The 134,625-nt window shown below is 41.4% G+C and overlaps 1 protein-coding gene, 2 long non-coding RNA genes and 1 pseudogene across 8 annotated transcripts, besides 9 other annotated features; 1 reads left to right on the forward strand and 3 right to left on the reverse strand.

Moving 5' to 3' along the window:
• Positions 22,931–23,225: an enhancer, noted in NCBI's record as "tiled region #11413; K562 Activating DNase unmatched - State 12:CtcfO". NCBI's record gives its function as "activates a minimal TATA promoter and a strong SV40 promoter by Sharpr-MPRA in K562 cells {active_cell/tissue: K562}" and the evidence as "EXISTENCE:reporter gene assay evidence [ECO:0000049][PMID:27701403]".
• LOC105371093 (uncharacterized) lies at positions 39,687–83,452 on the reverse strand. Of its 3 annotated transcripts, XR_007065000.1 has the most exons (4): positions 83,364–83,445; positions 65,390–65,567; positions 55,234–55,359; positions 39,687–39,724 (listed from the first exon to the last, which is right to left on the reverse strand). It is a non-coding gene; the product is annotated as an uncharacterized LOC105371093 (long non-coding RNA). The 3 variants fall into 3 exon arrangements; XR_007064999.1 differs by lacking the exons at positions 39,687–39,724; positions 55,234–55,359 and adding an exon at positions 62,606–63,321; XR_007064998.1 differs by lacking the exons at positions 39,687–39,724; positions 55,234–55,359; positions 65,390–65,567 and adding exons at positions 79,613–79,696; positions 81,515–81,659 and having other exon boundaries at positions 83,364–83,452.
• On the reverse strand, positions 76,304–76,917 carry LOC124903647 (uncharacterized). The gene is made up of 2 exons (XR_007065001.1): positions 76,518–76,917; positions 76,304–76,422 (listed from the first exon to the last, which is right to left on the reverse strand). It is a non-coding gene; the product is annotated as an uncharacterized LOC124903647 (long non-coding RNA).
• Positions 76,577–76,626: an enhancer, noted in NCBI's record as "active region_10485". NCBI's record gives its function as "activates an Ori minimal core promoter by ATAC-STARR-seq in GM12878 lymphoblastoid cells {active_cell/tissue: GM12878}" and the evidence as "EXISTENCE:reporter gene assay evidence [ECO:0000049][PMID:35858748]".
• Positions 76,837–77,196: an enhancer, noted in NCBI's record as "active region_10486". NCBI's record gives its function as "activates an Ori minimal core promoter by ATAC-STARR-seq in GM12878 lymphoblastoid cells {active_cell/tissue: GM12878}" and the evidence as "EXISTENCE:reporter gene assay evidence [ECO:0000049][PMID:35858748]".
• Positions 76,993–109,187, forward strand: ERCC4 (ERCC excision repair 4, endonuclease catalytic subunit). Of its 4 annotated transcripts, XM_011522424.4 has the most exons (12): positions 76,993–77,211; positions 78,870–79,050; positions 82,993–83,130; positions 83,400–83,595; positions 84,867–85,074; positions 87,549–87,729; positions 88,996–89,124; positions 91,031–91,141; positions 91,985–92,582; positions 94,605–94,697; positions 101,562–101,674; positions 104,453–109,187. In XM_011522424.4, the coding sequence occupies exons 1-12, from the start codon at positions 77,005–77,007 to the stop codon at positions 105,184–105,186; spliced, it is 2,889 nt and encodes a 962-aa protein (XP_011520726.1). In that variant the 5' UTR covers positions 76,993–77,004; the 3' UTR covers positions 105,187–109,187. The 4 variants fall into 4 exon arrangements, with proteins under 4 accessions (XP_011520726.1, NP_005227.1, XP_047289730.1 ...); NM_005236.3 differs by lacking the exon at positions 82,993–83,130; XM_047433774.1 differs by lacking the exons at positions 76,993–77,211; positions 78,870–79,050; positions 82,993–83,130; positions 83,400–83,595; positions 84,867–85,074 and adding an exon at positions 85,383–85,530.
• Positions 77,237–77,446: an enhancer, noted in NCBI's record as "active region_10487". NCBI's record gives its function as "activates an Ori minimal core promoter by ATAC-STARR-seq in GM12878 lymphoblastoid cells {active_cell/tissue: GM12878}" and the evidence as "EXISTENCE:reporter gene assay evidence [ECO:0000049][PMID:35858748]".
• Positions 79,102–79,540, reverse strand: RPS26P52 (ribosomal protein S26 pseudogene 52; annotated as a pseudogene).
• Positions 112,989–113,058: a silencer, noted in NCBI's record as "silent region_7223". NCBI's record gives its function as "represses an Ori minimal core promoter by ATAC-STARR-seq in GM12878 lymphoblastoid cells {active_cell/tissue: GM12878}" and the evidence as "EXISTENCE:reporter gene assay evidence [ECO:0000049][PMID:35858748]".
• Positions 113,516–114,715: an enhancer, noted in NCBI's record as "CDK7 strongly-dependent group 2 enhancer chr16:14050534-14051733 (GRCh37/hg19 assembly coordinates)". NCBI's record gives its function as "activates an origin of replication core promoter dependent on BRD2, BRD4, P300/CBP, MED14 and CDK7 cofactors, with strong dependence on CDK7, by STARR-seq in HCT116 cells {active_cell/tissue: HCT116}" and the evidence as "EXISTENCE:reporter gene assay evidence [ECO:0000049][PMID:35650434]".
• Positions 114,299–114,348: a silencer, noted in NCBI's record as "silent region_7224". NCBI's record gives its function as "represses an Ori minimal core promoter by ATAC-STARR-seq in GM12878 lymphoblastoid cells {active_cell/tissue: GM12878}" and the evidence as "EXISTENCE:reporter gene assay evidence [ECO:0000049][PMID:35858748]".
• Positions 114,369–114,428: a silencer, noted in NCBI's record as "silent region_7225". NCBI's record gives its function as "represses an Ori minimal core promoter by ATAC-STARR-seq in GM12878 lymphoblastoid cells {active_cell/tissue: GM12878}" and the evidence as "EXISTENCE:reporter gene assay evidence [ECO:0000049][PMID:35858748]".
• Positions 114,529–114,648: an enhancer, noted in NCBI's record as "active region_10488". NCBI's record gives its function as "activates an Ori minimal core promoter by ATAC-STARR-seq in GM12878 lymphoblastoid cells {active_cell/tissue: GM12878}" and the evidence as "EXISTENCE:reporter gene assay evidence [ECO:0000049][PMID:35858748]".

Raw genomic sequence — 134,625 nt, forward strand, 5'->3', positions numbered from 1 at the left:
AGCCTCCCAAGCAGCTGAGATTACAGGCGTGACCCACCACGCCCAGCTGGGGGGCTGTTTTAAATACATGTATGGTTTTATGGCTTCACTTGAAAACCATCATAAGATCTGCCTCCCTGAGCCCATCTCCCTCCCTGCAGCCATCGATGAGTGATGGGGGCAGGTTCTCTCCTTCACCGGGCCCCGTCCCTGCCTGCATCAGTCATTTACTTCACCTGTCTGGCTGTGATAGATACTTGAGGTCATCACCCTCATCCTATGTCCTGGGTCCAACTCTGTAAGACGGAGGAACCCAAACTTAAGACCCACATATATGGGGATCTAGCCAGGTGACCTCCTGTTCCTAGCCTCGGCATCTTCATTGGTTCAGTGAGGAGTAGGCTAGACATGACATCTTGAATCTCTCTTTCTAAGGAGAACTTGGATTCTTCAGAGTGGGCTTGGAGACCACAGCAGGAAATCCTAGTGAGGCCAAGAGAGCACGACTGAGATTACCTCCAGCCCACTCACTCCAAGAACATCCATTCTTACCTGTGTTACAGATTGGGGTCCCACATAAGATTTCATTTGGAAAACAAGTTCTAGTGCTATTCTTTTAATTCACTTTCACCTGTAACATGCTGTGCTTCAGACCATTATCATCTTGAGAAAAAAACTCTACTTGGAGGCTACATTTGATTCCCAGGGCTACAATAACAGCCCCAACCCTAACCCTAATCCCAACCCAAATCCTATTTCCAAATAGTCACATTTTGAGGTTCTGAGAGGGCATATATTTGGGGGGTCATTAGTCAACCCACAACAGAGGCTAACATTAGGTAACCCAAATGAAATATTAATTTTCTTTCATTACGAGCATCTAAGCGTCCTACAATCTTTCACGAATCATTTGCTGATCACTTATGACATCAGTCCCAAACCTTTTTGGCACCAGGAACTGGTTTCATGGAAGACAATTTTTCCACGAATGGTGTGTGGGGATGGTTTTGGGATGATTCAAGCACATTACATTTATTATGCACTTTATTTCTATTATTATTACATTGTAATATATAATGAAATAATTATACAGCTCACCATAGTGTAGAAGCCCTGAGGAGCCCTGAGCTTGTTTTCCTGCAACTAGATGGTCCCATCTGGGGTGATGGGAGACAGTGATAGATCATCAGGCATTAGATTCTCTTAAGGAAGGCGCAGCCCAGATTCCTTGCATGTGTCATTCACAATAGTGTTCACACTCCAATGAGAATCTAATGCTGTCACTGATCTGACTGGAGGCAGAGCTCAGGCAGTAATGCGAGTGATGGGGAGTGGCTGGTATTGGTCCATGGCCCAGAGGTTGGAGACCCTTGACTTACTATAAATCAGACCGCAAGTTTGGGATATAAATAAGGCACAGTCTTCAAAGACTTTACAACCTTGCAGGTAAGTTACGTATTCTCAGGACTGATTTCAAACTAAACGCACCATATTTCTGTGTTATGTGGTTGCATTTTGGGAAAATACAATAAGAATTTGTCAGCTCCCCCTGCTTGTAGAAACACTCTTTATAGAGAAAATAAATGAATCTTAAGATATATGGACTTTTTTTTAAGGTAAAGGAGTAATTGGTGTATCAGCAATACAAGATAAGAATTGGCAAGGACCATTGGGTATGACCTTCCCATCCTCTTATTTTCTGTACAAAGTCCAGGGAGGAACAGGGTATTCAGTTGCATCTCCATGCACTGCTGGTTTCCCATCTCACCTGGGAAAGATGCAGCAGCTATAGTTTTGCACATTCAAGGACTCAGAATGAATTCATGTAGTAAAATAAGCAACTCAGAATGTAAAAAAAAAAGCATCTTAAAAACCTGTAAGATATGAAGAATAGAGTTTCTGCTGTCATAAGAGGAAAATTCTCCAAACTGGCTGTGTAGAGAAAACATGCTCTAATTACCTGGTAGAAATGCAATGTATTAATACACGGTTCAGTCTTTTCTGGGAACTTAGGCCTAGACGTGTTACATACAAACCATGAAAACATTTTTGTTCCCTCTGAGATGGCTCCCGGAGTGGGTCTGCAGGTGCCAAAAAAGATCCTGTCATGTGATAGATTTTCTCTTAGAAGAAAGCACTGTCAGGAAAAGACGGGAGAAGACCTGGGGGAGAAGCCAACCAGCCTCCCACTCAGAGAAGTCACCAACACTCCCTCTGGCCTCCATGAAAATCTATTCTAGCCTGGACAGGTGATGAACCAGCATAGTCAACAAAGATTTCTGGGGAAGCATGTGTTGAACAGTGCATTCGATCACTTATTTTAATATTTCTCAACTCCAGGTCAGGAAGCATGTTTTGCAACCAAACTTTGGCTTCCATTCTTCAAGGCCTCCTGGTCAACCTTAGATAATATTAAAGAGTCTCTGCACATAAACTCCCTAATACAGTCTTAGCTCCCAGGTCTTTGCAAACAGTAATGATAATAACAGCAGTTCAGTGCTAGGAGCTCTGTGCTCATTACAATAACCCTATGAGGTAGGTTCTCTTATTATCCCCATTTATAGATGCAGACACTGCAGCATGGAATGTATTGTAAGGACTTTTTCAATGACAGGTGAGAGAGAACTGACTCAATTAAAGAAATGTGTTGGTTCATGAAAGCAGGAAATTAAATTCTACAGTCATCCACAAGATGCGTGTATAATAAGAGAAAGGCAGTGAGTCCAGCCCTAATCCTGAAACTCTAATTTCCATAGCCCTTCCTTCCATCTTGTGGAAGCCAGTTGTAGAAAGAATCCTTACAGCAAAGCGATGGGATGTACGTGACCTCATGTGCATGATTACATGTGAATGATTTTGTTACGGGAGATTATAATGCTCATCTTGCAAGGAGATTTGCTCTCTTTTGCAGGCTTGATGATGTGAGAGATCATGTTGGGGAAAATCCACATGGAAAAAAAGAACTGCCCCCATTCTAAATGGTAGGAGAAGGGTGGCCTCTGAGAACTGTAGGAAGGTTCTAGGGGCTGACAGCATCCTCTAGTCTACAGCCAGAACAAAACTACTTCCTGAAGTGCTATAACTGTAAGGAAATCAATTTTGTTAACAATCTTAGTGAGTTTGGAAGCAGATTCTTCCCCAGTTGAATGTCAGATGAGACCACAGCCCTGACCATTGCCTTGATTGTGGCAGAGGACCCAGTTAAGCCATATCCAGACTCCTGACTTACAAAAACTGTGAGTTAATAAGTGTGTTTGTTCTAAGCCCCATGAAGTTATAGTAACTTGTTATGCAGCAACAGATAACAGAGCCAGTGAGCAGAAGTCCTTTCCCGAGTGTCTCCACATCTGCAGCTAGACAGATTTTGCTAGTCAGGAGAAGCAACCTGGCTTTTCTATACTCAGCAACTGTATAAATTTCACCAGAAAATACAATGTTAACATGGGCTGTATTTTGGCAAATCCTCCTTTGCCTCTAGGATTCTAAACAACTGGGTCTATTACCACCCTTCAGCAATGTGCAAATGTGACTAAATGAAAAAAAAAACCCTGAGATTTATTTGACCTTCCTTTCCTGCCAATTGCTCAATGAGAGCACTTGAAAAAGTATATTAATGTATTAGAAGACAGTTCACACATACATATACAGTCCATATCCTAGTCCATTAGAAAAATTCAATTCCATAAAATATGCTAAAATAAAACTCACTGGCTTCATCCAAAAGCACTCTCAAATAGAAGTAGGGGATGATTATAAAAGTAATTATATACCTCAAAAGTTGGCACAAACATCAACTAAAGGAACATTTTTCCCTTTAAAATATGAATACAAACAGCAAACATTAAAATTTTCAATTGAAATAAATTCAAATGAAGTGATTTTATGCCTATTTAAATCAGAAATAAAATAAGAAAAGTTATAAGAATCAAGTATCAACGAGTGTGTGAAGAAACAGGCACACTTATTTATTATGACTTGGCACTCTACATTTGAAGGAAAATAATTTGGAAAATATACGTATTTCATTAGCCATAAAAAATTCATTTACATTGACCTTCCTGGGACTTTGACCCAAGAAAAAATAAAATATCAATAGTTGTAAATGGGCAAAGATGTTTATTGTAATATCCTATAACATGGGAAAAGCACTTGAGAAAATTGCACGAAGGAGGATGGGGAAGAAGAGAAGTCTACTGGAGAAAAAAACTGAGAGGTTAAGAGAACATGGGGAAAATCAGGAAGCTTGGATCTAAAGCAGAATGAGAAGATATTCTAGAATCAAGAGAACCCCAGCCAAATGCATGTAGAAAGGCTGACTACATTTTTCAAAACTCCAACATTTATAGACATATAGCGATACTCTACTCTGCATGTCTAGTTCCACCCTATAAAGCTGACAATATTTAGGCCTAGAGCTACAATTTCCACTATGTTTGGCAAGCCAATATTATATTTGAGTGTTTTGATGGTATCTTCTTTGTGCATTGTTCTGAATTTTCTGTTTGTTTTCATTCTCGCCCACCCCACAACAAGCTCTTTTTCACCCAACTATCACCTTGGTAGATATAAGGAAGTATTGCCAAGACAAAGAATTTCCTAGTAAGAGTACTGAGGATGCCCTGCTGAAGAGTTAAGTTATATATTTCTCTCTCTCTCTCTCTCTCTCTCTCTCTTTCTCTCTTTCTCTCCCCCTCCCCAACGCCCTACTTTCTACTCTAGAGTTTTAAAAAAGCTACCTCAGTTACCCTTGGGAAGATAAATCACAACTGAAGCACAAATGTCATATTAAAAACCTTTAGAAACGGGTTTCCCAACTTCAGCACTATTGACATTTGGAATGGACAACTCTTTGTTGTAAAGTGGTCCTGTCCGTTGTAGAACATTTACAATATCTCTGACTTCTACTGATGATATGTCAGTAGCAAACACTGCCCTCTCTCTGAGGAGTTATGACAGCCAAAATGTCTCCAGACATGGCCAAAAGTTCCCAGGAGGGCAAAACTGGCCAATTGAGAACTACTGTTGTAGAAGTGATCAAGGTCTAATGTTGGAGAAGAAAAGGTATTGATTGAAGTAGGGCAACGTTGGAGAAAGAATGTCTAACATTGCAGAAAGAAGGTTATTGAGAAAGAAGAGTATCAATATCCTTTGATTTTGAGAGGTTTTAAGAGGAAAAACTGCCTCACCCCGGCAATACACACCCAGGGTGTATAGATCCCCAGGGAAAACATGGGAGACAACGGTCCCAAGTCTGAAAAGGACAAATGCTCAAATCACCTGTGCCATCCATTCCCGCCGCAGTTGTGTTTGGGACCAAATGTACTGAACATTAAGTCGCAATGTCCTCAGCCAAGTATGGCACCAGCAGATCATGGAAGGAAGATGCTCCACGTGGACCAGGCTTGGCCGTTGGACTGCAGCCCAGTGTTCCACAGTGACAGCATTGTGGTGGTGAGAGGCAATGGCAACAACCAACTGCCATCACCTCAAGTTCTCTCTGCCTGAATGGATAAGCTTATGCATAAGCCTCTAATTTTCTTGGCCAATTCATGGGGTGTGGGGTGGAGCCCCTAAAGTAGATACTGAGTTTCATGCAAATATGTCATGTGGGAACTCCCACATGTTCTTATTTTAAGGAAAAAATAAAACAATATAGCCACAGTTGTACTCTACAGTTGTGACAAATTTCATCCCAATTTCTATACATTTTGGAGTGAATTGGACAGTGCTGCATAGTACAGGTATAAGAGAAAAAGCCCTATCTTCTTGAAGTCTGCCTCTTACTAGCTATGGGTTCTTGGAGGAATTACTTTACCTCTCAGGGTCTCAGTGTCTCTAGAGGGGGCTCATGACCTCTGAGGTCCTTCCTAAATTCCCTGTATTCACACCTTTTGCTCTTAAATGGATCTTCAGTTCTATTCTATGCATCATTTCAAGCTTTGTGGTTTGGTCTTTCATATTTCACTTCAACTTTGTCATCACTTCACTTTTGTTCTTCACAAGTCGCCAGGTAGCTACAAGCTAATGAAGACTCAGAAGAAACGTCCCTGTGATGACCATCTTCACAATGACTGCTTCTAAACAACTCAAAGTCAGGAACAAGAATGGGCCCAGTATCTCTGATCCCAAGCAGCCAAACGTCAAAAGATATCTGTGTAGCACAGGAAGATAGACAACAAACCTCGAATGTCAAAGATAATCTACAATTCACTGCTCCAAATTGCGACGGCTGAATTAAGATTGGAGCTTGTTTTAGGTCTGAGTTAGTAAACAACACACTGCAGATAGCTTAACCTGAGCATCTGAGTGGTTTATTATTTTGTAAGAAAAGATAAATAAACCTTCACATGCCAGAAGAACAGTGTAAAGGTCATATTAAAAGGATGGAAAGGCTGGACACGGTGGTTCACGCCTGTAATCCCAGCACTTTGGGAGGCCGAGGCAGGTGGATCATGAGGTCAGGAGATCGAGAACATCCTGGGCAACATGCTGAAACCCTGTCTCTACTAAAAATACAAAAATTAGCTGGGTGTGGTGGCGGGCGTCTGTAGTCCCAGCTACTCAGGAGGCTGAGGCAGAAGAATCACTTGAACCCAGGAGGCGGAGGTTGCAGTGAGCCGAGATCTCGCCAATGCACTCCAGCCTGGGTGACAGAGTGAGACTCCATTTCAAAAAAACAGGATGGAAAATGCCTTGAACCTGTGCTCCCCTATCCTGCAACCACGGCAGTTATCACTAACTGATCATGGCTCAGCCTCAGAATTCTCAACACAGAACTCCAGGTAGCCAGTAGTAGTGGACTTGAGTTGAAACCTACTTGATGACCCTCATCTGGGATGATCCTCCCATTTTACAGATCAGAACCTCTAGTCATTTAAGATTAAATACATGGCCCAAGGTCATAGAACATATCAAAAGAAGAGCCAGAATCCCAAACCTTTGATTTTCTATTACTCTTTTCTATACTGTGCCACCCTAAACCTGAATAAAACATGAATTAAAAGTTGCCTTATGAGAATTAAAAATAAAGGCTGGGCGCTTTGGCTCATGCCTGTAATCCCAACACTTTGGGAGGCTGAGGCGGGCAGATCATCTGAGGTCAGGAATTTGAGACCAGCCTGACCAACATGGTGAAATCCCAACTCTACTAAAAATAAAAAAATAAAAATAAAAATAAATTAGCTGGGTGTGATGCCACATGCCTGTAATCCCAGCTACTCAGGAGGCTGAGGCAGGAAAATCACTTGAACTTGGGAGGCGGAGTTTGCAGTCAGCCAAGATTGTGCCACTGCACTCCAGCCTGGGTGACAGAGTAAAACTGCGTCAAAAAAAAAAAAAAGTTTTAAAAATAAAGTTTATCTTTTGTTCTAAAACAAAGTTTTAAAAAAACTACTACAAATGAAACATAGGACTAGCTGACCACATTTCATTTGCACTTCATCAAAAATGCTTTTTTCAACTGCCTTTCCTATTTAGTCACAGTAGATATAGAGATGGAATCTGAGTTTTCCCAGACAAAAAGTGGCAAAACTGAGGTCATTTCAGGCACTCTACTTGGACATTTTCAAGAACTAGAGAATCCCTGATGTGCTGTAATCAATTCAGAAGGTAGCATTAAGTCCCACAAAAAGTCATCATCAAGTACGACAAGATCCTTTGAGCAACAGCTGTATAACCTATTTCCCTCCAGAACTCGTCCTAGAGACTTACATGGAGAAGGTGCTCAAAAATAAACCTCAGATGGAAATTAGTGTCTGGGCCCATATTAATATGATTTAATAGTGAGCTATAAAAAATAATTAAAATTTGCCAGCATGTTCCTGTCCCTTATTGCTTATCTAATTGCCCTTGGAATCTACAAGTGGAGTCTGGTCTTAAAAAGCTCTTATCTCGGCCGGGCGCGGTGGCTCACGCCTGTAATCCCAGCACTTTGGGAGGCTGAGGCGGGCGGATCACGAGGTCAGGAGATCGAGACCATCCTGGCTAACACGGTGAAACCCCGTCTCTACTAAAAATACAAAAAAGTAGCCGGGCGAGGTGGCGGGCGCCTGTAGTCCCAGCTACTCGGGAGGCTGAGGCAGGAGAATGGCGTGAACCCCAGGGGGCGGAGCCTGCAGTGAGCCGAGATTGCTCCACTGCACTCCAGCCTGGGCGACAGCGAGACTCCGTCTCAAAAAAAAAAAAAAAAAAAAAAAAAAAAAGCTCTTATCTCGGTAAAGTATTTGTAAGAGGAAAGCGATGGGAACCAGGAGACGGGAGAGACTAAGATTTAGTCAAAGCCAAAGGTATTCTGTATGACACTAGAGCTAAGAGAACCTCTAAGAGAGATAATTTAAAAATTCTGATGGCAAATTAAAAATCCAGAGAATTTAGAATCGAGAGACCAGGAGACCAGTTAAGGACTATGATGGCAATCCCTATGAGAGATGATATACAGCCTGAACTAATAAGTCAGTGACAGTGGGAAGAACTTCCGGCATGGGGAAACTAATATGAAATCTATTGCTGGGGTAGAATCCACAGAATATGGCAACAGTAATGGAGGGAGATTGAGGAGCTGAATAAGACAATAAAGGAAAGTGGGCTGGGTGTCGTGGCTCACGCCTGTAATCCCAGCACTTTGGGCCGCCTAGGCGGGCAGATCGCCTAAAGTCAGGAGTTCAAGACCAGCCTGACCAACATGGCGAAACCCCGTCTCTACTAAAAATACAAAAATTACCTGGGCATGGTGGCACATGCCTGTAGTCCCAGCTACTCGGGAGGTTGAGGCAGGACAATCACTTGAACCCGGGAGGCGGAGGAGTTCCAGTGAGCCTGAGATTGCACCACTGCACTCCAGCCTGGAGAAAGAGCAAGATTCCATCAAAAAAAAAAAAAAAAAAAAAAAAAAAAAGACAATAGAGGAAAGTGACTTCCTTAACACAGTTGTGTGTCATTAGACTGGTAGCCAGCTGTGGGCTCGGCGTATGGCTGCCCCCATCACGTCAGCACAGCCTACAGACTTCAGCTGGTTGAGTCATAACCCTGGCTTCTTGGAACTATGTCTTTACTACTGATCATTTCTAGATTGTGGGCAGGGCTGGGGAGGGTTGGGTGGGCAGGGCTGGGGAGGGTTGGGTGGGCTGCCTCCAGTACCACTGGAGGGTTTCACTGGGTCTGTTTTCCTATGACCAGCTTGCCACAAGTAATGCATATTGCCTCGGAAAGCAGGCCACAGTCCTCAGAAGTGGATGCTGACATCACAAAGCTCCATCCGTCTCCAGGTTCCTCATCCACCTGAAAATGTCAGACAGGAAGGACTTGGAAAAACAGGATGACAAGGACCCAATCAGATGCCTTCAAAGAAAATCAGTTAAATCAGCAGCCTCATTGTTCACTGAAAATACTTTATTCCTTCATATTCTTAATCAAAACTATTCAGAGCATGGTTCTGCATGGAAAGGGCTTGGAATTCACCACTCCAGGCCAGGCGTGGTGGCTGATGCCTGTAATCCCGCACTTTGGGAGCCCGAGGCAGGTGGATTACTTGAGGTCAGGAGTTCAAGACCAGCCTGGCCAACATGGTGAAACCCCATCTCTACTAAAATTACAAAACTTAGCCAGGCATGGTGGTGGGTGCCTGTAATCCCAGCTGCTTGGGAGGCTGAGGCAGGAGAATCGCTTGAACCCAGGAGACGGAGGTTGCAGTAAGCCGAGATCACGCCACTGCACTCCAGCCTTGGCAACAGAGTGAGACTCTGTCTCAAAAAAAAAAAAGAATCCCTGAACTACACCAATATGTAGACAGTTGCTGATGACTTGGCTGGATGGTTAGGTCCCGAGTGAGACTCCGTCTCAAAAAAAAAAAAGTCACCACTCCATCCTGACAATGAGTAAAAAGCTGAGCAGACAAAAAATCAACAATTCTTCCTGGATCCATAAGAAAGTAAGGATACAGGGCAGACCACTGCCACCAAGACTGGAGAGACAGACAGGCAAATACAGCTTACTGGAGCAGAGACTCACAAGTGGAAACCACCACGCAGGAACCAGTGCCAGGGTAGGAAAACCTGAATTGCAGTTGACAAATTGCTGCAGGCTGAATGTGGACAAATCCAAGAGTTAAAATCTCCAGGGGCACCCAGTCACAAGGGGGTACCCTGCGCTTTTGTGAATTTTACCTCCAAGAGTTCAACGAGATTCTCACAGTAAATACTGGAGAAAAGTCTCCTAATGTTTACAGCATCTGGAGGGGAAAAGGAACCATTTGGAAATACTTGGAGTATTCTGTTCTTCCTAACAAGGTCTACCCTTGGGAGAAACTATTTTACCAGAGCCTAACTTTCTGGGGTTTTGTCTTACCCTAACTGACCTGGGGAAAGGAAAATTACCAACTCCAGCCAGTTCAGGCCATCCTGTCTCACCTAAGAGAGAAAGAGAGAACTGAGAAGCGCTTATGAAGTTCAAAGCCCAGAGACACAGGCTCACTAAAAGACTGAGACTTAATCATAGGACTGTAGAACACTTCCCCTCCCCTGACACTTTACCACCACATCACTTGAGGTCTATTTACAGGAGTTCCTTCTACCTGGTACATCAAGTCTAGCTATCAAGAAAAAAATTTCAGCCATGCGTGATGGCTCACACATATAATTACAGCACTTTGGGAGGCCGAGGCAGGTGCATTGCTTTGAGCTCAGGAATTTGAGGCCAGCCTGGGCAACATGGCAAAACCCCGTTTCTACCAAAAATACAAAGATTAGCTGGGCTACCGTGGTAGCTCACCCCTGTAGTCCCAGCTACCCAGGAAGCTGAGGCTGGAGGATTGCTTGAGCCTGGAAGTGGAAGCTGCCATGAGCTGAGATCACACCATTGCATTGAGTGATGGAGTGAGAGAAGGAAGGAAGGAAGGAAGGAGGAAGGAAGGAAGGAAGGAAGGAAGGAAGGAAGGAAGGAAGGAAGGAAAAGAAAGAGAAAAGAAAGAAAGAGACAGAGAAAGAGAGAGACAAAGAGAAAAGAAAGAAAGAAAGAAAGAAAGAAAGAAAGAAAGAAAGAAAGAAAGAAAGAAAGAAAGAAAAAAGAAAAAGAAAGAAAAAGAGGGATGGGGGAGGGAGGGAAGGAGAGAAGGAGGAGGGAGGGAAGGAAGGAGGGAGGGAGGGAGAGAGGAAGGAAGGAAGGAAGGAAGGAAGGAAGGAAGGAAGGAAGGAAGGAAGGAAGGGTTACAAGGCATACTAAAGGCAAAACTAGTCATCACTTGAAGTAGTGCTGTCTCTTCCCTGAGGGAGTATTGGAGGACCAGGCTGAAAAATGTTGCTGCAGAGGGAAGAGAGCCCAGTTGGGAAATTGCTGTGAAGACATAAGGAAAGTTTAGAAAACCTCTCTGAACTCACACCTGAAAATGAGTCTAATAATTAGCGATCTCACCAGGTCATTGAAAGGATGACCTGGACTAATGTGCCTATAAAACACTCTGAAGAGAGTTGCCATTGTAATACAGTCCCCTAGGTGTTCCCCCTGGGTGCTTGCAGGCCCCTTCAGTATCCTGGATTACTCCTGTCTATAATATTCACAGAGCACAGCTCAAGCCCTCATCCTGCTTTTTGTGTTTAAATTAATGACCATCTCCCAGTAGTGCTGGGTCTCAGGAGTAAGGACTACGTTGACCTGGTCACTTCTGGTGTGGTTTTTCTGCTTCTGCAGTGTTTATCATCTCCTCTCTGAAAATCTCTTTGGGGGATGTCTGCAGTCTTTTTTTTTTTTTTTTTTTTTTTTTTTTTTTTGAGAGGGAGTCTCACTCTGTGGCCAGGCTAAAGTGCAGTGGTGCGATCTCGGCTCACTGCAACCTCCGCCTCCTGTGTGCGAGCGATTCTTCTGCCTCAGCCACCGGAGTAGCTGGGACTACAGATGCCCACCACCATGGCTGGCTAATTTTGTATTTTTAGTAGAGATGGGGTTTCACTATATTGGCTAGGATGGTCTCAATCTCCTGACCTCATGATCCAAACCTCTCAGCCTCCCAAAGTGCTGGGATTACAGGCGTGACTGCGCCCGGCCTGTCTGCAGTCTTTCTACATACCTTCATTATCACACTGAACTCATCCTCAATTCTTTCATTATTCCTCCAATGCACTCAAAATGAACTTTCATTGAAGGTTTAGGATGGTGCAGAGGAATTACAGCACAGCATAAAATGGGCCAGATTAGAATTGAACTCAGATGTCACCGTCCTGGTATTCATGGACCACTCTCCATCCCAGGAAATGCATTTCTGGCCACATTCTCCAGAGGCCCCAGCTCACCATCATCCGTCTTCTGAGGCCTCTCTTTCCTTAGACCTTCCTCATCTTTTCCTTTGTCTTCCTATTCCTACAGCCCCTCACCCTGTTTTTCTATGGACTGCTAGAAAGTCAAGATTCCATTGCACCTTAATATACAGCGCAAAGAAATCCAGCCCCCTTTTATTTCACCACCACTCAGCCAGGCTTTGCGGGGTGGGTGGAGGGTGTGCCCCATATTGGAATCAAAATGTCTCTCAAGGCATTTTTCTGAACCATAGAACCTTTGACAACCTGAGATTAATTCTGCCATTCCTCTAAAAAGCAGAAAAGTCTGCAGCCAGCTTTTGTTTCAAAGACCAAAACTTCCTGCTCAACAGTACCGATGTCAAAGCATTTAGTAGAATGTTTTCTTTTGTTTGTGTTCTGTCTTGCCCACGGTACCCACCATACTTGCCTAGAACTACATTGCAGCAAAACACGAGACCACAAAGAGAGGCAGAAGCCCTATGGTGTAGCCTTTTGGTTCCTGAGGATGCTGAGGCTCAGAGAGAGAAAATTACTTGCCCCAGATGGCTCAGCAATTTAATGGCAGAGCCAGTGCCAGCAACTGGACCTGTGATGACCAATTTAATGTCCTCTCCAGCTTTCCAGCAGTTTCCACACTTGAGGATAAGTCAGAATCACCTGAGGCAGATTTATCACTGGAGATTTTGAGTCAGTGGGTGTATATTGGTTAGGATGCTTGGGCTGCAAGAGGTGGAAACTCTAACTCAAACAGTAGAAGAGTTCATTATCCCACATAATAGGAAATACACAAAGAGGGCAGTTCTTAGAGCAGGTTGATCCGGGCACTCAGTGGTGTCATGAAAAACCCAGCTTCTTTCAGCCTCCTCTCTGTTCTCTTTACTGTTGGCTCCATCCTCAGGTCTCAGGTGTCAGATGGCTGGAGCAGCAATTCCAGGTAAACATTCTGAGTCCATAGCCCCCCAAGGAAGGAAGGAGGCTATCTTTTCCTTTTTTTTTTGGAAAGATAAAACTTTGTCTGGATCTTTCAACAGGTTTCCCTTTTCCTCTCACTGGACCAAGTTGTATCAAATGCCCATTATTGAAGCAAGCACTGGCAGGAAAAATAGCAATTTCCTTGAAAGCAGTCAGACCACACCTACCTAAGATTAGTTTTCCTGGAGTTGTATGATGTCATCGTGGAGGGAGGTACAACTGAACCACAGAAGCATGATCCTGTGAAGAAAGAGAAGAGAGTGGGTGGGTTCCCAGCACTTTCTCCTGCTGCAGCTGAGTCCCCATCTATACCTGGTGCCTCTGGGACAGCCCTTGAGAAGAGTAATGCAGCAGGTCACAGAGAGCCCAGGATCTTGGGCTTTTCGCATGTGACCTTCCTGATCCTTATAACCAGAAAGTCTGGGCAGCACTGACTTCAGCCTGGTTTCTTGGTTTCATTTCTATACTGAGAACGTTCCTAGGATGTTCAGACAACTCAGGAAATGCCACATTATTTTCTGATTTCAGCTCCTCGAAAAGACTGTTATGTAAATACTTTTTAAAAAAGAGATTTTAAAAAAAAGACATGTTAAAGCAAGCAGTAAATTATACATGTGGATTAAGATGTAACCACAAGGATTTTCATAGCAACAGTCTCTACAGTAATCACGAAAATCAATCTAAACATCCCCCAATAGGGAACTGGTTAACTATTCCATGTTCTAACCACACAGTGGAATTTTAAGTAGCCATTAAAATTGATGAGATATTTCTAAATGTGTTGACCCAGAAAGAGGATCATGGCATAATGTCAGGTATAAAAGCAGGTTACAAAATAGGTTCGATGTGATCTCATTTACATAGAAGTTTATGTGGGTGTGTGAGTGTGTGTATGAGAAAGCTTTGAGTGTGTGTGTGTGTGAGCATGTGTATGTGTTTGCGAGTGTGTGTCAGAGTGAACATGTGTATGCGAGAGAGAGAGAGAGTGCCTGTGTGTGAAGGTGTGTTCAGAAAAATCTAGAAGAATATCAAAATGTAACAGAGATCATCTCTGGATAGTAGAAATTTGGAAGGCTTTTCTCTTTCCCCTTTATACACACACACACACACGCACACACACACACACAGACATATATATATATATATATATATATGCACTGTGTGAATTTTGTTTTTATAATGAGCACACATAATTTTTACAATGCAGGAAGCTCTTTCCTGGTTTCTGTGACTTTCAAGGAAAGCTTTGAACAGGGGCAGGTGCCACAGTGAAACGTCCCCCCACCCCTTAGCCTTTGTGATGGGAAAAGAGACACGGGTCATGAGCCGCCTGACTATAAATGAGCACGGCTTCTTTTTTTAAACGTTTTTGTCTGTAGCCTATAGTCACTCACTCTGCTCAAAAGAACCTGAAACTGTGGACCCCCTCCTGGGCCCTAGGGGAGACGTTTGCCCCAGTTTTCCACTTTCTAGATGCCTCTTTACCCGCCCACAGCAGGGATTTTCAAAAGCATCTAGAAACTTTCAGAAGGATCTGCGGTCAACTGAGCAATCTCCCCATGAATCATCCATAAGAGAGAACGGAGAACGGTTCTCTGCCCTGAGATCAACACTGTAGCAGCCGCACACCTTTCCAGACTCCTTTGAAAGGGCTCCAGAGGTCACCTGTTATCATGCTGTCCAGAAGGAAATCATGAATCAAAACCATCTTTTCCCCTCTTAGCCTCTCCCACTCTGGGGCCTTCCCAGAAGGACACAGCTCAAAACCCACCCACACCCATCGCAAATCCTTTAGCCACAACAGGAAGGCGATGAACCACAAGGGAAAGGCATGAACATTGTCATTTCGAGATATTTGAGGGCTGGAACCATTGGCACTGAAAATGCTGGTTTGTACTTCATGGAGTTCTGCTGAAAGTTCCAGCAGGTTTGCTCTTAAAATGTGCTAATTAATTGAACATGGCCAGGGAAACATTCAAGCACTTTAAGGAATGATCAATAAATAGGATCTGAAGAGGTGAGCCCTGTTCTGGAGGACAGTGTCAAAGGCACTGTGTGAAATCACTTAGAAAGGTGCAAGGTGAACCATCCAACCCTGACTTTGGCAACACCTTTGCTCTTTCTAGTGTAAAGGGTATGTATGTGAGACAATCGTATGGGCAAAGGTACTGGCAATCTTTAATCAACTGCTTTCCCTCACTCCTTCATCCAGAGCATCAGCAAAACCTCATAGCCCTGCCTTTCAATATTCCAAGCCCATTGTATTAATATCAATCAAGTTTCAACAGAAAAGTAGAGCCAAAGGACATATATATGTTGAGATTTATTGCCAGGAATTGGCTTAAGAGATTGTAAGCACTGACTAGACAAGTCCCAAATCCGCAGGACAGTGCACCAGGAAGAACACATTGGAACTCTTGGGCACAGGCTGAAGCTGTGGTCTTCAGGCAGAATTTCTTCTTCAGTAGGGGAGTCCAGCTCTGCTCTTAAAACTTTTCAACTGATCGAATCATGCCCACCCAGATTATCCAGGATATTCTTCCTTATACAAAGCCAACCAATTATAGACTTTAATCACAGCTACAAAATACCTTCACAGCATCGCCTAGATTATTGTTTGATTGAATCACATGGGGCTATAGCGTAGCCAAGCTGACACATCAAAAGATCATCACACATCTCAAAGAGATGGCTGTTGCACTCCTATGCCCATTGCAGCTTTATTTACAATAGTCAAGATGTGGAAGCAACCCAAATGTCCATTGACACAGGAATGGATAAAGAAAGTGTCATACATATATATATGCAATGAAATATTATTGAGCCTTAAAATAAAATAAAATCCTGCTATTTTCAACAACGTGGATGAACCTAGGGGATATTATGCTAAGCGAAATAAGCCAGTCACAGAAGAACAAATATTGCACAATTCTACTTATTTGAAGTATCTAAAATAGCCAAACTCACAGAACCAGAGAGTCGAATGGTGATTGCTCTGGGCTGGGGGAGAGGGAAAACGGAAATTGTTTTTCAATGGGTACAAAGTTTCTGTTATGTAAGACGAGTAAGTTCTAGAAATCTGCTATTTGACATAGCAGCTATAGTTTACAATGTGCTGTTGTGCTCTTTTAAATATGGTAAGATGACAGATCTCATGTAAAGTGTCCTTGCCGAAGCTCACACATAAACATAACACAAAAGAACACACAGATATTTTCTGGAGGTGATGGATGTTTACTGCCTTGGTTGTGGTGATCACATGGTGGTGAATGCATATATCCAAACTCATCAAAATGTATATGTTAAATGTGTGCAACTCTTTATCAATCTCAATAAAGCTAAAAAATTAAAAATTGTTTTAAAAATCACACCTGTCCACCTCTCATACTCTTCTGCCACTGAAGTATCCATCACTCACACCTGGACCACTACAATGGACTTCTCGTTGACTCAGCAGCCAGAGTGACCTTGTTGAGATCGGATTTGCCATCCTCCACTTAAAACCTTCCAAAGACACATTGTTCACGGAATAAAACCCAAAATCCTTACCAAGTCCACTGAGATCCTCCCGGATCTGACTCCTGCCTACCTTTTTGAGTCACCTTATACAACTCAGAGTTACTCTTTCTAACTGTGGCCCTGCCAGCCTGCCCTTGGCTTTTTTCCTGCCTTGGAGACTTTGTAAGTGCTTTTAACTCCATCTGGAAAATGTCTGCAGGTTTTTCCTCACTGACTCCTTCTTGTCTCTCAGGACTCAGCTCAACATTTAGGAAGACTTTCTTTGTTCACCCTGTATATTATGCCTCCCACCCCAAAAGCATCCTCTATCATTCCAAATTATTTTTCTTCCTTTATAGCATAGATCACTATCTGAATCTTTTATTTATTTGCTTCCTTGTTGATTGTCTGTAGTGTGTAGGCTCTGAATGCAATACGTGGACGTGTTTTGTTCATCCATGGGTCCTCAGTCCCTGACACAGTGCCTGTCACCTAGTAGGCATGCTATAAAGTTTTGTGATATGGATGATTGGATGGAAATTACAGAGACCTTTAAGCACCGTATTCTGCTAAAATCCCAGTGTATGGATGAGGATATGGTGTGGGATTTGGTTTAAAAATATGAGAAGGGGAAAAGTGGTATGTAGAGCTGAAACAAGATCAGCCATGAATTAATAATTGTGGAAACTGGGTGGTAGGTACATGGGGGTTCATTATACTATGTGTCTACTTTTGTATGTGTTTGGAATTTTCCAGGATGAAAATGTTTTGAAAAACGAACACCAGGCCAGGCACGGTGGCTCATGCCTCTAATCCCAGCACTTTGGGAGGCTGAGGCAGACAAATCACCTGAGGTCAGGATTTCAAGATCAGCCTGGCCAACATGGTGAAACCCCATCTCTACTAGAAATAAAAAATTAGCCGGGCATGGTGACAGGCACCTGTAATCCCAGCTACTTGGGAGGCTGAGGCAGGAGAATCGCTGGAACCTGGGAGGTGGAGTGCAAGATCACACCATTGCACTCCAGCCTGGACAACAAGAGTGAAACTCTGTCTCAAAAAAAAAAAAAATGAAAATAAAATAAACACCAAGTTTAAACATCTAACCAGAAACAGTATCCCACAATTGCCTGATTTTGTCCTCATTTTTTAGCTGATTGAAGTCAATTACTCTCAACCATGGGTTGTGAGTTGTTTTGGCTCCCAAGGGACATTTGGCAATGTCTCAAGACAGTTTTTGATTGTCACATTGCGGTGGGGAGACCTCAATGCATGGGACGGCATTGATTTACCACAAACAATTATCTGATCCCCAGATGTCAATAGTGCCAAGATTGGCAAACCCTCATGTATGTCATTTAGAACCACGTCTAGAAGCTGACCCTAAAACAGGGTAAATATCCGCAGTCAGGTCAGAGGCCGAGCCACATAATAGACAACTTCAACATCACTGGCAATCAAGCAAATTAAAATGAAGGCCCACTTTCAGCATGTTGCAGTAATGAAGATGTTTGAGATATGCTGGCTAGGGTACAGGAAGACCAACATGAGCCATGATGCTAGCCCATTGCTAGAGAACGTATAATTGGTCTGACTTTTCCAGAAAATAACTGAGCAATAGATAGCAAGCTCTTTACAATGCTCATACCCTTTGACCAAGTAATACCACTGCTAGCAATACACCCTAAAGAAAAAATCAAGGAAGCAAAAACTCAAAGCAACCTAAATGCCCAACAGTGAGGGAGCGACAACAAACTAAAATACGGAGCAAGGCATTTTAAATAAAATTTACAAATTTTTAATGACACAAGGAGGTACTTACAACACCATGCTCAGAGAAAAGAGCAGAAATAAATTAAGTATTCAAATATTCATCCATAAAAAATGAAATTGTGTCTTTTGCAGCAACATGGATGGAGCTGGAGGCTATTATCTTAAGCAAAATGGCTCAGACACAGACAGATACTGCATGTTCTCACTTATAAGTGGGAGCTAAATAACGTGTACACATGGATGCAGAGTGTGGAATGATAGACAACAAAGACTCAGCAGGGTGGGGGGAATGATGAGAAATTATTTAATGGGTACAATGTACATTATTCAGGTGATGGATACCCTAAAAGTTCTGACTTCACCATTACACAACCTATGCATGCAACGAAATTATACTTGTACTTCATAAGTTTATATAAATACAAATAATAAATATGATAAATAAGCATTTTAAAAATAATTAAGTGTTCTTCATGATCTCGACTATGTAAAAACTAATAAAATGTGTTCTGTGGAATCATATAAAAATTCTTTGGCCACCTTTAAACTTTGCCAAACTTTTAAATATTTTTATTTGACTAAAATAGTCCATATGAGTTAATATTTTCAGTCACAAATTGTAAAACACCCAACTCAAACTTCCGTTGCCATGATGGGAATTTGTTGACTTATGTAATGGAAAAGTCAAAAAGTAGGTTGAGTTACAGTCAAAGCATAATCCAGACACAACAATACAGTCACCAAGGACCTGGTTTCTATCTGTCTCAGGGCTCTGCCTTCCAGAAGTTGGCTTCATCCTCTGACTCCAAGCAGTGATCCTTGATCATCCCTCCCACACCACTCCACACACACACACACACACACACACACAAACACACAGACACATGCTCTCTGTCTCATGATAGCTAAACAACAGAAGCTATTCCACATCTCACATTCTCATTCTCAAACGCATCTTACAAAATAAAGAAAGAGTCTTCTGACAACTTGAGCACAAGTCTGAAAATTCACTTTTCCCATTGGCCTGAATTATATAATGTGCCCATCCCTGACCCAGTCACTGTGGCCAATGGTGCACAACTTGCTAATTGCCTTGCACCACCCACTGTAGCAAGAATGTCAACTCCATCCAAATCATGTGGCTGAAAATGGCTGTATTAATCCATTCTCACATGGCTATAAAGAATACCACCGAGACTGGGTAATTTATGAAGGAAAGAGATTTAATGGACTCACAGTTCTGCATGGTGAGGAGGCCTCAAGAAACTTACAATCACGGCAAAAGACAAAGCAGGCACATCTTACATGGCAGCAGGCGAGAGAGAGAATGTGCAGGAAGTGGAGAGGGAAGAGCCCCTTATAAAACCATCAGATCTGATGAGAACTTATTCACTATCACAAGAACAGTATGGGGGAATCCACCCCTATAACCCAATCACCTCCAACTGGGTCCCTCCCTTGACATATGGGGATTATAGGGATTACAATTCTAGAGGAGATTTGGATTGCAACACAGCCAAACCACATCAATGGCAGAGGGTGAATTCCACTAAGCAAAGTCAAGGTCCTTTCTGTTGTGGCGCAAAGTGGATGCTGGAGAGTCCTCCAGTAAATGTCCCTAGGACGTGTCTTGCTAGGGAGGAGCTATCTAGCCATGGACTACATTTCCCAGCCTATCTTGTGTTTAGGTTGGACACAGGACTAGTTCTCGCTAGTAGAATGAAAATGAAAGTGGAATTAGAGTACTCTGAGGCCCTAGAGGAGAGAGGAACAGAAGATAGAAGGAGGCTTCCTCCCCGTTTCACTGCACAGAAAGCTACCTGCCCATTGGAAATATCCACATTAAACCTATTTGAATAAGCCATTGATATTTATGGGGGTTTTTTTGTTATAGCAGCTAACATCACCCTAATACATACCTTACAAGTGTATATTACTTTTACATAAACATAATAATAATTGTGGTGGTTAAATTTATGTGTCATCTTCAGTGAGCCATGAGATGGCCAGATTAAACATTGTTTCTGGGGGTGTCTGTGATTGCTTCTGGATGGGACTGGCATTTGAATCAGTGAGCTCAGTAAGGTAGATTTCCCTCCCCAAAGTGGTTGAGCATCATTCAATCCACTGACGACCTGAGTAGAACAAAAGGCAGGGGAAGCAGGAATTTGCCCTTTTTTTCCCTGCCTCACTGTTTGAGCTGGGACATCTCATTTCATCTCTTCCTCCCGTTAGATTGGGATTTATTCCATCAGCTCCTCTGGTTCTCAGGCTTCAAACTCAGACTGAATTGCACCACTGGTTTCCCTGAGCCTCCAGCTTGCAGAAAATAGGTTGTGGGACCTCCCTACCTCCATAATAGCATAAACCAATTCCTCCTTATTTATACTAACCAATGGTAGATACTATTGGTTCTATTGCTTCTATTTCTCTGGAGAACCCTGACTAATACAATAATAATTTTTTTAAATGGGTCATGTTTCAGGGGAAAAAGTCATAAGTTTGTTGTCCCTAATTTGTGTATGCATGATAGGAAGACATAAAAGAAGTCATAATTAATAGGCAAGCTAAAATAAAGCCAAGAAGCTTTGAATAGAGCCTGGTATTAAATATACCACTTGTACAAGCTTACGGGAGAGGAGATTTCAAATGCTCCTGTCAGAAGTTTCTCAGATCAAAGAACTTGATTGACATCTAGAAGATTAAAGGCTATCTGATCCACAGATAAAACAATCAATCTCCTAGGCTAGAGATTTATATAAAAACAATTATGCCTCCATTTTTTTAATGGCTGTATTCCTGGAAGAGCCACTTATTCCTTTTCTTTTACCTTGTATTCAATAACTATTGAGTGTTATTGAATGTGCCGTGTTTGGTTGAGTGCAAAAGATCCAATGAGAATGAGTTCTAGTTCTTTCAAAGAATTTATAGGCTTGGGACTTGGGTGGACTAATACACAGGAAATTATCAAAAGGGAAAGAGAGAGAAGTGCTATGATTGGCTGATTTAAAAACCCATAGAAAGGACACTCAACCTACTCTTGATGGCATAGCAGATACAATCTTGATGGTATAGCAGATTAACAAGACTAATCTTGTTCATCCTCACCAAATATTCTATATTGCCCCCTATATTTTCCACCTTTCTCTGCAGTTACAATGGAGTCATGTGACTAATTCTGACCAAGAGACCGTGAGCAGAAGTAACACATGTCACTTCCTGGTCAAAGTCATTAGGAGCTGTTCTGCTTCCTCTTCCTCTCTCCCCTCTTCTCTCTTCAGAGAGCTTGAAGTCCACGTGTTTCAGATGCCCCAACAGCAGCATGGCGGTATAGGGCTGCTCAACCTACATGGCACTTTATGTGAGTGAGAAATAAGCTTTATTGTGTTTAACTTTTGGGATTTCAGGTTTGGCCCGTCATGCAACTGGTGTAATTATCCTGATACAAGAGGTCAGAGAATGCTTCCTGAAAAGGAGAACTGAAAGGGTAGAAGCTTAAATGAAATTAGGCAGGCAGAGATATGGCTGCAAAGAGTAGTCCGTGAAGAGGAAACAGTGTCTGCCAAGCTTTGAAGACGGTTGCTTGTAAATAGAGTTTGGGTTTAAAGGGGTCCTTTTTATTATTATTATTAATTTCCCTTGGATATTTACAACTTTACTCATATCCATTTCTTCATATTCAATGGCAGGAATTTCTAGCTTTTAATTGAAGCTTCTCAGCTTATTGTTCCCCATCTTCTCCTTCTAGCAGCTAATGACCAGTAAATAAATCCACAAGGGCCCAGCCTAGCTGCTGTTTAAACAAACATTTTATTTAAACACTCTGCAAAGAAGTCCTGCACTCCAGCCTAGGCGACAGAGTGAGACTCTGTCTCAAAAAAAAAAAAACAAAACAAAGGTGTTAGAGTGTTCATTGGAACATGTTTTCTAATAGCAAAACACAGGGGAAAAGCATGAATGCTCATCATGGGGGTGAGTGGTTAAACAAAATGTGGTTCAGTCATACAATAGTGAGAATTACACACAGTGCTTACAAATAATGAACCAGGTCTCTCTTATCACATGGAGCAATCTCAAAAACATTGAGTGAGAAAAACAAGTTGTAGAATCACACACACACACACACACACACACGCATACACATACAAAATGATACCATTCACAAAATTATTAAAATCCATTAAACTGTATATTGTTGATGTATTAGCCACAAGTTTAAAAACATAGGTCAGGAGCATTTACACCATCTTCATGAAAGTGATTGCTTCTTATGAATGAAGAAAGGAACAGAGTGGAAGCGGCTGTCCTACTTTGGGCTCTTCTGAAAACAGAGCCTGAAACAAGGAGTCTGATGCAAGTAGTTTATTGGGGTGGCAATTGCAGGAAGATAGTAAGGATGCAGGGAAAGAGAGACGGGAAGGGGAGTAAGTCAATAAAGTGTGTATTAATCTAGGGCAATTGGGACTCAATCTCAGCAGGAACCTCCTGAATAGCCATGCCTCAGAATCAATCCACTAAGGGACAAGGCAGCTGGGATAATTATTTTCCAACTCCCTTCTCTCATTGATCGAGGATTGACCTTGGGGCATTGCGCCTCCAGTCCTTTGGGATTGCCCTGTGGACGGGCTAAGCAAGCTCTCTCGCCACTAGAGGGAACCCTGGGGCAGAGAAACGTGTGCTCCAGGGCGTAAGCAGTCAGCGTGCCTGGAAACCATCCACCATAGCTGCAAGAGGCCTAAAGAGATTGGCCAAGGGATGTGGCATGGGATACTAATCATATCTGCTACATGGGAAAAACTGTATCAGCAATGTTTTGCTTTATTTTTAAGAAACATCTGAAGTAAATAAAATAAAATGTTAATATTTGTCAATTCTACCCAGTGGTTGCATGGGTGGCTGCTATATTATTCTCTGTTCCTTTTTGCATTTTGTCTTTAAATTTTACAAATTACATTCACAATGTTGTAAAACCACCGCCACTGTTTTGCTTTATTTTTAAGAAACATCTGAAGTAAATAAAATAAAATTGTTAATATTTGTCAATTCTACCCAGTGGTTGCATGGGTGACTGCTATATTATTCTCTGTTCCTTTTTGTATTTTTTGTTTAAATTTTACTAATTACATTCACAGTGTTGTAAAACCATCACCACTGTCTATTTCCAAAATTTCACCACCCTAAAGAGAGAGCAATAAGCAATAACTCCTTATGCTCCTCTCCCTTGGCCTTTGGTAACTTCTAATCTACCTTCTGTCTCTATAAATTTCCCTATTCTAGATATTTCATACAAGTAGAATCACACAATATTTGTCCTTTTTGTTGGCCTATATCACTTAGCATAATGCTTTCAAAGTCAATCCATGTTGTAACATGTATCAGAACTTTCTTTCTTTTTATGGCTGAATAATACCCCAGCGTGTGTGTGTGTGTGTGTGTGTGTGTGTGTGTGTGTACCACATTTTGTTTATTTATTCATCTGTTGATGAACTCTTGGGTTGTTTTCACCTTTTGGCTATTGTGAATAATGCTACAATAAACATTGCCATGGAAGTAACTATTGGAGTCCGTGTTTCCAATTTTTTGTTGTATACCTAGGAACAGAATTGCTAGGTCATATGGTAACTCTATGTTTCATTTTTTGAGGAACCACTATACTCCTTTCCATAGCATCTAAACCGTCCTACATTCCAACCAGCGCTTCATAAGGGTTCCAATTTCTCCCCATCCTCGCTAACACTATCTTCTCTTTGTTGTTGTTGTTGTTATAGCCATCCTAGTAGGTATGAAGGGATATTTCACTGTGGTTTTGGGTTGCATGTCCTTAATGATGATATTGAACACCTTTTCATCTACTTATTGGCCATTTATGTATCTTCCTTGGAGAAATGCCTATTCAAGCTTTCTGTATTCTTAAACCTTTTCAAAATAAAAATGTAAGGTCCTATAGCATGCAGTGGAGCCTACTATTTGAAAACAACTTCTGCTTTTTCTAGTGAAGTTACTTTCTTGATTTTTCTAACAATCAAAATTTTTCTCTACTTTGTCTCTCAGCAGATTTCAGTTTCAACTGCATCATCCATTCCATCAATCAGCAAGTTTGCTAAGAGAGCTTTCGTGAAGCTACTTTGCAACATCTAAGTGACAAGCAAATCCAACTTTAGGCAAAGGTCCAATAAGTCACACTCCAGGAGATAGCAACAAAAGTAAAATCAAGTAGTGATGACTTGTCAACCTATCCTTTATTCTGGACTAAAGGGATGTGGGCTTTTTCTTTTGGTTTTAAGTAGGAAAATGATCTCTTCCCATCTCCTAATCACAGAACAAGAAACGAAGGGAAGGAAGATTAAAAAGGGTAGGGTAGTCCCTCCAAAAATACACAAAAGCATCAATTGTAGTTTACATCAAAATTCAAGTCCCATGAAGTTTATCAAAGTTTGTAGTATAACTGTATCTCTCTACTAGAGTTTGAACCAAGCATTTTTTCTCTTTGCTGGCATGTCTATTGTTCCAAGTTCTATGGGAATAATGGGGTTTATTTAATATTTTCCACATCTTCCCTACTTGTCAGTTATTTCTCTCCCCCTTCCTCAAACCCCTGAGAAACTCCCAAACACTTTCTATATTGTATTCACGAGGAGGCAACACTGTGGGACTGGGTTTGGGCATGGAGTGTAGCCTGCAGACTATCAAGGGTTGGAGTCTTGGCTTTGTCATTTAATATCGTTGTTGTTGATGCTGCTGTTGGTGCTAACTTCTCTAAACTTCAGTTTCCTTTTAAAGTCTGTTTTAAAAAGGAAAACTATTACTACAAATAACCAAAATATCAATTTTATCTAGTTTGAACAATAAAGACAATTTAATATATCTCATTTAACAGGAAGTCTAGGGATTTCCGAGATTGGGCGGGATTCAGAGCTGGTTTTTTTCAGCCACTCGATGATATTGTTAAGGACCTAGGTTCTTTCCATCTTGCTACTCTGCCAGCCAAAGCATTAGTATTATCTTAAAACCAGTTTCCTTGTAGCTGTAAGAAAGCTGTTAGCTATAAACTTCTCTGTATATATCTCCCAGAAGGCAGCAACATTCTCCTCCAATTTGGTGATGGGTAGAGAGGTTTTTCCTTTAGATCGATTGGGAAGAACCAACAAAAACATTACTGGAACTAATAAGCAATTATAGCAAAGTTGCAGAGCACAAGGTTAATATAGAAAAGTCCATTGATTTCCTATATACCAGCAATTAACAAATGGAATTTGAAACTAAAAACACAATACCATTTCCATTAGCACCCCCTCCAAAAATTAAATACTTAGATATAAATATAACAAAATATGTATAAGATCTATATAAAGAAAACTACAAAACTAATGAAAGCAATACAAGAACTAAATAAATGGAAAGATATTCCATGTTCATGGATAGAAAGACTCAATATTGTCAAAATGTCAGTTCTTCCTTGCTTGATCTATAGACTCAATACAATCTCAATCAAAATCCCAGAAAGTAATTTTGTGAATATTGACAAACTGACTCTAAGGTTTATATAGAGAGGCAAAAAGAAAAAAAAAAGAAAAAGAAAAAACAGAATAGCTAATACTGTAAAGCTACAGTAATCAAAATAGTGTAGTACTGGTAAAAGAACAGACAAATACATCAGTGGAACAGTACGGAGAGTACAGAAATAGGCTCACATATATAAACTGATCTTTGACAAAGGAGTAAAGTCAACATAATGAAGAAAAGATATGGTTTTTGACAAATGGTGCTGAAACAACCTGACATCCATGTACAAACAAAATTTAGACCCAGATCTTATACCCCTAAAAAAAAACTCAAAATTGATCGTAGATCGAAATGTAAAATTCAAAACTGTAAGAGTACTAGAAAATAACATAAGAGAAATTCTAGATGACATTGGGTTTGTCAATGACTTTTTAGACACAACACCAAAGGCACAATTCATGAAAGAACCAATTGATAAGTTGGACTTCACTAATATTAAAAATTCCTTCTTTGTAAAAGACACTATCAATAGAATGAAAAGCCAAGCCACCAACTGAGAAAAAAATACTTGCAAAAGACGTGTCTGACAAAGGATTATTATTCAAAACATACAAAAATAACTGAAAACTCAACAATAAGAAATAAAACAACCTAATACAAAAAAAAAAATGTATCAAAGACCTTAACAGACACCTCATCAAAAAGACATGCATATGGGCCGGGCACGGTGGCTTACACCTGTAATCCCAACACTTTGGGAGGCCGAGGTGGGCGGATCATGAGGTCTGGAGTTTGAGACCAGCCTGGCTAACATGGTGAAACCCCATCTCTACTAAAAATACAAAAATTAGCTGGGTGTGGTGGTACGTGCCTATAATCCCAGCTACTCAGGAGGCTGAGGCAGGAGAATTGCTTGAACCCAGGAGGCAGAGGTTGCAGTGAGCCGAGATCACGCCACTACAGCCCAGCCTGAGTGACAGAGTGAGACGCTGTTAAAAAAAAAAAAAAAAAAAAAGATATCCATATGGAAAACAAGCATATGAAAGATGCTGGCCAGGCGCAGTGGCTCACGCCTGTAATCCCAGCACTCTGGGAGGCAGAGACAGGTGGATCATGAGGTCAAGAGATTGAGACCATCCTGACTAACTTGGCGAAACCCCGTCTCTACTAAAAAAAAAAAAAATACAAAAAAATTGGCCAGGTCTGGTGGCACACGCCTGTAGTCCCAGCTATTCAGGAGACTGAGGCAGAAGAAATGCTTGAACCGGGAGGCAGAGGGTGCAGTGAGCAGAGATTGCACCACTGCACTCCAGCCTGGGCAACAGAGCGAGATTCCATCTCCAAGAAAAAAAAAAAAAAAGAAAGATGCTGCAGATCATATGTCATTAGGAAAATTAAAGCAACAATAAAGTACTACTACTACCACATACCTATTAGAATGGTCCCAAATCTGGAACACTGACGATACCAAATGCTGGCAAGAATGTTGAGCAGCAGGAACTCTCATTCATTCCTGGTGGGAATGCAAAATGGTACAGACAGTTTGGAAGAGAGTTTGGCAAATTTCCTCCAAAACTAAACATACTCTTACCATATGACCCAGTAATCTCACTCCTTGGTATTTACCCAAATGAGTTAAAAATTTGTATCCACACAAAAATCTGCACACAGATGCTTATAGCAGCTTTATTCATAATTGCTAAAACTTGTCAATCATGTTCTTTAATAGGTGAATGAATAAATAAACTGTGGTACATCCAGTTGATGGAATATCACTCAGTCCTAAAAAGAAATGAGCTATCAAACCATTAAAAAATGGAGGAAATGTACATGCATATTTAAGTTAAAGAAGTGAAAGAAACCAATACAAAAAGGCCACATATTATGTGATTCTAACTATATGACATTCTGGGAAAGGCAAACTAAGGAGACAATAAAATGATCAGTGGTTGTCAGGTACCAGGGGGAGGGAGGGATGAAGCACAGAGAACATTTAGGGCAGTGAATCTACTCTGTATGATACTCTAATGGTGGGCACGCATTTGTATGCATTTGTCCAAGCCCATAGAATGTACAACATCAAGAGTGAACTTTAATGTAAACTACGAACTTTGGGTGATAATGATGAGTCAATGTAGGTTCATCAGCTATAACAAATGAACCACTCTGGGCCGGGCACAGTGGCTCACGCCTGTAATCCCAGCACTTTGGGAGGCTGAGGCGGGTGGATCAAGAGCTCAGGAGATCGAGACCATCCAGGCTAACACGGTGAAACCCCGTCTCTACTAAAAATCCAAAAAAAATTAGCCGGGCGTGGTCGCGGGCACCTGTAGTCCCAGCTACTCGGGAGGCTGAGGCAGGAGAATGGCGTGAACCCGGGAGGCGGAGCTTGCAGTGAACCAAGATCACGCCACTGCACTCCAGCCTGGGCGACAGAGTGAGACTCCGTCTCAAAAAAAAACAAAAAACAAAAAAAAAACACACACACACACACACAAAAACAAATGAACCACTCTGGTCTTTCCACTCTGGGGGATGTTGATAATGGGGAAAACTGTGTATGGTGGTGGGAAGTATTTAGACATCTCTGCGCATTCTGCTCAATTTTGCTGGGAGTCTATAACTTCTCTAAAAAATAAAGTCTAATAAAATAAAGGTTTTTTAAAGAGTAAAAAGATGAAAGTCAAGACATGAAAACAGAGAGATGAATAGAATAATTATACTAGAAAGTCTAGGTTAAGCTGAGCAAAACTTGCTCTGAGCATCCTGACAGTCAAGGTAAATAGAAAAATAAATAGATTTCTGTTCTGAAAGGTATTTAAAGTGGCTCAGTGGGAAAGAAAATTTCTTAAACTAATTTAAGTTTGTAGAATTAAAAGACCAAAAATAAAAAGGCTGAATTTGGTATGGTCCTTGCCCTTACAAAGCTGTGTCCAAATGTGGTTTAAAAGGAGGGATGTGCAAATGTTGCACAAGGCTACAAAGAAGGTGACAGGTCAGACAAGATGCCACAGATAAGGTGGCATTTGAGCTGATGGCTGTCCACCAGAGTGGGGCAGTTAGAATGGACATCTGTTGATTTGCTTGTCCAGAATTTGGGTAACAGCATCTCAATTTTCCTTTGTAAATCCACCCTCCCCTTTTCCCAACTCTCAGTCTGCATGATTTAAGTTGTTCCCATTTCCTGGCACTGCCGTGATACCATAACCAAGATCTGGCCAACCAGTACAACTCTTCCCTGGTACAGGGATTGGTTTCTACACAGACCAAAGGTAGTCCAATGACCCTCCAACTCCAAACTCTTGATAAAAGTTTCATTCCCCTGGGATTGCTAAGCAAATAGAAAGGAAGACTGGAGCTTCTCTAAACCATCACATGGAGATAGCTTGCTTAGAATAAAGACCACATGAGATGAGTGGCAGAGAGAAAGAAATGCAGCCCTGATGACACCATTTGTGCTCCTGGATCCAGCTGTTCCTGAATGCAAATTATGAATCCCTTGAATTTATCTGTTACATAACCAATAAATCATGTATATGCACTATTTTTTTAATTAAACCAACTTTAGTTGAGTTTCTGTCACTTGCAACCCAAAGAATCCTAACTAATAAGGGGGTGATGGAGTGAATACAAGCTCAAGTCATGCCTCCATAACCTGCAGGAATGGCAGAATGCAGACCAAGAATCTGCAAAACACTTGAGTTTAGGATGAAAGTAGATAAACCTAGAGAAGTAGCAAGAAAAGCAGGTCATGAAGTGCCCTGAGACAGTTAACATAGTTGAAGTAGATGTGTACATATTTTAAATTCTATGCTTCAAAATTCTCTGTGATCAAGCAAAATAAGATAAGATGTTTATAACAGAAAACTATAACTTGTATCCTAGAATTTTCTATTCAGTAAGTTAAATAAATACATTTTCTCACCCCTAGTGGTGGTGGTGATGGTGGTGGTGGTGGTGGTGGTGGTGGTAGTGGTGGTGGTGGTGGTGGTGGTGATGGTGGTTTGCTTTTGATTTTTGTTCTGGCTGCTGTTGTTTTTAGGAAAATTCTCATCCAAAAGCCTCTAGGCTCCTAAGAAAGCACTGAGTGGGGAGTGTGGCAAACTCAATGAAACTGGAAATCCTTTGTCTCTGAAGCTATGACAGATAAAAAGGAGACTGGCTCATGGGAAGGACCAGTGCTTCTGGCACCTCCTCTTCTCTACAAGGCAGATAAGACTCAAGAATCCCAGGCTAGTCATGGGGGGATGTTGACTTGGGTGGAGACAGGATGTGTCTCTCATTTATTGAAATTATGCAAACCTGAGGCCTGACCTTCAAGAGAAACTGGACCCTCAGTTAAAGAAGGTATCAGATATTAATCAATTAGAAGGAAAGAGAAGAAATCCAGGGGAGGCTGAGCAGATGAGAGAAATCAAACCACAGACCGGGCAGGTGCCTCTCTGCTTCTGTAATCCCTTATCCTGGTCTTAGAGCAAACAGCAAAGTAGCCTGAAGCTAGAGAACAGGGTCTGTATGAGCCTCAGTCCCCCAGAAATCCGCATTGCAGTGTGCTAATACCAAAATGCATAAATAAATGGAATGAATAGCTGAAGCCAGCCAGGGTGGGCAAGCTTTTCTGTTCCTCCCCCAGCCTTCTCCCTCCCCTACCCTCTTGGTCCTGAGTGTCAGTCCTCTATCCCGTATTCAGGCAACATCCTTGGCAAACTCAATAATATTTACGTGTTTGGAATAAAATTACCACATTTTGTTAGCATGGACTGTAAAGCAAACATGGATGAGAGCAGTGGCTTTCTATTTGCATGGTGGTCCAAGGAGCCCTCTCTCCAGCCGACCCAGTTTCCAATGCAGGCATCGGAGTGCCACCTTGTGGTAAGGAAAAAAAAAATGGACATTGCTTTCCAAGCTAGGATTTCTAAGTTCCTGCCTGTGCACATTTTTCTGCTATCCGGAAGGAGAACAGAAGTAAGTACTTGGGCTCACAGTCCCTCTCTAAAGTGGAAGCATGTCTCAAAGCAGCCCACTGCACTTGCCTAACCTAGAGTCCCAGCAGCTGATCTTTCTTGAGCTCAGCTGCAGGAAAGGTGGGAGATCTTAGAAAATTTTTTCTATGCACTCAGCAGAGCTGTCTTTGGTGAGAATAGTCACTGATTTAACCCAGAAGGCCACAGTTATTGGGGGATTGAAGGAAGAATCCAGGCACTGGAGACATTTTTGGTTGTGAAAATTGGGGGAGGGGTGCTCCTGGCATTTTGTAGATAGAGGCCTGAGATGCGGCAAACATCCTTCCACTCAGAGGCCAGCACCCCCAGGACAAGGAATTATCCAGCCCCAGATGTCAAGTGTTGAGACTGAGAAGCCCAGCTCTTGTCACTTTACATGTTGTTATCACCTTTAATGTTCTCAACACTCGTAGAAAATAGGTATTATAACTTCCATTCTACAGATGAGGAAACTGAAGCATCCAGGAGTTCCATAACTCACTCAAGATCACACAGCTGGCAAATGCAGATGTGATTAAGACCCAGGTTGGCTCCAAAGCCTGGGTTTTTTAAGCCTCCCCACTGGGGTACTTCCAGCATTCTGGTGTTGGAGATGAGGACTAAGCTCTGATTTTTTAATCGTGTCCAAATTCCTATCTAAGGAGTCTGGGGAGTCATGCCATACAACCATAAATTCTCATCAGATGGGTTTTATTTAACCCTCTATATCATGACTTACTTTCCAACCTGACCCTGGCATAACATTACGAGACAAGGAAGAAAATCAAAATATTTTACCCCAAAACATGTTTCTTTGCCATATTTTGAAATGGCCCTGCAAAGCTGTCTTTTGTAGGGGAAAATCTGCATCTGTAAAAAATCTCTATTAACATAGCTAGATATTTTTCTTCCAGGCCCTCCCAATCCTGAAGAGAGTAACTAAGAGTTTAGCACCTTTCAAAGATCTGAATAGAAAACATTTGTCATCTATTGCCTCTAAGGGCAGCCACTATGAGACTTCAAAAGAACCTTGTCTCCACAATCATTTATCTTCACCCGAACATTCCCTTTCCATCGATCCCAGGTCATTAGACTCAACCAATTGTCAACCAAAAAATGTTTAAATTTACCTATAGCCTGGAATCCCCCACTTTGAGTTGTCTCGCCTTTCTGAACCAAACCAATGTATTTCTTAAATGTATTTGATTGATGTCTCATGCCTCCCTAAAATGTATAAAACCAAGCTGCAGCCCAACCACCTTGGGCAGATGTTCTCAGGACTCCTGAGGGCTGTGTCAAGGGCCATGGTCACTCATATTTGGCTCAGAATAAATCTCTTCAAATATTTTACAGAGTTTGACTCTTTTTGTTGACAGAGACATAACCCTGAACCTCAGCTTAACAACATCAGTTAGTAAATACCAAATTACATGTATCCAACATAGAAAATACAGGGGAGAGAGAATTCCAACTCTCATTCTACCCCAATCAGTAGAGGAGACCTTAAAGTCTTCTGAAAAAATGCCCCTCTGTATCTCTTACCACATCAATGGGATCTGAAGGTTCTAGGACAAGGGTTGGTAAACCTAACAGGGGTTAGCCTGCAGGCCAGATCTGGCCCGCTGCTTGTTTTTAGAAATAAAGTTTTATTGGAACACAGCCATCGCTCTTCATTTACATATTGTCTATGGCTCCTTTCGTGCTCCAGTGGCAGTATTAAGTAATGGCAACAGAGCCTGCGTGCCCTGTAGAGTGTTTACTATTTGATCCCTTACAGGAAGTGTGTGCCTATTTCTGCTCTAGGCTAAATAGGTTTCAGACACCTATTGCCAACATTTGCTCTTGTTTATGTCCCAGGATGAGACGGTTTTCCCCATGTCTAACTGAGCATCCCTCTACCCCTTGGAACATCCTCAACACAAACAAATCTAGGTTAGAGATCAGGAAATCTGGTTCAGCCTGAATTATCTGTGTTCTGACCTTTCTGCCCACAGATAACACTATCAGTCCACCAGTAAATCATGGGCTATGGACCATAGGAATGCCCTGAACCATTCTAACACACAATTTCCAGACTTCTTTCTATGTGCCTGGTGTGTCCCAGATGACATCATAGACACCATATTATTAATAGATGCCATTAATAAAAAGTATTTACTTTTTTAAAAAAAGTGAACGTTTGTCAAGCGTTTTGCTGATGAAGTATAATCTCATTTAATCCTCACAACAAACAGAGTGAGTATTATTATCCCCATTTTACAAATGGAGACCATACCTTGAAGATTACCCAGGCCAAAATTGGGAAAGCGGTCTGCCTGTGTCAAACAAAACTTTTGTCTTCACCAGTCTGGTTGGCGCATAAAATATAATCATGCTCAACAAATATATTAAGTAAGCCAGGCCTAAGTGTTAACATAAATACATAAAGCACAAGCTCTGTCCTCACACAGCTCAACTACATAAAAGAGACTGATTGTGAGCAGGTAATGATAGAGCAACACCATTAACTCCTCACATACCAGGAAGCCTCAGAGTCTAAGAGCAGAGAGAAAGGGCATCTAACCCAGCATGGGGCTTCCATGAGTAAAGGGCATCTCAAATCATTCTTGAAGTATACACAGGCTGAGGCCGTGATGTTAATATTAGGTGTCAACTAATATTGACATTGGATTGAAGGATGCCTAGAGAGCTGGTAAAGTATTGTTTCTGGGTGTGCCTGTGAGGGTGTTGCCAGAGGAGATTGACATCTGAGTCAGTAGACTGGGAGAGGAAGACCCACCCTCAATGTGGGTGGGCTCCATCCGATTGGCTGCCATCATGGCTAGAACAAAGCAGGCGGAGTAAGGTGGGATAAGCTGGCTTGCTGAGTCTTCTTGGCTTCCATCTTTCTCGCATGCTGGATGCTTCCTCCCGTTCCTCTTGCCCTTGGACATCAGAGTCCAGGTTCTTTGCCGGAGGCCCTCAGGCCTTCAGCCACAGACTGAAGGCTGCACTGTCAGTTTCCCTGCTTTTGAGGCTTTTGGACTTGGACTGAGCCCCTACTGGCTTCTTTCTTCCCCAGCTTGCAGATGGCCCATCGTGGGACTTCGCTTTGTGCTTGTGTGAGCCAATTCTCCCTAATAAACTCCATGTCCTATATACATAGATCCTCTTAGGTCTGTCCCTCTGGAGAACCCTAATATAGAGGGCACAGCCTGAGAAAGGACAGGGTGGCAACGAAGTGTACATATGAGCAAGTCTAGGACCCTAATAAGATCAAATCACCAAATAAACCACCACCCCGATCAGGCGTCTCAAACTCATGGCCCCTAGGCAGACTCCAACCTACAGACAAATTTTGTCTTATCTACACGGTAGTGACCACAGTATATTTTTTTACTTGAAATTGTTGCCAAGAGTTCTGCATTTGCAGTTTTCTCATAGAAATCTAGATTTTCAGCCTTTCTTTAAAAATCCTAAGATCTGCAATCATTGATCCCAGGTTTCCCTGGACCAAGCACTGGCTAAGATGAATAATGACTGCGCACTTTATTTTCCTCATGCCAAGGCATGTCTTGTCCTTTATCACCACACTTGTGCCACACACGTTTTCTCTTATGTTCAGGCATCCTCATTCATTGACGTATGTGTGTCACCTCCAAAGGCATTTGAGTATTCAGCCCCTGGTCTACTCCATAAAATCTAAGCTTGTGGGTATGGAGTTTCATTCACTGGCCTCTGTTTATCTTTTCCAGGTTTTTCCCCTATGGCTGCTCACACACACACACACACACACACACACACACACACGCAACTATCACAAACTTTCTGAACTCCCCTGAGCTCACCATTTTCTTCCTCACCTCCTTGACTTCACAAATGTTGTTCCATCTGCCTGGAATCTTCCTTCTTGCCCTAGTTCACCTGGAAAACTCCTATTCATCTTTAAAGATCTAGTTAAAATGTGGACTCCTCTCCAACATCTTCCCTGAACCCCACCCATCCTCAACAGACATCTCTCCTCTGGGGTTTCATAGCTAGTAACACCTTATATCTTCCTCCATGACTGCAGGAAGCAATAAGTAGAAGCCAGGAGCCTCGCGGAGACCGTCAGGGCAGCCAGCTGAGAGGGGATGAGGTCTTCGGCCAGGTTGGAGAGCAGGGAGAAGTGCTGAGATTCTAAGACATTTTGAAAGTAGAGCAAACAGGATTTACTAATTGATCTTTGTCTTTCTTTGCTGTTTTAAAGAAGAGAATGGACCTTCAAATATTCAACAAGCTCCAACATGCAGAATTCTTTCTGTCCTTGCTCTTTGGAATGGGGGAGGGAGGGGAAGCATATTGAAAGATTCCCACCCTACCCTCTACTTCCAACCAACGCGCTCTCTCCAGGGTTCAATTTCTTGGCTGTTCCCTCTGTGTCCCTGTAATTCTTCCAATAAACCAAGAATATAAAGTTTGTTTTCACATAGAGTGTGTGTATTATATATGTGTGTATATATACACACATATGCCTGTAACCCCAGTGCTTTTGGAGGCCAGGGCAGAAGGATTGCTTGAGGCCAGGAGTTTAAGACCAGTCTGGGCAACAAGATGAGACCCCCGTCTCTATAAAAAAATTAAAAAAATTATCTGGGAGTGGTGGTGTGAGCCTTTAGCCCCAGCTACTTGGGTGGCTGAGGCAGGAGTACCACTCAAGCCCAGGAATTTAAGGCTGCAGTGAGCTATGATTGTACCACGCTACTCCAGCTGGGACAACAGAGCAGGACCTTGTCTCTTAAAAAAGAAAAAAAGATATCTATGGAGCGACTACAGTGTGTCAGGTGCTGCTCTATGCACTGGACTACAGCCTGTTGGCCTGGCTGGTCTTGAACTCCTGACCACAAGTGATCCGCCTGCCTCGGCCCCTCAGAGCCCTGATATTAAAGCGCTGATATTACAGGCGTGAGCCACCGTGCCTGGCCTGCTTTTCCATTCAGGTAGTTATGTGGTCATATTTGTATGCAGTTTTAGATTTGTTTTTTTTCATTAAAAATTTTGTCAAGAACATTGACTTAAAACGATTGGAATACTAAAAAGCATAATTTTTATTTTTATGTATTTTATTTTATTTTGTAAGCTCTGGGGTACATGTGCAGGATGTGCAGGTTTGTTACATAGGTCAACATGTGCAGTTGTGGTTTCCTGCACCTGCCAACCCATCATCTAGATATTAAGCCCAGCATACATAAGCTCTTTCTCCTAATGCTCTCCCCTGCCTCCACCCTCCCTCGACAGGTCCTAGTGTATGTTGTTCCCCTCCCTGTGTCCATGTGTTCTCATAAATACATGATTTTTAATCATTATCTAATATTTTACTAGGTAAATGAACCGACATTGTAATTAATACTATCATTTCCTTATTGTTGGATGTTCTGGTTGTCTTTAATATTGTACCCTTATAAATAATGCAGCCATAAAATCCTTCATCACAGCAGTCTTGGTCTTATCTCTGAATATTTTATTAGGACAAATTCCTGGGAGTGAGGTGACTGACACAAAGCAAATGAATTTTTCTTTCATAATGCCTGAAGGCTCAAATATACGGAAGAGAAGTTATTGATACCTTCGCGTGAGGATATTTGATTTGTTCAACCAGTTGTTAACAGATGACTTGCTGTTGAGGTCATGATTCCATAATTTTGGAATTATTATCCAGCTGGTGGCAATTCCTCGGATTGTAATCAGAATACTTTGGAGGTAACATAGAGCATCTTGTATTATGTGTTGGACTTAAACTCTTAAGAAATGCCCAATTTACAGCTAAAAGACATACAAGTAGAATCAACGTAAAAATATATAGAAGAGACTTAAGAGCATTGTGTGGACCTTACTTGTATCTGACCCAACAAACAATTGCTAATAATAATAATGTATTACATTTATAGGACAATTAGAAATTTTAAAAGGGGCTGGATTTTGATAATATTAAGGCCTTCTTGTTGACTTTTTATATGTGATGTTGAAAGATGAATCCTTATTTGAAAACACTGAAGACAAAATGAGGCTGGGCGCAGTGGCTCAAGCCTGTAATCCCAGCACTTTGGGAGGCTGAGATGGGTGGATCATTTGAGGTCAGGAGTTCGAGACCAGCCTGGCCAACATGTTGAAACCCCGTCTCTACAAGAAATACAAAAAATTAGCCAGGTGTGGTGATGCATGCCTGTAATCCCAGTTACTTGGGAGGATGAGGCAGAAGACTAGCTTGAACTCAGGAGGCAGAGGTTGCAGTGAGCTGAGATCATGCCACTGCACTCCAGCCTGGGTGACAGAGCAAGACTCCATCAAAAAAAAAATTAAATAAATAAATAAATAAATAAAATGATATGATGTCTGAAGTTTTCTTCCGGGTAATTTGCGGGGTGGTTGATGGGCAGCACTGGCCTTGGGTTGATGGTAGTTGGGGCTGGGGTCTGGGTACGTAGAGGCTTATTTATACCAGAGGTCGGCAAACCATGGCTGAATGGCTAGATCTAGCCCTCTGCCTGTTTTCGTAAATAAAGTTGTATCAGAATACAGCCATGCCTATTTGTTTGCAGATTTTCTCTGGCTGGTTTTGCGCTACAATAGAGTGGAATTGTTGCAACAGAAACCATCTGGCCCACAAAGCCTGAAATATTTCGTATCTGGCCCCTTACAGAAAGAATTTGCCAATCCTTGACTTATGCTATCCTACCTACTTCTGTTTATGTTCAAAATCACTCATAATACAATATTTTAAAAAGAATTAACATAAAAAAGATTATGGTCCCTACAACTACTACCATAGAGTACTGTTCGTCTACAAACACTATCGCAAACATATTAAACCACAGCTGAAATGTCTGTGGGGTTATTCTTTTAATAAACATTTATTATTCTTTTTTTTTTTTAAGACAGAGTTTCGCTCCTGTTGCCCAGGCTGGAGTGCAGTGGTGCAACCTGGACTCACTGCAACCTCTGCCTCCCAGGTTCAAGTGATTCTCCTGCCTCAGCCTCCCAAATAGCTGGGATTCCAGGCATGCACCACCATGCCCAGCTAATTTTGTATTTTTAGTAGAGACGGGGTTTCACTCTGTTGGCCAGGCTGGTCTCAAATTCCTGACCTCAGGTGATCCACCTGCCTTGACCTCCCACAGTGCTGGGATTATAGGCGTGTGCCACCACACTTGGCCAAAATTTATTATTCTATAAAGGTGATAGATACATGCATGGTACAAGATTCTTAAAGCATGCTCTGGAAAGTAAGCCTCTGTCTTGCCCCTGACTCTCATCTATGTAGTTTCCTTCCCTGGAGGTTCTTTTTTTATTCTTCCAGGGATAATCTCTGCATGGACAAACATAATATAAATGTCTAATAGCTTTTATTAGACATGCCTGAAGACAGGCATGTCCTGTCTTCAATAGATATCTTTAATAAATTCAAAAATAATATATTAAGTGGAAAAAACATTACAATACAATACAAATAATGCAGTCATGTGTGTGTGTGTGTGTGTGTGTGTGTGTGTGTGTGTGTGTGTGTAGGTAAATGGAAAAGAGATTGAAATCATACATAACAAAAGTTGACACTGGCTGCCTCCACATGGTAGAATAAAGAGTGAACGAGTGGCTTAATTTTCTCTCATTGTTTATTCTCTTATTGTTTACCTATATTTCTTAAATCAGCAATAACGAACGGGCACTACTTTCATACCAGAGTGCCTGGTAAGTTGTTTCTTAGGATGTTTCTGTAAGAGAATCTGAGTTTGTTACTCTGGCCAGGTAGACACAAAAAGACTTATAGGGAAGAACCACTTAGCCTCTTCCCCAAAGTCCTAGGTGGGCAGGTTTCAGGCTCACAGGCGCCCAATATCCTCTGGGGGAAATAATGGGACCCCTGTGACCTGGCAGGTGCTGCCCCTTCTGATATCCTTGACCTGGCAAGGGTACTAGAAGGACATGGGGAGGACAGGGGCAAATTTGTCAAGAGGACCAGAAGCATTTTGGGAAGAGAGAAATGAAGAGCAATCCTTCCTCTGGTGATGATGATGATAATGGTGGTGGTGATGCTAGTACCTCCAGGATGCATTGGGATTGTGAGTCTTGGGAAACGGACACCAAGGCTACAAAGCAAGGAATCATGTCACCATGAGGACCGCTGAACCAGTGGCAGAGCCTCAACACCAGGCCCCAGGGTTAAGTGAAGAAAGGCTGGTTAGACCAGCACTGGAAATCATCACTGAACAGAAGGCAGAGGCTAGAGTGATGGAGGGGGCCCGCACTGCAGGCAGGCAGGATACTCAGAAGCCAACAAAAGCTGTTCCAAGCCACCAGGTGAGCTAGTTTCCAAATCATTAATTCTCTCTTTGCCTGTATTTGAAAGTCAAAGTATCCCCTTTGATCAGAGCTTAAAGTCTTACCCTGGGGTTCACGTTCACGTATAATCTTCAGAGAGGTCGGAGCTCTGAAGAGGGAGGATATTGGACTCGTTGTTAACATAAGTATGAGGGGTAGCTAATTACAAAAATTAAAATATTAGGGATATCTTTTACCCCAAGCTGGAGAAACAATTCATTCTCTATTTTATTCCAATCTGGAGAAGTAACTTGTTCTGTTCATGCATTTTAAGTAAATAAACAGGCCGGGCACAGTAACTCATGCCTGTAATTCCAGCACTTTGGGAGGCCGAGGCAGGAGGATCACTTGAGGCCATGTGTTCAAGATGATCCTAGGCAACATAGCAGGACCCCATCTCTACAAAAAAACACAAAAAATTAGCCAGATATGGAGATGCACACCTGTAGTCCCAGCTACCCAGGAAGCTGAGGAGGAAAGATCACTTGAGCCCAGGAGGTCAAGGCTGTGTGATTGTGCCACTGGCACTCCAGCCTGGATGACAAAGCAAGACCCTGTCTCCAAAATAGATAAATATAAATAAATAAATATTAGATACAAGAGATAAATACATCAATAGATTAGTACATAAATTTAAAACTAAACAAGCAAGTAAAGTCTCAAAGAGAAACAAACAAAAAAAAAATCCCTGCCCTCCATGTCTCTGAAGCGTTGCACGCAGGCTTTGATTGATGTAAGTTTTTGATTTTCAGAATGTTATATGCTTGAGTTCATGTCATGAAAAAAAGGTCTGCATTCATCCCGCAGTGAGAGACGAATCTCTATTCTCCTGCTGATACATCCATCAGCATCCTTAATCATCCTCCTTCCGCGGAGGTTTATCATCCTTCTAGTTATTCTATTACTCACTCTGCTATTAAGAGGGCAAGAACCATTTCATTTTTATGTTGCCTGATCATATCATTCAGCTGGAAAACATCGTTAAGGAACCGCAGCGTAAAAGCCAGTGTAAACACCACCACCCAACCGTAATCTCTAATGCCATACTAATGGAAGGCCACTGTTTCTGAATGGGGCCATATTCAATGCCTTAAGATAACTTCGGATACCGTTTTTCTGCAAGGATTTTAACTGCAATCCTGAAGACGTTAAATGAAAGCACCAAGCACATGTTTATGGCCTATTTAACAAAGCTAGCACAGGGCTATGTATAAATACTTATGTAGAAATAGAGCCGAACTGGGACACTTTGGGAGAAAATGATGGAAAGGGGACGGTTTTGGAGTTCTGCAAGAAAAGAGGTAACACCCATTATTTGGACTCATGGGAAAAATAGCATTCACTTTGGACTCCAACTGGGAAATTACTCTTCCAGACAATAGAAAAAATGTTAATTAGCTTAAAATGTAAGGCACATAAAAACAGGGTCAATATTATTAGTCATCAAAGGAATGCAAATTAAAACCACAATAAGATATCACCATGCACTCACTAGAATGGCTAAAATAAAAAGGACTGACCATAATCAGAGCTGGTGGGGGTACAGAGCAGCTGAAACTCATGGAAATGCACAATGAGACTGCCATGCTAGAAAAGAGTTTGGCAATTCCCATAAACATTCCCTTACTTTACGATCCAACAATTTCACTCCTAAATACTTCCACAAAAATAAATGAAAACATATGTCCACAAAAAGTCTTGTAAAAGAATGCTAATTGCAACTTTATTTATAACGGTTTAAAACTAGTAGCAACTCCAGTGTTCACCAGTACGAGAATGGATAAATAAGGCACAGTAGATTCATATCATGGAATACCACTAAGCAATAAAAGGTTCTAGGCTTCTTCTTTTTTTTTTTTTTTTTTTTGAGATGGAGTTTCACCCTCCTGCCCAGGCTGAAATGCAGTGGCACAATCTTTGCTCACTGCAGTCTCCGCCTCCTGGGTTCAAGCAATTCTCCTGCCTCAGCCTCCCGAGTAGCTGGGACTACAGGCACACGCCACCACGCCCAACTAATTTTCTGTGTTTTAAATAGAGACGGAGTTTCACCATGTTGACCAGGCAGGCTGGTCTCAAACTCCTGACCTCAGGTTATCCGCCCACCTTGGCCTCCCAAAGCGCTGGAATTACAGGCATGAGACACAGCACCTGGCCTCTGCGTTTTTTGTTTTTGTTTTTGTTTTGAGACAGGGTCACCTTCTGTCACCCAGGCTGGAGTGCAGTGGCATGATCACAGCTCACTGTGGCCTTGATCTCGCTAGCTTAAGTGATCCTCCCACCTCAGCCTCCCAAGTACCTGGGACTACAGGTACATGCCACCATGCCAGCTAACCTTTTAATCTTTTGTAGAGACCGTGTCTCACTATGTTGCCCAAGCTGGCCTCGAACTCCCAGACTCAAGTGATCCTCCCACCTCAGCCTCCCAAAGTTCTGGGATTTCGATGTAAGCCACCGTGACCGGCCTTCTTCTTCTTTTTTTTTTTTTTTTTTGAGGCGGAGTCTCGCTCTGTCACCCAGGCTGGAGTGCAGTGGCGCCATCTTGGCTCACTGCAAGCTCCGACTCCCGAGTTCACGCCATTCTCCTGCCTCAGCCTCCCGAGTAGGTGGGACTACAGGTGCCCACCACCACGCCGAGCTAATTTTCTGTGTTTTTAGTAGAGACGGGGTTTCACCGTGTTAGCCAGGATGGTCTCAATCTCCTGACCTCGTGATCCGCCCGTCTCCACCTCCCAAAGTGCTGGGATTACAGGCGTGAGCCACCCTGCCCAGCCGACTGGCCTTCTAATCCATGCAACAGGATAAATCTGACAGACATAAGACTGAGCAAAAGAAGTTCAAGGACATGAAAAACTAATCTATAAGGATAGAAAGCAGAGCAACAGTTGCCTTTGGAGGGTAGGGCGGCTCAAAGTGGGTATGAGAGATCTTCTAGGGTGATGAAAATGTGCTGTATCTTATAAGGATTTGAGTGATATAGCTTAAAAGATTTGTTAAAATTTATTAAACTGTACATTTAAATTAGTGCATTTTACTCTTTCTAATTATGCATCAATAAAAATTTGCAAAGGTGCAAGCCCCAAGTTTGCTAAGAGGCTAAGAGCTGCAGAGATAAGCAAAAGGAAAAACTGAAAACTTTCCTGGGCAAACAGGGGGCATTTTGCAGAGTGAATTGGAGGGAAGCCACTTCCCTGGGGATAGAGCTGATAAAGTTCTGCTTGCTAGAAATCTGAATTCTGACAAATTGACAAAGCAAAGACTGAGAATGAAGGTCCGAAAACAAAACAAACAAGTGCAAAGCACTATCCCAACACAGATCAGGAGATCTAAGGATGGTGGGGAAAGTGCAAATAAGATCAACAGAATGTGTTGAACACGAAGCAAGCTCTAAGCCAACAAGAGTACACCCTGCTCTCTTAGCCACGTCAGACTGATTACCGCCACGTCTTGGTAATCCTTCTGTACTTCCTCTCATGATTACTGTAAATATTTGACCTGAACTAATTCTATAGCAAACTCTGTTGAGTTTTCATTCCATCAGGTGGATTCAGGCATTCCCGGCTAATCTTAGTGTAGTCTTCCTTAAGTCCTGAGTTAAACAGAAATAAAAACTGGTAATTATTGGGGATTTAACCAGGTGCTGGATACCAGGCTAAGTACTCAACATGCTTTGATTCGTTGAATCTTGCCCCACCCATGAAGTAGGCACTGACAACAGAACTCCTGTTTTACAGATGAAGAAGCTGAGGCTTGATGGAATAAAAATGTGCCTATAGTTACAGAGGTAGAAAGTGAGAGGTGCGATTCAAACTCAGGCCATGGGACCCCAGAGGTGATGAACTAACCATAGTGCTCTATTGCCCCTTCCAGGTATTTTTCAAAGTGAATGGAAGCTACCCAAATATTGTAGAATCAAGGAGACTCTAGAACTCTCATACTACATGTAGACATCAAAGACATAGAGAAAGAAGCCGTGGCCAGCCAGGACCAAGAAAGCCTACTACCCAGGGGCTCATTTATTCATTCATTTGTTCAACAAACATTTAAGAGCCAACTGTATGTTAGGCGTTGCTTCCCACTGACAAAACTAGAACTGAGAGCCAAAAGCTATTCTACTACATTTTGGTGGCAACACCTTACTCCAAAATGTACGCATAGACAACAAAGCAGAAAAACACAACCTGAAAGTCAATATCCCTTTTAGAAGTCTGGAAACACAAATGCAGTGTCAGTGTAGCATAAGCTAAAAATGTGTAGGGTGGCACCCGCAGACAGTCTGGTATAGGGCTGAACATCTCATCCCTTCTAAAGAGGCCACCTCTGCTCCCTGAACAGATTCATCAGGCTCTATGATTACCTCGTCATGCAGAAATTGTTAATCAATGTTGCCTAAGCAACACATGTAGAATAATAAGTCAAGACAGACTCCTTAACGACAAAGCTGTGGGAAATTGCTGGCATGTTGGCATTGACCGATTGCTGAGACATTGCTCTCCTGGGCTGAAGGGGGATGCAGGAGGGACAACAGGATGCAAAAACTGATACTACAGGATAAGCGGAAGTGATGGGACTGCACAAAAGGCATGTAGAATAGATGCTGTAGGATGGCAGTGTCACGTACCGAAGCAGTGAGGGTAGGATTATGTTCTGGCTATGCCACCACTAGTGGCGAGGGTCTCTCATTTGCCCTCTCTGAACTGTTTTTTTACCTGTAAAATGGAGTGAAATAATTCCTGCAATGCCAAACTCACGAAGTTATTGATAAATGTATGTGAAATTGTCATATAAACTGTGAAAGCACAAAAAGCAAGGTATTGGGATTGGGGGTGTTTTTGTCTGCCCACCCAAAATTCTGACCCAATTAAGAACTAGGAGATTGGAAGTATCAGAATGCCAACTTCATTAATGGTAGCTGGACCTGGTCCCCTTGCTTGAACCAAGGGTTTCTGCTTCTTCTTGCTTTTGCTTTAAGCAGGGCAGCTAGAAAACATAGCAGGGGTAACAGAAGGAAAGAAAAGGGGAAAGCATGCTCCACCTGCAGGCAGAGAGGGCAAAGAAGTTGACCATACACAAGGAGTCATCAAGTCATCTTTCTCAGCACCCAGATAAGCTACTTCTACATCCATGAGGAAGAGCATTTGGGCCAGAGGAAGGCCATTACCTCCCCCATTTTAGGCCCTCCAAAGGGCCAAAAATGTTGATAAAAATTCCAATTTTTAAATCAAGAGTCAATAGATTGACTGTCCCAATCACTCTTCCCAACTTTTGCCATCTCCTACTATAGAGCCTAGAGAAGTCCATGACTTGATTTCCCAGACTCCCTTGCAGCTAGAGATGGTGATGTGACACAACGCAGGCATAAGTTAAAAAATTTACAAAGAGCTGGATTTGAGACATGAGATGGCTGGGCTGCAATCACTTGTGATCACAAAGGAAAGGGCATGAGAATTGCAAAGATATCAAGTCGGACCTTACTGAGTCACTGAACTCACACCAATAACCACTTCCCAGATGTACAACCTTGCAAACTGGCAAACCAAAAGTGCATGATTGATTCTCACCCTTTCTTTCACCTTCCTATTCATGTTTATAGTAGTTCAAAAAATAAATGTAAATTTTAAGGGGTTTTCCTACCATTATGGGTTTTCCTACAATTTTTGTAAAAAACAATCAGACTTAATTTGAACTGTAGGTAGGGTTTTTTTTTCTATCCAACTCTCACCAAAAGCTTTGTGGAATAAAGGAATACTTATGTAGGATTCTTTGAGAGATATTCAGACCATCATTTCTCCGCAATGAGGGGCTCAAACTAGTCTTAGAAACTTCCCCATGAGGACAAAAAGATTCCATCATTAAAGAAATTTGAGGATTGTTGCCTGTTTCAGTCATCTCTTGCTGTATAACAAATAACGCTACAACCTCTTCCTGTACCTGAAACCTGACCTTCCTCTGGGATTTTTACTTAAGTGAGCCAAAAACCCAGCTTTTATTTTAGCTTAAGTTGGTTAGACATGGGTTTCTACCCCTCACCATTGTTTACAATTCTTCATGCCCTTCCTGTAATAGAATTATACATTCACACCCATCGACAGGACAGTATCTCACACAAGAGTGGGTAGGGTATATTGCGGAATCCTACTGATACTGGCTTGGCTATATGACCTGCTTTGGCCAGTGAAATTTGAGTGTAAATGACAACGTGCCAATTCCCAGCAGAGGCTTCCAGAGGCAATAGGTATTTTTGCTCATTATCTTGCACTTCTGCCACTCACCACGAGAAAACCAGGACCCAGCTAGTCACTGTTTCAAGGACACGAGACACAAAGAGCAGAACTCAAACCTATTTTTTATCAATTAAAATTACAGCTATTCTTATGTTCCAGACCTTCTCTTGGTGGACTCGAAAGCTACACAAACAATTCAAAAACAACATCTCTGTATGCCCCAGGAAATATCAGCATCTGGTGTCTGATTCTGCTAAATCAAGCCTGATCATTTCGTTGCTCATCATCGCAAATAATGTGCTTACAGCTTGGAACATTTGCGCATTAATGAACTTAGAAAATAGCTCTCCCCCTCCCCCCCTCCCCCTCCCCCTCCCCTTTCTCCTTCTCCGGCTTTCCACGGTCTCCCTCTGTTGCCGAGGCTGGACTGTACTGCCTTGATCTCGGCTCACTGCAACCTCCCTGCCTGATTCTCCTGCCTCAGCCTGCCGAGTGCCTGGGATTGCAGGCGTGCGCCGCCACGCCTGACTGGTTTTTGTATTTTTGGTGGAGACGGGGTTTCACCATGTTGGCCGGGCTGGTCTCCAGCTCCTGACCTCCAGTGATCTGCCTGCCTCGGCCTCCCGAGGTGCCGGGATTGCAGACGGAGTCTCGCTCACTCAGTGCTCCATGTTGCCCAGGCTGGAGTGCAGTGGCATGATCTCGGCTCGCTACAACCTCCACCTCCCAGCCGCCTGCCTTAGCCTCCCAAAGTGCTGAGATTGCAGCCTCTGCCCAGCCGCCACCCCGTCTAGGAAGTGAGGAGCACCTCTGCCCGGCCGCCCCGTCTGGGAGGTGAGGAGCATCTCTGCCTGGCTGTCCCGTCTGGGAAGTGAGGAGTGCCTCTGCCCGCTGCCCCGACTGGGAAGAGAGGAGCGCCTTTGCCCGACCTCGACCCCATCTGGGAACTGAGGAGCGCCTCCACCCAGCAGCCACCCCGTCTGGGAGGTGTACCCAACAGCTCATTGAGAACCGGCCATGATGACGATGGCAGTTTTGTCTAATAGAAAAGAGGGAAATGTGGGGAAAAGAAAGAGATCAGATTGTTACTGTGTCTGTGTAGAAAGAAGTAGACATAGGAGACTCCATTTTGTTCTGTACTAAGAAAAATCCTTCTGCCTTGGGATGCTGTTAATCTGTAACCTTACCCCCAACCCCGTGCTCTCTGAAACATGTGCAATGTCAACTCAGGGTTAAATGGATTAAGGGTGGTGCAAGATGTGCTTTGTTAAACAGATGCTTGAAGGCAGCATGCTCGTTAAGAGTCATCACCACTCCCTAATCTCAAGTACCCAGGGACACAAACTCTGCAGAAGGCCGCAGGGTCCTCTGCCTAGGAAAACCAGAGACCTTTGTTCATGTGTTTATCTGCTGACCTTCTCTCCACTATTGTCCTATGACCCTGCCAAATCCCCCTCTCCGAGAAACACCCAAGAATGATCAATAAATACTAAAAAGGAAAAAAAAAAGAAAATATGTATTAACCACCCACTATGTACCAGGCAATATTCTAGGCACAGGAGATATAGGAGAGAGTAAGGCCTGAGCAGCCCTTACCCTCATAGAGCTAACATTCCAGTGTGTGTAGAAAGGAGGTAGGAAAGCAACAACAAACATATGAACAAATCGATATAAAATATGTCAGCTAGTGATAAAGACTATACAGAAAAAATGAACAGCAGAAGAGAATAGAGAGTGGTTGATAAGCCAGGGAATGATAACTTAAGGTGGTCATGGAAGTCCTCAATTCTGATGAGCAGCCATTTGGGCAAAGATTTAGAAGAAGCCAAGGAGACAGCCATGTGACTATGAAGAGAAGAGCATTCCAGGCAGAAGGAGCAGCCAGTGAAAAGGCTTAAGGAAAACCAAGGTCTTAGGATTGGAGTGAAGAGAGATGGAGGAAAATAACAGGAAGGTGGAGACAGGAGGTGGACCTTGTAGGCCTGGAAAGCCATGGTAAGAACTTAAATTGAAAATACTGACCACTTGGATATATGCCTTTAAAAGATAGAAGATGCGTCAGACACCACAGCTCATGCCTGCAATCTTAGCACTTTGGGAGGCCAAGAAGGTAGGAGGGTATGTTGCCCAAGACCAGCCTGGGCAACATAGCGAGACCCCTACAAAAATAAAAAATTAGCCAGGTATGGTGGTGCATACTTGTAGTCCCAACTACTCATGAGGCTGAGATGGGAGGATCCTCTGAGCCCAGGAGGTTGAGGCTGCAGTGAGCCATGATCACACCACTGCACTCCAACTTGGGCTACAGAGGGAGATCCCGTCTAGTCCCAACTACTCAGGAGGCTGAGATGGGAGGATCCCCTGAACCCAGGAGGTTGAGGCTGCACTGAGCCATGATCACACCACTGAACTCCAGCTTGGGCTACAGAAGGAGACCCCGTCTCTAAAAATAAAAACAAAAAATAAAAGCCAGGAGAGGGAAAGCTATGTTTCTTACATAATTTTGCTTCCTGTGATTTATAGATGTGGAAGTGCCAGGAACTGTACCAGATGCCCTCTGTATGCTTCTCTTTAGTTTAAACACATGTAATGTTTAGTGAGTGTCAATCTGCATTTCTAGAAATCAAGATCCACTCTACATTCCAAATCAACAGTAAGGCAAGAGAAGAAGAGGTGTGTATTTAAACTTCTCTAACCTGTCCTCAGTTCAAGATGAAATTAATGCATGGTTTCACATGTGGAACGTGGAGATCATATAAACAGTCCATTAAATTGAATCACACACATAAGAACCAGTTTTCTATTCTACCTAGCAGATTAAAAATCCAACTTTTAATTTCAAATGGCCTATGCAATCATCTCAATTATCCTATTCAACTGCAGAGGTAATTTAAACTGTGGATTGCTGCCCCATCAAACTGTCTATTTATAATATGTAATTCCGGCTTAGATTCCAAGGATAAATATTATCCTCCCAAAAAATTCAAGTTCAAGGTAATTCACAAATAATAGTTTGAAAAGGAAATAAACTGTGTGCAGACAATATGATTGAACAACCAGGAAAACCAAGATAATTAGCTTAGGAAATACTAGAATACGAGTTCTGTAAGATGGCTAAATATAAGATAAATACACAGAAATCAATAGCTACTTCATAAACCAACAAAATAAAAAGATCCCACTCACAAAAATATATATATGTATGAGTGTGTAGATGTGTGTGTCCAGGAGTGATTTTTACAGTCTGGTTTTTATATGAAGATACTACAATACTACTGTTTAACACACTTGAAAAAAATGACATATAAATATGCACAAAAAAAATATTAGCTTTGCGTATAAGGCTTATGATGTGCCTGACACTGGATTAAGTATTTTGCAGGTATTTCCCCCAAAAATTTTCCAAAACCCTGTAACAGAAATTTTTTTTTTTTTTTTTTTTTTTTTTGAGACAGAGTCTCGCTCTGTCGCCCAGGCTGGAGTGCAGTGGTGCAATCTCAGCTCACTGCAAGCTCTGCCTTCCAAGTTCACGCCATTCTCCTGCCTCAGCCTCCTGAGTAGCTGGGACTACAGGCGCCCACCACCATGATCGGCTGTTTTTTTTCTTGTATTTTTAGTAGAGATTTAATAATCTATGTGGCAAGCTCTATAGATGTTGGTCAGCTTTTCTCGCCAGCCATCCCAGTGCTTGGATCCACATGCAAACTGCCCTGGGTGGCAGGGATGGAGGCCATGCATGGCTTCAACAACATGGACTTTCCCCGACCAAGGCTAACCAGGTGCCAAATCTGCCAGCAGCAGAGACCAACACTGAAGCTCACCATTGCATCATTCCCTGGGGAGACCAGCCAACCACCAGCGGCAGAATGACCCCTTCCATCACAGGAAACCTGAGGAATCGTTGGACCCCTTCCATCACAGCAGGGGCAGAGATTCATCCTCACTGAAACAGACACATGTTCTGTATGTAGGTTCATCTTCTATCTCCATAATGCTTTTGCTAGCACCACCATTTATGAATTCAAGGAATGCTTTATTCAGTGTCACAACATTGCCCCTACATTGCTCCTGAACAAGAAATGCCTCTCACAAAACATAAATGCATCATTTGGCTCAGACTCATGGAATTCACTGGCTCTGCCACACACTCAATCATCTAGGACGAGCTGGCCTAACAGAATGGAGGAATAGTCTACTGAAGGCTTCATTACAAAGCCTTTGAGGAGACAGCACCCAGAAAGGATGGAGTTCTAGCTACAGGATGCAATCTGTGCTTTGATTCAGCAGCCAATTTCTCATGCTGCTTATCCTACAGCCAGATTACATTGGAGGGGGCAAGCAAGATGGCCAATGGAAGCCTGCACCATTCGCCCTTCCCATACCCCCACGAGAACACCAAATTTTAAAAACTAACCACAAACAAAAAGCACCATCACAAGAATCAAAAATCAGGTGAGTCATCACAGTACCTGGTTTTAACTTCGGATTATGTGGGGCCAGGAATCAAAGGGTGGAAGTGGGTTTGGCTCCTCTCACTATGACATCCAATGACCCACTTGGGAGGATTTTTTTTTGCTTCCCATCCTGGCAACTTTAAGCTCTGCTGCTTTGGAGATCTTAGTCCTAAAGGGGGAAATGCTTGCACCAGGGGACACAAGAATGATTCCATTGAATTAGAAGATGAAATTACCACCCAAACATTTTTGACTTCCATGGAGGCCAAAGCAGTTCCACCTTGGATGCTAATTAACCATGTTAACTTCTGATTAATTGCAGTTCCCAAAAGGCCTCTAAGATTTCCAGTTTATCTCTTGTTCCTTATGTAACAGCATGCGGTTACTATAAATTCTAGCCTTAGGTCAAAAAACCTTGATGCTCTCATACCTCAGTTGTCCTGCCTGTCCCTTCTGAACCACCCTTTCCCTATGGTACAGAAGCCCTGCGTCTGGGGCAGTAACGGCGCAGGGATCCACCATCTTGTGTCGCCACTGCCCAAGACACAGACATGGCTTCTTTTCATAAGTCCCTATTAAATGTTTCTTTCTAAGAAACTGAATTGTTAAGCCTTTTCCTTCAGCCTTTCAGCTCCCTCAGACTTTGGGGGCGGGTTTACATAGACCTGCCCATCACGGACCAAATTCTTATGCTACTGAATTAATGAGCATGCACCTCTACTGGCTGGGGAGTAGCCAGGATGCACCTCTACTGGCTAGGGAGATTGAAACCAGTCATTAGGAGGAAATAGGGTTGCTATGACACCATAAGAGCAAGAAGGCTTGTGTCTGGACCAGAGGTCTCTGGAGTCCCTCTCAGTACTTCCATGGAAAGCTACAATCACCACACACACACACAAAAAGACAGGATCATTGAGAAGCCCAATCCTTCAGGAATGAAAGCTTGGATTTCACTGCTGGGTAATGAACCCTTCCAGCTGAGGTCTTGGCTGAGAACAAACATAGCACAGGCCAGGTGTAGAAGAAACTCATAATATCAACTGCATACTTGTGACCAGTTATAGAAGCAAGGATTGTAGCAACTGTGAATAACTTCTTTTCTCAAGGAGTGTGTGTGTGTGTGTGTGTGTGCGTGTGTACTAAGTGTGCTAATTTTTTCCCCCAATATCTTACACAAGTCTTGGTAGTAGCAGTTAAATTTACAGTTTAGTCACCAAGCGTTAGAATATTCTGCTGAGACAATGACTGATTTGGGAAGGTAATCAGCTTACGATGACTATTGAGACTTTCAGTCTTCTTACTGTGGGCAGAGGGTGAGAGTGTCTTCACTTGAATGAAAGATAGCTGTATATTGTTAGGTGGAAGGCTAGAGTTGTGATCTTGGCTGAAATTCAGATATGCATAGAAGAGTGTGGATGAAGACTGAGTAGCTAATGAGTGGATTGTGCCAGTTTTTGAACTATTTCAGCTTCAAACCCACACATCCATGCTCCACTTGGTGATGCACCCGTATTTGCCCTTCACAGCTGCTCCCATGAGACTCTACACTGAGAAAATCAGGAGGCTGGAAAAGGAAGTTTTTTCTTATGGTTACTTCCTATTCTCTCATCACTGTCACCCACAGCAATGCTCTTTTGCCTCAGCAGTGATAGTTTATTCCAGAAACAGCAGTTGATCACAATTTGCAGTGTTTTCAATACCCATGGGACCAGCCTAATTGAACCCTCTCAACGTCACCAAAACCAGCATCAAATTATTCCTTCCTTGGAGGTCTGAAGTTTCTACTCTGTGGGGCCTCTTCTCCAAACTTTTAAGTTTTAATAATTCCAATCTTTTCTCTTTGTTCTTTCTGCCCTAGAGATAGCTTCCTGCAGTATATTCCTTCATGATATCTTACTGTTTTCTTATTTCTTTTCAGGGCTTCAATATGTCACTGTCACTTCCTATATCCAATAAGGAGTCAGTAAACTTTTTCTGTAAAGGGGCAGATAGTAAATATTTAGGACCTGCAGGTCACACAGTCTCTCTGTTGCAACTACTCTGCTCTGCCATTTTAGCACAGAATCAACCATAAACAGTGCTTAAATGTAGGGTTGTAGCTACGTTCCCATAAAACTTCATTTACAAAAAAATAGGCCATGGACTAGATTTGGCCTACCTCTATTAAATTATTCATGTTAAAATAACCGGTATGGTATTCTGTCTCCTGACTGAATCCTGACCGACACAGTGGACATGAGTCTGAAAGCCTGGCCAATTAGATTGCCACATCCTAACGATGGATTCTGAGCCGGGTCCTGATCCCAAATTAGAACAATCAAGGCCAATAGAGACTTCAATGAGGGATAGTTGTTGCTGGTGCCTGAGAAAAGGTGTTCTTACCCACTATACTCAAAGCTAAACAGATAAGTTTTCATGGAGCTGCTAACAGTCATTCTGCCACCACGAGGGAATAGTCTATCTGAAAATAGAATCAATATATATAAAAGTTCAGTGAAGAGCACAAGACTTTGTTCTAATGAGATCACTGAACCCCTAGATCAAGCCATGCCTGAAGCCCATTGTTTATAAGAGCCAATAAATTACAATTTTAAGCATTTTGACTTCAATTTCTATTACTTGGAATTGAAGGAGTTCTAACTAATATAGAAGCACACAAATAGATATGAAAACACAGGGGACAAAATCTCTTAGATTACTATCATTTATGCTTTTAACAAATATACATGAAGTGCCTATGTTTGCCAGATACTCTGCAGAGATAAAAGGATCAGCCCTGCCCTCAGCAAATAATGGATCATTTTAGAAAAATGCCGCTCAAGCCTTCCAACATGTTGCATTTTTACAACAAGAAAATTAATCAAGTCCCTGATAACTCTGTGTTCCTGGCACACCAGCTCTAGACTGCCTGCCTCTGGACTTCTTTGTGTTTGTTTAGGCCACTTTGTAAACCGCTTAATTCGCTTAATTAAAATATATGTATGTATTTTTTAATCAAAGCTTGAACTTTTAGATACTCTATCCCTAAAGACTACAACTCTCAATCCATAAACTAGTGTTTCAGAAACCAAAGCTTTCTTATTTTCTATAACTCTGTTTAATTTCTATGTCAAGTCCCATTCCTACGGTCTGAAGGATTCAGGTGCTTCTCTGCCCCCTCGCATGGCTGTGATAAGGTTCTATTGGTTTTACATTGTCCCATTGCATCAAGGAGGATGAAGGGCACATGGTGTCTGGTCCATGATAACTGAGCCACTGAGCACACATGAACCTCATCCTGCTTCTGTCCCCTATCCTCTCCAGACCTTTGACAGGCACTGCTAGTGTCTCCAAGTATTCATCTCCCCTTCCTCCTTAGTAACACAACTCCATTACAAAATGGCTAAACTTCTCAGTCTCTGTTTCAGCTAGATAAGGCCATATGACTAAGTTCTGCCTAGTGACATTCAAATAAATATGTTACAGGTGACTTCTGAGGTAGATCTTTCAAAAGGAGTTGCTTGGGCTGGGAAAAGCTCCCTTTCAACCTTCGTGCTGAAAAGAATGCAGATGTGATGGCTGGTGCACTGGTAGCTGTATGGGACTATGAGGTGACCTTGATCTTCGAAGCCATAAAGTGAGGATGGAGATACAAAGAGCCAGAAGTCCCTGATAACTTTGTGTTCCTGGCACACCAGCTCTAGACTGCCTGCCTCTGGACTTCTTTGTGTTTGTTTAGGCCACTTCGTAAACTGCTTAAGCCACTATTTTATGAAACAGTAGTTTGTTACTTGCAGCCAAATGCAATTTCTGTTCCAAAATTTGCTAGCTCCCCCTGCTGGTTTGGTGTTAGCCCAGAAGCCTAGGCAGTTTTGCAAGGCCCCCTATTCTAAGTCTAGAGAAAAGACCTCTGTGCTCAAACCCTAGTCTCATCAATGGGTTTAGGATTTTGAAGAGGGAGGGAGGGAATGAATATGAGTTGGGGACTGCTGCAAACTAATAGCAAACTATTCCTCGGCTTCCTCTGAAAACATTAATACTTTTTTCTCTTTTAAAAAAAACCCAGCAACAATTTCCGCAGAATAATACTGCAAGGAGTTGTAAGTTTCCATCTAATAAACACTGCTAATGAGAAATTCATAATACATGAAAGTAACCCAGAAGGCCATGAAATCAGACACATTCGGAGGAATACCATAAACCTTGTTTTGAAGAAAAACAGTTGTCAAGTTGATCCTTGAAGTAAAGAAAATAATAAAGCAGGGGAACAGGGTGTAAGAACATTAAAATGGATTATCTTCCCCAAAATGGGATAATTAAATACGCTAACACACAGAGAATGCTGTCTCTGCCCTGAGGCCTGTGTGCATGATGACTTGTTCTTTGTTTTAGAAAACCTGTGATTGTTTGGGAGTGTTTTAAATGATTAAGAAGCAGAGATGTGTCCGATAGCAAATGAAGCAACAACAGCTTCATATTTTATTGTGAACTGGACATGACTTAGAGGTCAGACTGAGCTTCTAATCAAAACATGAAATAGGGAGAGAACTTGCAAATCATATTAATTATTAATACTGGAGTGCCTAAGGTTATGAATTCTTCAAGCATTTCAGAAAATCTGCAGGAATTTTTCAGATAACACTGGGACGCTGTATATTTTTATTTTATTCTCCCTCCTGTCCTTTTAAAGAAATATTTAATGTAGTCCCAGGGTCAAGATCTTCTAAAGGAAGTAAAATGAATTTGAGTTGTTACTTTATAAACTGCTGCAGGAAACAACAAATAATATAAGCAATTTGTTTTTAAGTAACTGACAATGGAATGGTAATTTCCTACCCGTGGCTTTACTCGATGCTGGGTCACTGAACACTGCTACACTGGCATCATGGTTAACTTTGACTATTCAAGGTCAATAAATGAGCACACTTCTTTAGTGAGACCCTATTTTCTATTCCCCTTCATGGCATAATTCTCAAATCAATGATTAAAAAACTCCAGATTTTGCTTTTATATATATCAGCTTTGTGGTAGCATTTTTAAAAGAAAAAAAAAGCAGAGAAGGAAGAAAAAAGTTTGAATCAGTGCTATAGGAATTTTCTCAAGAAGAAAGAAAAAAAAATTCTCTTTCCAAGGGGATGCATGAGGTTCTCTTCGCTTCGTCTGTCTCCTTTTTTAATAACTGCATCAGCTTGATGTCTAGGATAGGAAATCGTTAACATGTTTCAGATGAGGGCATTAAGACCAAAATACTCACATGAAGTCAGATGGGATGGAATGGGGTGAAAATCAGACTCTGCCAGGCTGCAAATGCCATGCCCTTTCCAGGCTCAGGGTAAGAAATGTCCTTTTACTACACTCCTTTGTGCCTGGTTCAGTAATGCTCAAAACATGGGAGAGAGGGAGGAATAAAAGGAAAGTCATTTCAGAGGTTAATTTCATTTTTACACTTCAGAAAGTGAAATGAGGAGATTTGACAAGTACCTAATTAATTTGATCTGGGTAAACAGCTCAAATGGATCTTTTTCATCTAAAAATAACTCCACTATGGGACTTGGCTTAATACAATCGTTCTCAAAATGTGGTCCCCAGACCAGAGTTAGCAGCAGCACCAGCACCTAGGAGAACTTGTTAGAAATGCAAATTCCACACTGGGCAGGGTGGCTCACGCCTGTAATCCCAACACATTGGGAGGCCAAGGTGGGTGGATCACTTGAGGTCAGGAGTTTGAGACTAGTCTGGCCAAAATTGTTGTAAAAATACAACAATTTTGTATTTTTAGTAGAGACTGTGAAACCCCACCTCTACTAAAAATACAAAAATTAGCTGGGCATGGTGGCAGGTGCTGTAGTCCCAGCCACTCCGGAGGCTGACGCATGAGAATTGCTTGATCTGGGAGGCAGAAGTTGCAGTGAGCCGATATCATGCCACTGCACTCCAGCCTGGGCAACAAAATGAGACTCCGTCTCAAAAAAAAAAAAAAAAAAAAAAAAAAAAAAAAAAAAAAAAAGAGAATAAAGCAGATCACAATGCTTGGATACATACAAGTTCTCCCATCACATTTTTATTCCCAGAGTCAGTTTGCTGTGCATCCCTACTCAAGGCGCTGCTATGGCCTGGGTTCACCCATTGATGTGCACCATTTTGTTAAAATAAATCATCTTATTTTATGCATTAAATGCAGCATGTGTGTTATTACCCTCACCTAAGTTTGCGTGGCCTCTCAAACGACCACCGAATCAGGTGGCACTGATCCTACAGCTGCTACCAAGATCCTGGCTGTGGGCCAGGAGTGCTGGCTCACGCCTCTAACCCCAGCACTTTGGGAGGCCAAGTCGGGCGGATCACTTGAGGCTAGGAGTTCGAGACCAGCCTGGGCAACATCGTGAAACCCTGTTTCTACTTAAAAAATATAAAAATTAGCCAGGCGTGGTGACGTGAGCGCCTGTAATCCCAGCTACTGTAGGCTGAGGCAGGTGAATCACTTGAACCCAGGAGGTGGAGGTTGCAGGGAGCCAAAATCACACCACTGCGCTACAGTCTGGATAACAAAGCGAGACGCTGTCTCAAAAAAAAAAAAAAAGATAAAAGATCCCGGCTGTGGCAGCGAGTGTTGTACCCTATTAGGGTAATGACAGCTTGCAGCTATCTTCAGAGCTACTATAAATGCCTCTTATTGATATTACTAGCTTAATGCTGAAGCTTAATTCCCTCTTAATAAAAACACTGCAGTTTTTCACATTAATTACAACAGTGAGTAATGGTTACTATTTGCCTATAAACATTCCACACTTTTAAATAACACAAGATGTCTCCACAACAGTTACGAATTACATTTATCAGCTAGTGACAAATCCCAAAAAGATAACAGTGGCTTCAACAAATTAGAGGTTTATTTTTCTCACATATGAAAGAAGTCCAGAAGTAGACAAGCCAAGGCTAGAGGTAGATGTATATCACAAAAATTAAGTTTCTGCAGTCTTTCTACTCTGCTATTCTTTCTCTTTTTTTTTCTTTTTCTTTTTTTTTTTTTTTTTTTGAGACAGAGTCTCGTTCTGTCACCCAGGCTGGAGTGCAGTGGCGTGATCTCGGTTCGCTGCAAGCTCCGCCTCCTGGGTTCACACCATTCTCCCGCCTCAGCCTCCCGAGTAGCTGGGACTACAGGCACCCCCCACCACGCCTGGCTAATTTTTTGTATTTTTAGTAGAGATGGGGTTTCACCCCGTTAGCCAGGATGGTCTCGATCTCCTGACCTCGTGATCCGCCCGCCTCAGCCTCCCAAAGTGCTGGGATTACAGGTGTAAGCCACCACTCCCAGCCTCTTTTTTTTTTTTTTTTTTTTTTTTTGAGATAGAGTCTCACTCCGTGGTCCTAGCTGGAGTGCAGTAGCATGATCTCAGCTAACTTCAACCTCCATCTCCTGGGGTCAAGTGATTCCCCTACCTCAGCCTCCCAAGTAGCTGGGATTCAAGTGATTCTCCTGCCTCAGCCTCCCGAGTAGCTGGGACTACAGGTGCATGCCACCACATGCAGCTAATTTTTTGTATTTTTTTTAGTAGAGACGAGGTTTCACCGTGTTAGCCAGGATTGTCTTGATCTCCTGACCTCGTGATCTGCCCACCTCGGCCTCCCAAAGTGCTGGGATTACAGGCGTGAGTCACTGTGCCCGGCTTAATTTTCATATTTTTAGTAGAGACAGGGTTTCATCATGTTGGCCAGGCTGGTCTCGAACTCCTGACCTCAGGTGATCCGCCCACCTCTGCCTCCCAAAGTGCCAGGATTACAGGGGTGAGCCACCATGCCCTGCCCTACTCTGCTATTCTTAAAATATGGCTTCCATCTTCAATGTTGTCTCATGGTCACAAAATAGATGCTGGAGCTCCAAATATCACATCCATATACCAGGAGGAAAAAAAGAGAATGAATAGAAGAGAAAAAGGGTGTGCCTCCCAGCTGATTTAGTTACTCATTGTTTTTTGATGCTATTAATGTTATTTCTATTTACCATCTAAAATTATCTCATGTATCATAGAAGATACATGCTGCATACTTTTTCCATAAGTAAGTGGGTGCATGATGATCACTCTTGAGTCTGCTCGGCTCTGAAACATTTATCTTCCCCTTATTGCACTGTCATTCATTCTCCCCAAGGCCACAACCACAATGTGTGCCGGTACTGTATTGTGACATTCTGTACTGAAGGGCTGGGTCAGCTGCAGAAGGAATACTCAATACAAGAAAGAAAAGTTTAAAGTCGTCACTGCTAAGGGTTTCCTCTGAGTTGCAAAAGGGAGTAATCTAATGACACGGACCAGCCAGGTGCAGTGGCTGACGCCTGTAATCCCAGCACTTTGGGAGGCCGAGGTGGGCAGTTCACTTGAGGTCAGGAGTTCGAGACCAACCTGGCCAGCATGGCGAAACCCCATGTCTACTAAAAATACAAAAATTAGCCGGGTGTGGTGGCGCACACCTGTAATCCCAGCTACTAAGAAGCCTGAGGCAGGAGAATCACTAGAACCCAGGAGGCAAAGGTTGCAGTGAGCCAAGATCGTGCCACTGCATTCCAGCCTGGGTGACAGAGTGAGACTCCATCTCAAAAATAGAAAAGAAAAGAAAGACATGGACCCATCACAAGTAGTAAAATCTTTCCTGTGCCATCTCCCTCCCCTTAATCTGCTTGTTCAATCTCAGCTCTGCAGCCCTCCCCAAAAACTCATTCTCCAAATCTCTTACAAATTTTTACGACCTCCCTGAGAAAAGGGCAATGAGATTCCTCATCTTCTTAAAGGGAAAGACCTCCCCTCCCTGGATACACCTCCCTCTCCCCAACTTGCAAAGCCCTAAGGCTGAGTCAGTTTGCAACTACTGAAGAGCTTGCTAGTCACCTACTAATTTTCACTTTCTCTCCCCTCTACTAAAAGAACCTCATTTCACGGAGTAGTGTTACCAGCTAAAGGAGTATTTCCTGGCCTCTTTAATCAATGGGGTTAATCAATGTTCTACACGCAAAAGTTGTTGGCTGGAGTTTCCAGGGAGTTTATTAAAAAGTCTGAGCCAACTAGGAGATATGCCTTTTTTCTTTCCCCTTTGCCTCCTACTTCCGGTCTGGAAAAACCAATGTGATTGCAGGAGCTCCAGCAGCCATACTGAGCTATGAGGCACTTTGAATATAAAAGCCTACCTTTTAGTGGAGAAAAAAAAATTATAAGGAGCCTAAGTCTTTGATGATCATGAAGCCACCCTACCAGCTGTTACCCATCTGTACAAGGAAAATGAACATCTATCTTATGTAAGCCACTCTTATTTTAGTTTTCTTTAATATGCAGCTGAATCTTATTATAATTGGTACAGTAATGCCTAGCTTAAAGATTTTATTCCAAATTCACAGACTCAGTTCTCAAACTTTGATGTGGATCAGAGTCACGTGGAGAGCTTGTTAAAATACAGATTGCTGCGTTCCATCCTCAGAGTTCCTGATTTGGTTGTGCTGAGGTGAAGGCTGAGAATCCACATTTCTGACACAGCCTATGGGTGCTGATGCTGATGTTGATGCTGATGTTCCGGGGACCACACTTTGAGAACCACTGTGCTAGCTCACTGCTAATATATTTGGATAATTTTCTTCTTAGAGACTATAAAGAAAACAAGCCACTGGGAACTGAGTCATTCTTTTTTTTCCTTTTGTAAGCCAAGAATTCCTTTCCCAGACATATTGAACTGTACCTTTTGCCTATTTCTTTTTCTTTTTTGGCAGTGTGCCCCTCCATGTCTGCCATTAGAAGAAACCTTGCTAAGTTGCTAACATGGACTTTTAGTCCTGGCAAAGATCCCTGTAGTTAATGTAAACCTACAATTTGTGAGCTCTTTATCTTTTCTATTTTCCCTTGATTTTTAATGCCAGGGTTTTCACAGACAATAGCTCGAAATTGTGTTGCGCAAAAGGGTTTTCTGTTTACAGCTTTAGGTTTTGCTGTTTTATTTTGCACTTGAAGATAGTGTCCTTTTTTGTCCTGTAACATATTATTTGATTCATTATCTCTCTAGCAGTTCAGTTCATCCCACTGTCAAACATGAATTTTTTTCTTTAGCATTCTTTCTAATCAGCCCATACACTTTCATCTTCTGGAGCCCCCAAAGCAATAGTAATGTCACTGGACAAATTCTTTTGCCACCCAGCATCTGTTTTACTGTATTTTAGAGAAAATATCCTGGTTTCTACTTAAAAATGACCTCCCCTCACTCAGCCCCAGTGGAACTTGCTACCCAGCCATGGCCAATCAGACCCCATCATCCCTTTGTTGGGGGCTAAATTAAGTCCCCCTCCAAAGTCACGTGTTGACTTCCTAACCACTGAGACGTCAATATGTGACTATATTTGGAGACTGGGTCTTTACATAGGTAATTAATTTTAAATGAGGTCGTTAGAGTGGGTTGTAAACTGATGACGAGTATCTTTATAAGAAGAAGAGATAAAGACACAGACATACACAGAGGGAGGACTATATGAAGACACAGGGAGAACACGGCCATCCATATGTAGAGGAGAGAACGCTCCGGAGAAATCAACCCTGCCTATACCTTTATCTCAGATGTCTAGCCTCCAGAATTGTCAGAAAACAAATTTCTCTTGCTTAGTTCACCTGGTCTGTGGTTGTTTGCTATGGCAGCCCCAGCAAACTAATAACACTCCTGGCCCTGGGGTTGGCAGAGTTTTTTCTGTAAAGGGTCAGACGATAAATAATTCAGACTTTGTGGGTCACATAGAGTATTAGTCCATTTTCACACTGCTATAAAGATACTACCGAGAGTGGATAATTTACAAACAAAGGAGGTTTAATTGACTCACAGTTCCGCCAGGCTGTAGAGGCCTCAGGAAACTTACAATCATGGCGGAAAGGGAAGCAGGCACATCTTACATGGTGGCAGGTGAGAGAGAAGAGAAAGTGAAGTGGAAAGACCCCCTTATAAAACCATCAGCTCTTGTAAGAACTTGCTCACTATCATGAGAACAGCATGGGGGAACCACTCCTATGATGCAATCACCTCCCTCCTTCTACCCGTGGGGACTACAGGCCCCTCCCTTGACACATGAAGATTACAATTCAAGATGAGATTTGGGTGGGAACACAGAGCCCAACATATCATATGATCTCTGTTACACCTGCTCACTTCTGCTACTGTAGTGGCAAAGAAACCATAGTCATTACTTTAAATAAATGGGTGTAGCCATGTTTCAATAAAACTTTATTAACAAAAATAGACAACCTGCCCATAGCCTGTGGTTTGCTGACTCCTGCCCTTATTGATTGGTACAAAACTGAGCATGTGACTCTGTCCTGGCCAATCAGCATGATTCTATTCCTCTACCCAGAATGATGCAATATGGGTAGCCAACTCAGGTAAGTCCAATTAGGGTGACTCTCAGAACTTGCACCAAACAAATGGGAAAAGGCATTCTCTTTCCAGTGAACTATAGTTATGAGAATGTGAGGCTGCAGCTGTTGCCTTCAGAATAAAACCCAAAGTCCTTTGCATGTCTCCAAGGCATCCCAAAATGCAGGCACATACCTGTGGGCGGCAAGCCACCCAGGCGCCGAGGCAAGAGACCGAGGACACGAGCTGTTCCAGTATAATAAAATGTAAAACAAAAATAGTTATACCAGATAAAGATCTTAGATATGATTATATATGAATATCATTACTCATTAGTTGGTAGCAATTACTCTTTATTCCAATATTAATCCTAGCTATATAATCATAACCTAGGAAAAACCAGGCCATACAGAGATAGGAGCTGAGGTGACACAGTGAGAAGTGACCAGAAGACAAGAGTGCGAGCCTTCTGTTATGCCCAGACAGGGCCACCAGAGGGCTCTTTGGTCTAGTGGTGACGCCAGCGTCAAGGAAGACTGCCCGTTGCCAGGCGGACCGTGGTCTAGCGGTAGTGAAAAGTGTCAAGAAACAACACCTGCTACTTAGCAGACCGGGAAAGGGAGGCTCCCTTTCCCTGGTGGAGTTTAGAGAAGACTCTGCTCCTCCACCTCTTGTGGAGGGCCTGACATTAGTCAGGCTTGCCCGCAGTTATCCGGAGGCCTAACCATCTCCCTGTGATGCTGTGCTTCAGTGGTCACGCTCCTAGTCCGCCTTCATGTTCCATCCTGTACACCTGGCTCTGCCTTCTAGATAGCAGTAGTCAATTAGTAAAAGTACTAAAAGTCTCTGATACGCAGAAATAATGGCATAAGCTGTCTTTCTCTCTGTCTCCTCTCCCTCTCTGCCTCGGCTGCCAGGCAGGGAAGGGCCCCTTGTCCAGTGGACACATGACCCACATGACCTTACCCATCATTGGAGATGATTCACACTCTTTACCCTGCCCCTTTCGCTTTGTATCCAATAAATAACAGCACAGCCAGACATTCAGGGCCACTACTGGTCTCTGCGCATTGGTGGTAGTGGTCCCCCGGGCCCAGCTGTCTTTTCTTTTATCTCTTTGTCTTGTGTCTTTATCTCTACACTCTCTCGTCGCCACACACGAGGAGAGACCCACAACCCTGTGGGGCTGGTCCCTACACATACCTGCCATCTTTCATCTTTTTTTTTTTTCACCAGAGAAAAGTGTTCAGCAGATGAACCACAAATGCCTTAAGAACAAATGAGTAGTAATCAACAATTTACTTTTAAAGATATCCAAATAAGTGGGCTTGGCTTCTTGCTTGGATCCAGTTAACTAGAGAACCGTCAATTTCGCTGTTTGAGCATAACCCAAAACAACATATTATGCTGTGTTTACCTAGCACTGTATATAACAGAAGTTTTAAAAGAATAACAAGACCCTGAGGAAAATGCGAGAGATAAGTCATTTATCCAGATTCTCTGAGAATGCCCAGAAAGAAAGCAGCTTTAAAGGCAATCTGGTCAGTAATAAAGGGCACTGGGGGATATCTGATTGTTTTCCATCCTAGTGTTATGAGATTTTAATTTAAATCATCAACAAAGAATTCAACCTAGCATCCCAGTAGGGGTCAAACGGAGGCAAATGCAAGATAATTTCAGTTTTTTAAAAAATTAAAAATTGAAAAGCAGGAATTGTTTTCTTTTCAGACTGATATTTATCAAAATCAGATGTTAAGTTTGCTCAAGTCAAACACATCTTGATGCTGCCGTTGGCTGGAGCAGACCAAGTGATGCTGCAGTAATAAGCAATGCAAAAATCTCGGGAGCTTTACATAGGTTTATTCCTTCCTCCCACAAAGACCTCTGTGAGTCTGGGCAGTTTTCTGGGGAAGCTGCCCTCCGTGCCATGGTTGCTTCCATCTGTGGCACCTCCATTTCAACAGATGCTTCACTATGGATGGAGGGAGAAAAAAAAGAAAACATCACAGAGACTCACATGCTGGCCCTTAAATGCTTCCACCTCTGAGTGACATAATGCTTGTACTCCCATCCTATTGGCCAGAATAGTCACATGGTTTTGTCAACTGCGGGGAGCTGGAAAATGTAGGCTTTTAGGTGGCCCGGAAGAGGGGGATGATGGGAAATAGTGACAACCACAATGGGATACCATCCATAGATGCCATCAGGAGGGATGAAAGGACAACATAATCCTTGCAAACCAGGGAGAAAAACGTAGAGAGGAATCAGGGATGCAAACAAGTGAAGGAGAGGAGGCTGAATTCAGCTGCTGCTCAGTTCAGTGGTTCCTCAAAAGGCACCCAGGTACCCAATGCCTGCTCATGATACTGTTCACTGCCCTGTGGTGCGAGGGGAAAATGAAACAGGAAGTGGTCATTAGAAAGCTAAGTTGACAGTATAGCCAGGCATGGCGGGGTATACCTCTAATCCCAGATACTCGGGAGGCTGCGGTGGGAAGATCATTTGAGGCCAGCAATTTGAGACCAGCCTGGACAACATAGTGAGATCCTGTAAGAAAGAAGAGAAAAAAAGGAAGGGAGAGAGAGAGAGAGAGGGAGAGAGAGAGAGAGAGAGAGAGAGAGAGAGAGAGAGAGAGAAAGAAAAAGAAAATAGATAGAGGTTGACATATTACCCTTTATTATTGTTAAGCTGAAAATAACAAATAACCTTCCTACATTTTTTTGGTATTAGAACGTCATTTCTTTTATGAAGTGATGATGATCATGGTTAGTAGTTGTTTATCTAATGTCCTACCTTGGCAAAATAAGAATTTGGCAGCCACCCATAGTTGTATCCATTGTTTTAAGTTACTGTCTCAGTCTATAAACTCAAATTCTGGGAGCCACTGACCTAGTTAATGGTTTTGCCTAGAGCTTGCTTTAATTGTATAAGGAAATTTACTTTTTTGAGCAGCCATGCAGTGATGCTCAGCATATTTCCTCATTCATTCCTTACAACAACGAGGAGGAAGGTATTATTATTCCACATTTACAGATAAGGCAACAGAGACTCAGAAGACACTGCTCCTGGTTATAATGTCTCCATTGTTCCACTTTTCAGTGGTTTCCTGTATGAAACTCGTGATTCTAAATGAACCTACTGATTTCCCATCCCAAACCTGTTCTCCAGCCTCCAGCTCATGTCCAACCCCTCACTAGCCTTCCTCATCCCCACCAAAGGCACCACCAACCACATGGTTGCTTTAGTCGAAAACCTAGGAGTCATTCTTAATGCTTCCTTTCCTCCCCTCCTCCTCTCACATCCCATCTATCAAGAAATCTGTCTACTGTTCTCCCAGATATATCTCAGGTCCATTCCCTTCTCATCCCTCCATAGCATTGCCTTTTTCAAGTCTACCATCATCTGTCAGCTGAATCATATATCAGCTTCCTGTCTGGTCCCCTTGGATCTATTTTTTGTCCCATCTAACTCATTCTCCACCAATAGTCAGACTGACCCTTCTACAATTATTTCTTTTTAATAAGATAGACACAGGGTCTTGCAATGTTGCCCAGCTGGTCTTGAACTTCTGGCCTCAAGCAGTCCTCCCATCTCAGCTTCCCAAAGAACGGGGATTAGAGGCATGAGCCATTATGCCTGGGCAACCTTCCTATAATTAAATTAGATCATGGAGTGCTCCTCCTTAAAACTTTCCGTGACTTTCCATTGTGCTTAGAAGTCAGCCCAGACTCTAGGATGGCCTCATAGGCTCCCATGACCTGGATCTTACCCTCCTCTCCAACGCCATGTCATCCTACATCTCCCAGGCACACTGACCTTCCATCTGTGCCTAGAGCATGCCAAGCTTTCCACGTCCTTTGCACAGTTGTTCTCCATGACTAGGAGGCTTGTCCTCCTCCTCCTCATATGACTGGCTGCTTCTTCAGACTTTACCTCACCTGTTAGTGTGCAGCAACTCCTGTCCCCATTATTCTCATGTTGGTCCATGGTTACTTCTTAGCATTCATGACCATCTATAATAATTTTGTGTATTTATTTACCTGTTGTCTTCTTCTCTTGATAGTAAATTTTAGGAGACTGGGGCCACATCATTTTGTTCATCTTTGAATACTCAGTGCTTACAGCAGTGCCTGGCATACATCAGGGGCTCAAAAATATCCACCGGGACTTCCACTTCCAGCCAAGATGGAGGAACGGGGGCCAGATTTACCCTCACACCTGAAACAACAAAAATACCGGCAAAGTGTGTGAAATGGCAGTTTCAAGGCAGTAGACTTCAGGCAATGAAGGACAGGGGTCTCAGGGTGGAAAACAAATAAGGTGAGCCCAAACTGTGATTGCTCCAGCTTTCTAACTAGAGTTTCCAGGGACGGAATGCCCAGGAGATGCCCTGTGTCAAGGAGATGGATCTGCAAATTAGGGAAGACCAAGGCAGAAAACAGTCCTGTAGGAAAGAGCGTGGCCTGAGAGAGAAGGTTGGAGTGGTTCCCTGGGAAATCAGCTGTGGACTGATGGATGCGTGCATATTAGGGTTAGCTCAAGGCCAGGGAAGAACCAGGCTGAAGAATTAGTGGGACCAGTGTCAGGCACTCATACGGGGAGAGGTTACAAGGGCACGAGGACACGTTTGGAGGGTATTGCCTACATTCATGAGTTTTGGTGATGGTTTCAAAATGTACACATATGTCAAAACTTACCAAATTGTACACTTTAAATAAAAATAGTAAAATATTAGTATTTTAATATTATTATTTAAAATGTTTTTTAAAATCCGCTTATTAATGAACATGGCAATAGTAAACTGCAGAGCCTGATTTAAGAACACGAATGCAACCCCAGCACATTGGAATTTTAACAAATTTTATTTTATTTTATTTTATTTCATTTTATTTTTGAGATGGAGTCTGGCTCTGTCACCCACGCTGGAGTGCAGTGGCACAATCTCGGCTCACTGCAACCTATGCCTCCCAGGTTCAAACGATTCTTCTGCCTCACCCTCCCAAGTAACCAGGACTACAGGTACCCATGACCATGTCCAGCTAATTTTTTTGTATTTTTAGTAAAGACGGGGTTTCATCATCTTGACCAGGCTGGTCTTGAACTCCTGGCCTCAAGTGATCTGCCTGCCCTGGCCTCCCAAAGTTCTGGGATTACAGGCATGAGCCAACACTCCCAGCCCACAAATTGTATCTTAAAGTATGCATAAAGGTAACAATACTTGCAAATGTTCAATGGATTGGACTTTATCAAGGACAGATTTTGGAGGGGAAAAAAGACAAATTGTTCAACAGAAACAGGGCTGGAGTAGAAGTGGGAAGCAGATTGGTCACAAAATTAATAGCAATGAGTGAGTACCCGGCAAAATACCCAGGAAAGGCTGCCAATAGGCAAGACTAGAAGTATGGAAGTCTGCCACCAGAGGTTTCATTTACCCACAGAAGAGTGAGCAGAGCAAAAGCCTGTTCTTGGGAGTAAAAGAAATAGTGGCTGACTGTCTAAATGCCTCCATCCAATCAGCTTGTGTCTGGCTGGCAAGTACATGCCCTTCTTTCTGGATAATGCACGGGCTTCTCAGCCAAGGAAATGTCATTGTGCAGAATCGAGCCACCTGGCAGTGCCACAACCACCAGTACAAAAGTCCAGGGCTTTCACATTCTTCTTAAGTGAGGAATCATTGGGGTTTTGCCATTCAAATGTTTTTGCAGAACTGTTGACTCTGCTTATCTGTACTTTCAGCCATAGTCAGAACGGATTGTAACACACCATGCTCAGAAACTGAAAACTCTTGTCAAGGCATAAAAGATTTTCAAAGCCCAACAGTTTATACATTCTTTTCAAATACACATAAAATATGTACCCACAAAAAGCCCGTGTGTTTAAGCCACAAAGGAAGCCTTAATAAATTTCATAAAAATTGATCTCATATTGATTACAGTGTAATAAAATTATAAATCTACCAAAAAACAATATTATCTAGCCTCCATACATTTAGAAACCTAAAAACACCATCTGGGCTTGGTGGCTCATGCCTGTGATCCCAGCACTTTGGGAGGCTGAGGCGGGTGGATCACTTGAGGTCAGGAGTTCAAGACCAGCCTGGGCAACACGGTAAAACCCCATCTGTACTAAAAATACAAAAATTATCTGGGGTAGTGGTGCACGCCTGTAATCCCAGCTGCTCAGGAGGTTGAGGCAGGTAAAAATTGCTTGAACCCAGGAGGCAGACGTTGCTCTGTCATCCAGGCTGGAGTGCAGTGGCGCAAACTCAGGAGCCGAAATCGTGCCACTGCACTCCAGCCTGGGTGACAGAGCAAGACTTCGTCTAAAAAAAAAAAAAAAAAAAAAAAAGACCTAAAAATGCTCTTTTTATTTAATGGGTTAAACAAGAAATCAAAGTAGCAACTACAAAATATTTAGAACCAAATGACAGTGAAAGCACTGTGTGTGATATAGACAAAGTGGTATTTGGACGGATGTTTATAACCACATACCTTAATATACTAGAATTGCATATTTAAAAATTGAGAAAAGAGTGAACTAAACATTCACCTGAAGAGCTTAGAAAAAGAACAACAAAATAGAGCCAAAGATCACTGAAAAAAAAATAAAAATAGAAATTAAATATAAAAAGTGCTAGAATTGACCTACAAAGACACAAGCTGGGTCTTTGAAAAGATACATAAAATAGACAACTCTCAGCAATTTTGATTCAGAAAAACAAAGAAGTGACAAGTAAACAATATTAGCAATGTAAAGGATGACATACCAGTGGGCATTGCCATGATTTAAAAATCAAAAGAGATTACAATGGACTTTATGTGCTATTAAATTTTAAATCCTAAACGAAATGCAGTTTCCAGATGTATTTATGTAAGGTGGCCCAAGACAAAATAAAAAAGTTAGAAACTAATTACCATAAAAGAAATTTCAATAGTAGTCAAAGGTCTATCACAAGAGAAAGAGAGAAAGAAAGAGAAAAAGGCCCCAGGCCCATAGAGTTTGACAGACAAGTTCTCCCAAATCCTTAAACAATAGATTCCCTCTTCAACAGTAAAAATAAAAAGCTACCTGACTCCCATTGCAAAATTATTGTAATCTTGACATCTAATTCAAATAAACATAGCACATACAAGAAAACTCAAACCCCACTTCACTTAGGAAAACAAATGTAAAAACCCTTCATAAAATATTAGCAAGTCAAAAGTAGCAATGTAGTAAAAGGATAGTAAATGAATAGTTGGAGAATATCTGGGGAGGCAGAACAATTTTAGAAAGAGCCCCGGACTAGGAGTTTGAGTCCTGACTTACTGGGTAAAGCTTATCAGCTTATATAACCCTCAGTTACGAGCCTCAATTTCCAATATTACAGTTAGATAGAGCCACTATTTGTTGAGTACTTAGTCTTGTCAGGAACTGTGCTGAATGTTCTACATGGATTACATTAATTTAATTCCATGATGAACCACACACACAAAAAAAAAAATCCCTCAACAGCCAAGGCAATTATGAGCAGAAAGAACAAAGCTGAAGTTATCACACTATGTGATTTCAAACTATGCTACAAAGCTATAGTAATCAAAACAGCATGGTATTGGCAAAAACAAAACAAAACAAAACAGATACACCAACCAGTGGAGCAGAATAGAGAGCCCAGAAATGATCCTATGCATGTATAGTCAATTTTCAACAAAGGTGCCATGGATACACAATAGGGAAAGGATTGTTTCTTTAACAAATGCTGTTGGGAAAATAGGATATCCACATATAAAAAAAATAAAATTGGACCCTTATCTCATATCCATATATAAAAATCAACTCAAAATGGATTAGACTTAAACGTAAGACCAGAAACTGTAAAACTACTAGAAGAAAATACAGAAGAAAAACTATATAACATTGGTATAGGCAGTGACTTTTTTTTATTTGACCCCACAGGCAACAAAAGCAAAAATAGACAAATGGAATTACATCAAACCAAAGTTTCTTCACAGCAAACAATTAACAATATGTAAAGACAACCTATGGATTAAAAGGAAATGTCTGCCAGCCATACTCCAATAAGGAGTTAATATCTAAAATATAGAAGATAGTTGGACAAGTCAATAGCAAGAAAACAAACAGGCAAAATTGAAAAATGAGCAAGGCTGGGCAAGGTGGCTCACACCTATAATCCCAACACTTCGGGAGGCCAAGATGGGCAGATCACTTGAACCCGCGAGTTCAAGGCCAGCCTGGGCAACATTGTGAAACCCCACCTCTACAAAAACAATAGAAAAATTAGCTGGGCATGGTGGCATGCACCTGTAGTCCCAGCTACCTGGGAGAATGAGGTGGGAGGATCGCTTGAGCCCAGGAGCTTGAAGCTGTAGTGAGCCATGATCATGCCACTCCACTCCAGCCTGGCTGACAGAGCAAGACCCTGTCTCAAAAACTAAAACTAAAAATGAATAATGGGCAAGCAACCCAAATAGGCATTTCTCAAAAGAAGACATACAAATGGCCAACAAATATATGAAAAAAAAAATGCTCAACATCACTAATCACTAGGGAAATGCAAATTAAAACCACAATGAGATCATCTCACACCTGTCAGAATGGCTATTATAAAAAAGACAAAAGGTAACAAGTGTTAGCAAGGATGTGGGGAAAAGAGAATCCTTGTACACTATTGGTAGGAATGTAAATTAGTATAGCCATATGGAAAACTATAAGGAGATTCCTCAAACAACTGAAAATAAAAGTGCCATACGATTCAGCAATCCCACTTCTGGATATTTACCCAAAAGATCTGAAATTATTTTGTCAAAGAGACATCTGCATTCCCATGTTCACTGTAGCACTATTAACAATAGCCAAGGTATGAAACCAACCCATGTGTCCATGACACTCAGCTAGCTTGGCTGCAGCTTGCTTTTGCTTCCTAAAACCTGCCCCTGCCACTCCTCCAGAGGAGCTGCTGTGCCTGTATTTGCAGAGAATAAAATGTGCCTGGGATTTTACTCCCCACCCCTGGGCCAGTAGAAAATAACTGACGGTGCAAGTTTATGAAAGCCCAGCTCCCTTGCCTCAGGGCAGGATAACTATGAGAGGTAACTTCGACCCTTGAACCCGTGGGATAAGCCTAGGCTTTGCCCAAAATCACACCTTGCTTGGCTTCTTTCCCTTTCCTGTTCTGCTTCCCCCACTTCCTTACCAGTTTCTCCTGAGATCCCTCCCTTCCTAAATCACTTGCACAGCACAGTGATTTGCACTATTGATGCAAGACAGGCAAGCCCCACAACTGGGGCTTATCCCAGGAGGGTTCTTGGCTTCACCCAGGAAAGAGTTCAAGGGCGAGCTGGTGATATTGGACAGCAGCTTTTATTAAAGCAGCAGTTCAGAGCAGCAGCAGAGGGACTGCTCCTCGCTGAGCAGGGCTATCCTGTAGGCAGTGTGCCCAGAATACCTAGTTCTGCAGTCATATTTATACCCACTTTTCATTATATGAAAATTAAGTGGCAGTTTATGCAGAAATTTCTAGACAAGGGTGGTAATTCCAGGTTACCAGGTTGTTGCCATGGAAAAGGGCAGTGACTTCTGGGTGTTGCCATGGCAATGGTAAGCTGACATGGCACACTGGTGGACATATCTTATGGAAAGCTGCTTCCACCCCATCCCTGTTTTAGCTAGTCCTCAATTTGGTCCGGTGTCTGAGTCCCACCTACAGAGTTGAGTCCCACCTCCTGAGTTGAGTCTCGCCTCTTACCTCACCATGTCCACTTAACCAAGCTGGAACCACATAACCTAGAATTCCCTTCCCTATACAGTTCTGGATTAGGTTTGGCCACAGGAGAATTTAGCATCCAATGGGGAGGGCAAGAGTGAAGCAGCATCCAAAAGCAGGTGAGCAGTACGCAGTGTTGCAACTCATCTATATTGTCATTGGTTCCCAGGCTTACCTGGTTGGTGAGGGGTGGTGAGCAGGTCCACAGCTACTCCATCTCCTGACAGCCCTCCCCCTTCAGCCTCTCCCCTTTTAGTTTCTCCTCCTTCCTCAACTCTGCTTCCTGGCCAAGGTGAGTGTCTAAACCCATGATGACGGGCACCACCTTCCCCTACAAGAGACTCCACATCATGGAAGTCGGAAGCATGCAAGTGGTTAAGAAACCAATGTGAGTTCCAGCTCATCCCCATAGGATTCAGTTCTTCCTCCTCTCCTCTATTCTACACCCATCTTTCTTTCCTGTCTGCCTGCCCTGCTGACTTCAAGCCCAGCACCAAACACAGAAGCAATGACCATAAACAATTCAACCATCTCCCATCATTGCTTTAGGCCACAACCCTGTAATCAATCCCTTATTCCATATTACTCCTTGTAGATCTGTTTCTCTGATTGAACCCTGGCTGATACACACAGGAATTCTCAGGCTCTGCTTCTGGGGAATATGACTTAAGACAATTGGGTTCTTGTTTTTTTGTTTGTTTGTTTGAGACAGTGTCTCACTCTGTCACCCAGGCTGAAGTGCAGTGGTGAAATCTCAGCTCACTGCAACCTCTGCCCCGCCGGGGTTCAAGCAATTCACCTACCTCATCCTCCTGAGTAGCTGGGACTACAGGTGCACGCCACCATGCTGGGCTAATTCTTGTATTTTTTGGTAGAGGCAGGGTTTCACTATGTTGGCCAGGCTGGTCTTGAACTCCTGACTTCAAGTGATCCATCTGCCTTGGCCTCCCAAAGTGCTGGGATTACAGGCATGAGCACCCGCCACCTAAGACACATTGTTTAATAAATGATGGGCTTTGTGACTTACCAAGGCCAAGTGATTATTCGGGCAATGCTGGACCTCAGTCCAGGTCTACGTGACTAAAGGCCATGTTCTGTCCCCTAGAGCACGCAGCCACTGCAGACACTGAGCCATGCCAAAGCAGTGGATTCAGAGGGACTTCTGGTTCACAGTCATTTAGTGCATATTGGCAGAATTCCTCCAGATGTGTAAATATTATATTTAGTACTTAAATTCTTTAAATTCAGCATGCTCAGCCGGCAATGCCAGCAACCAGAGGGAGTTACGACTGCTGAGAATCATGCAGCAGGGAGTCTGAGGGCAGAAACTCACCAATTCTCAGCACAGGCGCTCTTGTGGAATATTGATAGCTGGTCTAATATCTAAATAGAGTATCTCTGGCTCTTCCTACACCAGCAGGTGTTTCTCACTCCTGGCGCCTGAAATGTGTGTGCCTTCTAAGACTGTAAAAATAGGCACCTCTCATATTTCTATATAGGAACACTTAGAAACAAACAGCATTTGGAAAGCTGCATACATCTTATATGAAGTCATTCCACTTTTACAAGAGTCTTGCTATAAGTCTGATGTATGAGCATAGATATTTGTATGTCTATAAAGTTCTGGTGATGATGCCCTTAAAATTCTCTGTTCCAGAGAAAAGTAGGGAGAGGCAGGACAACTGCGATGAAGCATTGCTTTGCTTGAGAGCTCTTCACTAAACAAATGTGTAAATATCCAAATTTATGCTTTATGTTCTTAAATCCCTATATGTTATGGATTAGGACAAAAGTATCAAATTTTAAGTAGAATATTGGGAAAACCTCAAATAAAATTTAACTTTTCTAATTTTATAAATTATTTTGTTGCTGTATTGTTATTTTTTAATTGGTTTTTCTTTTCGATATTTTCAAACCACAGTTGGTTGGATCCACAGATGCAGAACCCACAGAGGGCCAACTGTAAGTTTCTATCTATCTATATCTATAGTTTAGGTAAAGATAATGTGTATTTATATCTAAATATATCTAGGTAGATATATAGAAAATCTGCATATATCTAAATCTATGTAGAGATAGATAGAGAAATAAACATAAAATCAAGAAGCTTCTATGAAACAAAAGTAGGGAGCTATAAAGGTAAAGACAGAAATGCAGAACAAAAAGCCAAATTAAGAAAAGAATAATGAGGAAATTTAAATTCTAATAGAATAATTAAAATCCTCATTGGAGATAATTTAAAGCAGAAAGGACATCAAAAACCATAAGAGATATAAAGAACAAACTTTAGGCTGGAAGTGGTGGCTCATGCCTGTAATCTCAGCACTTTGGGAGGCTGAGGCAGGCAGATTACTTGAAGTCAGGAGTTCAAGACCAGCCTGGCCAACATGGCGAAGCCCCAACTCTACTAATAATACAAAATTAGCTGGACATAGTGGTGTGTGCCTGTAATCCCAGCTACTCAGGAGGCTGAGGCACGAGAATTGTTTGAACCCAGGAGGCCGAGGTTGCAGTGAGCCAAGTTCATGCCACTGCACTCCAGCCTGGGCGACAGGGTGAGACCCTGTCTCAAAAAAAAAAAAAAAAAAAAAAAAAAAATCTTCACCTCAGATTGAAAGCTTTTACCCAGGGACAAAAATAAAATGTGTAGCCACAACCTGTCACAATTTATAAAAGTCTACTTCCCCAGATACCAACATTTGACATTAAATGTTGCCCACCACACACATTTAAATCTAGAATTCACAAGGTGATATTTTTTAGTGCTGATGAAGTATTTATACAGTAGCTGGGAAGTTTTTTTCTTTCATTTTTATTATAAAAGCAATATAAGTTCATGATAAGAAAGTCAAACAGAGCAGAAGGGCATATACTGAAATACAAAGGTCTAATCCTGAAACCCACTACTTATGTCAGCTCCCCAGAAGTAATTGCTGTGGTTAAGATCTGTTTATTCTAGGACTTTTCTATGCACATACCATTTACCGTTTTGTTTTTATACAAATGGGACCATACTATACATTACTGTTTTGCAACTGCTTTTTTCAGTATACAATAATACATATTGAGTATCTTTCCACATACAGGTTTTCATGGCTAATATTCTACCTATCAGAGATGCACAAAGAAATTTTAACTACTCTCCTATTCTTGGACATTTAGGAGAAATATCCAAGAAATAACAATAGTCCACACAATGATATAATGAATACACATCTTCATATACAAGCTCCCCACTAGAATATAAGTTCTATGCCCGCTTTGCCCACTAGTAAGCTCCCAGAGCTTAGAGCAGTGCCTGACACATTGGGTGCCCCATAAACATTCACCAGATGACTGTATGTGTATATGTATCTATACATGTATTTAAAATTTCTGTGTAGATTGACCAATCGCCTTCCAAAAAGATTGTTTCACTGTATACTCCTATGTATAGTTTTTGTTTGTTTGGTTGGTTGGTTGGTTTTTTTGAGACGGAATTTCGCTTTTGTTGCCCAGGCTGGAGTGCAATGGCGCCATCTCGGCTCACCGCAACCTCTGCCTCCTGGGTTCAAGCGATTCTCCTGCCTCAGCCTTAGCTGAGATTACAGGCATGCGCCACCACGCCTGGCTAATTTTTGTATTTTTAGTAGAGACGGGGTTCCACCATGTTGGTCAGGCTGGTCTCGAACTCCCGACCTCAGGTGATCCGCCTGCCTCGGCTTCACAAAGTGCTGGGATTACAGGCGTGAGCCACCGCGTCCGGCCCTATGTATAGTTTTTAAATTTTATTTTGTTTTGATCAGCTTGGGACGTCATCTGATCAAACGGACTTAACACAAATTCATTATCTTCCAGTTCTGGGGGTCGGAAGTCCAAAATGGGTGGATAGAGCTGCAGTCCTCCCGGGAGCCCTAGGGGAGAATCCATTTCCTTGCCTTTTTCAGCTTGTAAGGGCTGCATTCCTTGGTTCAGTGCCCGTTCCACATCACTCTGAACTCGGCCTCCTGTCACATCTCTGAATCTGACCCTCCTACCTCTCTCTTTCTCTTATAAGCACATTTGTGATACATTGAGCCCACCTGGATAATCCATATAATCCCCCCATCTCAAGAACCTTAACATACTCACATCTGCAAACCCCCCTTTGCCACATAAAACAACCTACAGGCTCCAGGGATTAGGATATGAACATCTTTGGGAAGCCGATATTCTGCCTACCACCGCTTGGGAGTCAGGTTTGAATTTCAGCTTTGTCATTTCAATCTTCATTTCCTAAATATGTGTTGAGTACCCCCATATCACGTCCTGAAATAGATCTAAGAAATACACTAACTAGCTCCCGTGGCCTTGCCCAAGTTATATAACCTCCCTGCACCTCCATTTTTCTCACTGGCAGAACTGACGAGATTAATATCTGCCTCAGAGGAAACGCTGTATGTAAAGTGTCTGCCGGCAACCCTTTCCACTTAAACAGCATTCAGGAATTATATGCTATTTTCATCTTGACAAAATGTAAGCAAAATACCAGATTAAGCAGTAAAGAGGTAGAGGAACAGATCCTCTTGGAAACGGCTAGTGTGAATGTGAATTGGTATAGGCTTTCTAGAGGGCAATGTGGCAATGTGAATGGAATGAAAAGCCTTACAAATTTTTTTCTCTTTATCCCAGTGATTATTCATTTCTAGACGTGTATCTGAAGGCCACGGCTGAATTTACATACAAAGATGTTTAGTGAAATATTATTTATATTACTGGAAGGGAAAAAGCAGAAACAGACTAAATGTCCTCTAATAAGCAATTAGGTAAGTACACCCACATAATGGAAATCTCATCAGCCATATAAAAGGACTTTGTAAAAGAATATGAAACATCATGTTCAGAGGTTTGCCAAATGTTAATGACAAAGCTGGGGATTTAAATCAGGGATATTAATTATCTCGTGTCGGTAAAAGAACTCCGTGTGATGAGAGAATGTGTATATAGATAGAAAAAAAAGGACTAAATAAAATAGATTTCGTGATGTTAACAGTGGTTATTTCCAAGTAATGGAAACAAGTGATTTTCATTTTTGTTTACTTGTATTTTCTATTTTCTAATAACAAAGGTGGGGGGTTTCTATACAAAACAATTCCTCTACTAGTTCAACTATCAGGCATTTCTAGGTATAGAACAAACACTGCGGGAGGTGTCCCTCTAGTGGAAGGAGGGATTTTTAAAAATAGTTTATTGTATTGAAGTCTTTGGGAGGCAAACAGAGGTCTGAAGTCAGTAAATGATTCTGCTTATTCCACAGCCACTGCACTCCAGCCTGGGCAACATATCAACATCCTGTCTCGGGAAAGAAAAAAAAAATTAAAAGAAGGATGGGGAGTAATCGCAAAAGGAAGGGCCAAAAACCACCCTAGGAAACAGGTGCTACTAACTCTTGGCGCATTTGGAATATTGACCAGTAACTTTTTCAACTGTCGATGTCGGGGGATTAAGCTCCTTAGGCTTACTTCCCCTTCCCTTGCTTTTTGGCAGCTTGAGGCTAGGGTGCCAGGGGATGTGGAAACTCAAAAGAGACGTGAATGGAGCCTGATATCTGCAAGCTACACCGACAGGGGGCGCCAGCCCCTACAGGTGACTCCATGAATCTTCGGCTCCACTCGGCTCTTCTTCGGCTGAGTTCGGCCAACGCTTGCCTTCTCAGGCTCGGCTCTCTTCGGCTTTCTGAGAGCGCGCCTGTCGTGGCCTCGGCTCCTCTTCGGCTGCGTTCGGCCCACGATCATCTCAGTCTCAGCTCTCCTCGGCTACGTTCGGCTGGCTGCCGTCCTCTCGGACTCGGCTCTCTTCGGTTGAGTTCGGCCTACTCTCCACTAGGAGTCGGCTTCCTTCGGCTGCGTTCGGCTGCGACCCGGAAGAGCTTCCATGGAGTCAGGGCAGCCGGCTCGACGGATTGCCATGGCGCCGCTGCTGGAGTACGAGCGACAGCTGGTGCTGGAACTGCTCGACACTGACGGGCTAGTAGTGTGCGCCCGCGGGCTCGGCGCGGACCGGCTCCTCTACCACTTTCTCCAGCTGCACTGCCACCCAGCCTGCCTGGTGCTGGTGCTCAACACGCAGCCGGCCGAGGAGGTGCGGCCGCGCTGGCGCGGGAGTGAGGGGACTCCGAGAGTGTTGAGGGCCTCCTGAGCGGATGCGAGGCCTCTGACAGGGATGGAGGGGCTCTGAGGGGGATTCAGGCCCCTGACACTACGCGATGACACAGAGAAGGATGGCAGGGGTCCCCAGGGGGATGCAGGTCCCTCACACTGCGGGAACACAGACGTATGTAAGGGGTCGCTAGGAGGATACCGGTCGCTCACACCGTGCGGGGACACTGATAAGAATTGGAGGGGCCCCGAGAAGGCTGCAGGTCCCTGGCAGGAGTTGAAGAACACTAAGAGGAATGCCAGTCCCTGACACTGTGCGGGGACTCTGAGAGGGAAGGGAGGGGTCCCAAGAAGGATGCAAGTCTTTGACCAGAGTTCAAGAACACTAAGAGAAATGGGAGGGGTCCCCAGGGGATGCGGGTCCCTGACACTGTGCAGGCACAGTGAGAATGATGGAAGGGGTCCCGAGAAGGATGCAATTCCCTGACAACACTAAGAGGGATGGGAGGGGTCCCCAGAAGGATGCAGGTCCCTGACATGGGTGCAAGGGCACTGAAAGGTGAAGGGGCTCTGAGTGGTAGGAGAGGATCGGAGGTCGCTGCAGGGGAGGGGGAGATGTCGGAAGGAGGATCTGGATAGGAATAACGGGAGAGTCCTGAAGTTGGCCATTAAGGGAGTTTCTGGGGGCAGAAGGAAGGTCCCTGAAAGGGAACAGTGATGAGGATGGAAGATCTCTGAGGGTGATGGGGAGACATGAAAGGAGATGCTGAGGCGCTGGAAAAACCCCAATAGGGAAAAGGAGGGACCAGGAAATAGGACATTCACCAAGGCTGTGTTAAGAGGGCCATAGGGTCAGAAAGGGATTGGAGCTTGACGCTGAGGATGTTGGCAAAGGTTAACTACAGTTAAGGACAATGGAGAACACTGAGAAAGATGGAATGGGGCTACACATGGGTCTGAGGGGTGTTGAGAGGGGACACAGCTTGGTCGGACAAGTCTGATGATCCCCTAGATATATCAGGTGGCCGGGAGAAAAATGTCAGCTGAGAAGAGTGACCACAGTCTCTTTGAGGGCAGGGATCCTGTTTGATTCATCTAGGTATCCCCAGTGCTTGGCATAGGGCCTAAGGCAACACACAGGGCCTAGTAAAGATGGTTTTAAACTGGGGATATAAATAAACCAAGCCAAGGGACCCAGTGACATGAAGTCCCTCTAGGATAGATTAGCACAGAACTGATAGTCTAAAACATTGTCTGGGGAAAGGATTCCCTTGTTATCATCTCATAGAATGTGCTTGGCTACAAACCTGGCTTTGGTGGGAAGTATTTTCTAGGTAGCAGAAATCTTTTAATCCAGGCTTTTAAAAGTTTGAGGTTTTGTATGTGTGTGCATATGTTATTGTAGTTGAGTGCTGATAATGACTGAAGTGCAATTATTCCTTAGTGTAAACCCCAAAACAAGAAAACCTCATTAAATGTAGACTGGTTGGCTGAAGTTACTATAAAGAAGTAACTTAGTGTGTATATTCATTATTAAGTTCATTATCTCAGAGAAAGACAGCACATTATTTTAAATATCTGTGACCTATTAAAAACTGCCCTGTATTAAATAGCCTACTAATCAAGTTTGATTTGATTTAGGAGTATTTTATCAATCAGCTGAAGATAGAAGGAGTTGAACACCTCCCTCGCCGTGTAACAAATGAAATCACAAGCAACAGTCGCTATGAAGTTTACACACAAGGTGGTGTTATATTTGCGACAAGTAGGATACTTGTGGTTGACTTCTTGACTGATAGAATACCTTCAGATTTAATTACTGGTAAGAATTTGAAATCTTATTATTAGTATGTAAATTTGTACTTTTTTTTTTTTAAGTACAATTTCCATTTTATTTTTCTCCAGAGAATAGTCTGTCTTCAGTCTTGAAGGACTCAGCTCCCTACATCACCTTTGGTAGGGGTCGTGGGGCAGCACCCACAGGTCTAAATCTGGGTGGGGGTGTTCGGTCCTTGCAGGCTTCACAAGATCGATTCCTGACTACTTTGTTGTGAATTGCACAACTCACACAGTAATTTAGCTTCACATACATCTTGGGAAGCACATAGGCGTCGAAGATGCTCGCTTCAGAAATGTCCCTGACTGCTGTGGCCTCCACTGTGTTTTGAATGACGAATTTCTTAATGGCTTTATCCTTGGGCACACATCAGGCACAGTTCGTGCAGCAAATAGGCTGCACATGGCCGCAGCCCTTTTTGGCATGACCGTTGTCCTTTCTTTTCTTTGTCATCTTGGAGGCACGGACCGGAGAGGGTATTTTCTACATTTTTATTTTTGTCTGTCTCCTCTGCTGAACGCTCTACTAGAACCTTCTAGTGGGCACTACTGGATCCTTTTGTTCAACATTATGCTTCCAACTTTCAGCATGATACCTGACACATTGTAGATGCTCAGTAAATATCTGTGACCTGAATAAGTAACTAAATGTTAGATTAACTTTTCATTGTTTTCTAAGCTCTTATTCAGTAAATACTTGCAATTCGTTAGCATTTGCTTTTAGAACTTAATCAGATTTGAAATGTTTATAAATAATCTTTGTATATTTCCTAAAATATTTAGTTTTCCTCCTTAAGATTTTTTTGGCATTATTTGAAATTAAATCAAGTAGTTGCTTGCTTATTTTGAGGAAAAATTATTTTAGCTAGAATTAAATAGAAAAGAAATTCATTTTCATTATCCTTTCAAAACCTTTTCTGATGTCCCCAAAGCTAATGTAGGGGCTGTGCCTCTGTGCCCTCATATTACCCTGTATTTCTCCCCAGTCATAGTGCTCACAACACTACATTATATTTATGTGTTTGTCTATCTCACTCACAAGATAAGCTGAAGCACAAGGAACAAGTTGTTCATCCCAGGCTAAATAACTGGTACATGGTAGGCACTAAAGACGTATTTGTTGGGTGAATGATGGATGGATATAGTACTGTGATCGTTAGTGAACTTCTGGAGGCAGAGAGACTCTGAAATTCATAATCTTATTCCCACTGTATCTGTCATGTTGCCCTGAACCTAGATGACCCTCAAGAAAAATTTGATAAATAAATGTGTCAATGAATGCTTCAATGGTAAACCGACTGAAGAAGTTTGGTTACTCTTTTATAACTTTTATAATTGTTATAAACAGTATCATAGGCTCACCTGGTTTTGAATGCTAACACCCTGCTTACAAAGCAAACTCCTTAATTTTCATTAACCCCAGTTTTCTCATTAAGAAAACAGTGCTTCCTGAAGTTATTATAAGGATTAAGTTAATAAAATAATTTCTTAGTATAGTGCCTGGTACACAACAAACTCTTAGTAATTCATACCAAATAAAATTGGCCTTTTGTAACCAGAAATCTTGATACACCAGTCTTTTACTGTTTGCTGCTTTCTTATAAGCTTGGTTTTACTTTATTTTTTAAATTGATTTAAAAAAATTTTTTTGTTGTGTTTAAAACTACCACTAGGTGTCAGTAATATCCTGTGACTTTCAGTTACAGTGCAACCTAATTAGGCAGAGAGCAATGTGAATTTATGCAACGTTGAAGTCTGGCTTATCTGTAGCTCCTAATGAAAAATGCCAAATTCCCTCCTCCTTTCTGATCAAAGCCCACCGAATAATGAAGCTGGAGCTGTTACTGATGCTTGGCTGAGTGGAATGTAAATGAATGCCAAAAATGAATTCTTTTGAATTCTTTCATCCCCTGGGATCATCCCCCAGGACTGACCAAAGAGCAGTGCGTGAAGTGCAGGTAACCCTCTGGAAAGGCTGAATCCCCCAGCCCCAACTTCTTCACCTGTCACCACCCATTATTACCACCACACCCCACCCTGGGAATCCCTGCTAACCAGAACTCCTAACACGTGGGAGAACTATATAAATATCTGGTGAGGTTGTACCTTGAAAAGAACAGGACAGGAGGATGCTTTCATTGCCAAAACTGACCCTGACATCTCCAGACAGAACTAAGAACACACTTTCTGGGAAATATATATGTATTTTTCAGTTACACTTTTGATTTGTGTACCCAGTGCTGTGCCTCCACTTTATATTCATTCAACAAATATTTAACTCACTAAGGGTCCCTTGTTTGGCAGGAAGGGTGCTGAAGATAGACAGATGAATGGGACAGTATGGTGAACTCGTGAGTTAGACTGCTTCTGGGTTTGAGTTATCTTCATCTTGCACCAGCTGTGTATTTTTAGGCAAGTTTCTTAATTTCTCTATGCCTCAGCTTACTCACCCGTACATTGGTGATAAAGATAGTACCTTCCTCCTAGGATTGTCAGGGTGAAATGAAATGCTTATATGTAAAATACTTGGTAGCATGGCACATAGTCAGCATTCTATGATCTCTGTGATCTCTGCCTGTTGGTGTTACGATGTTCCTGTTCTCGGGCAGTTTAATGGAGGAGACAAGTAAAGAAGTAGTTATAGTACAGTATGGGTACAAAATGTCATAGGAACAAAAAAAACTAAAGTAGGCTTTTGTGGAGCTAAAACTCCTCCCAAAAACCTAACCTGCTTCTATTATTTTTATTTTTTGAAAAAGGAGTGTCTTGAGTTGGTGTGACTAAATAGGAATAACATGATTTTACACATGATTTGGAACCTTCGGCCTCCCACTTGCTTGCTGGATGACCTTGGTTAAGTTGCTTCCCTTCCTTGGTCTCATCATGATACCTACTGCATGGAATTATCATAACAATTAAATGAAATGAAAATCTATAGAAACACCTAACCCAGTTACCTGGGATGTAGTATCAGTTCTCTTCTTCCTCCTGGGTTCCAACCAAAATAAAGACAACTTTTTGGAGCGCAACATTTTCTTAAATTGAGTTTCTCCTTTTCTTTGGAAGTTCATTTTTATTATTCTTGACTCTACGTAATATTTCAATCCAGGCTAACAAAATGTGGCCTCTTAGAGTCCTTGGGAAAACCCACCAATTAGGTACAGAATATTTTCTGAGTAGTAAATTAGTTATGTACGTGTATTGGGGGGGTTATTGAAAATCCTTTGTCTATGAATTCCTAAATAACATTATTAATTTTTACTATATTTGGAAGATAATTTGCTGAGCTAGAGTAAATTTAGCTCCATCCACCTCTATCCAAAACTTAAACATTAAAATAGTAAAATCTGAGTTTAGTTTATTGAACTATTAGAAGGGTCATAAATCACTGTTAGTATTATTGTCCATACCCTTCCAGATATGAGAACTGGATCAAAAGCATGCAAGTACCATTATGCCAAATATATATAAGGTAACCAGCTTGATTTAGGTCTAAAAGACAGACTCGTCTTGGAGTAATTGTGGTTTTGATCTAGAAAGCATGTCTGTATGCCTTTATGTCATCTCATGTTTCTCCCTAACTTAGCACTAATCACACTGCATCAGATGACACAATATATATGAAAGATCTGGGTCAGTAGTCTCATTTCATAAATAACAAAGCATGTATAATTGTTCTTATTTTTGAGATGCTGAGGTGTTATAATCATGTACACCCCCAAAGACATGTATAAGTATGTCGATTGAAGGTTTTTGTTTTAAATGGACTAATTTACCTCTGAATTGACTATCTTCTGATTCTGAAAATTGAATTCATCTCATAGGTAATGTAGATGTTGCCCAGACTTCTAAAATGTGGCTATTTTGTATAGTCCACATCTGATTCATACATTAAAAAAAAAAAATTCATGACCTACTTTGCTTTCAGAAATTCTTCCTCTGACATGCCAGAAACACCCCACCCCAGGGCCTGTGCCCTCACTGTCCCCTCAGCCTGGCAGCCTGGAACTCTCTTGGCCCAGATGGTCACAAGGCTCCATCCAGCCTTTATTCAGATACCACCTTGGTGAGACCACCCCTCATACATACTCCCTCTCCTCCTTCTCTGATTCATTTTTTCTTCTCAGCACTTGTAGCATCCTAAATATTTTACGTATTTATATTGTTTATAGTCAATTCCTTGAGGACAGGGATTTATCTCTGTTCTGTGCGTGGCTATATGCCCAGTCTAGAATGGTGCTTATTCATTCTCTTGTAAGTACTTAAGAAAAATGTGATGAATGAATGGCAATTACCTACCTGTTCTGTAGTTTAAATTATGTTTCTCCCCCTCAGGCATCTTGGTGTATAGAGCCCACAGAATAATCGAGTCTTGTCAAGAAGCATTCATCTTGCGCCTCTTTCGCCAGAAAAACAAACGTGGTTTTATTAAAGCTTTCACAGACAATGCTGTTGCCTTTGATACTGGTTTTTGTCATGTGGAAAGAGTGATGAGAAATCTTTTTGTGAGGAAACTGTATCTGTGGCCAAGGTAAAGAACATTATGTGACAAATAATGATGACATTATTTGTCATCTTTGTTTGTGAGATCTACTGTAACTTAGTTGCACTTTGATGTAATATAATGTAAAATTCATTGTAATTTTGTTTGATAGAACCTAGTCAGTTTTATAACAAACACATCCAGCTATAAATATGTATTCACCAAGTTTGTGGTTTTATTTAAGTCGAGAGCAATTTGATGGTTGCTTTTCTGCTGGTCCATCACATCCATCCAAGACAGCCACTTTATTCTTTCTTACACATTTAGGGAAACTCCCAGGGATCTAGAGACCCACATATACAACAGCTTTAGGTGTACAGCAGATTTATTGGCTAACATTACCACTTCTGCTTTGAAAATTACTCAACAGGGAAATAAAGCACAAAGGTTTTGAAGAAGTTTTATTAATTTCTAGGAATAACATTAAGGTTTCAGTTTTCAAACATTTTTGCAACCTATGCTACCATGTATTTTGGTTATAATATATGTTATTTTGAGAGTAGTTGTACACCGGGTGCAGTGGCTTACGCCTGTAATCCCAGCGCTTTGGGAGGCCAAGGCAGGCGGATCACCTGAGGTCAGGAGTTCGAGACCAGCCTGGTCAACATGGTGAAACCCTGTCTCTACTATAAATACAAAAATTAGCCAGGCGTGTTGGCACATGCCTGTAGTCCCAGCTACTTGGGAGGCTGAGGCAGGAGAATCACTTGAACCCAGGAGGCAGAGGTTGCAGTGAGCTGAGATCGCACCATTGCACTCCAGCCTGGGCAACGAGCGAAACTCCATCTCAAAAAAAAAAAAAAAAAAAAAGAGTAGTTATAGTATTTTTAACTTTCTTGATTATACCTTGTTTTAGGAGTCAACAAACTCTTCATGTAAATGGCCAGGTAGTAAATATTTTGGGCTTTGCAGGCCATATAGACTGTCACAATTACTCAACTCTGTTATTGCCCAAAAACAAGTATAGACTGCTTACATAAGTAATGGTGTGACTGCATTCCAGTGAGACTATAGAAACAGGTACAGGATTTGGCCCAGACCGTAGTTTGCTGACCCTTTCCTTATCTGAATAATACACTGCTTCTATTCATTGAGGTTCAAAGTGTTTTTGAAAATGTTGTTGCTTTGCTTTTCATTTGTTTGTTGTTTTGCTTTTCGTGTTGTTTGTAGCATTTATAAAAATGGGGTGTTAAACCAAGACCAGAAATACATAGCTGCTGAAACTCTAGAAAATTGTTGAAAAATATTTGTCTCTTTAGGTTCCATGTAGCAGTAAACTCATTTTTAGAACAGCACAAACCTGAAGTTGTAGAAATCCATGTTTCTATGACACCTACCATGCTTGCTATACAGACTGCTATACTGGACATTTTAAATGCATGTCTAAAGGAACTAAAATGCCATAACCCATCGCTTGAAGTGGAAGATTTATCTTTAGAAAATGCTATTGGAAAACCTTTTGACAAGGTACTCTTTTTCCTTTTAAGCACAGTTTATTATGTTGTAATTTTAAAGAATGCAAGTTATTTTAATATTTGCAATGTTGTTAATAGGAATTTGCTGTTATTTAAGAATAAAATTGGAGGTCACTTAAAAACATAGCTTCTTTGGTTTACTGGAAAGTAATAATTTATAGTAAAGTATGTGGATTGGCATATAAGCATCACTCTGACTTTTGCAGTTATAGTAAGTGATTATCTCTTATTTTAACTATAATCAAGAAGAAAATAAATAACTTTTTTTACTTTGAAATGACAACACTTGGATGTCTACAGGTAGAAGAGTTTTACATAAGAATGCTCCATAATTGTACATGAATTTATGATCTCTTTTATGGAATAAAAAATAATTTGGATGAGTTTTCATTACTGAGGAGTGTGAAACTTGCTCTGTCTTAAAATTACATTCTGAATTGAGGAAATGGTAAGACATCAGTTCCAGGAATTTTTATTCTAACTAATTTTTTATTATAGATTAATATTGCAGATATATAAATGTCTACTTTTTCATTATAGATTAATATTATTACAGATACATAAACGTCTAGTATTGAATTGGAGATCCAGAAAATGCTGACCTTTTAGAAATTCTTGGCAGCCTTTTTGTCATATTCTGGTAGAAAAAGTTTCTGTCTTTTAAACTCTGAGTCAATCTCTATGTCACTGGCAATAATGCGTGGCGATTATAAAAAAGGAAAAAATTGACTTATTTCTCTGATTCTTCAAAAAAGTCAGTTGACTATGAATATTGATACATAAAACTAATTTTATATATTCTGTTCCTCTGTGCTTAAAGTTTTTTATGATTTAGTCCATGGTGATTTTTTTTAAATCCCACACAATCTTTTAATAGAATGTGTATATCCCTAGAAAAATAAAATTGTAGCCTAACATGTTTCACACTGAATTTCTGTTGATTATCCCCCGGTTAGTAACAGTCACTTCATTGTTTTAGATATTCTTTTAGTAACCATATCTAAATATAGATATCCCATGTGTCTTGTTAAAATGTTTAATATTTTGTAGATGATTTTACAAAAAAGGCATGTAGTTATATATCCCAGTTTGTTCAGGATAGTCCCAGTATCTACCTGTTGTCCTGCAGTGATTATAAATAGTGTATCATTTCTTTTTCCACAAGTGTTCTGGTTTAGACAATAAACTATACAGTCATCCAGATACTTCTCCTGCTCATTATTAAATTTGTTAGATAAGATTCCGTGCAATGGTACTGCTTTTATATCAGGCTACAAATTTCTGATTAAAAATCAGATAATTCTGTACCTAAAAAGTAACAGAATCAGTCTGTGAAGGAAACATACATATACATAGCTGTGGATATGTAGGTACCTACATAGTGTATACATAAAGCTGTTCTTTGTTTTAGACAGCATTTTGGAATCTTAAAAAATAATTGGCCGGGTGCGGTGGCTCACGCCTGTAATCCCAGCACTTTGGGAGGCCGAGGCGGGCAGATCATGAGGTCAGGAGATCGAGACCATCCTGGCTAACACGGTGAAACCTCGTCTCTACTAAAAATACAAAAAATGAGCTGGGCGTGGTGGCAACGCCTGTAGTCCCAGCTACTTGGGAGGCTGAGGCAGGATAATGGCACGAACCTGGGAGGCGGAGGTTGCAGTGAGCCGAGATTGTGCCACTGCACTCGAGCCTGGCTACAGAGTGAGACTCCATCTCAAAATAATAATAATAATAATCAAACTTAGTCCATTGTTAATTTAACAAATATTTTCCTATCATGAATCCACTTTAGAAAAAACACTAAAGAAATTTTTACACCAACAAATTATGGTACGTTGTTATTTAATTTGATAATTCTTATTTAATTTGTACATGGGCATCAAACTAAATTTTTCATTTCTTGGTTATACCTTATTTTAAAGGTCAAAAAACATGATACTCATGTACAAATTAAATAGCAATGTACCTTAATTTGTTAGTAAGCCATCGTGCTTGTGTATGCCCTCTGCTTGGTCCATTTGGATCCCATGTCTTTATCCATCCAGGATAGTCAGAGTCAAACTTGGCAGGAATTGAACATATCTGAGCTACATGCTTAGATTCTGTTCATAAAAACAAATAATTGATTATCTGATGTTTATAAGGTCTTTTCTCCCCTGACAGTAATATATATTTGGATGATAGATTGACTCTATCTGATCATAAAGATTCTAGCAGTAAGACATTCTTCTATATTTGAAAATTTAAACATTATTATTAGAATTTTATTAACTGAAATGTTCTAGCCACTTCCTTGAATAATGCTTGCAGTTTTTTTATTGTAGTAAAATATATATGACATAAAATTTACCATTTTAACCATTTTTAGATACACAGGAAATAATCCTTTTGAAAGTATGATTTGTATTAAGAATAACTATACTTAACATATTTTAGCAATACCAAATTTTATTCTTGTTTTAGACAATCCGCCATTATCTGGATCCTTTGTGGCACCAGCTTGGAGCCAAGACTAAATCCTTAGTTCAGGATTTGAAGATATTACGAACTTTGCTGCAGTATCTCTCTCAGTATGATTGTGTCACATTTCTTAATCTTCTGGAATCTCTGAGAGCAACGGAAAAAGCTTTTGGTCAGAATTCAGGTGGGAGATTAAAATACTAATAATATTCTAAGAGCTGATTTGAATAAAGTGTTAGGTTTTAGGGGGAATCAGGTGTGAAAAGTGCTATATTCAACTATATGTTATACTGAGATTTCAAATTATGTTTTATGTTCATAGCACAAAGATGTAGGTTTTATTGATAGCTAATGTTTCCGCCTACTTAACGTCTGTTCTGTATAATAATAAATATTCATATCCGTTCCGGGCAATTTTATTTCTAGAAAAGACTGTGTGTAGTACAGGCAGTCCTCAACTTAGAAATAGGTTGTGTTCTGGAAGTTTAGTTGTTAAGAACTTAAAATTCATTTTCCTCAAAGCAAAAGCAAGGGAGTATGGGGCTTCCATCAGCTAGAGTGCCAAAGACTGAAGAGCAGAAGAGATTTTAGGGAAATATACATATACAGCTGGCCACCATCTCGTTTGGCTACCACTGTTTTGGCCTCTGTCACTGTTTGACCAGACCAGCGGTTTTCAAAGTGTGGTCCGTGAACCCCTGGGGTCAAGATTTAATACAGTTAATAATTCTGATGGTTCTTTAGGGACATTCTTAAGTGATGAACTGCAGAAGCATGACAGTAAAGAATGCACTGAATGCCAGTACACTTTCATGGCACTGCCTTGGTTCATGCTACGGCACCAGCATGTACAATTATGGAGCATTCTTATGTAAAACTCTTCTACCTGTAGATATCCAAATGTTGTCATTTCAAAGTAAAAAATGTTATTTATTTTCCTCTTGATTATAGTTAAAATAAGAGATAACCACTTACTATATAACTGCAAAAGTCAGAGTGATGCTTATATGCCAATCCACATATTTTCCTATAAATTATTACTTTCCAGTAAACCAAAGAAGCTGTGTTTTAAATGACCTCCAATTTTATTCTTAAATAACAGCAAATTCCTATTAACAACATTGCAAATATTAAAATAACTTGCTTTTACGCCATCACTGGAAATGTCAACGCAGTGAAAAAAGTCAAATAATGTCATGGTATTGTTACGAGAAAAGTTCTGACATCACATAGCCCTGAAAATATCTTGGGGGCCCCTGGGAGTTCACGGACCACACCCAGAAAACCACTGGTCCAGCTGAACAGCGACAGATCACAGTAGTGGGAGGCGGTGTGGTTGGTAGGAAGACAGGATGACAGCCAGTTACGTATGTAGGTCATGTGACCATCAGAGACTGTTTTAAATTAACCATAAATTGATGGCACTTTTTCTTTTAACTTTTCGTATTAGGTTGGCTGTTTCTTGACTCCAGCACCTCGATGTTTATAAATGCTCGAGCAAGGGTTTATCATCTTCCAGATGCCAAAATGAGTAAAAAAGAAAAAATATCTGAAAAAATGGAAATTAAAGAAGGGGAAGGTATCTTGTGGGGTTAAGTCTTTAAATGTGTTTTTTATTTCGGTATTTGGTATGGAAATTTAAAGTGCAATTTAAAGTCTTCTTTGGCCATGTGAAAAGTGTGTTCCTTGAAGATAAATGTATGTATGTTTGTTATATGTAACATGTAATGTATGTTGAAAGTATATATGTAAAGTATATGTGTAATGTATGTCGAAGTATACAGCATGGCAAGTCTTGCAGTCTATTGCCCAGGGCTTCCAAATAACAGATGTCAAATATTGATCAAAAGTATGCTACATGAGGAGCTATATATTGATTTTTTTAGAACTTCAAAGTAATTATTATTTTTGAGTCAGAATGAGGTTGGGGCATGGTGGCACACACCTATAATCCCAGCCCTTTGGGAGGCCGAGGCAGGAGGATTGCTTGAGCCCGGGAGTTCAAGACCATCCTGGGCAACAAAGCAAGACTCCATCTCTACAAAAAAAATTTTAAGGCTGGGCTCAGTGGCTCACGTCTGTAATCCCAGCACTTTGGGAGGCTGAGGCAGGCCGATCACCTGAGGTCAGGAGTTTGAGACCAGCCTGGCCAATATGGTGAAACCCCGTCTCTATTAAAAATACCAAAAATTAGCCAGGCGTGGTGGCGGGCACCTGTAATCCCAGCTACTCAGGAGGCTGAGGCAGGAGAATCACTTGAACCCAGGAGGCGGAGGTTGCAGTGAGCTGAGATCACACTACTGCACTCCAGCCTGGGCAACAGAGTGAGACTCGGTCTCAAAAAAAAAAAAAAAAAAAAAACACAAAAACTTTTAAAGTAGCCTGGCGAGGTGATGTGCACTTATCGTCTCAGCTACTTGAGAGGCTAAGGTGAGCCCAGGAGTTGAAGGTGACACCAAGATATGATCACACCACTATACTCCAGCCTGGGTGACAGAGTACGACTGTGTCTCAAAACTAATAAATAAAGTCAGGATGGAATATTTGAATATCCTTTTTAATTTTTAAGCAACATAAATATACTAGAATGAGGCAAATATGGGTTTTATTCCAGCATCTTATCTAGTGATACCGTAAATATCACTAGTTTTTTAAGGCATGGGATAGGGTTAATGCCTGCTTTCTGCCTAGTTTAAAGGTCTGTTTCAAAACTTAACTGAGGCCGGGCGCGGTGGCTCATGCCTGTAATCCCAGTACTTTGGGAAGCCAGTGCAGGTGGATCACCTGAGGTCAGGAGTTCGAGACTAGCCTGACCAACATGGTGAAATCCTCTCTCTACTAAAAATACAAAATTAGCCAGGAGTGGTGGCACATGCCTGTAATCCCAGCTACTTGGGAGGCTGAGGCAGGAGACTTGCTTGAACCCAGGAGGCAGAGGTTGCAACGAGCCGAGATCATGCCATTGCCTCCAGCCTGGGCAGTAAGAGTGAAACTTCGTCTTAAAAAAAAAAAATCTTTTTAAAGAAAACTTAATTGAATATATTATTGATGTGTTTGTGTTTGAATGCGTATAGGAACAAAAAATTTAATTGTTGTCTACTTTTATCCATGTTCAGGATTATGAAAGTCATGGGGATTTTAGAAATAGTAAATACTGTCATTGTGTACCGATGCCTTTGTTTTGTATAGCTGCTTATATATAGTGTCACAGAAACAACTAACACAGAATGGTCTCTCATTAGTGACCATGCATATAACTTTCTACCAAGGCATTTTGAAAGCCATATTAATGGTTTGAAGTATCTTTCATTTACACCTTAAGTAGATCTTTTTCAGGAAAGCAGATTCCATCTAACATTATAAAGAAAGCTTAAATAAATGGGCATATGTACTGATGCTCGTGTTATCTGTTGTTTTAAAAGCCTTTGGAAGACTTTATGGGTAAATATTATCACATAGAATGAGATATTTTTATTTCTCTACAGAAACAAAAAAGGAACTGGTCCTAGAAAGCAACCCAAAGTGGGAGGCACTGACTGAAGTATTAAAAGAAATTGAGGCAGAAAATAAGGAGAGTGAAGCTCTTGGTGGTCCAGGTAGGAAAAAAGGAGATGAAAACATTTGCTTCCAAAATCTATCAAATGAGTCCTGATTTAATTAGCTCTTTAAAAGTAGTTCAAGACTAGCCTGACCAACATGGTGAAACCCTGTCTCTATTTTAAAACACTGCTATTTTATCTATAAAATGTAGACAAATAAATGGCAAATGAACACTGAGATCCTAGTGGCAACCTCATTTCTGTTCGTTTGATGTTGTTTTCTCCAGGTTGAATCATTGTATATTCATGAAAGCAGGTTTTTAAACTAGTTGGGTTCTTAGAACTTCTATTTAAAGATTGAGCTAATCTCTACACATATTCACCAAGCTTTAAATCTGGAATCCCCAAGGAATAAACTAATGGGTCTCCTGTTTTATATCCTCAGCCAAGTATCTTTCCAAAAAAGCCTCAACTCTTCTATTACTTCAATATGTAATGAGCCGGTACAAACTGAAGACATTGTCTAAATTGGCAGAGGAGACTAACACAATTCACAAAAGAGGAAAAATCCATTTGGAATTAATTTAGGCATATATGAGATCCTCTGGAAAAAAATATTAATTAAAAAGAACTTCTTTAAAGCCCCAATTACACCACAGTTGTACTTTCATAAGATTAAATAGTCTGGCTTCAACTTTACTGAAAAGATTTAAGTAATCTTGCCAGAGAGGAGAAAGCATTTGATCAATACCTAAGACCCTTTTTAAATAGTTTGTAAATTGTGGATCTTTAATACCAAAGGGTAAGATGTCTTCCCTTCGGGTGAAGGAATAAGGGGGCACAGGGAAACTAGGAGGACAAGTGAGGTAATAGTAACATAATGTTGTTTTCTATTTTCAGGTCAAGTACTGATTTGTGCAAGTGATGACCGAACATGTTCCCAGCTGAGAGACTATATCACTCTTGGAGCGGAGGCCTTCTTATTGAGGCTCTACAGGAAAACCTTTGAGAAGGATAGCAAAGCTGAAGAAGTCTGGATGAAATTTAGGAAGGAAGACAGTTCAAAGAGAATTAGGAAATCTCACAAAAGACCTAAAGACCCCCAAAACAAAGAACGGGCTTCTACCAAAGAAAGAACCCTCAAAAAGAAAAAACGGAAGTTGACCTTAACTCAAATGGTAGGAAAACCTGAAGAACTGGAAGAGGAAGGAGATGTCGAGGAAGGATATCGTCGAGAAATAAGCAGTAGCCCAGAAAGCTGCCCGGAAGAAATTAAGCATGAAGAATTTGATGTAAATTTGTCATCGGATGCTGCTTTCGGAATCCTGAAAGAACCCCTCACTATCATCCATCCGCTTCTGGGTTGCAGCGACCCCTATGCTCTGACAAGGGTACTACATGAAGTGGAGCCAAGATACGTGGTTCTTTATGACGCAGAGCTAACCTTTGTTCGGCAGCTTGAAATTTACAGGGCGAGTAGGCCTGGGAAACCTCTGAGGCAAGTTATAAAGAATCACAGCTTTCAGTTGCACAGTTCTTTAGGATTTAACCCAGAAACTATACCAGTTGCATGTTAGTTTTCTTTAATATCCGTTACGATGCTGCTTATGTTTATGAAACCTTATTTTGCTTCCTGATGAATCTGGGAAGTTGGATAGGAAGGATGTCAAGTATCACAGCAGAACAACAAACCAAGGGGACTGCTCTTGTTCTCGTTACGTGCTGCTGTGCGTTCTCTCCTTTATTCTTTGGGTATTGGTTTGCATCGTATGGGGTACTGTATCTGAAAAAGTCTGGGAAATGCATAATATTCTAATTTCTAACAAAAGTTAATATAACTGTGACTCGGCTAAGTAATTTTAATCTTCTAAAATATCTTTCCTATAAATTTTAAGAAATGACTCTAAATTACATCCATATAAAACTAAAGTGTTGGGGGAATTACTGTACCAGGTTTTCTTGAGTTTCAAGATATATCAGATGAAACATCTACAGAAATATCAGATGAGAAAATGATGCCTCCCAAAGAAGATAGTGTTCTGGCTTTCCAATTATCTGAGGGGAAATAAACAGCAAAATTAATATCCTGAACTCAGTCTGAACCAAAAACGGAGCCAAAAGAAACCTTCCCCTAGCATTTTAACTAACACAGCCTTTCAGAGTAGAGATGAATGGAGGAGCTGGATCAGAAATAATGCAGGATGAAGAGATTAGATGAGGCTGGTAAAATAATTATAGGCTGGTAAATTTTTTGTACCGTGCTGTTGATCAACTTTGTAGATAGCTTATGTACACCAAGCTTCTTTCTTGCCTGAGAACAGAATAGTGTGGTATTTGGGAGCAAAATGTTAGAATCAGAAGGGACCTGGGAGTTCAACCACTTACTCTATCAACGGGAAACTGAGGCCCAGAAATGGTGACTGAGTTGGCCTTGGCCACATGACACATCCGTGGGAGAGCTGAGTCTCTTGACTCATCACCCAATGATCTTTTCTCTGTTTACACTTCAAAGAATTATCATCTAGGAAGATAACAGCTAAAAGAAAAACCAAGGCTCAAAAAGGAAAATAGCTTTGACTGAAGGTGAAGCAAAGGGACAGAGGAGGTGCTTAATTCAGCTCTCTTAGCAACAAACAAGATGGAAAAGCAGGCCTTTTTTTTTTTTCCTTTTTTTTTTTTTCTTTGAGGCAGTGTCTTGCCCAGATGCCCAGACTGGAGTGCAGTGTTGCAATCATGGCTCACTGCAGCCTCAACACCTCCCCCTTTCCCTGACTCACGTGATTCTCCCACATCAGCCCCAAGTGGCTGGGACTACAGGCATGTGCCACCATGCTCAACTAATTTTTTTTTTTTTTTTGTAGAGATGGGGTCTCAGTATATTACCCAGGCTGATCTTCTGAGCTCAAATGATCCTCCCACCTCAGCCCCCCAAAGTGCTGGGATTACAGGTGTGAGCCACCGTGCCCAGCCTAAAAACCAGGACTTTTCTAAGAGAAAGTAGATCAAATTATTCTTTGAGATGCCTGATGTAATCCATACGTCTTCCATGCCCATGTATTTATATAAAATGTGTGACCGCTGTATTCTGTTAAGACATGAATTAAAAAAAACGTTCATAGGCTGGTTTTCATAACTACTGTCCAACTTTTTAAATGATTGTTTGGCTGAGGTACAAAGAAAGAATTGGAGAAGCCTCTAAAATTTGTGTGTTTTTCTGTTTGTTTATAGTTATGAGGAGAGAATTATTCTATCCCTCTAGTTATATTTCAGTGTTTACCTAAACTCGTTTCTTCCTTTTGGCAAAAGAAAATAAAAAATGCCCTGTGTGGTAACGAGACCTTTAACAGGTGGGGTTTAGGCAGCTTAATTTGAGCTAGTGTGTGATAAATGAAACCTTTGATTCTTAGTCAAATATTTGTTATTTGAGCGCTCTAGGTTGCTGATTTCACATGTTCTGCTGTTCCTTTCAGGGATTAAAAATGCTGTTTTTCCAACCTAAAAGTTCTGTCTTAACATGCAGGGTTTACTTTCTTATATACGGAGGTTCAACTGAGGAACAACGCTATCTCACTGCTTTGCGGAAAGAAAAGGAAGCTTTTGAAAAACTCATAAGGTAATACATAGAAAATCAGTATGAAAGCCCCAACTACATTGGAAACCTCTGGATGGGGGAATATCAGATAGTCCTGCTCAGGAAGGATAGGGCAAGGAAGACGTTGGAGAGGATCACATTGAGATAAACCTGTGGTCTGAATTGTCCTCCAGTGTAGATCTCAGCACATACTTCCTTTTTCTCTTCCCCGTCTCTTCCTTCATCTCCAGTTGCTTTTCAGTGGTTTGTTTAATAGAATATTAGAAATGTGACAAAGACAACTGCTTTTTTGTTTGTGAAGCAGTATGATAAAACACGAGAAATATAGCTAAAATACTGCTTTTCTAAGAAATACATTAGTAAATCTCCCTCCTCCCTGCCTTATGCACAATATGTCCTTGGGTGGGTGGCTGCTTTACCGTTTATTGGGAAATGCTTTTACAACACAGCCAATTATGATCACCATCAATAGAATCACTCTGGGAAAATATTTCTTAGGAAGTGTGTTGTTTGTCTGGACATACACGTGTATGTTTTTAAGAATGAGTATCTGGTACTATTCCAAATCCAAGTAGAAAATGCCCTTCCATTTTACGAAAGGAAAATGGTGAGATGTTCACAAACTGGTTGGCTACCTCTTGCCCTGAAGGCATTCGATAAATCTGATAACCACCTACCAGGGATATTGTCAAGAAGATTGCAGCCTGGTGTGGGAAGATGGGCCAGATAATCTCTAAGGGCCTCAGAAGCCAGGGCAAGTGCTGGATGGGGCATCACAGAGCTGAGCCAGAGAAAGTTAGATCAGCAGAGACCATGGCCTGGACGGAGTGGGCTGGGCCAGAGCAAACTTCCAAGCCTCAGACATTGGCAATGGAGGGCAGAAATTATTTTTAGCAGTAGTCAACCTGCGAGGACTGCCAAGACCCTAGGCCAAATTTCAAAATGGATAACCATTCTGCAGTGGTGGCTGCGGGTTCTCAGTGTATGTGCAAAATATACATATAACCTGGATAGCCCAGGAGAAGAATTCTTGGAAATGGGGGTATTTGCTGAATCAGTGGCATGGAGTCCCACGATGGGGGTCAGCATGGTGCATGGGCGGTCCCCTCTTTTCCCTTCACATCCTCTCGAATGGTGATATGCCTTGGCCATGGATTCATCCAGCTGCTAGTCATACAAGTATTGCTCAGTCCTCTCAGCCTATGAAAATATGTTTCCTACCAGTGTGCTCTATGGGATTGTTTATGTCGTATATGTGGGTATATATATTTTTCAAAAACCTAGTTCAGAAATCGTGTTATAACAGACCAGGCATTATACCAGCCGCCTCTTGTTCCAGGCTCTTTGCTCCTCTCTGTCTTACTCTTTGTCTGCTAGACCTTCACGCCACAAGGCTCAAAGAGTAAACAGGTATTTATTAAGCATCTGGTATGTGCCAGGCCCTGTGCTAATATTAAAGTGCTGAGGTTACAAGTGGTGCAGAAAAAGCCTCTGCCCTCCTGGAACTTACCCTTTAGTGGAAAAGACAGACATTAAATTATTATAAATATTGTAATAAGTAGAGGTATACAGAGCACCGCTGGCTGCAAAGGTAAAAGAAGAGGGTGTAATAGGAGAGTACATCAAAGACCTCACCCAGACCACAAGCTGATCGGGAGCCGCTTCCCTGAGGAAATGATATTCAAGCTGATACTAGGCAGATGGGGTGGAAAGGGGGTTATGTTGAACAAAGGCGTGCACGAAGGCTCCCAGGTACAAGAGGCCCTGTAAAGGATTTAGGGCTTCACGGGCAGTAAGACCGCACTGAAGCATTCTAAGTAGGAAAGGGACTTAGGTATGTTTGTAAAGGCTTTCTCTGGCATCAAGCTGAGGAGTGAGTGAGGGTGGAAACCAGTCAGAATGCTAGTGCAGTCTGATGGGAGAAGGTGGTAGCCAAGATTAGGTTAATGGAGGAAAGAAGACAGATTTGAGAGAGATTTGGGAGATAGAATCAAAGAATTGGTGATACTGGATGTGGGCCAGTACCTCCTGACCATTCCTTCACTCTTTTTAGAACAGCCTTTGCCCAAGTTTTCGCTCATTAAAATAATTGTCACCTAGATAGAAATGAGTGCACAGAGCTAAAATACTCAGATTGGGTTTTCAGTGTTCATGTCAGGGTTCCCCAAGATCATCCTCAGGCTCGATGATTCACTAGAACTCACATGAGTCAGAAAAGGTGTTATACTCACAATACAGTTTCTTCCAGCAAAAGGATACAGATTAAGACTGGATGCAGTGGCTCACGCCTGTAATCCCAGCACTTTTGGGAGGCCAAGGCGGGCAGATCACTTGAAGTCAGGAGTTCACGACCAGCCTGGCCAACATGGTGAAACCCTGCCTCTACTAAAAATGCAAAAATTAGCCAGGAGTGGTGGCGCATGCCTGTAATCCCAGCTACCCGGGAGGCTAAGGTGGGAGAATCACTCAAACCCCAGGAGGTGGAGGTTGCAGTGAGCTTAGATCGTGCCACTGCACTCCAGCCTGGGCAACCGAGTGACCCCCGTCTCAAAAAAAAAAAAGAAAAAAAAGATTAAAATCAGCAAAGGGAAAAGGCACATGGGGCAAAGTCCAGGTAAAACCAGGCCTAAGCTTCCAGGTGTCCTCTCCCAGTGGAGTCACATGGATGTGCTGAGTCCTCCCAGCAACAGTGTGTGACCACACATGCAAAGTGTTGTCAACAGGGAAACTCACCTGAGCCTTGAGTCCCCACATTTTTACTGAGCTGAGTCACATAGACACAGAGTACCTCCATGGCTGGCTACAGCTCCTCAGACTCCAGCCCCCAAAGCAGCAACAGACATTTACGATAAATCACATCGTCAGCATAAACTATCTGATCCAGCTGGCACATTGTGACCCAAGGCCTCAGGCATATAAAAACCTTATCAGGGAGAATACTCCAGGGGCTCAGAGCTCATCTCCCAGGAGCTGACCAAGAGCCAGTGTTGAGGAGAGAAGCCTTTCTTGGAAACATGCAGAGTTTGAGCAGCCCAGGCCTGCTGAGTTAATCCTTTCCTGCACAGCGTTAGAGCCAGAGGAGCCTGATAGAATGGGAGGAAGACAGCACCTGAGTAGGTGAGTTTCTTGCTTCGCCTGTCTTCATGCAGCTGCCTCTTCTCCAGTGCATCAGGGAATCTAATCTAGAAAAGAGCACTTTTAGTAGATAGTAGTAAGGTACCAGATCCCATGCCATTCCTGATTTATGCACCTGCTTCTACACATCAAAGGACTCAGTGACAAGATGTGGATTAGCCTTATACATACTGGAAAACCTCACTCAGCAGAACCTGGATCATGGACTCTCTCCCACATTTCAATCCATAGAAAAATTTCTGCACCAGGTTTTAACATAATTTTATCTGTTATCTGGCATAATTTTTAATGCTTTCAATGATGATTGTCTACTTGTCATAAATAAGATCTTCCCATTTTACCCAGCAGTCAATCAGATAGTTGCACTGTTAAGAATCTTAAGATACTTACTTTCCCAGGAAACTTGGGAAATTTGAGAGGTGCTTCTTTTGCAAAGCAAAAACATATTTGAGGTGCATTGTTCAAAAAACATTTGCACTGTGTACTTAAGAGAAAAATTTAATATGAAGATGAGACAATGTGCTTTTACCAAGACCTCCATGGGTGATGTTGTAAGAACAAAAGCAGTTGTGGCTCTTTAACCAGAAAGGAACAAATCAGGTGAACTGACAGTGAAAGGATTGTTTAGCTGGATTAAAGATCTGTAGATTATAGATAACAGATAAAGTGGAAAAGATTACACTGCTAAATATCATAATAATTTTATTTCTACCCAGGGACGTAAAATGCTCCCTGGGTAGAAAACTTAGTAATAACATCCTCAGTATACATAGCTTTGAGGAGGTCACTGCTTTTCAAAGGAAAGGGTAAGATTATTTGAAATTTTACTTTTTGAAAATACGATCACAAAATGGGCTAGCATGAGGGCTTAAGTAAATGCCCATTGGAAGAGACTTCTAGTTCAGTGCTACTTTCCTATGTTGCCATAGGATTATGTTGTACACGGTATTCAAATAACATTGAAGACTGGGTGCAGTGGCTCACGCCTGTAATCCCAGCACCTTGGAAGGCCAAGGCGAGAGGATCACTTGAGCCCAGGAGCTCAAGACCACCATGGGCAACATGTGAGAATCCATCTCAATTTGTTTAAAAATTAAAATAAAATAAATTTTAATAAAAATACCATTGAAGATACTAAAGCAAACATAGGAAAGCTTGGTGCTTTAAGCAGAAATAGGAATCTGAATTTTTTAATTGTTTTGTGTCTGTCACATAGGGGAACTTGGATAATTATGCCACATGTTGAAAGCAAGAGACTGGCTGTTTATAATTACGATACATTTCTGTTAAACTGAATTACTGCTTAGGAAGGCTTATTTTCTTCATAGTCCAGGTTTCATCTCGAATATATTTTTTCTCACATTCGACTTGTAGTTAAGTTATAACATTTAGTGGTAAACTAGCTGTTTTCTGTAGCTATTAATGGAAACAATTGTGGAATTATTTGAAAGCAAATCTTCAGTTTTTTAGTATAATCATGGATAATTAGACGAAGAGATTACCACGTTATAAGAAAAGTACAGTAATAATAACACCTAACATTTATATAGTGCTTACTAGGTGCCAGGCACTGTTCTGAGCGCCTTGCATATGTTATGTAATCCTCATAACAGTCTTTTGAGGTAAGTTTTTAAATTATTATCCTCATTTTACCAATAAAGAAGTTGAAGTACAGAGCCATGAAATGACTTGCCTAAGGTCACGTGGCCAGTAAATGGTTTCAGATCCACACACTTTGGAACCGGAATCTGTACTCTAACCCCCTAAGATTATACAGACTACAAATTAATCAGGAAATTGGGATGATCCCATGTGTGATATACAGCTTAGCCAGTGTAACAAGTAGAAACAAAGTGGGGGACACAACATAATAATACCAAATGAATGTTAAGGAAAAATAGAAGAGCAGTAATTTTTTTGAATGGTCTGCCCTTTGTCCTAACCAGAGTGCAATAGAGAGAATGGAGTGGTAATGAGTGGCAGCCAGAGCCATTGCCATTGCAGAGGGCTTTTCAGCAGGTAGCGCTTGAGTCTGGTATTGAGAATAATGAGAAAAACATGGAACTGAAACCATTGTCTGCCCCCTTGTGATCTACTTATAAAATTTGTACTAATAATATATTTGCATTTATAGGTTGTTTCAAATAGTATAAAATTTTAAATTACAATTTCTGTTCTTTAGTAGTATCTTCTAGTGATACCCTGCTCTAAAATATTTATCCAGAGTGGTTGAAGAATTGAACCCTCTGATTTCATTTCCTCTAATGGGTGTATTAGTCCATTTTCATATTGCTATGAAGAAATACCCCAGACTTGGTAATTTATAAAGAAAAGAGGTTTAGTTGATTCACAAGTTTCACATGGCTGGGGAGGCCTTGGGAAACTTACAATCATGGCAGAAGGGGAAGCAAACTTGTCCTTCTTCACATGGCAGCAGGAGAGAGAATGAGTGCCAGCAGGACAAATGCCAGACACTTCTAAAACCATCAGATCTCGTGAGAACTCACTCACTATCATGAGAATAACATGGGGGAAACCACCCCCATGACTCAATCACTTCCCACCAGGTCCCTTCCAGGACACATGGGGATTATCGGAACTATTAATTCAAGATGAGATTTGCGTGGGGACCCAGCCAGACCATATCAATGGGAAAATCTTGGTTGTTTTAACCCTTGTTGAAATTAATTAACATTGATGGTTCCTCTTCTGTTCCCCTCACCTTAGTCTGTTTTATCGCAGTTCCTCAGTTCCAGTTGTTTTTTTTTTTCTTCTCATGTTTGCTTTGTTCCCTCGACATCAGTTGTGAACCCAAGCAGGGAAGAGACTCAGCTTATATATCTTTTCTGTCATACCTGGCAGAATTAATTATAACATACTTTATCAATTTTGAAAAATAAAGCTACCGCAAACCTGGCTTACTCTTTCTGTGATTATTGAGGATCTTGTCATGATGTAGTTCCAAATTGCGAATCTTAGTTATGATTGTACTGTCCTCTAGATCTACCGTATAAGATATGAGCCACCTTGAAGACAGGAATTCTTGCGTGATCACGATTATATCCAAAGTACCTAGAGCACCACGCAGGAACACTCCATAAATGTTTTTCAATAAATGCATGAGTGAGTAATGAATGCTGCTCCCAAGGCATAACCTGAGCTGTTGATTTTTTGTTTTAATCTCTGATAGAAATTTGATTTCTTATATCTATTTCAAAATCTTGATCTTGATTTTCCTTTAAAACTCAGGGTGTTTAATGGGACCTCCCACCTGGAGTTTTTAACATCAAAATTCTATCATATATGTTTTTTAGTTTCTTAATGATTTTTAACCACCCCTATTTGTGATTACCCTGAAAATGTTTGAATATAAATGATTTACATTTACACTTTAACCTTACAAACAGTCTCAAGAATCTCTTGGTGGCATTTTTTACATGTGGCATTTTTTGACATGCTTGTGTTGTTTCTTAAATATTTGAATATAAAGTCAAAATAAACAACTGCTTTTTTTACTCTGGAAAATCAAGAAGTAGTATCCGACCAAGGCACTTTTTACTGACTTTTTCTACTTCCTTTACCCATCATTTGTCTTGGCATATTTACTTCTAATATATTCCTTGTTTTTGTTTTTGTTTTTCTCTTACTGCTATCATCATGTAGATCATTTTCAATACTACAATTTACACACAATAAAATCTAGAATTTTGAAATTTGTTTCAGAAGTGTTGACAATGTTTTCTCCCACAGGGAAAAAGCAAGCATGGTTGTCCCTGAAGAAAGAGAAGGCAGAGATGAAACAAACTTAGACCTAGTAAGAGGCACAGCATCTGCAGATGTTTCCACTGACACTCGGAAAGCCGGTGAGTCCTGCACTTTGTCAGGCACCTCCATTGCCTGCAAAGGGGGCTGTGAAGTTCCAGAGTTACTCTGCCAAGGCTTGGTCTGTATTAACAAACTCTTAAAAATGGGGGTTGGGCCAAGGAGAGGATGTGTACTTCCCTACTCTAATCTCAGCTCTGCCATTCACTAACCATGTGTCCTCCCCAGAGTGAAGGCACTGTGTCATCTGCGAATCATGTGAGGTTGAGTTTTAGGCACCCCAGCTTAGAATGGGTTATGTTCCAGCATTTCCTTTATATTTGGTTGGTTGAGACTCAGAATGTACTTTTGCAAATAAACTTTGTTAAACGGTGATTAGGTTCTTATCTCAACCTAAAAAGCCAGTTTAACTCAGAGTAGTTAAAGGAAGTTTCTCCTTCCCTCCTCTGCCTCTCCCCTTAGTTGTATACATAGGTGGGGTGCATACACTCCTCCTCTCCTTCTGTATTCATTTCTTCTTGGTAGCTCCCCAGATACCTGGTGTCTGGTACGCATTGCTGTGCAGTGTCCAAACTGTGGCATGCCACCAAGACCTGCTGAATTCCAAGTGCACTGTGATCCAGAAGTCACCATTTTCCCATTCCCCAAATTCCTATTTTCCTATGCCAGCAGCTGATTTCAGCCAGGTGGCATGAGAAAAGCAATACGATTGAGTTGGTTTAACCTTCGGTGAGGCCAAGTACAGTTGAAGCAGTGGGTGTCAGAATTTAGTAGACTTTAGAATAACCTCAGATGCTCATTAAAACTGTAGATTCATAACCCTCAATTCATAGAAATTCCAACTCAGTGGATGTGAAATGGAGCCAGCAGCTCGGGGGCTTCTGATGGAAGTGGTTTTTGGACCATACTTTGGGAAACATTGCCTCAGAGCCTCTGTGTCTTGTTCAAAGAAGATTCTTTGAAATATCAACCAGGTTGTTGACATTTCATGAAGAACGACAGAATGTAAGGCAGTATGGGTACCACACAGAGAGCTGTTCGTAGAAGTCTTTCCTTAGAGATCAGTTCTCCACGCCTTCATATTAGTTGCCTATGGCTGCTATAACGAATTACCCCAGACTTAGTGGCTCAAAACAGCACACATTTTATTATGTTACAGTTCTGCAGGTTCAAAGTCCAAATGGGTTTCACAAGGCTAAAATCAAGATATCGGCATGGCTGCATTCCTCCTGGAGGCTCTAGGGGAGAATCCCTTTCCTGGCCTTTTCCAGCCTCTAGAGGCCACCTGATTTCCTTAGCTTATAGCCCCTTCCTCCATCTTCATAGCCAGTAGCATAGCATCCTCCCTTCTCTGATCATCCTGCCTCCATCTTTCACTTCTGAGAATCCTTCAGCCTACCTAGATAAGCCAGATAATCTCCCAATCTCAAAATGCTTAACGGAGATACATTCTGAGAAATGTGTCATTAGGCGATTTCATCATTACATGAACATCACAGAACGTGCTTACACAAAGCTAGACGGTCTAGCCTGCTGCACAGCTAGGCTATGTGGTATGGCCTATGGCTCCTGGGCCACAAACCTGCACAGCATGTTACTGTACTGAATACTCTAGGCAACTGTAACACAATGGTAAGTATTTGTGTATGTAAACACATCTAAACATAGAAAGGTACAAAAATACAGTATTGTGATCTTACGGGATCACTGTCTTATATGCACTTTGTCATTGACCAAAACGTTGTTGTACAGCACATGACCGTATTAATAGGTTGCAGGGATTTGGATGTGGACATCTTTGCGGGGTACCATTATTCTGCCTACAGCAGCCCTTGATACTTAAAAATGTGATCCTTAAACAAGCAGCATTAGCATCACCTGGCATTTTGTTATGAATGCAGATTCTTAGACCCCTTAGATCTCAGACCTACTAAATACAACATCTGTTTTTTTGTTTGTTTGTTTGTTTGTTTGTTTGTTTTTGAGACGGAGTTTCACCCTTGTTGTCCAGGCTGGAGTGCACTGGTGCAGTCTCGGCTAACTGCAACCTCCACCTCCTGGGCTCAAGCAATTCTCCTGCCACAGCCTCCCGAGTAGCTGGGATTACAGGTGCACGCCACCACACCCGGCTAATTTTTTGTATTTTTTGTAGAGACGGGGTTTCACCATGTTAGCCAGGATGGTCTCAAACTCCTTTCCTCAGGTGATCCGTCCACCTCGGCCTCCCAAAGTGCTGGGATCACAGGCGTGAGCCACCGCGCCCGGCCCGAATCTGCTTTTTAATGTGACCCCAGGTGGCTCATGTGCATGTTATAATGTGAGAAGCTGTGGTCTAAGATGTTCATGTTTTTCCCAGCTCCTTCCCTTTCCCCATCTCTGGACTCACTGATATAAATACAATAGTCCCTAAATCACTAGATTTGCTCAGTGAGCATTTTTAACATCTACTGGGGCCGCTATTTTAAGCCTCTACCCTCAGGCTTTGTCCTAGGAATTGGGAATACATTGACCAACAAAATGTGGTCAGTGAGGAAACTACAGAGGGGAGACCTTAGCAGGTATGTGTGGATTTATGAATCATCGCAAGTAAGGAACTACTGACAGTCTAACTTTCCTATTAGCTCGGTTTCCTTCAAGGGAAATTGCCTCTACTTTATAAACAAATCTTTTTGAAAATATAGAAATTATATGGAATATTACCATATAGAATTATGTAACCATCCATCAGAGTTAACAACAGAAACATCGATTTTTAGATTTTGTTATATTCCTTCTTTGAGAGTTCTTCCCCAGTGACATTACTTACTTTTTCTCTGTAGGTGGCCAGGAACAGAATGGTACACAGCAAAGCATAGTTGTGGATATGCGTGAATTTCGAAGTGAGCTTCCATCTCTGATCCATCGTCGGGGCATTGACATTGAACCCGTGACTTTAGAGGTTGGAGATTACATCCTCACTCCAGAAATGTGCGTGGAGCGCAAGAGTATCAGTGATTTAATCGGCTCTTTAAATAACGGCCGCCTCTACAGCCAGTGCATCTCCATGTCCCGCTACTACAAGCGTCCCGTGCTTCTGATTGAGTTTGACCCTAGCAAGCCTTTCTCTCTCACTTCCCGAGGTGCCTTGTTTCAGGAGATCTCCAGCAATGACATTAGTTCCAAACTCACTCTTCTTACACTTCACTTCCCCAGACTACGGATTCTCTGGTGCCCCTCTCCTCATGCAACGGCGGAGTTGTTTGAGGAGCTGAAACAAAGCAAGCCACAGCCTGATGCGGCGACAGCACTGGCCATTACAGCAGATTCTGAAACCCTTCCCGAGTCAGAGAAGTATAATCCTGGTCCCCAAGACTTCTTGTTAAAAATGCCAGGGGTGAATGCCAAAAACTGCCGCTCCTTGATGCACCACGTTAAGAACATCGCAGAATTAGCAGCCCTGTCACAAGACGAGCTCACGAGTATTCTGGGGAATGCTGCAAATGCCAAACAGCTTTATGATTTCATTCACACCTCTTTTGCAGAAGTCGTATCAAAAGGAAAAGGGAAAAAGTGAACAGTGATGGCTGTTTTCTTATCCCATGCCTGTACTTTTCAGCGGCTCCTTGCCAGACATCATAGGTCATTATTAATTATTGGTTTGCTATTTCATTCTTTTCCAATGCTCTTAATGATTGTACGGTGGACCAGAAGCCAGGATTCCTCTCTGAACTCTGCAGTTAGGCATCACTTGAACTTGCCTGTGCCTGCTCTTTTTCCTCCCTGCACCGTCTATGCCGGGCTTAGCATGTTTCTTTTTAAATGAGGTTTGTCAGGATCAGGTAAAGTTCCTACAAGTGATTACAGAAGGTAGAAACTTTACCTGATCCTAACAGATCTCATTTAGAAAGGAATATGCTAAGCCTGGCATGGACGGTGCAGGGAGGGAAAAGAGCAGGCACAAGAAAGCTACCATTTTTAACAGTCCTTGTTATCTAGTGCAACATAAATAACAGTCTTAATTGCACTTATACCCATGTCCTGTGGCTCTCCAAATCTGGTCTTTGCTGTTGTGTCTGCTGGACGCTTGAACTGATGTTTGTGTAGGAAATCATGTTCTGACCCTTTGTCTACAAAGGAGCCTTCTGGAACACTGAGAAGAAACATCTCTTTGCCATTCCTGACCAGTTCTCTCTACCACATTTTCTTCAGCTCCATACTTCTGCCTGTCTGCTCTAAGGAAATTTCATGGAGCCTTCCTACTACTAATTCAAGACAGTCTCCTCAAAAACTGGTTGACTAGTCTTCTAATGACCCTAACATATGTAGCATATACTATAATTTCATTGTTCCAAATTAGTATTTTTAAAGCAAAATGAATTACCTGTTTGCAAAAGTTAATGATGAAGGAGCTCTTAGAATTCTCAATTTTTGCACATATTCAGTCTCCTAATATCAGAGATCCCTAAGTCCAGCTGGCTAGTTACAGAGTTTTTTCAGACTTCCTCGTTTCTCAGCTCTTATATCCTAAGACACCAGCATCATATCCTCTAGAAATACAACCTAATTGGCAGTGAGCCGAGATCGCACCACTGCACCCCTGCCTGGGCGACAGAGTGAGACTTTGTCTCTATTACAAAAAGAAAAGAAAAGAAATACAACCTAAGCTCACCTGCCTGTGATTCCTCATTTCTCACCATCCTGTGCCAGGGTGGCTACTTCTCTCTGTGAGGACTCAAATACAAGCCAATGAGTGGCCCACTAAGCTTTTAAGATTTGATTTTCCTGCCTTGAGATAAAAAGGAGTGTAGGTAAATGAAAGATCAATGTATGGAATATATAAAAATACGAAAGAAATATATACGTTTAAAAATCCATAAAGAAAAAAATCTCATTCTAAACCTGATTAAGTTGGCTTTTTACGTAAGTGTACAAATAGGATATTCACAGCATCTTTGTGCAGTTTTTAAACTTTTATATTTAAACATTATTAAGTTGGCTTTTGTTCACATGTTGAGTAATGGGTAGTAAATTTTCTACCTCAGGAGCTGATATAGACATCAGTTCTGCTAGCCATATCACATATTTTAATGTTTCATCAACATCAGCTGTTTTTTTGTTTGCTACACTATTTGAACTAATAGACAGTGGATCATGTAACACAAAATTGTCTTCAACTTTAACAAAATTGTCATTGTTATTTTTTTTTGAGACAGAGTCTCCCTCTGTTGCCCAGGCTGGAGTGCAGTGGCGCAATCTCGGCTCACTGCAACCTCGCCTGCTGGGTTCAAGCAGTTCTCCCACCTCAGCCTCCCAAGTAGCTGGGATTATAGGTGTGCACCACCAGACCCGGCTAATTTTTGTATTTTTAGTAGAGACGGGGTTTCACCATGTTGGCCAGGCTGGTCTCAAACTACTGACCTCAGGTGATCCACCCACCTTGGCCTCCCAAAGTGCTGAGATAACAGGCGTGAGCCACCGCACCCACCCAACAAAATTATTTTTAACTGTCGTTTCTGAACTGAACCTCTCACATTGGCATCTTGATTTATTGGTACTTAACAGTATATATGGATTTTGAACTCTACACAAGGGTATAACCAGAATGAATTGAGGGGTATCAAGAACCAGATTGGTTACAGTAGAACTCTGTAAGATGATGTGGAGAGTAAGGAAAAGGAGAAGAAATAAAAATTAGTTTAAGATGGAATAAAGATTTGGGCTGCTAATTTTTTCCCAGGATTCAAAATATACCCGCTAGAATGGAAAACAAAAATTTGAATGATTACAACATTATCGTTAACATTCAATTTTGTATTTATTGTTTTATTGAATATAGTTCAGAGTATATTAAAATAGACCTACCACTTCAAATGATAATGATTATTATAATGTCTCTTCACCCTATTCTAGCACTTCTGCTTGCAGTATGTGGTTTCTATTTTTTTCCTCTTGTATAATTCCACTTGCTTTTAATTGTTGTTTCATTATATAAAAGGAACATCTTCCCATAGCATATTCTATGAAAGGGGTTTCATTCCAAGTTGAGTTTTCAAAAAAAAGGTCTTCCTAAAGCTACCATTTTCAACCGTCCTTGTTATCTAGTACAACATAAATAACAGTCTTAAAAATTGCACTAATACCAGTGCCCCCCTGGCTCTCCAAATCTGTTCTTTGCTCTTGTATCTGCTGGACGCTTGAAGACAGGTGCACTGTCTCGTATGTATTTGAATTATGAACAGTAATTTCTAATGAATTCTAAAATGGTCATTGTAAGTGAAAGCCTCTCGCTACCACTTCCTCTTCCAACTACATAAATATATTTCAATGTATTTCCAGTTTTGGAAAGTTTTCAATACATACATCAAGTGTTTACTTAGATTTTTATAAAAATTTTTTTTACAATCTAATAATCTTTGGTAAAGGAACTAGAGATGCATGCAGTTGCAAAATTAATGTATTTATTTTCCAGCATAATTTTATTAACTTCACTTTTTTTCTCTCTAGTAAATATCCAGTGTACTTATGAACTCATGTTTGGCTCTTTTAAAACCTTTTCTAAAAGCTAGATCAGCATTTTTCTATTTTACAAGTTTTTTGTATAAAAAGGTGAACATATGAGATATTGTGAGAAATCATTTTAAGTTTCATTTAAATCATGGTGCCTCTTTTGATACTTTCTTAAAATTGTGCAAGAAGAAATCATTTTTAGTAGTGGTCATAAATATTATCCTTTTGGCAGTAAGCTATTACTAATTCAGCCTGAAGCTCGGTAGACAATATGTCTACATGTGTTTGAGTACATCCTGGATACAGTTTCCCAGCTCATGAGGGACTGAAAATAGTCTTATTCATCAACCCACTAGGATGTGAAGGGTTAAGTCTAGATTTGGTCGCATTGAAACCCCACAATATAGAATTAATAAATGGCCTTCAGTAGGAAAACCTACACTAAAGCAAATCCGAAGAAGTGGGGCAGGGGGAAAGAGGCATTACTGGTCTTTCCTTTTGTTTTGCAAGCATAATTTGATTTTCCTTTGGCTCAGAAAACTCATTTGGGGAAATTCTCTTTTGTGTTCAGTTTAACCTAGAAAGGTCCTCTTGAAAAACCAACATTTTAGGAAAGTTCTTTTTTCAGGATGGAGTATATTAAAATTAAGCCAGGCTTTGACGTGAATTATCACTTTTCTTTATTATTTTGTTTTCTATTTTGGTTTATAGCTATTTCTGGTTCAGTTCTGAACTTCAGCACTTAATCATCCTTATCAACCAGGCTTTTGGTAGCCTAAACCGCTATGCTGTTGTTTTTTTAATTTAAAGATGTATAAGCCAAAATTTGGATGGGAGTGAGACATAACTGATTTATATGAATTTTAACAGAGTTGTATTTGTGTGTGTTTAATAAAATATATATTTATTCAGTACTTTCCTCAGTATTTTATGGGCAAAGTAAAAATAACAATGCATAGTGAAAGGGCATATATTACCAGCAGTAATAATTCAAAATCCTGAAAATGTTTCATTTTTTTTGTTTTTGTTATGCAGAATAAACAAGGCAGAAATGCTCTTTGAACCACTGCTTTTGCTGTTTAATTCATTTGATAACCTACTTTCTAAGACTTGAAACTATTAGTTATTTTTCCTTTCTGCTTTTCATTCTGTATCATGTCTCCTTAAGGAGGAAAACAAAACAAAACAAGAAAACTATTCTTCTGAAAATATTCATTTGTCAGTTTGTAATGAGTGTGTGGTAAACACAATGCCTGGGATATCTTAGCTCAACAAAGGTGAATTCCTTGCCACTCCTGCCTCGTACATTTTTGTTCCTTTAATTTCAGAGTTGGAAGAAATGAATTATCCTTTCAACACCTCTGGAATTTATTGTAATCTTTCAAACAAGTTTAATTATTGGTTACTGATTGGCTCATTTCAATGATTTAATTACATTTGCTTCTTCAAAATGTAGATCTGTATCCCTTTTTAACAAGGTGTGAGACAGGTTATTTCTCAACATGTTTTAGTGTCTGAATAAAACTTTGGCAGACTAACCCCTTAGTAGCGGCACTGTAACTCACATTTTTTTAAAATCACTTATGCATTATCTCATTTAATCCTCATAACGAAGCCATGAAGGTACTATTATTTAATCTTGTTTTACATGATGAAACTGAGACACAGAGACGCTAAGTAATTTGCTCAAGGTGGAACCATGATTTGATACCTTGATGTACAGCCCATAATGAAATAGTGGGGTTATGGGGGGTAGTGGGAAACATTTCTGTACACTTCTATGTATCTGATTACAAATATGTCATAGAAATATGTCATAGAAAATGCAAATTGGTTTTTTGTTTTGTTTTTTGAGACGGAGTCTCACTTCATCGCCCAGTCTGGAGTGCAGTGGTGCGATCTCTGCTCACTGCAACCTCCGGCTCCCGGGTTCAAGCGATTCTCCTGCCTCAGCCTCCCAAGTAGCTGGGATTACAGGCGCATGCCACCACGCCCAGCTAATTTTTTGTATTTTTAGTATAGATGGGGTTTCACCATATTGGCCAGGATGGTCTTGATCTCCTGACCTCGTGATCCGCCTGCCTCGGCCTCCCAAAGTGCTGGGATTACAGACATGAGCCACCATGCACGGCCTGCAAATTGGTATGTTTTTATATCTCTCTTAAAGTGTCAAAAGGAAGTATGTAAAACTTAGATACAATAATACTGAGTTTCCTCTCTGTGTAGAGCTAGATATTTAGCAGTTGCCTAGGCTGCCTCTGATTTTCTAGGGCCATATGCCTCTTGGTCACTGATTAGGAAGGCTATTTTGCAACTTCATAAGAATAGAGGTTAATTTAAATAAAACTGTTGGCCATGCAAATGATTCTTGTCCAGTTGCATTGCAAAGGTCATTGCCTAGTGTAGCATTAACCAGTTTTGCATTTTTTCACAAACGTATTTCTGCACTCCTTTGACCAACAAATTCCAAATCTCCAGGTCCTTGACTTTCTTCTGAACCAGTCTTAATGATTTCCTCATTGAGTGAGTCAAATAAAATCTTTGACTTCTGTTTTGTTCTTTTTGTATAAGAGGCATGGTTTTAACTTTTTTTTTTTTTTGAGATGGAGTCTCGTTCTGCCACCCAGGGTGGAGTGCAATGGCGCAATCTTGGCTCACTGCAACCTCCGCCTCCCGGGTTCAAGCGATTCTCCTACCTGAGACTCCCAAGTAGCTGGGATTACAGGCATGCACCACCACGCCTGGCTAATTTTTGTATTTTTAGTAGAGACCGGGTTTCGCCATGTCGGCCAGGCTGTTCTCGAACTCCTGACCTCAGGTGATCTGCTTGCCTTGGCTTCCCAAAGTGCTGGGATTACAGGCGTGAGCCACCGCGCCCAGCCTATGGTTTTAACTTTTTGAAAATTGTCCTTTATAATGGTATTGCCAGCATGAGCTCCTGAAGCTCCCATATAATGATAAAACCCTGTTTCCAGCCTCATGCATCCTAAAGTTATAAAATAGAAGAGGGTAATATATATACACATGTATATATATAAAATCAAGAAATATATATATTTCTTAAATATGTAAGAAGTATAACGTACTAATACATTAACATTGAAAACTATGATTAGATATTAATTTTAAGAACTACAAATTTTAAGATGCTGGCATTTTTCAATGGACTCATCCTCATTCCGTTTACAAAAGCTCAGCTGAATATTTAGTCTAAGTTTCTTTTCTGTGTAGCCGTTGACTATCAGTGTTAAAGAGGCTGATTCATGAATGAGAAAGAAAAGGAATTTTTGATAATCCCAAAGATCTATTTGTGTGACTAAGATATTTCTACGTGAGAAGAACACAGCTCTCTGAGGCCTGAAAGGTAAACAAAATCAACTCAAGATTTTAAATAAAAGAGTTTCCTGGTTTCATGAAAATAGTAAATAAACCAGGTCTAATAAAATGGTAGTATGGCATATTTGAGATGGTAATATTTAGGGACCCTTTCCTATAATTATGAGTTCCAGAACTTGGTGTCAATTAAAGAGTCCTCTTAACTGAGTAAAAGATTTGCCTCCCTGTGCAACTTTATTTCTGGGAAGGGTGACACCCAACAGAAGCTTAGGAGAGAAGACAGTTTAGTAGACCAAGAGAAGCGTGACCAGGCAGGTTTATTTTCAGCGTCAGGCATTAGTGCATAAGGCAGAGGGCTCTCTCTGGGTTTGATGCTATAACAAACAGTCCACGCCATCGAGGGACATTCAGTCTTGCAGTGAAGAGAAGTCAGAGGCAGAAAATGAGCAGGTGGAAGAATAAAAAATCCACAAGAGAGATAGAAGTGTTCCTGAGGTCAGAGGAAGAGGTCATATCCCTGCAGGGAACAGGAATAGCCTCAGAGAGGAGGTAGAATTCGAGATGGGTCTTAAAAAACAGCTAGGATTTCAGCAGACAGATGCAGGGCTCTGCACTTCAGCCCCGGTCTACCACATTAGTGAAGAAACAGATGGGAAATAGAATAATGTTTAAAGAGGGAGTTGTGAACGCTAAGTAGGAGCAATACGAGGGCCATATTGTAGGAGTCTCTTAAGGGCTAGGATGAGGAGTTCTCATTTCAGTAGAAAAGCGAATGTTCAATTAAGGAAAAAATGAACCAGAAGACTTTTAAAATTTTGGTCTGGCAGTAGAGATTTTGAAATGGAAAGGAACTAATATTAATTTACAGTGTGCCATGTGGGTTGTGTATGCTACCTTTACAGACAAAGAGACATACTGAGAGATTAAGTGACTAAAGCCACAGTGGAAGGACATTGCAGATTCAGACTCCAAAACCTGTCATCTTTCTGCCAGACCTTGCTGTCTAGAAGGGAGGATTGGAGGTGAAAAGACCACCTCAGAAGCTGTTGTAACAATCTAAGCAACAGGTAACGAAGGCCAGAACTAGAATGACAGCTTTCGAAATGGAAGGAAGGACAATCTTTGGAAGGTGGCAAATGAAATGTATGCCCGGGAAGAGTCTAAATAATGCCTACTTTTTAAGCCTGGGCTCAGGAGATGATGAGACTGTTGAAGAGAAAAGTTAAAGTCTAGAGAAGGACTTGATTTGGAAACGGAGAAGTACAGTTTTGATGGGAAAGGAGAAGTACGGTTTTGATCAGGTTGATTTTGAGATAGCAGAGAGCCAGGGGACAGTCTCAATACAAGATGTAGTAGGGGTTGGGCGTGGTGGCTCACGCCTGTAATCCCAGCACTTTGGGAGGCCAAGGTGGGCGGATCACTTGAGGCCAGGAGTTCGAGAGCAGTCTGGTCAACATAGTGAAACCCCCATCTCTACTAAAAATACAAAAATTAGCCGGGCGTGGTGGTCCACACCTGTAGTCCCAGCTACTTGGGAGGTTGAGGCGTGAGAATCTCTCGAGCCTGGGAGGCTGAGGTTGCGGTGAGCGGAGATTGCACCACTGCACTCCAGCCTGAGTGACAGAGACAGACTGTGTCAAAAGAGGGGGAAAAAAAGAAAGATGTAGTAGGCATCTGCACTGAAGTGAGAACTGAAAACATTGGCTGAATAAATAAGTGGTTAAGGTAAAGAAACCTGAAACGACTAACAGAACGCTAAAAATGCCTACACTTAGGAGGTGGCAAGATAGAGACAGAAAATTAGAAGAAGAAACTGAGTCATCCAGCAGCCAGAATGAAAACAGGAGGGAATTTCAAGGGAGTGACCCACAACATCAGGAGTTGAGCCGTATGAGCGCTGGCGGCCTTCAAGGCAACAATGAAGACAGCGCTGGTCATCCTGTGTGGTGTGTCCAGGAGACCTAGGGGCACACGCCCGCCTGGGGGTCTGAGGAAGCCATGGGGGGTGGTGAGGATGAAGAAAACGAGGATGGGCAGGCTGAACAGAGGGGCGATTTTGCTTGTTGGTGATCAGGATGAGGGAGCAGAGCAAAGTGGGAGAAGGAAGGCACTAGAGAGAGAACAGAGAATTAGGCAGAACCAAAATTTAGTATTGTGGGGGATGGGGGTGGAGGGAAAAAAACGAACGTGGTTTTGCTTTTCTTCCTTTCACACCTACAGAAAACCTGTTTTTGTATTGAATTGCTTCTTCTTAAAGACCAGCATCAACCTGATCATGCTCCCCACCATGTGAAACGGAATGGGCACGCCACGATAAGTAGTAATGAGCCTTTTCGGCAGCCTTCTGTTTTAACAAAAAAACGCTGCTGTTTGGCATTGAAGTTTGCTTGTGTTTAAGCTCGCGGTGGAACAGCCTAGGACCCCTCTCTGTTTGTAACCTGGCTTTATAATTTTGTTATTATTTAAAGCCTCCCTTTCAGCGATTTTTTAAAACCAAAATATATGCTGGCTAATGTCATCTGGAAACTGAAAGTCGATGTTCAGCAACTCTCACTCGCCAATCCTACAACTTGGTAAGGATTTTTATTTTGGTCGTACTGAGCTTACTGTAACTGGGGCGGCTGAGTTGCTATGGTAATTTGTTCTCAGAACAGAGCACTTTGCTGCAATGCATGGAAACAGCAGATAAATCTACTTTATGTTGACTTGATTGTGACATTAATTCTAGTTGAAACATCCTCCATGCTCCCATCAGGACTCATGTATAAGAATTTTAAATTGGAGCCAAGAAGGCATTGGCTAAAAGAATTGCAACTTCGGCTGTTTAAACCCAGGCCTTCACAATTCATGCAACTGAAGGCTGTTGGCTCACAGCCTAGAGCGCTGCCCCGGGGGCGGCTTGCAGCTGGGGGAAGGTTCATCACTGAGGCAATTATGTGGTTAATTGCTCCAGTGTGGGCTTGGGCTGAGAGTTGTGACTCATGCCGCCCTCTGTCACTAATAGATGGGGGTAGGGGGTAGAGTGGACAGGACTCAAGGACTTACTGAAAACTCAGCTGCCTTTTCCCTTTCCTCTTGCAAATAAATCTGTAACTCACTAACATCTGCCCTGGAGATGTGGGAGGAAGGTAGACCTCAACTCCAAGACTTGGTGCTCCCGGCCTCCATTGGTAGGGGTCCCCATTAAGTCCCACGTCCTGAACTACACTGGAGCCCTCGGACACTTTAAGGATCACTGCACTCCGAATTGGGGTGTATCTTCCTCCAATTCTTGCCTAACCATGACAGAGGAGAGACAAAAACTAGATGCCTGACTTCGAGCATGACTCATTATAAACAAATAGAGGACAGATTGACTTCCTCTTATCAGAGCCCGAGTCTGCGCCCCAGGACACAGCATGAGTCAGACTTGAAGTCCCAAGTCTTGTTGGGAATTTTCCCCCTGAGAAAGAGGTAGATTTTTGAGTAGAGTTCTGTTGATTTCTTGAATATTATCAGTGACCCCATGTTAAGCCCTGGGCTTCTGCATCAGGTCACATCCCTTCGAAACCAATAGAGCTTCCAGAGTAAGGATAAAAATTGGCTGTGCTCACAAAGAAACTCATTTGGAATTGATAGAAATGTTTGTAATTTTAGCGGTGATGGTTTTGCAATGTATAGATGTCAAAATCATAAAAGCATACACTCAATATGTGCAGTGTATTGTATATAAATTATACTTCAAATATTTTTTAGAAGAAACATAGTTTAGCAGGAAAAAAAAAGATGTAGTAGGCACCTGCATTGAAATGAGAACTGAAGACATTGGTTGAATAAGTAAGTGGTTAAGGTAAAGAAACCGTAAACGACTAACAGAATGCTAAAAATGCCTACACTTAGAAGAAGGGAAGATACAGACAGAATATTAGAAGAAGAAACTGAGTCATCCAGCAGCCAGAATGAAACAGGAGGGAATTTATAGGGAGTGACCCACAACACCAGGAGCTGAGCAGTATCAGCGTAGATAGCCTGGTGGCCTTTGACGCAACAATGAAGAGAGCACTGGTCATCCTGCGTGGTGGTTAATTATTATTATGATTTATCATGAAGTTCAGTGTTACCTCCTCCCTTCCCCATCCATACCGATCTATTGCTTGTATTTGGGTGCAAACACACACAGAGTACCTGCCTGAAGGGATCATGAGGTCACAGCATCCAATGCTGATCTCAGACTCCCAGAGTGTGTGTTAGTAGGTAACATTTATTTTTACTCAACTCCGTATTTCACTAGGTAAAAGGGAATGAAGGCAGTCGGGATAGGTGAAACCCAGGTTGTGACAAATTTGGAGGAGGGTGGGGGAGCTGTTGGGTATTAGATTGGTGCAAAAGTAATTGTGGTTATTATGCCAGGAGCGGTGGCTCACGTCTGTAATCCCAGCACTTCGGGAGGCGAGGTGGGTGGATCACTTGAGGTCAGGAGTTTGAGACCAGCCTGGCCAACATGGTGAAACCCATCTCTACTAAAAATACAGAAATTAGCCGGGCATGGTGGCCAGTGCCTGTAATCCCAGCTACCTGGGAGGCTGAGGCAGGAAAATCATTTGAACCCAGGAGGAGGAGGTTGCAGTGATCCGAGATCGCACCACTGCACTCCAGCCTGGGTAACAGAGCAAGACTCGTCTCAAAAAAAATGAAAATCAAAAAATAAATAAAACATTTTTTAAAAGTAATTGCAGTTATTGCCATTATTTTCAATGGCAAAAACCTCAATTCCTTTTTTTTTTTTTTTTTTTTTTGAGATAGAGTTTCCCTCTTGTTGCCCACACCGGAGTGCAATGGCGTAACATTGGCTCACTGCAACCTCCGCCTTCCAGGTTCAAGTGATTCCCCTGCCTCAGCCTCCTGAGTAGCTGGGATTACAGGCATGTGCCACCACACCTGACTAATTTTGTATTTCTAGTAGAGACGGGGTTTTGCCATGTTGGTCAGTCTGGTCTCGAACTCCTGACCTCAGGTGATCCACCCACTTCAGCCTCCCAAAGCACTGGCATTACAGGCATGTGCCACCGTGCCCTGTCCGCAGTTACTTTTACACCAACCTAGTAGCAAAGGAAAAAGAAGCACCTTCAAGGTACCCCACCCCAGGCGGCCACAGGACAGGAGAAGGCTGTTTTTGCCTTCAGGTTTCAGCAAATTCAAGTTGAGTCAAGCCAACAGCATGACAGCATGCAAGAGCTGTGCCATTGGGCTGTGGCCACAAAACACACACACGTGAAATGACTTAAAGCTTGGAAACCAGCACACCAGGGAGCAAATTAATTTAGGGAGAAATGAATACGTGTGTGCTTAGATGGCACAAAAGAAAGAACAAAGTCTTTCGGCAAGCCAGGTTAATCGAAGAGCAGGCAGCCATGAGGGTGGAGTGGCCCGGATTTTTTTTTTTAATGTAAATAACTTCAAGTGGGAAAATATGAACGTGTATCCATGCATGGACTTGCTTATGATCTTCTGAAAAGTACATGATCTCTCTCTATTTCAGATAAATGCCCTTAATGATGGGAAAGGAGGCTTTTCCTTCCTCTTGCTGTAGATATTCTGGAATATCTACTTCTGACTGCTAACCTTGCGGGAAAGGTCTTTCATTTTGACTGCTGACTTCATCCAAAAGGAATTAATTATTTCTTTCATTTTCCCTTCAGTCTCGGTGAGGCCAGCATTTTCCTGCTGCCATCTTTTGGCAAACAAATTCAACATACGCAAGTGATTTGGAGAATTTGCCATCTTAATAGGAGGGTCAGCTGGGCCCGGTGGCTCACACCTGTAATCCCAGCACTTTGGGAGGCTGAGGCAGGCGGATCAGTTGAGGTCAGGAGTTTGAGACCAGCCTGGCCAACATGGTGAAACCCCGTCTCTACTAAAAATGCAAAAATTAGCTGGGCATGGTGGCAGCCGCCTGTAATCCCAGCTACTCAGGAGGCTAAGGCACGAGAATTGCTTGAACCCGGGAGGTGGAGGTTGCAGTGAGCTGAGATCGCGCCACTGAACTCCAGCCTGGGCAACAGAGCGAGACTCAGTCTCCAAATAAACAAACAAGAGGGTCATTAATATAGGCAGTCTTTTTCTGAATCTCCTAACCTCTCAGTCACTGTCACTAAATCTGTATGTGTAGTGTTTGTGTGTGTGTATTTTTTGACCCTCTGGATTCTGTACCTATTTTGAAGGCGTGTCCTTGCCACAGTGGCTGATCTCACATGTCCTTAATTTCCAAAGACAGTCCCAAATTTTAACAATTCCTTTGACATCCCTCCATAAATATACATTCATACTTTGTAGGTCATTTTCTGCTATGTAAATATGATCTATCGGAAGAATGTTTCATTCAACAAGTGTTTTCTCTTGACATTCGGGGTCTTAAAAATTATTATTTGGAAAACAATGTCAGTTTATTCCACAAACATTCATGAAGCGTCTTCTGTGTGCCGGAAGAGAAAAGCCCAGCCCATAGTTTGGAGTTACAAGTTGTAGTTTTCTCCAAGTCTTAAAGAGTGCAAAAAGCAAAGCCAGCTTTTGTATTTGTAATGATGGAATTACAGTAAAGTACTCCTTAGATATATTTTTTTGAAAATAACACTCATTGCCTGGAAATGACCAAAGCGTCACAGCACTGTGATCTGTATTACAGAGTTCTGGGTGCTAAGAGCATAGGTTACAGGAGTTGTAAGAGTATACTTCTCCATGGCAGACTGCCAAGCAAGGGCTTATTTCACATTTAATGCCTTGTAGGAAAAAGATAGCCCAAGTCGAACAGATGAGAAAGTTCAGTCGTCTTGAAAAGCAAAGAACCCATGTCCTCAGCTGTTCGGATCTTCAGGCTGTTCGCCGGTTTCGAGGAGTGGTGTCAGAGGGCAGTTTTGAAATGGGAGAAAAGGTTTATAAAAGGAAAGACATGTTCCAGGTAGATCTTTGTAATGTTTTCCTGAGAGCTGACCTGGAGAAGCTTTTGTGATGTGGTTTTTTGCTGGGGCTCCAAACCTTTGATGTATCCCTTCAAACTGAGTCTTCCATCTGTAGTCCAGATTTGAGCTTCCGGCATTTCCTCTAGTTTATCATCTTGTTTCTTTTATCATACACTACTGTTTGTTTAAGATAGGTGTTTTTGTTTTTAATTGGGCCACTAGTGCCTAGAATCAGAATAATTATAATTATTGGTTTATCAAACACATCACGGACCCATGCATGACCTGCTCTCATTCATTTAGTTCGTCATTTTTATTTATTTTTTATTTATTTTATTTTATTTTATTTTTTTGAGACAGATTCTCGCTCTGTCACCCAGGCTAGAGTGCAATAGTATCTCAGCTCACTGCAACTTCCGCCTCCCGGGTTCAAACGATTCTTCCGCCTCAGCCTCCTGAGTAGCCGAGGTTACAGGCTCCCACCATCACACTCGGCTAAATTTGTGTTTTTAGGAGAGACGGGGTTTCACTATGTTGGCCAGGTTGGTCTCAAACTCGTGACCTCGTGATCTGCCCGCCTCGGCCTCCCAAAGTGCTGGGATTACAGGCATGAGCCACCACGCCCAGCCCTCATTCATTCTATATAACAATATTTTTGTACCAATTCCCCAGTCTCACTCCCATTCCCCACTACCCTCTTCAGCCTCTCATAATCATCATTCTACTCTCTATTTCCATGAGTTCAATTGTCTTAATGTTTAGCTCCCACAAATAAATGAGAACACAGGAAGTTTGTATTTCTGTGCCTGGCTTATTTCACTTCACATTATGACCTCCAATTTCATCCACGTTGTTGCAAATGATGGGACCTCATTCTTTTTTATGGCTGAATAGTACTCCATTGTGTATAAGTACCACATTTTCTTTATCCATTTGCCTGTTGCTAGACACTTAGGTTGCTTCCAAATGTTGGCTATTGTGAATAGTGCTGCAATAAACATGGGAGTGCAGATGTCTCTTTGGTAAACTGATTTCCTTTCTTTTGGGTATATACTTAGCAGGGCAATTGCTGGATTATATGGTAGCTATACTTTTAGTTTTTTGAGGAACCTGCAAAGTATTCTCCACAGTAGTTGTACTAATCTACATTCCCACCATCAGTGTACAAGGGTTCCCTTTTCTCCACATCCTCGCCAGCATTTGTTGCCTGTCTTTTGGATAAAAGCCATTTTAGGCCAGGCACAGTGGCTCATGCCCGTAATCACAGCGCTTTGGGAGGCCGAGACAGGTGGATCACGAGGTCAGGAGTTCGAGACCAGCCTGGCCAACATAGTGAAACCCCATCTCTACTAAAAATACAAAAAATTAACCAGGAGTGGTGGTGGGCACCTGTAATTCCAGCTACTTGGGAGGCTGAGGCAGGAGAATCGCTTGAACCCGGGAGGTGGAGGTTGCAGTGAGCCAAGATCGCGCCATTGCACTCAGCCTGGGTGACAAGAGTGAAATTCCTTCTCAAAAAAAAAAAAAAAAGCCATTTTAAGTGGTGTGAGGTGATATTCCATCATAGTTTTGATTTGTATTTCTCTGATAATCAGTGCTGTTGAGCACTTTTTCATATGCCTGTTTGCCACTTGAATGTCTTCTTTTAAGAAATGTCTATTCAGGTATTCTGCCTACTTTTTTATCGGATTATTAGATTTTTTTTCCTATGAAGTTGTTTGAACTCCTTAAGTATTCTGGTTATTAATCCCTTGTCAGATGGGTAGTTTGCAAATATTTTTTCCCATTCTGTGGGTTGTTTCTTCATTTTGTTGCTTGTATCCTTTGCTGTGCAGAAGCTTTCTAACTTGATATGATTCCATTTGTCCATTTTTGCTTTGGTTGTCTGTGCTTGTGGGGTATTACTCAAGAAATCTTTGCCCAATCTGATGTCCTGAAGAGTTTCCCCAGTGTTTTCTTGTAGTAGTTTCATAGTTTGAGGTCTTATATTTAAGTCTTTAATCCATTTTGATTTGGTTTTTGTATGTAATGAGAGATAGGAGTCTAGTTTCATTCTTCTGCATATAGATATCCAGTTTTCCCGGCCCCATTTATTGAAGAGATTGTCCTTTCCCAATGTATGTTCTTGGCACCTATGTTGAAAATGAGTTGACTGTAGATATATGAATTCACTTCTGTGCTCTCTATTCTGTTTCATTAGTTTATGTGTCTACATTTTTATGCCAATACATGCTGTTTTGGTTACCAAAGCTCTGTAGTATAATTTGAAGTCAAGTAATGTGATTCCTCCAGTTTCGTTCTTTTTGCTCAGGATAGCATTGTCTATTCTGGGTCTTTTGTGGTTCCATTTAAATTTCAGGATTTTTTTTTTCTGTTTTTGTGAAGAATGTCATTGGTATTTCAACAGAGATTACATTAAATCTGTAGATTGCTTTAGGTAGTATGACATTTAACAATATTGATTCTTCCAATTCATGAACATGGAATATCCTTCCATTTTTGGCATGCTATTCAATTTCCTTCATAAGCATATTACAGTTTTTATTGTAGAGCTCTTTCACTTCTCTGGTTGATTCCTAGATATTCTATTTTATTTGTAGCTATTATAAATAGGATTACTTTCTTGGGTTTCCATCGGGGGACCTGCCCCAATAATCACGTAGGTTCTTTTCTATTTTCCTAAGCATCGGCTGGCTTGAGAAATAAAAGGACAGAGTACAAAAGAGAGAAATTTTAAAGCTGGGCATCTGGGGGAGACATCACACATCGGTAGGATCCGTGATGCCCCACAAGCCACAAAAACCAGCAAGTTTTTATTAGGGAGTTTCAAAAGGGGAGGGAGTATACAAATAGGTGCGGGTGACAGACATCAAGTACTTAACAGCGTAATAGAATATCATAAGGCAAGTGGAGGCAGGGCGAGATCACAGGACCACAGAACCGAGGCGAAATTAAAATTGCTAATGAAGTTTTGGGCACCACTGTCATTGATAACATCTTATCAGGAGACAGGGTTTTGAGATCAACCGGTCTGACCAAAATTTATTAGGTGGGAATTTCCTCTTCCTAATAAGCCTGGGAGCGCTATGGGAGACTGGAGTTTATTTCACCCCTGCAGTCTCAACCATAAGAGACAGGTACGCCCCAGGGGGGCCAGTTCAGAGACCTACCCCTAGGTGCGCATTCTCTTTCTCAGGGACGTTCCATGCTCAAAAAAAGAATTCAGCGATATTTCTCCCATTTGCTTTTGAAAGAAGAGAAATATGACTCTGTTCTGCGCGGCTCACCGGCGGTCAGAGTTTAAGGTTATCTCTCTTATTCCCTGAACAGTTGCTGTTATCCTGTTCTTTTTTCAGGGTGCCCGCATTTCATATTGCTCAAACACACATGCTGTACAATTTTTGTAGTTAACGCAATTATTACAGGGTCCTGAGACGATATACATCCTCCTCAACTGACAGGATTAAGAGATTAAAGTAAAGACAGGTATAGGAAATCACAAGGTTATTGATTGGGGAAGTGATAAGTGTCCACGAAATCTTTACAATTTATGTTTGGAGATTGTAGTAAAGACAGGCATAAGAAATTACAAAAGTATTAATTTGGGGAACTAATAAATGTCCATAAAATCTTCACAATCCACGTTCTTCTGTCATGGCTTCAGCTGGTCCCTCCATCTGGGGTCCCTGACTTCCCGCAACAGGTTTCTTTTTCAGATGTTCACTGCTGACATATAGAAATGCTACTGATTTCTGTATGTTGATTTTGTATCCTGCAACTTTACTCAATTTGTTCATCAGTTCTAATAGTTTTTTGGCAGGGTCTTTAGGTTTTTCCAAATATAAGATCATATCATCTGCAAACAAGGATAATTTGACTTCTTCCTATCCAGTTTGGATACTCTTTGTTTCTTTCTCTTGTCTGATTGCTCTAGCTAGGACTTCCAGGTACTATGTTGAATAACAGTGGTGAAAGTAGGCATCCCTGTCATGTTCCAGATCTTAGAGGAAAGGCTTTCAGCTTTTCCCCATTCAGTATGATACAATGATACTAGCTGTGGGTCTGTCATATATGGCTTTTGTTGTGTTGAAGTATGTTCCTCCTATACCCAGTTTTTTGAGGGTTTTTATCATGAAGGGATGTTGAATTTTATTAAATTCTTTTCAGCATTAATTGAAATGATCGTATGGTTTTTGTCCTTCATTCTGTTAATATGATGTATCACATTGATTGATTTCCATATGTTGAACCATTCTTGCATGCTGGGATAAATCCCACTTGGTCACGATGAGTGATCATTTTAATGTGTTGTTGAATTCATTTTGTTAGCATTTTGTTGAGGATTTTTGCATCAGTGTTCTTCAGGGGTTTTGGCATATAGTTTTCTTTTTTTGATGTGTCTTTGTCTGATTTTTTTGATGTGTCTTTGTCTGGATTAGTAGGATTGGTATAGTCCTTTAAATGTTTGGTAAAATTCAGCAGGGAAGCCACTGCATCCTGGGCTTTTCTTCACTGGGAGGCTTTTTATTATGGCTTTGATTGCGTTACTTGTTATTGGTCTGTTCAGGTTTTGGATTTATTCGTGGTTCAATCTTGGTGGGCTGTATGTGTCTAGAACTTTATCCATTTCTTCTGGGTTTTACAATTTATTGGCATATAGTTGCTCATAGTAGCCTCTAATGATTCTTTGAATTTCTGCAGTATTGGTTATAATATCTCCTTTTTCATTTCTAATTTTATTTATTTGAGTCTTCTCTCTTTTTTTCTTCTCTTTTTTTTCTTAGTCTGGCTAAGAGTGTGTTGATTTTGTTTATCTTCTCAAAAAACCAACTTTTCATTTCATTGAGCTTCTGCAATGTTTTCATTTCAATTTTATTTATTTCTGCTCTGATCTTTATTATTTCTACTCATCCACTAATTTTCAGTTTGGTTTGCTCTTACTTTTCTAGTTCTTTAAGATGCATTGTTAGGTTATTTGAAGTTTTTCTCCTTTTTTGATGTAGGTGCTTAGAGCTATAAACTCTCCCCTTAGTACTACTTTCACAGTAGCCCATAGGTTTTGGTATGTTGTTTCCATTATCATTTGTCTCAAGAAAATTTTTAATTTCCTTCTTAATTTCTTCATTGACCCACTGGTCATTCAGGAGCATATTGTTTTAATTTCCATGAATTGGTATAGTTTCCAAAATTCTTGTTATTGATTTCTAGTTTTATTCCATGTGGTCATAGAAAATACCTGATATAATTTCAACTTTTTAAAATTTTTTAAGACTTGTTTTATGGCCTAACATATGGCCTGTCCTTGAGAATGATCCATGTGCTGAGGAGAAGAATGTATATTCTGCAGCTCTTGGATAAAATGTTCTGTAAATATCTGTTAGGTCCATTTGGCCAATTGTACAGATAAGTCTGATGTTTCTTTGTCAATTTTCTGCTGTGATGATCTGTCCAATGCTGAAAGTGGGATGTTGAAGTCTCCAGTTATTATTGTACTGGGGCTTATCTCTCTCTTTAGCTCTAATAATATTTGTTTTATATATCTGGGTGCTTCACTGCTGAGTGCATATGTATTTAAAATTGTTATATCCTCTGGCTGAATTGACCCTTTTATCATTATATAGTGACCGTCTTTGTCTCTTTTTGTTTTTGTTCTCTTGAAACCAATTTTGTCTGATATAGGTATAGTTACTCCTGCTCTTTTTGGATTCCCATTCTCAAGGAACATCTTTTCCCATCTTTTTATTTTCAGTCTATGTGTGTCTTTATAGATGAAGCGGGTTTCTTGGAGGCAACAGATCTTTGAGTCTTTTTAAAAAATTCATTCAGCCATTCTGTGTCTTTTCATTGGAGATTTTAGTTCATTTACATTAAATATTATTATTAAGGACTTATCCTGCCATTTTGTTATTTGTTTTCTGATTGTCTGGTGGTCTTCTCTTCCTTCTTTCTTTCCTTCCTTCTTGTCTTCCTTTTAGTGAAAGTGTTTTTCTCTGGTGGTATGTTTAAATTTCTTCGTTTTTATTTTTTGTGTATTAGTTGTATATTCTTTGTCTTATAATGTCTTATAACTCATTATTTTAAACTCATGACAATACTGATTGCATGAACAAACTAAGAAGCAAAGAGAAAACTAATAAAAAAAATCTACACTTTAACTTCATTCCCCCATTTTTAAACTTTTTGTTGTTTCTATTTATATCTTATTATACGGTCTATGTCTGGAAAAGTTGTTATTATTTTTTATTGGCTCATCTTTTAGCCCTTCTACTCAAGATATGAATAGTTTATACACCATGATTACAGTGTTATAATATCCTGTGTTTTCTCTGTACTTACCAGTGAGTTTTGTATCTTCAGATGATTTCTTATTGCTCATTAACGTCCTTTTATTTCAGATTGAAGAACTCCCTTTAGCATTTCTTGTAGGACAGGTCTGGTGTTGATGAAATCCCTCAGCTTTTGTTTGACTGGGAGAGTCTGCATTTCTTTTTCATGTTTGAAGGATATTTTTCTATCCTGGGATAAAAGTTATTTTCCTTCAGCACTTTAAATATGTCATGCCATTCTCTCCTGGCCTGTAAGGTTTCCATTGAAAAGTCTGCTGCCAGACATTTTTCTCTTGCTGCTTCTAGGATCCTGTCTTTATCCTTGACCTTTGGAGATTTGATTATTAAATGTCTTGAGGTAGTCTTATTAGGGTTAAATCTCCTTGCTGTCCTATAATCTTCTTGTAATTGAATATTCATGTCTTTCAGGTTTGGGAAGCTCTTCGTTATTATCCCTTTGGATAAACTTTCTACCATTATCTTTCTCTACTTCTTCTTTAAGGCCAATAACAGATTTGCCCTTTTGAAGCTGTTTTCTAGATCCTGTAGGTGTACTTCGTTGTTTTTTAATTCTTATTTCTTTTTTCTCCTCTGACTGTGTATTTTCAAATAGCCTATCTTCAAGCTCACTAATTCTTCCTTCTGCTCAATCAATTCTGATGTTAAGACACTCCAATGCATTCTTCAATATGTCAATTGCATTCTTCAATTCCAGAATTTCTGCTTGATTCTTTTAAACTGTTTAAATCTCTGTTACATTTATCTGATGGAATTCTGAATTACTTCTCTGTGTTGTCTTGAATTTCACCGAGTTTCCTCAAAATAGCTATTTTGAATTCTCTGTCTGAAAGGTCACATATCTCCATCTCTTCAGGATTGGTCCCTGGTGCCTTATTTAGTTTGTTTGGTGAGATTATGTTTTCCTGGATGGTCTTCATGCTTGTAGACGTCTGTTGGTGTCTGGACATTAAAGAGTTAGGTATTTATTATAGCCTTTGTAGTCTGGGCTTGTTTGTCCCCATCCTTCTTGGGAAGGTTTTCCAGGTATTCAAAGGGACTTGGGTGTTGTAAGCTAAGTTTTTGTTCGCTGTAGACATATTTTCATTAGGGGGCACTCCAAGCCCAGTAACACTGTGGCTCATGCGGACTCATAGAGGTACCACCTTGGTGGTCTTGGATAAGATCCAAAATTCTCTGGATTACCATGCATAGATTCTTATTCTTTTCCCTTACTTTCTCCAAACAAATGGAATCTCTCTCTCTCTCTCTCTCTCTCTCTCTGTCTCTGTTGAGCTACCTGAAGCTGGGAGAGGAGTGACACAAGCATCTCTGTGTCCACTGCCACTGAGATTGTGCTGAATCAGACCTGAAGTCAGCTCACTGCTCAGTTTCACCCAAGGCCCATGGTAACCACTGCCTGGCTACCACCTATGTTCACTCAAGGCCCTAGGGTTCTACAATCAGCAGGTGACAAAGCCAGCCAGGCTGATGTTCTTCCCTTCAGGGCAGTGAGCTCCCCTGCAGCCCCACGCAGCTCCAGAGATGCCAGGAGCCAAGGACTGGAGTCAGAAACCTTAGGAATCTACCTGGTGTTCTATTCTACTTTGGCTGAGCTGGCACCCAAGCCATGAGACAAAGTCCCCCCCACTCTTTCCTTACTTTCCTCAAGCAGAGGAGTCTCTCCCCATGGCCACCACCACCCCAGGCCCATGATGGGTCCTGCCTGGCTACCATCAGTGTTCACTCAAGTCCAAGGGCTCTCCAGTCAGCTTGTGGTGAATGTTGCCAGGCCTGGGACTCACCCTTCAGAGCAGTGGGCTTCCCTCTGGCCCAGGGCAGGGAAGTGCCCAAAGTGCCATCCAAGAGCCAACGCCTGGAATCAGGGACCCCAAGAGCCCACCTGGTGCTCCACCACACTGTGGCCAAGCTGGTACCTAAGCTCCAAGACAAAGTCCGCTTTATGCTTCCCTTTCCTTTTCTGTAGCAGGAGGAGTCTCTTCTCATAGCCACAACAGCTGGGAATGTGCTGGGTCACATCTCAAGCCAACCTGTCTCTGAGTCTTACCCAAGGCCCACAGTGAGTACTGCCTGGCTACCACTGCTGCTTATTCAGAACCCAAGGGCTCCTTAGTCTAGAAGTGATAAATCCTGCCAGGACTGGGTCCCTCCCTTCATAGCACTGGGTTCCCTTCTGGCCTACGGTGTGTTTAGAAATGTTATTCAGGAACTAGGACCTGGAATGGGGGCCTACTGTAGCTAAGCTGGTATCCAAGTTGCAAGACAAAGCCTGTTTTTTATTCTTCTCTCTCCTCTCCTCAAGTGAAAGGAAGGCGTCTCTCCCAGAGCTGCAAGCTGCACTGCCTGGATTTGGGGGAGGGTTGGTGCAAGCACTCCCTTAGCTGCCCTACCTGGTGTCTCACTAAGTCGTGTGCCCTTCAAGTCCACTGGTTCCAAGCCCAGCACAGCACCAGCACTTGTGCAGAAATTGCAGTCCTTGTGGCCTAGACTGCCTTTTAAGTTTATTTAGGACCCCAGAGCACTTTAGCCCATGGTGACAAGGCTGGCTGAATTCAGATTCTAACCGCTGGGATGGATGACTCCCCTCTGGCTAGGGCTGGTCTAAATGCTCCCTCCATTGGCTCTGGCTGATTTCTCCCCCATGTTGCTTTCCACTGTGACAGGGCAGCACTGGGTTCCAATGCGAGGTCCTGCAATCACTGTGCTGTCCCACTCCCAGTGCACAGATTCTCTGTGCCACACAGCCACTGCTGGGGGAAGGAGGAAGGGTGGCATTGGCAATTCAAGACTGTCTTTCCTACCCTCTTCAGTGCTTCTTTCCTTAATGTAATGTTAAAACCAGGTACTGTGATTGCTCAGCTGATTTTTGGTTCTTCTGAAGATGCTGTTTTGTGTGAACAGTTATTCAATTTGGTGTTCCTGTGGGCAGGACAATTGGTGGAGGCTTCTGTTTGGCCATCTTCCTCTGCCTCCTCTCCTCCACAAGTTTTCAGTATTACTCAAAACAGTACTTTTATCAACATTCTTGTGCCTAGTCTTATGACTTATACAAGTGTGTGCAAACATTTCTCTTCAGTATGTACCTAGAAAGGAAATTACTGGGTTGGATGGTTTATGTATGTTCAACTTCAGGGTAGAGGGCCAAACTGTTTTCTGAAGTGCTTGCCCTTACACTCAGGTCAGTAATGTCTATGAGAACTGACAGATCCACATTCTCTCCCAACACTTGATATTATCAGACCTTTTAATTTTTGCTGATCAGTTGTGCATAATATAGTACCTCATTATGGTCCTGATTTGCATTTTCACCTTCAGTGCCAAGTATCTCTTTTACTGGATTGGCCACATGTCTCCTTTCTTTTTCTGAGCTGTATCTGTTTATGGTTTTTGCCCATTTTTTCTACAGCTGTTTGTGCTTTTCTTTTTTTTTCTTTCATTTCTCAGCTCCTAGAACTGATATGCTTTTCTTATTAAAAGGAGTACTGAATATGTTCTCAATGCTAATCCTTTGTTTATTTCTTTTCACTTTCTTTAAGGTATCTTTTGATGAACAAAAGTTCTTAATATAGCAAAATGTATCACTCTTTTATAATTAATCTTTTTTGTTTAAGATATCATTTGATAAATTGTTTAATAAGTCCATTCTACTATAATATCTAAAATATTTAACTGTATCTTATACTGTTTTTAAAGTTGATTTTATTTATTTATGATGTCATGGAAGAGCTAAAATTTTATCTTTTTCCATGTCTATCATACACCAAATTTCCACTTTATATACAGTCTATTCATGGGCTTAATTCTCTTCTATTGATGAATGTATTTCTCTCTGCACCAATACACTTACTACAGCTTTATTAATAATTCTGATGGCCAGGCGTGGTGGCTCACGCCTGTAATCCCAGAACTTTGGGAGGCCAAGGCTGGCGGATCATGAGGTCAGGAGATCAAGACCATCATGGCTAACACAGTGAAACCCCATCTCTACTAAAAAAAAAAACACACACACACACACAAAAAAATTAGCTGGGCACGGTGGCGGGCGCCTGTAGTCCCAGCTACTCGGGAGGCTGAGGCAGGAGAATGGCGTGAACCCGGCAGGTGGAGCTTGCAGTGAGCCAAGACAGCGCCACTGCAGTCCGGCCTGGGCAAAAGAGTGAGACTCTGTCTCAAAATAATAATAATAATAATAATAATTCTGATATGTGGTAGGGCCAGACCTGTCTCTACTCTTTCTCTTCAGAAGTGTCCTACTAATTCTTGGCCCTTTACTGTTCCAAATAAATTTTAGAATTATCTTATCAAGTTCCATAAAATCTCTGTTGGGATTTTAACTGCAATTATCTTTAAAGCTCAATCTAGGGAGCATTGACCTATTCCCAATATTTATCCATGAACATATTTCTCTCCATTTATTTAACCTTCTTTACTATCTCTTAATAAAGTTTTATAATTTTCCATGTAGGGATTAGAGATTTCTTTTATTAGATTTATTCTAAGATATTTTATATTCTCTAGTACCATTGAAAATTATTCTCTTTAATTATATCTTCTACTCTGCTGTTGGTGTAGTAAATGCAATGGAATTTTTCACTTTAATGTCACAAGGAGCCTAGTTAAATCTCATTTATAATGCCTTAACTGTGGCTTCTTTTGGCTTTTCTGTATGATTATCCTGTTACCTGAAAGTTATGACTGTTTTATTTCTTCCCTTCCAATTCCTATGCCTCTAATTTCTTTTTCTTGTCTTATTACACTGTAGAACTTCCAATACAATGTTGGGTAGATGGGATGACAGTAAACACCCTTGTCTGTTTTCTGATTTATAAAAGAATATTTCCAATCTTTTTGGATCTGGGATTCCCATCCTAGCTTTCCATATTCCTCATAACTTATAACCTCGTGTTTCTTTTATTTCTTTCTATATTTTGCTTGTTTAAAGATAATTTTTAATTAGAGCTTATTTATTTAAATTTAAATAAATTAGAAACTATTCTGAAAATATTTATAAATTATACATAATTTAAAAATATAAGCAGTTACAATCATAGTAGTAATGTCAAACAAATGATACTAAATCAACTTTTATTTGCTCCTCATCATTTTCTCCCTAATATGTAGGGCAGTTTGATAAGATGCTTTGGGTTAGGTTACCAGAATAGTCCCAGGGTTACACAACATTAGAGCTAGAAGAAGCTTTAGAGATAACGTTGAGGAACCTAAAGCCTATTCATTCAACAAATATTAACCAAGAACCAACTTTGTGCTAGGTATTGTATTAGACCCTAACAATATGGTACAGAGTAAGTCAGACAAGATCTAAGCTTTCCTAGAGTTACTTTCTCATCAGGGGAGAGAACAAGGAGACAAGCAGGATTGTTTGTACAGATTGTTTTAAGCACAGTGAAGAAAATAGGATGATGTAAAAGAGAAAGAAAAACTGCAAAAGCCATTTTCCTCAGGCCTCTTTTATTCTTGTTTGCCTTCCTGAAAGTGATGCTGAATAATACAGCAGCCTACAACCAGTCCACCCTTCCATTTTGAGAAACCAAGTTGCGGGTGGCGGGGGCACAGGGAACAGACACCTCACACAACTGGTTAAGTCACTGTCTGGGTATGTCTGCCAAAGCCGGCAGCCCAGACCCCACACCAAAGCTACAGGAACATGAGGGATAAGAGCTGACGTTCTCTGTCTGAAAACGCAAGGGTGGATAAGCTCTGTGATCCGGTGGCATCTGGCACAACCTCACTGATCACCTCCTCTGCACCAGAATCTTATGCTGGGTGCCAGGGCTACCCAAGATGAAACAGTTAATGGTCCCGCCCTCAGTACCATGGGGAACATACTGATGCTTTCAAAGCAACATGGACATACCATGATCAGAGTTCACTGAGAAGAGAGAGGGGATTATCTAAGTCTTGGGAGTCAGGGGAGGCTCCCTGGAAGAAGCAGTGCCTAATGTAACAGTTTATACTGCCATCAACAGCAGAGAGCCAGAGAGCTGGTGGGGAGCTAGAGAGTTAGCTCTGAGGTTAAGAATACAAACTCTGGGCTCACACAGCCTAAGTTAGTATCTTTTTGTTTTTTTGAGACGGAGTTTCGCTCTTTCATCCAGGCTGGAGTGCAGTGGCACGATCTCGGCTCACTGCAACCTCCACCTTCCGGTTTCAAGCAATTCTCCTGCCTCAGCCTCCTGAGTAGCTGGGATTACAGGCCCGCACCACCACTCCCGGCAAATTTTTGTATTTTTAGTAGGGATGAGGTTTCACCATGTTGGCCAGGCTGGTCTCGAACTCCTGACCTCGTGATCTGCCCGCCTAAGCCTCCCAAAGTGTTGGGATTACAGGCATGAGCCACCACGCCCAGCCCAGTTCGTATCTTAAATTCCCCACCCAACCAAAGCATGTGTGTTGTCATTTGTAAAATGGGAATAGTAGTACAGAGAACCTAAGTTTATTAGGAAAACAAAATAAAATGATCTGTGTAGAGCACTTACTTAGTTCTTGGTGAATTCATCGCCTGATCAACTCACAGAAAATCAATGTGCAGAAATCCAGTTTGCCAAATGACCTATATACTGAATTTGCCAAAGTTACTGAGTAGCTTTCACTGGGATATTCAAGTTGGTTTCTGACTGTGAGATATACTTTCCTGGGCACTAATTAAAAACAATTGATAATGCAATCGTTGGCAAATGGATCTTATAAAATGATACTTTTAAAAATGTGACAAAGTCGGAATAAGCCTAAAATGAAGGGTTTTTTCATATGAAGTGCTGTATTTACCAAGCAAAATTTTAGCCTTTCATGTCAGATTTTCTTCAGTTTCTTCTAAATTCTTTTGTGATACTTTTGAATGTCTTTTTCTATCCTTCAAACTATAAACATTTATAATAATCTTTTGCCAGTTCCTTTAATGACATATCAGGCTTAAATTTAAATGCATCAAATTTAAAATTGAATTTAGTTGGAATTCAGTGTTAAACATGTTAAATTTTAATGCAAAATGTCCCAAAGAAATCTGAAATTGTAAATTTAAAACCATACTAAAAATATCAGGACTAACTGAAATAACCCTTTCCTGAAAAATGCTGAAATTCTGGTTTCTAACAAGGATAATTTGGAATACATGAGTGAGAGAAAATTAATTTCATCGGAATGAATTATTATAATGAATCATATTATTAGTACTTTATATCTGACATGCATTAACCATAAATAGGAATTTTAAAAGAAGCAATCAATAAAATCAACTTAAAAGCCTCTTAAGTTGCATAAACACCAAATGAGTGAACAAAGATCATGATCAGAACATTAAATTAGCAATTACTAGCTGGAGGTGATGGCTCATGCCTGTAATCCCAGCACTTTGGGAGGCCAGGGCAGGTGGATCCCTTGAGACCAGGAGTTCGAGACCAGCCTGGCCAACATGGCAAAATCCTGTCTTGACTAAAAATACAAGAAAATTAGCTGGGCGTGGTGGCACATGCCTGAAATCCCAGCTACTCAGGAGGCTGAGGCACGGGAGAATCACTTGAACCTGCCGGGTGGAGGTTGCAGTGAGCCAAGATCACACCACTGCACTCCAGCCTGGGTGACAGAGTGAGACTTTGTCTCAAAAAAAAAAAAAAAGCAATTATTTTTAAAAATCAATGTAAACCATTTTACAATGTAGATAATGAGTATGCAGACATTTGCTGTAAAATTTTTCAGTATGTCTAAAAATTGTAAATATGTTGGAGGAAAAAAGTTAACGTAAATCAAAAATTTTCTACAAGAAAGGCTAAAAATATATTCTTACTACCAATAACCAAAACTCAAAATTTCCTGTAAAGTTGTTAAACTTTCTAGTGAAAGCTATTAAAACTTTTGGCTTTAGAGAATAGGCAAACTGGGTAATTTTGGCCAACGGTTCATTCTGGAAAACTAATTCGATAAATTGGCTTTCAACAAATTAATTTCTGTCAGATTAATCCAGAGCTCAAAGAAGAGAATGCTCTCCTGGCAGAAGGAACTATGAAAGTAGACGTGGGAAGGAGGAAGCAACAGAATCCCAGGAACAGTGCCCAGCAACCCAGAGAGGAAAGAGAATACAGAGGTTCGGCAGGACCCAGGTCCTGGTGGGAATTATAGCCATAGCAGGCTTTTATAATACTGATTAGGGCCAGGTGCGGTGGCTCACACCTGTAACCCCAGCACTTTGGGAGGCTGAGGTGGGTGGACTGCTTGAGCCCAGTAGTTTGAGATCAGCCTGGGAAACACAGCAAAACCATATCTCTACAAAAAATGCAGAAGTTAGCCAGGTGTGGTGGTGGACACCGCTAATCCCAGCTACTCAGGAGGCTGAGGCAGGAGAATCACTTGAACCCGGGAGACGGAGGTTGTAGTGAGCCGAGACTGCGCCACTGCACTCCAGCCTGGGTGACAGAGCAAGACTCCATCTCAAAAAATAATAATAATAAATTATATATATATATACACACACACATGCACACACACACATCTCACACACACACACACACATGTATACACACACACACACACACACACACACTAATTAGTTGTATTGTGGATTTTTTTCCTGATTATAAACATAACATGAACTCATCAAATTTGGACTATGGAGAAGAACATAGAAAATAAAATAAAAACCATAATCCCATCACTCAGACTTTTTTCTGTACATATTAATATGCCAGAATCTTCAGACATTACTGATTCTCCAGAAAGGTTGCAACCAACAATATGACGACCAGTGGCATGCGACTATCCAATGTCCCTGACGCTAGCCATGGATATGACTCAGACACTACCTTTCTTGACCCAGGAATACCATTTACCAGTGCTGACCATTACCCTAAAAAAAAAAAATGAACTTCTGTTAAAGAAATTATAGTTCGAATTTTGTGCAATTATTTAAAAATCTGGGTAGGAAAAAATATGTAGAGAGAATTTTACCAGCTAGAGATATTTCTAGCACTTCAATGTGTATCCCAGACTTTTTTTCCTTTTCGGTTTTTTTTTTTTTTTTTTTTTTGAGACAGAATCTCACTCTGTCACCCAGACTGGAGTGCAGAGGTGCAATCTTGGCTCACTGCAACCTCCACCTTTCAGGTTAAAACGATTCTTGTGCCTCAGCCTCCCAAGTAGCTGGGATTACAGGCATGCGCCACCACACCCGGCTAATTTTTGTATTTTTAGTAGAGACGGGGTTTCACCATGTTGCCCAGGCTGGTCTCGAACTCCTGGCCTCAAGCAATCTGCCTGCCTAGGCCTCCCAAAGTGCTGGGATTACAGGCATGAGCCACCACGCCTGGCCTCCTAGATATTTTTCTGTCTTTACTTGCATGGATATCATATTTTATTTAAAATGGAATCTTCTCGTATATATGCCACATATGTTTTTTGCCTAACATTGTATACAATTTGTCAATGTCATAAATGTTCTGCATCATCATTTTTGAGTGGTACAGAGTATTTCGCTGTGTGAGTGACGTCTAGACTCTGCGTCAAATGTGCATCACAGCCACCAATCAGAATGGATGCTGGCCAGAGCTCCCATACACTCATATCAGCTGTGGATTTTACGAAACCAGCACTATATTGTTGACCCTTATATTGTTTCTGATTGTTCCCCAATAGAAGCAATGATGAAATGGGCATCTTTCACACTAAACCTCTGTGCACATCCATGATCATTTTCTCAGGATAAATTTTAACAAGTGGGAATTCCTAAAGAAAAGATGAGACCATGTTTTAAGTTTTTGGTATATACAGGTTTTATCAACCTGTATATTTGGAAAGGTTTTATCAACTTATGTTCACATTAGCAGGATATGAGACCCCACTTTTCTACACCTTCATTTGGAAAGTATCACTGTGCCTTTTATC

Source organism: Homo sapiens, chromosome 16 (genome assembly GCF_000001405.40).
Source record: "Homo sapiens chromosome 16, GRCh38.p14 Primary Assembly".
NCBI lineage: Eukaryota > Metazoa > Chordata > Mammalia > Primates > Hominidae > Homo > Homo sapiens.

Excerpts from the sequence above, each read along its gene's own strand:
- ERCC4 (XM_011522424.4), top strand. The coding sequence starts at position 77,005 with ATGGAGTCAGGGCAGCCGGCTCGACGGATTGCCATGGCGCCGCTGCTG. Across the intron at positions 83,131-83,399 it reads TTTATTCAGATACCACCTTG|GCATCTTGGTGTATAGAGCC; the intron begins GTGAGACCACCC and ends TCTCCCCCTCAG. Across the intron at positions 101,675-104,452 it reads CACTGACACTCGGAAAGCCG|GTGGCCAGGAACAGAATGGT; the intron begins GTGAGTCCTGCA and ends TTTTCTCTGTAG.